This window comes from Athene noctua, chromosome 24 (genome assembly GCF_965140245.1).
Source record: "Athene noctua chromosome 24, bAthNoc1.hap1.1, whole genome shotgun sequence".
Lineage (NCBI taxonomy): Eukaryota > Metazoa > Chordata > Aves > Strigiformes > Strigidae > Athene > Athene noctua.
The window spans coordinates 7651676-7792908 of NC_134060.1; the positions used below are offsets into that span (position 1 = coordinate 7651676).

Genomic DNA, 141233 nt, shown 5'->3' on the forward strand with positions numbered 1-141233 from the left:
CAGCTTTTACCCCCTCCAGCAGGTTCCTGCTGCCATCCCTTCCTAGAGCCTAACAGGGCAGAGAGCTCAGCTTGGGCTTTGCACAACTCCAGCCTCAGCCTCTCCACTTGGGCACAGGGACCTGCCGTGCTGGGTGTGCGCAGCGCTGCGGAGCTGCAGCCCGGCAGGCACGAGGAGACCAGATAGCCACAGGACTGAAGCCTCCCCAGGGCATCTGTCCTCCTCCTCCTGCTGCCAGCTTGCCTGTCCCCTTGGAGGGCAGAAGCACAGCAAACAGGGCCGTGTTGTGGTCCAGGTGCTGGGATATAGGGAGAGCTTCAGTAGCACAGCCCAGTCCTGGACTCCTTCTCTGACTTCCAGGTGGGGGATTATAATAAATGAACCATCCATATTAAAAGTGACACCTTCCATGACACACCTTTGCCTACCATAGGGCTAAACCAGTCAACTCTCAGTCTTTCTTGGATCAAAGAGTAGAAACAGAAGACTTTGCATCAGGAGTATCTGTTCTGGATGTTACCAACTGGCCTTTCTGCAGTAAAATGTGTAAATCAAGAAGAAAATTAAAGGACTGTGCAGAGCCCAGAGTGGATCAGTCACACTTGGTGTGACCAATGAGAAGTGTAGCAGGGAGCTCCCCAAATCCTCATGCTGCCTCAGTTTCTCCCTCTTGGGCACTAAAAATTGTGCAGCACCAAAGACTCAAACTATTTCCTAAAAAGGATCCCTATCCCCATCTCAGAACAATCTCACCAATCCATTTCTTTTCCCTTTTCCCTCAGTGGTCTTTTAATATGGCCAGGTCCTAGGCTCTTCAAAAATAAGCCTCAGCCTAACCCACCTCCTATGGCCAGCCCAGATCTTTTTCCAGGCTGTTGCACCTGACGATGGATGCAATCAAAGGTCTTTTTGGAATAAAGGAGAGGAGGTAGGTGGGAGCTGTTTGGATCAGGAACCAGGTCCTTGGGATATGAAATCTGCTGAAGGCAGCACCTTCAGGGCACGGCGGTCCCCAGACCCATGGAGAGCTCTTCCCTCACTGGCAGCAGCAACAGCATGGGGGGTTATTGCTGCACAGGTCAGAATGTCTAGCAAGGAAGGAGCACAGGCAGCAAGGAGCTGAGGTGGCTAAAATGAAGCTAAAGAAAAATGCAGTTTTAAGGAAAGTCAACTAGCTCATGAAAAGGCTAGAGTGTACCTTGAAAAATACAGGAAAACAGCAATTTTCTTTCTTTTTCCCCAAGACTGGGAGAAATTGCCTTCTGAAATACTGCCATAAGCACCAGCCTCCCCTTGAAGTGAAGGACCTTGTGCACCTCATCACACCGCGCTGAGCCCGGGGGAGCTGTGACCAGGCGCAGGCAGGTGGCACAGCACGGGGCTCTGCCCAGGCACACACGGCGTGAAAGCAGCTCCAGGTTTCAGAGGGACTTGAGAAATCTGTGCCTGACGTCATTACTGTCATGAGCTCACTGCAAATCCGGCTGGCTCTAATTAATGCTAGGGAGCTGGAACCTCACGCTAACGTGCTCCAGCAGTGATTCAGAGCAGCGAGGGAGCCTTTCCATTACCTAACAAACATGGTTGGCCCTGAAAGCAAAGGAACAGCCCAAGACCAGGCGGGGTACCAAGAAATGTGGGGACTGGGGTCCCCGTGGCATCACCCACACCTCCATCCTGCTCCCTCCTGGCGAAGTGCCCGTGCCACCAGCTCTGCGGTGTGGCAGGAACTTGGGCAGTGGAGCTTTTAGAGGCAGGAAATAAATTAACGTGCTGTGGTTACATTTTAAATCTCCTAGCTGTGCTGAGTCAGTATTGGACTGGGTTTTAGTCGATTGGCCAGGGTTAGTCCCAGCTGGGTGGGTTAGAGCATCCTCTCGGATGGAGGAGCTCGAGGTGGGGATGGCAGTGATGGTCACAAGAGTTTTGCTGCTTTTACCAGAGCTTCAAAATTGTCTTTTTCTCTGCTTGGGCTGAAAAAATGCCCCTGACTCCAACAGTACTTCATCTCAGTACCGCTCCAGGCAGAAAAGATATCTCTGGTTTTGCAGAAGGACCGTCTCTCCACTGCCCTGGGCACCAGCTGAGCCAAAAAATGAGCTGCCTCAGCTTTGATACCTTATAATCTGGCACAAAGGAGCTGAGGAACATAAACCTCCCCCAACACCGATGCAGCAGCACAAGTAGAGCTATCTGGTTTCCCAAGGGAGGCTCATGGATGACCATGGCACCCTAAAGCCTCTCCTATCTTCTGGGTGTCCACACGCAGCCCCAGATGGTCCCACCATGGCCCAGGCACCCCAGGAGCCCATCTGCATGGGGCTCAGCTGGGCAGCATCACTCATCACTGAGCCACATCCCTGGATGCCACCACAAGGGGACCCACCAGGAGACCCCAAGCCAGCATTCTCTCCACAATGCAGCCCCACACGGGTCACCCACATGATGGGACAGAGCACGTGGAGAGGTCTGTGTGCAAGAGCTCTGCTGTCTAACCAAGTAATAAGCAATAGGACAAGGGGTAATGGCCTCAAATTGTGCCAGGGAAGGTTCAGACTAGATATTAGGAAGCATTTCTTTACAGAAGAGGTTGTTAGATGTTGGAATGGGCTGCCCAGGGCAGGGGGGGAGTCCCCATCCCTGGAGGTGTTTAGGAGTTGAGTCAACATAGCACTGAGGGATCTGGGGGAGTTGGGAACGGTCAGTGTGAGGTTAACAGTTGGACTGGATGATCTTCAAGGTCTTTTCCAACCTAGACAATTCTGTGATTCTGTCTCAAACACAGGGGAGATTGGGGATGGGGATGAATTAATACTGGAAGCAAACTTGGTTTAACTCCTTTTCCTCCAAGGATGGCTTCTCCGCAGCAACTCAGCCGGGCAGCCACAGCCCAAGCCAACAGGCACAGGGGCGAGGGCAGAAAGCAAGACCCGTAGCATCCTCCCACGGCAGCTTTCACTCCACACTTGCTAGACTTGGACTTGCTAAAAGCTGTCCAAACTTCAGGGTAGGTTTACTAAGATTTTACCATCCTCAGATCAAAACCAGTCTCCCACAGGACCCTCTCCCTTCCTGACCTGCCTCGCGTCATGTCGCAGAAGGCCATACAGCTCCAAGGCCAGCACTGCACACCACCACTGCATGGGGTCTGGGGGGGGAATGCAATGCCATTGAGCATCAAGCTCTGCCTTGGACCATCTCCTACGCCCCAGAGAGCTGGGCACGAGCTGGGTCATGGCTGACGGTAAGGGCATGCAGGAGCAGAGCTTGCTTTCTTGCTGTATCCCTGTCCCTCTTGCATCCCTTTCAGTACTCACAGTCTGGTTTTCACAGCTTCACCCACTTCTTTCCTCCTCCAGGACTAAGAGGAGAGTCAAACCCAGGCCTTTGAAGATTGCTATAGGTGGCAGGGAAAATAGCAATTGTTTTTAAAACCTTGACATCACTAATTCCATTGGTTTCAAAAAATAAGCTTTTTCCTACCCTATATTTCAGATGTTGTTTTCCTTTTGTCTTTTAAATGTTTTCTCCATCCCGTGCCTTGCCACTGAAACACTGTACACTGGAAAGGTTGAAAGCAAGACTCCAAAACTATCTTTTCTTCATTTCCAATTTTGTCAAAATGGAAATGTAAAAAATAGGCTTCTCCAGTTTTTTTTTTCTTATTTAACAAAAGACACTGTTGCAAGGGAAACATAACTCTGAGCAGCTGTGCTTCCAGGCTGCTCAGCACCACTGGCATGTCTCCTACCTGTGAAAGCAGATGGAGAACCATAGTACCTGTGAGGCTTTCCTCTCCTATCTGTTTTTCTCTCTCTTTCTCATGAGTATCATGTGTTTCTTTCATATTTCAGACTCATAAGTCCCACTGGAGTTGTCCCATGCATTGCTGTACGATGTCTCTTCCTCCTTAGACATTTTTCCTGTATACCATCAGTATTCTGATAGGACGTTACACATCTGCAGATCACTTTTTCTAGGATTTTTTTATGGCCTTATTGTTTCTCCCTTGCTAAAATTCCCCAAGATTTTTTCCTCCTCAGTGCTCAGGCACACTTGTATCTCTTCCCATGCTTGAATTGCCACAGCTGCTTACAGGCATAGTCTCTCAGAAAACATTTGATCTCCTCTGGGCCCCTCCTGGAGCCCGTCTCACACTGCCCTTGCCACATAGACATGTCACACTCTTCAGGATCATCAGTGAGAAGTCACCGCCAGCCATGCTCAACGGTGCCACGAGCAGCCACAAGCTGAGCTCAGCATTATTTTGCCCCTAAATAAAATATGCTCCCTTAAGATGGGACAGAGCTCTTTAAAAAGAGCAATTTTGTAATTTTCAACCATTGCATGACCAATACTAGTGTGTCTTCTCCATCACTAGATTTGGGTCAAGAAGGGACCCACCCTTCCCTGATCTGCCAAGGACTGGTGGGGTTTTTGTTTCTTTCACACCAGGAGCACTCCTCACCTCCCACTCGTCTGGCTTATTTTACCTAATTATTAGACAGCAGGATCAGGAACTCAAGGCACTGGCAGTGCACATCCTTTTGTCTCCTGTAGGCAACCACAGGCTCTGAGGCTCCGCGTTTAGCATCCTGCAGATCTCATGCCTGTTGCACGGCTGGTGACACTGTAATAACCAGTGAAATTAATAGCAGGTATTTGTGAGCCATATTTTGTTCTCTGCAAAATGTTAATAAAGAAAAATCTGCAGCACTATGCCAGGAAATCTTTTTATATCTTATTTCCAGAATACCCTAATATGAGTTTGTATCTGCAATTCGATTAATGTTCTGGGAGAGGCAAATTAGCATCCCCAGGTTCCTCTGTTCTCAGCCAAGCGAGTTCCCACGAAGGGAGAAAGTCTTGCACTGCCTTTCTCAATGGCTCAGAGAGGATGAAGGCAAGAAACACACAGAGATCCCCTAAATAACCAGGGGGAGACTTCAGACATGCCTTGAAACACTCTTTGTATCATATAACAGCACTTAACTCCTCCTGAAACTGGTAGTGGGGTGCAGCATGATCTGTAAATCCGCCTGCCATTAAGTGCATCATGTTTGGGCTCTATAGATTTTAAAATATGAATCAAATCAGATGACATTACTCAGTTGTGCATGTGGCCGTTGGATTTTATGCTCACAGAAGCAGTAAGAGGCTGCAATTAAAGAGCGTAACGAGGGAGCTGGTCTTAAAGACAACCGAGGCCCAGTGGCAAAGAGGAGCCTTCTGCTCCCATATTGCAGAGGTAACACTGCCAGCACCAGGGAGCTCCCGTCCCTCAACATTTCAGAAACAACCAGCCTGGTAACGAGTGCTGGGAGAAAGGAAAGAGGCTAATACCACTCTCATGGTCCATTTACCTCACTGGCATCCCCTTTTCCCTGAGTCTGCAACCAAAGCAGCGCAACCAGAGCTGGGAGAACAACCGAAAGCGACCACGGCAGGACGTTGCATTGCCTTGGAGCGGGGACATGTCTGCTCCAGGGCCCTGCAGAGCTTCATGGCAGCAGGACCGAGCTTCTCCACCACAGCCATGGCCAGGGAGATGCTGGGAACAGCCCACACAAGACCTGTGGGTCACAGCGTTTCAGCCTCTGGGCAGAGCAAGCAATGCATTGACCTGCTGGAGAAGCATCACAGGCTTCAGCAAGGGCAAGTGCCAGGTCCTGCACCTGGGCCACAACAACCCCCTGCATGGCTACAGGCTCGGGGAGGGGTGGCTGGAGCTGTCTGGAAGAGAAGGATCTGGGGGTTCTCAGTGACAAGCAGCTGATCATGAGCCAGCGGTGTGCCCGGGTGGGCAAGAAAGCCAACGGCCTCCTGGCTTGGATTAGAAATAGTGTGACCAGCACAAGCAGGGAGGTGACAGTCCCCCTGTGCTCTGCACTGGTGAGGCCACACCTGGAGCGTTGTGTCCAGTTTTGGGCACCTCAATATGAGAGAGATCTCGAGGGGCTGGAGCGAGGGCAGAGGAGGGCAACGAGGCTGGGGAAGGGCCTGGAGAATAAATCCTGTGAGGAGCCAGGGAAGGAGCTGGGAGTGTTCAGTGTGAGGAGGAGGAGTCTGAGGGGAGCCCTCATCCCTCTCTGCAGCTCCTGACGGGACATTGCAGAGAGGCTGGGGCTGGGCTCTGCTCCCAGGGGATCAGGGACAGGACAAGAGGGAACGGCTGGAAACTGCCCCAGGGGAGGGTCAGGCTGGGCAGGAGGAAAAGATTTTTCACCGAAAGAGTGGCCAGAGAGTGGAACAGGCTGCCCAGGGAGGGGGGAGTCCCCATCCCTGGGGGGTTTCAGGGCCATTGGGATGAGCTGTGGGGGGATGTGGGGTAGGGGAGAACTTCGTAGAGTTGGGCTGAGGGTTGGACTCGATGATCCCGAGGGGCTTTTCCAACCTGAATGATTCTGTGATTCTGTGAACTCATGCGTGATGGCTGGCAAGAGCAAAGCTGCTCATCCCCCTGTCACATATCCCAGCTGCCGGAAGGATTCCGGGGTACAGCCGCACCCAACACCGCCGGCCAGCCTGGGGCCAGAGGGGCTGGCTGGAGCTGAAGTGCCTGTTATCATTGCTCAGGTATGTGGTGCTGGAACAGCTCACTGCAAGCCAGGATGAGGGAGGGAATAAACCCCCAGATCTGTCCACAGATTCCCAGAATTGCCCAAAAGGATCCTGATTTGGTGCTCTGTGAGCTCAGGCGTGGAGGAAGCGGGAAGGTGAGGAGGAACAGCATTTTCTTCTGCTCCGAATAGCCCAAACAGACTCAGGTTGGAGGCTATGTGAGCCTGGCAGGTCGCTCACTGTGGTCCTGTCACCGTGCTGCCCACGCTGCCCGCACTGCCCACGCTGCCCGCACGGCCCACGCTGCCCGCACTGCCCACGCTGCCCGCACTGCCCACGCTGCCTGCATTGCCCATGCTGACTGCATTGCCCACGCTGCCCGCACTGCCCACGCTGCCTGCATTGCCCATGCTGACTGCATTGCCCATGCTGCCTGCACTGCCCACGCTGCCCGCACTGCCCATGCTGCCTGCATTGCCCACGCTGCCTGCATTGCCCACGCTGCCTGCATTGCCCACGCTGCCCGCACTGCCCATGCTGCCCTCACCAACCCAGCGACAGAGAGAACTTCCAGAAAATAACTGCACTGCTGGGACATTCTTCTCCCCTCCTCCAGCAACACCAGGTCAGCTGCCCAAAGCCCACCCTGAGGCCTCTCCCAGGAACTTCACAGATCATTTTAGGCACCAGCATTAAAACCAGCTGCTTAATTATCATGATGGCTTCAAGCTGAGCCCGGACACTTTACAACACTTATTCCATCATGAAGTATAAGAGGATGACTGCTGTCAAATGTTTTCTTACAGATGCCCGTATATCAGGAGAAAGGCAAAGTCCTTCACTTCTAATGTGTGAAATGACCTCTTGCAAATTAAGATGCAGAGAAAGTTTTTTTCTTTTTAGCCTGTGCTCATGCCAAAATGTCCCTGCAGAACATGGGCTGGGGTCTCCCTCAGTACACAGCCAAGTTCTCTGGACGTCTGTTTTCATGAGGTAACGCAGACCACAACTTCTAAGTGCCTTAGAAGAAATCCTACTTCTGTTTCAACCCTTTTTAAGCAACAAAAAAGCTTTGCAAATGCTCCATCAGGTCCCGACAGCGCTGTAATGTCAGTGGGTCTGCACTTGCACACGTTTTCCTCCCAAGCCTGTGCAAGTACCGCTGCTCATGGCACCGTGTCGCTGAGCCAGGGATCTTCCAGGACTTGCTCTCCTGCCTGCAGTTTGTTTTGCTGCCCCTTCCCCTGGCGCTGGGGCTGGCATCAGCAGGCACACCCCATAAAGTGGGTGCTTCCAGGCACACAGGACCTTGCCCAGCCCTCCTGGGACTCAGGGCTCAGCCACCAGCCAGGCTGGTGCTGCTGAAGGTTTTCTCTCCAGTGAGGCAGCTTACTGATAACCTTCAGCACATGCAACTTTGCAGAAGGACTGAGACATCAGATGTTAAGGAAAGATGTGATGTTTTCCTGGCATTGATGTACTCGGTGGAAAGCGAGAAGGACTAGGCACACTGAAGCAGACTCCCCATTGTGATGCACCTGGCATTTGCTGTCCCAAAGGGTCCAGGTGACGGCAGAGACCCCTGAGCTGGCCGTGATCAAGTGGACCCCCAGTGTTGGCTGCAAGCATGGAGGAAAGGCTGGGCTGGGGCTCCCCATTGCTGCCTCCCCACACCAGCAATGTGACAGGCTCCTTTCCTCAGAAAACACAACGGTCAGTCTGAAGTGGCATTGGGCAAAGTCATTTTGGTCCTACGGAGCTGCCAGGCTGCGATACTGCCTGTAGGCTTTCTCGTGCTCTCCGGCAGCATTTCCAAACGTCGTCACAGACTCAGGTGACAAGGAAATCCCGAGTCCCTGTGGAGAGTCACCCCCAGCGCAGGGAGGCCAGATAACCCACACGCAGTGGGAGGCGTTGCCGAGGGAGGTGAGGGCTGGCGGGCAACGCACACAGCAGCGCAGGGCACCTGCCCCAGCACCCTGACAGCCCGTCCACCTTTCGGGTGCACCTGGATGGCCAAACTCCTTAACACAGGGAGAATCCCAGTGAGCCCATCACCAAACACTCCCTCGTCCCTTCTTCCAAACCTGCATGTGGCTCCCAGTCTCCTGCATGCCTCCACCCTCTCCCACCTGCTGCACCCCCCCCACTCCGCTGCGCAGCATCCCCGCAGTGAGGGAGCGTGACCCGGGCTCTGCGGGTGCTCCTTGGAGATTTGGAAGCGTATCGCCCCCCTCTCGCCCCCCACCCCCGGGGCAGCCCCCAGAGATCCGGCCCCTCGCTGTCAGGTTTCGGTATGGGGGGAAGGTGCTGCCGGCCCTGCCTGCTGTTGGGGGAGGAGGGGGCTGAGGTGTGTGTGCGGGGGGGAAGTCAGATCAGATGGGGGAAGCGAGAAGGTGGAATTGGGGAGAGAGTGAAATTGTGGGGGGAGAGTGAAATTGGGGAGACTGAAGTTGTGGGGGAGCGTGAAATGCAAAGCAGAGTCGTTGGTGTAGGCAAGGGGTGGTGCAGGCAGCATGCAACACAACCTGCCACACCGAGGTGCAGGCAGGGCATGGTGCAGGCGCTGCCTGGCGAGGGCTGCACGCTCCTCTGCATAGTGCACGGTGCAAAGCGCTGCCCAGCGTTGCAGGCAGGGCACGGGGCAGGCAGGGGGTAGGCAGCACAGGCAGGGGACGGGGCAGGCAGGGGGTAGGCAGCACAGGCAGGGGACGGGGCAGGCAGGCGGTAGGCAGCACAGGCAGGGCAGGGCGCAGGCACTGCAGGGAGCAGCCGGCAGCGGGAGGTGCTGCAGATGGGGCAGAGCGCAGGCAGCGCGCAGGGCTGGCAGTGCGTGGCGCTGCAGGCAGCGAGTAGCGGCGCAGGCAGGGCACAGCGCTCCAGGCAGCACAGCGCAGGCAGCACGGGGTACAGGAGGTGCAGGCAGAGCGGGTGCAGAGCAGGGCAGGGCGCTGCCGGCAGCGCACAGGCAGGCAGTGAATCGTGGAGGTGGCACAGGGCGCTGCAGGTGCTGGCAGTGCCCAGCGCTGCAGGCAGGGCAGATGCAGGCAGTGCCCAGTGCTGCAGGTTGAGCAGGTGCAGGCAGCGTTCAGCACTGCAGGCAGTGCCCGGTGCTGCGGGCTGAGAAGGTGCGGGCAGCGCCCGCAACTGCAGGCAGAGCCCCGCACTGCGGGCAGAGCCCAGGACTGCGGGCAGAGCCCCGGGCAGAGAAGGTGCGGGAAGCGCCCGCAACAGCAGGCAGAGCCCAGGACTGCAGGCAGGGTCCAGGACTGCGGGCAGAGCCCCACACTGCGGGCAGAGCCCAGGACTGCGGGCAGGGTCCAGGACTGCGGGCAGGGTCCAGGACTGCGGGCAGAGCCCCGCACTGCGGGCAGAGCCCAGGACTGCGGGCAGGGTCCAGGACTGCGGGCAGAGCCCCGCACTGCGGGCAGAGCCCAGGACTGCGGGCAGGGTCCAGGACTGCGGGCAGAGCCCCGCACTGCGGGCAGCGCGCGGTGCCGCGGGCAGGGCAGGTGCGGGCAGCGCCCGGTGCTGGGGCGCCCCCTGCCGGCCGTGCCCGGCGCCGCAGGGCGCTGCCGCCGGGGGTTGCGGGGGGCGGCGGGCACGGCCCCTCCCGGCGGTGCAGGACGAGGCCTCGCCCCCGCCCCCCGCCGCGGGGTTTCGCCCCCTTTCGGGCGGTTCCGCCGGCAGCGCTTTGCCCCAGGGGCTGACCCCGGCGCCGCCCGAGCTGAGGATGAGCCCAGGGCACTGGGAACCTGGAGGCGGTTTTGTGGGGGCGATAGGAGCCCCCGGCCCGTCCAGCACCCCCGCAGCACGGCCCTTGGCAGGCTGGGATCCGCTGCGCGGGGCGGACGCAAATCCTGCATAAACCCTGGAAACTCAAAAAAATTCTCAGGCGGGTCTGCTAAGCATGCTGGCAGGGGCTGAAAGCAACGTCCTGAGGAGAGCTAAGGCATTGCACAGGAAAAAGTACTTTTGAAAGCAAAGACAGCGCCATTTCCATACTGAACAGCCTGATTTCCAAGTTCATGTCCTGAAATAGCCCCGTAAGCCATTTACCAGCAGGATAGCCCGGGAACACCTCCCCCTTTCCTTAACGCAATCCCTGGATTCTTACACGTATAGATGGGCAAGTGCCATGCTGTAGGAAAACAAAAGTGATGCCTGGAAAATGTTCTTACCAGCCCAACCCCAGGAGCTCCCTGTGGCCCCGGCACCGCCTGTGCCAGGAGCTGTGTCCCTGCGGAGCCCAGGCGATGATCAGAGTGAGCAACTCGCACAAATTAATTTGCTGAAATGATTTTTCCAACCGGCTTTCAGCAGAGCACGCATTCAAGGATCTGCTGCAAGGGGTGGCAAGAAAAAGGCAAATGCAGGCCTTTTGCCAGTGGTTGGCAATTACTGATGCAGCGAGCAGGCGAGCTCCGCGGGGACCAGCTCGAGGGGGGGGGGATCAGCTCAGCAGGGACCAGGTCAGGGGGGGACCAGCAGTGTGGTGGGCGGCCGGGCAGCACCGCGGCGGAGGCTGCCGGAGCAAGGAGCTTGCAGCCAGGGCTCCCCTGAAGCAGGGGGTTTGGAGCACTGCCAGTGCCATGGCCCGGCGGGGGGGTAAATCCTGTAACTAGTGATGGTGGGAGAGCAGGGAGCAGCCCTCAGTCCTTCCCGCGGGGCTGGCAACTGAGATCTCTCAGCCTGAAAGAGGATCTTCACATGCAAATAGCAAATAATTGTATTTCATTTGGAAGAGACGAATGGACTGAGCCGTGATTTCTACCTAGAGGGGGCTGCAAAAATTAAAGCCAAAAGAAACCATTATAGAGATTGTGTATTGCAACATTTACCTGTCATAGGTCATAATCTCACTGAGCCCAAAGACTGTAGTGAGGCTAAATATTTCAATCCTGCAAAACCCAGCTGCCAGCAGAAGGGGATCAGCAGCGCTACTGGATCGGGTGGGATCCACCATGATCCCCCCAGGCAAACGTGACAAACCCCGTGCTCTGAGGGAGATGGAAATCCCTCAGGGCTCTGCCAGCCTGAGAAGCGGCTCCTCCCAGGGTTTATGCTTGATTAGAAGTCATCGGTCAGGGCCGGTGGAGACTCTCCAGCGCAGGTAAAAGTCGGGTCCACCATGCGTCATCTCCAGGTGAGATTGGCCTGCAATAATTTTAAGGAAGGAAAACCATAAAGCCACGACAAGTCTTTCTGCAGATAAGAATGGAAGCTCAGTGTGCAATATTTAAATATAATTACTGCTTCAGTGCAGGAATTCTCCTGTCCCATCATGGTCAGCAATGAAGGAGTAAAGCCCAAAAAGTCCACAGGGAGAGATGCTGTTTCCCAGGCCGTGGTCAGGCCACCCCAGGCACTGGCAGCATTCCAGCTCTGCATCACCCCCATTTCCATTCCCAGCCCCCTCCATCCAGCTGCTTCCCCACGAGAGGGGCATGCCATGGCAAAGGTCTTTCGGCTTTTCTGTGCCGAGTATGAAGAGCTCCTTAACCTCCAGTCAAGGATGTTTTCCAGCCCCCAGAAGACTTTTGTAGCTTTTCTTCCAACCCTCTTTTGTGCTCCTACAGGCCTCGTCGGAGGCTGACAGCAGAGCTGCTGCAGTGTTCCTGTAATAGCTTTTCCAATGCTGTGTGAAGGATCTAGGTCACTCCTGCCTTCTTGCTATTCCCCTTTTATAAACCCGATGTCAGGCAGATGCACAGAATGACTCTGAAGCTGTCCTGAATTATGCTTTGTGAGACAGAGTCTCTCATCCTGGGGAATGCGTTTTCCTGGCTCTCAGGTGCAGTTTTGTGGATGGCTCTGCAATCACAGCAGCTGGATTGGGACTACTTAATGATCCTGACGGTTTTGCAGCAGTAAGCTGTCCTGTTCAGTCTTTTTGTCATGTGCAAACATTACCATAGATTTCATGATTGTCATCTACATCTTTAATAAAATGACTCCATAGTTCTGTCTTTCTAGTTTCCAGTCTCAGTAAGCACAGCATCTCACCTTCATCTCAAGGTTCTGGTGTTGGTAGGGAGCTCTGTCATGAAGCCAGAGACAGCTAACAGTTAACATTCCTAGCTGAGAGCATTTAATTTCCTGGTGGTATCATTTCCATGCTGACTTGTATTCAGTCTCCCTACCTCATCGTGCTGCCAAGGTGCCTGCTTAAAACTGCTCAGACACAGCCTGGACCAGCGTGGATGTTTTCATGAGCTCCAGTCTCTCACAGCAAAGACCATGAGTTTGGTCTCTCACAGCAAGACCTACTTTCCATGCCAAAAGCCATTAATTAGGTTGTTTAGCCAACGCCTAACTGTAGAAACTCAATTATCCTTCCCACCATTTGATCTGGGTTTGTGGCTTCCTTTCTCAAACCATCATGACGATTTCATAATCCCCCAGTCCCTCGGGACTTTCCAAGTTTTCAAGGCTTGCTAAACCTCACCATTCAGCTTCCCAGCTATCTCCCTTGTGAGTCCCAGGTTTAGGATCTCCAGAAGGTCAACTTGAAAACATTCAATGTCATTGAGTTTTGAGTGCATACAACCTTCAGTCACTTGTGGACTCTACATAAATTAGCTTTTTTTTTTTTTTTTTTTTTTTTTTTGTATTCTAAAGTGATACTCAGTTCTGAAGGGGCTAGAAAGGTGCTGTGCTCACTGGGAGGGTGATCCCAGCCAGCAGTCTGAGTCTGTTGCTTTGGAGGAGCTGCAAGCTATTGGCCAGAGTTTTGGGGAGGAAAACTTTGGTCAGAAAAACTGAATGGAGATGGGTATTTCCTGGAGAAACTTTTTTTCAGATACTCAGAATGGTCACAACACTGGGAGGAGAGCAACAGCTGGGATCCTGTCCTGTTTCACTGTAAAAGGAGGGGAAAAAACCAGTAAATTGATGATCCCAAATTGATATGTATGTGTCAAAGAGCAGCAAGGGCAAACAAACAGCAAGACATATAACTGACAACATTTATATCGATCCAAGTTCAATGAGTCCAAAAAGACTCTGAATCTGAGTAATACCAGAAATACAATGAGTGGTTTAAGAAAAGATGAATCATATTGAATCAATAACCTGAGCTGTTTTGTCATTCCAATATTTATTATGATTCTGAAAAGAAAAATATTTTGCTTGAAATTTTCTGCAATAATTTGAAAAGCAGAGCAGGTGTTGTGATGGGAAAAATGGCAAAAAGGAAAGAAGGGAGAAAGTGCAAGAGGAGGACAGAACATGAGAACTTTCTCTGCTAAATTAAATACCTCAAACAATCTCTTTCAAAGTTTGGATGGTGGGGACAAGGTCTTTATTTTTTTTTTCTTTCTTTGTGCAAGAGAAAACCGATAAAAATTCTCATCCAGCTCTGACCTGCTTACAGAATCACAGAATCATCTGGGTTGGAAAAGCCCTTGCAGCTCCTCCAGCCCAACCATGACCCTCCCCCTGACCGTTCCCAACTCCCCCAGATCCCTCAGCGCTGGCTCAGCCCGACTCTTCAACCCCTCCAGGGATCCCGGGGACTCCCCCCTGCCCTGGGCAGCCCATTCCAACGCCCAACAGCCCCTTCTGCACAGAAATCCTTCCTCAGAGCCAGCCTGACCCTGCCCTGGGCAGCTTGAGGCCATTCCCTCGGGGCCTGGTGCTGGGGCCTTGGCTCCAGAGACTCATCCCCCCTCTCTGCCCCCTCCTGGCAGGGAGTTGCAGAGGGCCAGGAGGTCTCCCCTCAGCCTCCTCTTCTCCAGACTGAACCCCCCCAGTTCCCCCAGCCGCTCCCCAGCAGACCTGTGCTCCAGACCCTGCCCCAGCTCCGTTGCCCTTCTCTGGCCACGCTCGAGTCATTCAATGGCCTTTTTGGGGTGAGGGGCCCAAAACTGAACCCACTCCTCGAGGGGCGGCCTCACCAGTGCCGAGCCCAGGGCTCAGATCCCTTCCCTGTCCCTGCTGGCCACGCCAGTGCTGACACAAGCCAGGATGCCACTGGCCTTCTTGGCCCCCTGGGCACACTCTGGCTCATTCTCAACCCCCCCAGTCCCTCTCTGACCGGCAGCTCTCCAGCCACTCCTCCCCAGGCCTGTAGCGCTGCTGGGGGTTGTTGTGGCCCAAGGGCAGCCCCCGGCATTTGCCCTCAGTGAAACTCCCCCAGTTGGGCTCAGCCCATGGCTCCAGCCTGGCCAGGTCTCTCTGCAGAGCCTCCCCACCCTCGAGCAGATCAACACTCCCACCCAACTGGGTGTCGCCTGCAAACTGACTGAGGGGGCACTCGATCCCCTCGTCTAGATCATCAATAAAGATGTTAAACAGGAGTGGCCCCAAAACCGAGCCCTGGGGGACACCACTCGTGACTGGCCACCAACTGGATTTAACTCAGTTCCCCACAACTCTCTGGGCCCGGCCATCAGACAGTTTTTTTACCCAGCAAAGCGTGTGCCCATCCAAGCTGCGAGCAGCCAGTTTCTCCAGGAGAATGCTCTGGGAAACGGTGTCAAAGGTTTTACTGAAGTCAAGGTAAATAACATTCACAGCCTTTCCCTCAACCAGTAAGCGGGTCACCCTGTCGTAGAAGGAGATCAGGTTTGGCAAACAGGACCTGCCTTTCACAAACCTTATGTTTTTGTTCATAAACCTTACGCTTAGTGTTACTCCTGCATGCCAGGTGTCAGAGGACACGACTTCGAGACGTGATTTCTCTTCTCCACATCCAGTCACAACTGTGAGCATGAGGGGGGATCCCTCTGCTGTCTTGGCACAAGTCAAAGCACGGACACAGGCCACTGAGCAACAAGCGACCGTGCCCCGGCTCTTTTATATCCCTGTGGCTGACTCCCACGCAGCCTACAGCAGCTGACCCCCTGCCCCTTCCCCGCAGTCACACTCGTTGCCTCTCCCCATGCTGCCGGGCTGGGAGCTGTGGGCCAGCAGAGACGGCACTAATGACCCACCCGCAGCATCTTGCCGTGTCCTGCAGAATGGTATTTCTTCCCCATGGGCGGATCAAAGGGGACTCTTGAGTCGTGAATCCCTCTGGGAGGATGAGAGGTCGGCTTGGATTAAGATGTGAGGTAATCTGTGAAGGGTACAAATAGAAGAAACAAGCTATTAGGGGAAGTATTGGTGGCTGGCAGGATTAAAGAGCAACAGTAGGAAATGTGTAGAATAAGCTAGGAACAAAGGAAATTCAAACTGAGATGTGCCTATTAATAGACACTGGGAATTTATTAACAGCCATAACAAATCAGGTGTTCGATAAATTCCTAAAAGTTCTGCTTTTGCAGAGAAACTGTATCATTTTTCTTCTAATACATAAGGCTGATGAGGCACTTGTAAGACTGATATTAGCCAGGAAATTTAAACAGCATACACTCAAAATAAACTTACTTTTTTACACCTAGGTCTGAGTAGTGCAAACAGAAGCATCCTTAAAGAGTTGACAGAGGTATAGAGCAGGCTTTTGAAATACCAGACAACTGCTGAGACAGGAAGAGTGCTGGTACTAAGCTATCGTGAGAGCCTGAAATCAGATAATTACAGGCTGGCTAGTTTGATATTAGAATAACAGAAAGATGATAGATATATACCCAAGCTTGGTGGGGGGCTAAGCAGCAAAGTCAGGGTTGATGGGATGGGCAGTTGTGCTCAAGAAAGCAGCAATTCTGGGAAAGAAGTTAAGGGTGAGCAAAGCAGACCTGAACTGCAGGAGTGACCCTTTAACAAAGGGTTTTTAGCTTAAATTTGAGTGTGTATACTGAAGAGGAGTGGGTACGATGAACAGGGTGGGGGTGAGCCCTGAATACGGCATGGTGACGCCTTGGCACGTTGCTTCCCAGGCTTGATGTCCACAGTGGGTGTGGAAAAGATAGGAATAGTTGAAAAGAGCCATCAGTAACAGGTGAAAGGGAAAAGTGTTATAATGAGAAAATGTGTTCTTTTGCCTCCCAAGGAGATGGAAAGGCTTTGCATGGGTTTGCAGCGTGCAGCCTCCTTGTAGAGGATCGCTCTGCAATCTGGCAGGGACAGGCAGCGCTGCCTGCAAATGTTTGGGACTTGAAGCCAGACAATCTCCCACTACTGAAAGAGCTTTCTTGTATTCACAAAGGTGATTTTCCAGCCCATGAAGAACAAAAGCCCAGAACAAAAGTGGACCCTTTTGGGAAGACATCCTCAGGTTAAATTCAACAGCTGGTCTCAATATGAGACTGCTTTGGGAAAGGAAATGTGCGGGAGGTCCTGCAAGGTGATCTGCTGCTTGGTGGGGCTTTAAACTCTGTAAATAGCTTTTCCTCCTGCCTTTTCAAGGCATGGGGAGGAGATTCCCACCGCCCATCTCCAAGGGAGATGTCAGGTCAAAAAGCATATCGATGAGAGACGCAGGATTACTGTGTGCACATGTTCCTTTATGTCATCCTCCTCTTCATCCATCCCTGTGCCCTATTATTCACCTTTTTATTAAATATCAGATTCAGGATAAGAAGGTCATGGACCATGGGATGCAAGGCGCTTTTTTTCTAGCAGAACATGAACTATATTTATATCTGCCATGCCAGATTCAGGATCAATTTCTGGAAGAAAACAAAGTCAATGCTATAATGGGAACATTGCAAATAGGGGGAACCAGCCTAGGAGGAAGTTTGGTCCTGGTCTGCTGAGAGGCGCTAACAAGGGAGGAGGGGAGAGGGGAGAAGTACAGTCATCAAGAGGTTTTTCTTCCCAGTCACACTGCCTTATGTTCACCTCCATCCTCTCCTGAAAGTCCTGCCCCAGTGTGTCTGACACCACATGCATCAGCATACTGGTGCCCTTTTGTAGTCGTTAGCTCCCAGTCGTTTATCGTGCTGGCACTCTCCAAGAGCTGGCCCAAACCAGACTGCAAATGTGCTTGAGCTTTTTTGGCAACACTTCATAATAAATGGCAAACCATTTCTGCGGCTCGTTTCCATTGTAATATTAATCAAACTGAATTCCTGTGGTGCTCATATGGATGTCATATGTAAATCCTTCTGAACTCGGCTGCTGCTAACTCCAAATTAAAGTCAATAGGGAAATTTCTCTCCTGTCTCCATCTTGCAGCTCTTAGCTCTTGCTCATTTATTCCATTCATGAAATCATGATTATTGTGGAAACTGGGAAATACCAGAGTTGATGAAACCCATGAGGAGCATTGATAATACTTCTGAATTTATAGGGAAGGTGCTCAGATGCCGCATTGATAGGCAACACGATGAAGCCCTGAGATGGAAGTAAACATACCTCTGTGTCCTACCATAACGGAGTACTCCACATATTAAAACAAAAGCCCTTACCAGCATTTCCAGCTGTCCAATCCCTCAATGTGAATATTTTAGGAACAAGAGGTTTTTCCAGGCCAGTGCTTGTCTTCAGTAGTGGTCAGTACCACTGTTCAGAGAAAGACATAAGAAATCTCCAAACAGCAGTTCTGGAACAACTCCCTCTCAGATTTTTCCCTCCCTCTCAGAGTTTTCCCTCCAGACCTTAGAAATCCCACCCCATTTGATGAAGTATATGTCTATTTTTATGTTTTTTCATGGGAGAAACAGGCAAATACAGGCTGTGTTTTGCTTTGAGAGTACTGATCCTTTTTTTTTTCTTTTCTGAGAAGGGGGTCAAAGATTTGTGGACTAGTTGCTGGAGCCCAGAAGTTAGCCACTGGCCAGGCAGAAGCTCATTTGGCCTTGGGCAGGATCTTAAGCATTGCACAGGCTAGACAAAGCCTACATTGTGTTGTCACTTGCCTTCAGTGGGCAGAGGCCAGTCATCCAGTTCTGTTCCTCAGGAAACCTCCTGCAGCCTTCAGCCCAACACAGGAGATGGCACTAACTTCCCCAAAGGAAAAGGGAAGAACACAGGAATGGGCTGAGGCGCTTTGAGACCTTCCTGAAAGGTTGCCCCATGGGTAGGGTAGGTCCCCCCTCTCATTGCACCTCCACAGCCCTTGCTTACCATGCACCTCTCTGCTCAGGACCAGCACGGGTTCCTGGCCAGGACCAGGCGGTACTGCAGATGTGGCAGTGGCAGTAAACAGGTGATTCACGGCTTCATCATCGCATCACACGTAGCAAAGCTACTGTAGGAAGCCCTGCGTTTGGCAGAGCTTTCTCAGACACAACCTTTCCAAACTCAACCAAGCCCAAGCCTATCTGCACCAGGCATGCTTCCTTCTGATCTTTTGCTTCAGTTTTGACCTAAACTGCACAACTTCCCATGTAATACCCCAGAACAAGAAATAATTAGGGGAGAGACTCAGTTGTTGGGCACGTCACTACATGCACCTTGGAAAGTGTTCAGGTGCCTTCTCCTTGGGATGTCTGTGAGTCACTCCACAGTGATGTCTCCATTGTCCCAGTGAAATATCTGGATCATGAGAAGTCACTGTTACGCAGCAGGGGTCCTTTAGATCCACTGACCATTCACATGAGCAGCTTAGAAGACAAGAACTGGATCTCCAGAACCCAATAAATTTTTCTTTTTTTCTCGAGGCAATCCAGCAGGCAGAGAGGGGTCACGACCTCATGCTCTGTATCCAGCCATAGCATGACCTAGTTTCTATTGAGGAGGAATGATTTTCTTTAGTTGTGATACCTTACAATGGAAGTAGGGTCTTCAGCACACCAAACCCAGCAGGTACAGTATTTGTGTAAATAGGAAGTGGCAACCTCAGCTGGGAACCTGGGTCCAGGATCACCGTGTCCTGACTGGTGAGAATGGGAGGTGGCTACACTGTCCAGAGGGTAGAGGGCTTGGGGTGAACAGATGGTGAGCTCTGTCACACACAGATGTGTGGGTGAGGCAGCTGTGGGTGTGTTGGTGCAAGGGGCTCAAGGGTATGTGGGGGAAGACAACACTGATGGGGGATCGTGGAGGCACAGATGACCCTTGCAGTAGCCATGTGTCATGTAGGGGTTTCCCTAGCTAAGGGATGCAAGGGAAGGTTTTGGGGTACCATGTGTAGGCTCTGGTTGTTCTACAGGACAGGGGAGGTCTGCAGGGAAGCCGGTCTTTGGTCAGGAGAGGTCACCAAGGTTCATGGGTGCTCACGGGGTTGGCTTGCACAGGGGTCTCTCTGGAAGCAAGGTGGGGATGGTGCCGTGAAGGTAATGAGATACAACGGTGGCATGAGGCATCCTTCCAGCTGGGAGTCAAAGGGATCTTGCTGTTGGGGGGATTTGGGGGCACTGAGGTACTTCTGTGGTACCTCTAGCTGGAAGGGCACTGCAGGGCTATGTGCAGGGTGAGGTCCTGCTTGGGGTGGGAGGAAAATCCCCCAGAAGTGCTACAGGCCTGGGGAGGAGTGGCTGGAGACCTGCCAGTCAGAGAGGGACCGGGGGGTTGAGAATGAGCCAGCAGTGTGCCCAGGGGGGCAAGAAGGCCAATGGCATCCTGGCTTGTGTCAGCACTGGCGTGGCCAGCAGGGACAGGGAAGGCATCTGAGCCCTGGGCTCGGCACTGGTGAGGCCGCCCCTCGAGGAGTGGGTTCAGTTTTGGGCCCCTCACCCCAAAAAGGCCATTGAATGACTCGAGCGTGGCCAGAGAAGGGCAACGGAGCTGGGGCAGGGTCTGGAGCACAGGTCTGCTGGGGAGCGGCTGGGGGAACTGGGGGGGTTCAGTCTGGAGAAGAGGAGGCTGAGGGGAGACCTCCTGGCCCTCTGCAACTCCCTGCCAGGAGGGGGCAGAGAGGGGGGATGAGTCTCTGGAGCCAAGGCCCCAGCGCCAGGCCCCGAGGGAATGGCCTCAAGCTGCCCAGGGCAGGGTCAGGCTGGCTCTGAGGAAGGATTTCTGTGCAGAAGGGGCTGTTGGGCGTTGGAATGGGCTGCCCAGGGCAGGGGGGAGTCCCCGGGATCCCTGGAGGGGTTGAAGAGTCGGGCTGAGCCAGCGCTGAGGGATCTGGGGGAGTTGGGAACGGTCAGGGTGAGGGTCATGGTTGGACTGGAGGAGCTTCAAGGGCTTTTCCAACCCAGACGATTCTGTGATTCTGTGAAAGGGAACAGCTGGGGGCTGTCTGTGCTGCACAGGGTCCACCCTGCTCTCCAGTGGGGCCTGGGGCAGGCATGGGATGGTCCCCAGGGGGGATCCAAGCAGGGGTGGACATCCCTGTCCGGTACCCAGGGGGTCTCTGCTGGATGCTGGGGTCCATCCGCAGGCAGGAGATCACAGTGGGATTCTGCCCCATGCCCAGAGGGTCCCGAGTGGGCACTGAGGGACCCATTTCTAGGCAGGGGATGGCAGTGGTGGTCAGGGCGTCCCGGGTGGGCACGGGTGGTCCATCCTCAGGCTGGGGATTACAGCGGGCATCTGCCTTGTGCCCCGAGGGTCCCGGGTGCGCAGGGCCAGCGGGTCCCCAGGCTGTGGATCATGGCGTGAGTCTGCTCATACCCGGTGTGTCCTGGGTGGGCACGGGGGGGCCGACCCCCAGGCTGTGGCTCACAGTGGCGGTCTGCCCCGTGCCCAGAGGCTCCCGGGTGGACATCGGGGGGGTCCCTCCCCAGGCGTGGGGCACCCGGGGAGGCTCTGCCCCGTGCCCAGAGCCTGGGAGGAGGACGCGGGTCTATCCCTGCGTGAGTGGACACGGCGTGCGGCCGCCCGCAGCGCTCGGCGACGCTCGGGGGGAGTTGGCGAGGGCCGCGCCGGGCCGAGCCGAGCCGAGCCCGGCCCAGCCCAGCCCGGCCCTCACGAACCGCCCCCCGCGTGGCGTGGCGGCGCCGTCCCGGGCGGCAGGGGGCGGCGCGGGGCCGGGCCGGGCCGGGCCGGGTCTGTCCGCGCTCCCTCCCCCGCTCCCCGCCTTCACTGCGCATCGGAAACATGGCGGCGGCGAGGGACTGAGCAGCGCCAGCGCCCGGCGGCCGCGCAGGTGAGGGGGGCGGCGGGGGCGGCCCGGCCCGGCCCGGCGCGGCTCGGCGCTGCCGGAGGCCGGGCGGGGGCCGGGCGCTAGGCCCCGCGGCGGCGGCGCGGCCGGGCCCGGCGCGGATCCCGCCTGTCAGCGCGGCCCGGCCGCCGCCTCACCCGCGGGGCCGGGCCGCGGTGGCTGCGGGCCGGGGGCGGCCTGTCACCGCCGACACCTGTTGGTGCCCGTCGGGGCCCGGCCCCGCCGACCCCCCCCCCCCCCCCAGCACCCCGGGGCCTCCCCGGCGGCGCTGCCGCGACTCCGGCCGGCAGCGGGGCAGAGGCCCGGGGCGGGGGGGGGGGGGGGAGCTGCGCCGGCCTCTCCCCGGCCGGGCTGTAGCTCCCGGTGAAGCACCTTGGAGGCTTTGTTGTTCTTCGAGGTGTCCCCGGGCAGGGCTCGACCGGGACGGCCCTGCCAGCGCGGGGTGGGCGCGACGGGGCGCAGCGGCTCCTCCAGCAGCGCCGGGCCACGGTTCTCCCGCTCAGCCGAAGGCCTCGGAGCGGTGTTTGCGGAGCGCCCGAGCCTGCCCTCCTCCCCGGCGCTGTTTGTGAGCTGCCGGACACTCCTCGCCTGAAAGGGGAAGCACCACCGAGCTGCTGGAGTGTTTGCAGGAGGTGGTCCCGGCCTGCGGGTTGTGGCCGGGGAAGGTTTGTCCCTCCCGCTCCCCGCCAGCCCTTCGGGAGGTCGGTGGGACCCGCCTGTAGCGCGGCGCGGGGTGGAGGGGCGCAGCGATGCTCCGAGCGGGACCCGCCGCCGGGTCCCTGCGGCTGGAGGTGTCGCGGCCATCCCGGGGACCGGGCGAGGAGATCCCATCACCGCCGTCCCTGGGGAAACGACTGCGCCTCCCGCACTGCCGCCCGGAGTCGAGCGCTTGCGTGGAGCTGGGAGCAAGACGAGATTTGAGCTTTTTGTGCACCGTAAGATGTTTAAAAATAAATACAGCGTCAGGCTGGCTCCTGCCGCACGTCGTTCAGGTTTAATCCGCAGGCTCTTAGAAGCTGCTGTGTAAAACCGTGGCAGCAGTTTGCAGCCTTGATGGCTAAAGGCAGAGACAGCAAATCTATACAGGCGGCCTAAGTTTTGGATGCGTTGAGCAACTTGGCTCCCTTTGGCCTCGGATGTTTTAGGTTCAGGCGCTGAATACTAAACTAATTTTTTCCATGGGTAAAGTCAGGATGTGGAGACGCAGCTCCGGGGTACCCAGCTTTGATTTTTGGCTCTGTTTCTGTTTACTGTTGTTGTTTATAGTAAACACCGTGCACTGACTGGCTGAGAACAGCCATGTGGTAGCTCCTCTTCGTCAGCCAGTAATATTGGGGAAAAATATTCTCCCACCTCAGTTCAATTGCCTGAGCGACGGCGTTCGGTGGGTTGTAACGAGGCTGCCGGCGGAGGGATGGCTGCCTCTCCTCCTCCTCCTCCTCCTCTCTGCCTTCCTCTTCTCTTACCCTCACACTTCTGCTGGCCGGGCTGTGGTGTCCCCGTGCGCTTGCTGGAAATATTTGGAGCATGGGATGGTGGTTTCATACCTCCCTTGCTCTCGGTAGCAAGCACTGGCTTGTGGTTTGGTGCTAATGTGGGGAATAAAACTCGGCACGTGGGGAGCTCAGCTCGGGACAAACTGCCGTGGGCTGCAGCCTTGCAGGGCCTGTGCTGTGCGGTTGGGTAGTTCAGGGTCTGCCCAGTAGATGGTATGAAAATGCAGACGGAAATAGGGGAGTCCTTTAGGATGGGCAAGAGGGAAATACAAGTATTTCTGTGCTATTTAAAGTATTTATTAACGGTTAAACTGTGTTGTATTTGGAGAGATATGCTGATACTTGGTCCTCCTGTTTTGGTATTTACACCTTGGGAAATGATAAATCTGCATCTTGATAATCGACTTTTTAGTCAAATATTTGTTACTAAATAATTCAGGTGATGAGCTAATTAAAAGAAAAGAAATGCAGAGTGTAGAACAGGAGTGCAAGTGGCATCCGCTGCAAGTCTGAGCTTGTGTCCCCTGGTTTTCCTGTGTCCAAACTTTTAGTTTAACTCCTGAGTTGCTTCTCTGTCAACTTGATGAATTTCGCAGCACTGTTTGGTGTCTTTAAATGAAAGATGCTGTTAGGGTTTAAAATGATTATGTTATTCATCAAGTAGCTGTGTTTCAGACTAGGATGCGAGTGGTCTGGGGGTTGCGTCCTTGCTGTGTGTCTGGTTTAAAGGAATCTCTGAAATTTTGTTTCATAGCCTCAGACACAGTGTGTCTGGGGAGGATCTCCAGAGATGTCATCGTTGTGCCCCAGTCCCGGAGTAAGGTCAGGTACACATCTAAACCCTTCCTAAGTAGAGTTTCTTTTAAGGCTCTTCCTGCTGGCATTTTCACATCCTGTGCAGATGATGTACTCCGACACTTGGGCCTCCTCACCATTAGAGAGGTTTTCCTGGTCTTTAATCTAAATCTTTGTCTTGCGTTTTAAGCCTGTTCCTCCTTCTCTGCTCTCCAGGGCACGTGGAGAACACTCTACTCCCTACAACTCTGTAGCTAAATTTGAAGTGTTTGAAGACTTTTTTTTTTTAATCTTCCTAAGCTGAGCAAGCTCTGTTTCTCTGCTCTTTTTGCATGAGCTTTTTGTCTACACAGCTGATCTCTGCCCCTCTCTGGACTCTGCTGTTGATCCCCAGTTTCCTTAAAGTGCTGTGATCAGTCTGGGCTTAGTAGGACAGTGTTAGTTGAGCTTCTGTGGAGCAGTTGTGCTCCACAGATGATGACCCTGGTTTGGCTTTGTCTAAGTACTGTTACATGAAAAAGAATGCAGATCAGACGTTTGCCTATTTGCATGTTGAACTGTGCGTTTGTGGCAAAGGACTTGGCGTGCTCAGTGAACTCCTATTTGCAAAACCCGGAGTAGTGTGCTAGCGGTGTGGGCTCAGAGCTGGTGTAAGTTAAAGCTTGGCATGTTTGGGTCTCTCAAAGCCATAATGTTTGCATCTAGACCCCTGTCTTTTTTTCTTTTCTTTTTCTTGGCAGCAACTGAAATTCAGTTTGTGATGAGACAAGCAGATTTCGAGTCGTTTACTTGTCCATTTACGTTTGAAAAATTTCCTAATGAGATGGCCAGGAGGGGTCCATGAGAAATGAAGCAAGATGCATTGAGGACAGAGCAGCAGCTCTGGCTGCCAGCTTCTTTTACAAGGTGGTTAATCTCCTGTGTATTTTATATAATTCAGAAACATGCCAAGGTAAAAATCATCCCCACAGTTAAACTCAGTGTAAAGGAACTATAACTCTGACCCCCCCCTTTCGCCCCAGCAGTACACTCTGGTGTAGCATGTGCACTCCAAGGCATGTGACATGAACAACATTTCATCCCACTTTATTTGAAGGTTGACAGGGTCTAGTCCTAAAGGAAAATGTTTTTGTTTTTTTTTAATACATTTGTAAAGAACTCCTTTCTTACCAAGCTGAAATATCTATCAGTGGAGACTTTTCTAAAGTGCTTGCTCACTGTTTAAAGTGGTAATGCAAATTTGAAAGTAGCAGGAGGCACGAGAAACCTTCTATCTGTATCAGCCGCTCTCACCAGGCTTGCAGCAGACAAGACTCGTCCATGTCTTGTGGCCTGAGTTGGTGGTGTCAAACCAGTATCTGTAGGGGCACCTGAGCACTGGAGATCTCTACCACCTCTTGTTTGTGAAGCTGTGCTCTTTGCTGATTGTCCTGCATAGCAGTCTCTGGTAACAGCAAATTTCAGAGGTAGCTTCAATTGTCAGCTCTCACCAAGCAGAGAGTTCGGTACAGGGACACTGCTGCAGCCTGGCTGCTGCTGAAGAATTTAATTCCCAGAGATCTCCATCTACATTAAATTTCCTTAAAAAACCCCAGAATAATACTTAGCTCTTTTACAAAGGTTTCTGACAGACAGCCTCTAGCACATTTAGACATTGATACAAGGCGTTGCAGTCTGCAGGGTTCACTCAGATACTGACCAAATGTTTCTGCCACTGTAGCAGGGATTTAAGCAGAAGCTGTGTCTGTGCCTCTGCTCTCGCTGTGCTTAGTCTCGCAGTTTTATGCAGACTCATTCTGAGCAAAAGTTCAAGAATTTGGCTGTGAACTGAAGGAAAAGATGAACGACAGTTTTGCTGCCTCCACTGCTTGCATGGCAGCCTCGTCCAACAGGCCAGATGGAGATGGCTTAAGCTGCAGTAGAGGTGTCTACCAGCACTTGTCTTCCTGAGATCTGACTTTATCAGCAGCACTAAGTCACCCTTGCAGCTCCACTGTCTGGTTGGTACCTGGACACTGGAGATAAGAAGAGCAGAGATGAGTCGGTACAGCTATTACCAACATGAGGGAGCTGACATGAGAGAGTTAAGTGAAGGACTGGTTGTTGTTTTTTTTTTTTTTTCTCTGGAACAAGCTTGTCCTTCTGAAATATATACACCCCTCCCCATTTCTTGCTCAGAAGTTTTTTTGTATGTGTTGTAAATCGAATGGTATTAGCACCAGTCAGAAGCCTTCTGGAGGTACCTCCTCCCAGCCGATGTGCTCCGAGTTACCCAACTTCAGTTAGCTTTTATGTTTTCCAGACTGACACAGTGTGAACAGTCCAGAAACCTCCCTGTAGCTCGTTTTTGTTTTTAACAACGGAAACCGTAGGAATAGATGCCAGTGGAAATTTGTGAAGCTCCGTCTTTGCCCATTGAGAAACGCGCAATTCCGCCCCTCTCGTGGCCCTTCCAGCATTGTACCGGACAGTCGGGTCCCTTCTGGGTATCGTGGAAAGGGACAAGTTTGGTTCACACATCCCTGGAGCTACATCTGCTGCGGTTTGCTTGGGCATGTGGGGGGTCAGTGCATCCTTCTGAGCTCCCCCAGGGTACTGCTGATGTTTGGCTCCAGGGAAAGGTCCTGCTGGGAAAAGCAGTTGCTTTCCAGCAAGGAATTTGCATCTGGGAGGGAGCTGGAAGACACTTGTGCTGTTTCTTTCAGTTTAGCGTTGGCAGAGCACTGTGCAGGCTGAAAAGCCCAGCGTTGCACGGAGTGAGCCGGGGGCTCTTCAGATGCTCTGTGCTATCGCCCTGCCTGCTGCCCGCCTGGAAGAAGCAGCGCTCAACACCTCCTGCGAGCCAGGGCCGGGTTTTGTCCGCCCTGACCTCCCCTGTGCGACAGCCGCCCCTTATCCCCTGCTCCCCGGCCTCGCTTTCCCTTCCCTGCCTCCACGCTGAGCCCTCTCTGCCTGCGTTTGCTGGTGGGACACACATCCAGCTGCATCTCCAGCAAGCTGGGGGGTGCCTTGTATTCCCTCTTCGCTACCTCCTGGCTGTTGGTGGTCGGAGAGCCTCCCTGGGCCGCTTGCCAGAGGCTGCCTGCCCTCCCCGGCCCCCCGCGGCCCCCAGCCAGCCAGCGGAGCCCTTGGCAAGCCGGGCTGGCCTGCATCCATGTGTGGGGGCACGGGGGGACGAGCAGCGCTTCTCCGAGGCAAGAGCCTGGGCTTGGCTCTGGCTCCCAGCGGCACGAAACGCCACCCGTGCCGTGCTGCTTCATGTCCCTGAAACCAGGCAGCCTGCGGAGGTGAGGGTGATGATGCTGGGGTGAGGTCGGCTCCCCGAGCTCGGGTTGAAGGCGCTGGGTGGGCTCTGCAACGTGTTCGGGCGTCCCCTGGCAGGCGCTCCCCTCCCTGCTGTCGCTGCTGCAGAGGGGCTCTTGCCTGCCTGCTCCCCTTTTTCGCCAGAGCCAGTGAGCCCGAGTGGCACATGTGAGGTCGAAGAAATTTCTGCTCTGCGCACACGGAGCGTTGTTTAAGTGAAGGCGCAGTGAGCGCTCAGAAGAGCTGATGAAGTCTGATTTGGACCAAGGAGGAAGTTGCACCAATTCCACTTTCTAAAAATAAGTTGAGCAAATGTTCCCGCAGCCCGGAGGCTGCCACTCTCTCTATGCTGAGTTTGTTTGCCTTTTTTTTTCTCTAGTTCTGGCAAATTTAAGAAAAAAAAAAAAAAAAAGATGCTACAGTCCAGTCCATTAAAATACTGCAGTGGCTGTGTGATCAGATACATGCTTATGAAGAAAGTCTGGGTTGTTTCAGTGTTTCTAGAAGTGACCTTGAAGGATTACCTACACACAGTGTTTCCTAGAGATTTGTCTAAAGATTTCCAATGATGGTGATTCAGACTTTCCTCAGCAATCTACTCCAGTGCCTGACTATTTGGATGATTAAGGAGCTTTGCTTGATTTCAGGCCGATATTGCTGTACTTTAACCCTGTCATTTTGACATTTCACCTTCTCTCTGGCAGGCTACCAAAGAGAGGGAAAATTCTGTAAATGTAAAAGCAATCATTTGTGTAGAGTTTGATCTTCCCGTGTTCAGAGAGCATCTGCTGGCTCCTGAGCACTGCCATGTATTTAATTACACGTGTGTGGCAGCCAGGAAGCCCTAGTCCTGACTCCTCGTGTTGTACTGGCCGTAACTAACAGTCCTTGGTCTGTGCTTGGGGTGATGTGTGTTTTATTAAAATTGTATATCATGAATTCCCCAGTTGTCTCATACTTCTATGGCAAAGTTCACGTCTTGAACATCTTACAGAGTTTTTGGTTAGTGATGTATTTTATAAAAATCAGCAAGGTGACATTAAAAGTTCTATTGCTTCAAAACATCGTATAGAGACACTGCTGATAAAACTGTTGCTGAGTAGGAAGGAGCAGAATATTTTTCTCTGTCACGGGGTGGGATTTTGTCTCCTTTGCCTGTGGTTGGATATGGTATGAAATGTGCATTTGCTGTGGAACTTCATGATCTGCAGCTCATTTCCCAACCCTTTGCATGCTACGATAAGTCTTCCTAATAACTTCAAGAACTTATCATAATATTTCTTCATTTCAATCATTGATAAAATTGTTATGTTTTAGGGAGAAATCTGCAGCTCATATAGGCTGTACACTCTCAAATTCTTTCTGGGATGAGAGTTACTGCCTCACAAAGCCCGGATGGGACTCCTAACCATAAAGCAATAACAATATCAGAGCTCTCTGTGTTGCGTGAAGATTTCTGTGACACAGTTACCTACTTCCTTACTGTATTTTTTAGCCACTAGTATCTGCTAATTGTTATCTCTGGGGTTCGTATGTTTTCCTGGGTTGTGATTTTGTACTGGCAGCATGTGACTGTTCCTGCAGCCCCACAAGGAGAGACTGCAGCAACAAATGTGCACGGTGCCTTTAAAGTGCCTCTGCCCTCCTGTCTGCCCAGCTCCTGGAAGTCATCGCCACTGTAGTTTTTAGTCTCATTTATTAAACCTCATAATTTTATTTCTGTTTTGCTTCTGCAGAAGTCCTTGGTGAAACTTTTCACTGTCACGTGTTTGTGTTGTCAGGCAGTTGTTTCGAATGCTTCTTGTGGCTGGATGCCTCTACAGTCTGATAAGAAATGACCTTCTGTGTGTGCATACACCAGCTCTGCAGACCTGCAGGACTGGTGAGAGGTACTTCTCAGGTGGAAGGTGATACTCCCTGCTTTTTGCTGTAGCAAGCCCAGCGTGAGGCAGCCAGCCCTGAACCCGGAGCCGTGTAGCTGCATGATGCTGTGTTTGGGCTGGGCTGCTGTGTACCCATTGGAATTGCGCAGTTCCAGCTCAGGGTTTCTGGTGTCTGGTGAGCTTGTGCCTGCCTGCGGAAAGGCTGTGGAGACATTCTCATGACCTGAGCTGGTAGTTGGACTCAAAGAAATTAACACTTGAGGTAGTGCAGCATCATTAAAACATGTTTTCAGGTGGGAGTCTCCATTAGAGTGTTGTCTGGAAGATTGAAAACTGCTGCTGTAGTGATGTGCTATCAGCCACCAAATGTTAGGATTGTTGTTAATTTGCATCTGCCTTAGTAGTTCTTACTAGTTCAGTAACAGTGTAACGTGTGGTTCGCACGTTGTTCCCTAGGTGGTAGAAGTTTGCATCTTTCAGGTTTTGGTGCTGTTAATATTTCTGTCCTTGTGTGCTGATTACTCAGTGGAATGTGGGTTTTTTTCTGTAGCAAAATATTTGCCATACCTCATGTTATGTACAGCTGACATGACATCATCCAAAAGATATTGGTGACTGATTGGCAACAGGTATCAGCTCTAACCAGCGAGGCCGCCACCTCCTGCTCGCCTGGAGCCCTTGGCTCTTACCACAAGGGAGATAAACCGTGGCAGATGGCCTGTCCTCCTGGCTTGTCACATGTTTCCGAAGGTGAAGTCTATGTTGTCATTTCCACAGTCCCAAAATGGTGGGGTTTGGGTGGCTGTACAATGCCACACACCCCCCAGCCGGGCAGGAGGTAGTGGCTTGCTTGATGGTGAGTTGCCTGTGCCCCAGACAGGGCAGGAGGAGCTGATTCCATCTGGGCGTTACCCAATCACCTGCACCGTAAATCTGGGCAGTCCGGCTGTTGTTCCAGCATACAGTGAGGCTGAGGGATAGCTTTGTTATCCTGGCTCGTTTTCCATCACCGTGAGCTTTGCTCTCGTCTCGTGCATTGCTGGCACAATTTCTAGTTGTGCATGTGGCAGTATGTTCAGCGTTACCCGCTGTGCCTGACCAGAAGACTTAGTCTGTTCTGGGTCTGTTCAGTTATTTCATATTGTTGTCAGCTGGAAAATCTGTAAGTGCCTTGTGATATTTTATGGCTTTATAAGCTGTACAAAATGTCCAGCAGGTAGTTTAATGTCTAGCAGATACAGTCTGTAAGAGTGCGTTTTTTTTATTAGCTATTTGGCAGACACTGAACATACTTTCATAGCTGCAGGATGGACTTTCGGTTGCTTGTGGTCATGGTTTGTTTTTTTTTTATATTGGTGTCTACGATATGTACATGTTGTTGCCAAAATAGGAGATTTCATAGTGTCTTGTACAGACAACAAGGGAGGGCCTCACAATATATTTTTTAGTTTTCCAAACTCTTGGCCCTTCAGGAATGTAAAACAGACTAGCAACTTTTTCTTTACATAGTTAAAAGCAATCTGTTCAGGGTTTCTTGCAGGAACTGGCTAGTGCTTTCTCCTCTCTGGGAATAATTCTCTTGAGGTACTATTTCTGTGTGCTGCTAGATTGCTCTTTCTTTTCTTACTAAAATTTACAGAAGTTTTGGTGGTCACTTGTTAGAATTTCTTTGTATTCAGACTTTGCAGCCTGTAGAAGATATTTCACCTACTTTAGTAGATTTACAATTTTGACTCCTGGGATTTTAGCTCCTTAAGTCACAGATGAGACCAGAGTTATACGCAGGATAAAAATAGAAAGCAGTAATTAATACCCATCCTCGGTGAGCCTGGCTCTTCTAGTCTCTCTTGACATGTTGCACTGCTGCAATTTCATTTCCTTTTCCTAAGAAATAGATGAATTAATATCTCTCTACATGAGCAAGAAAATAAAACAAAGATGTTTGCTTCCTTACCTGGCATGCTGTTCCCCTTGGGGTACAGTGAGTTTCTGTGAGCTCGCTTTTCCCGTGCAGCCCCGTTGCCTTGGCAGGCTGCTGCTGGGCTGGGGGAGGCCCGGCAGCCGAAGTAATGGCACAGCCTCTCCCTTTGCTCTCCCAGACATCACTCTTTCCCTCAATCAGGGGCTGGATTACCTCTGCCTCCATGCTCCGAGCAGCAGAGACCAACTCCTCTTTGGCTCTAGCAGGGGTAAATCCACGTTTTTGTGGCTTTGCTCAGTACTGTGGGGGTTCAGTGGGTTTTTTTCGTTTTGTTTCTTTTGCAGATGGGGCAGGTCAGTAGGAATTTTTTCTCATCTGTCCTCTGCATGAGAATCAGCTGCTGGGAGTGTTGGAGGGAGGAGGTTAACTCTGAATCTGGCTATACTGCTTGGCAGGGGAGACCCTGAGTTTTGTCACTCTAAGGAGATATTTACTAAAGGTATACCCTGTTTTCTCTGAGAAAACAGGTTCAGGAGGGCAGAGAGAGTTGTATGCAGCAGGTCTGGGAAGGTTGGCTCCATGGATGTTGTCAGTGACAAGGTTTTGTGCACACATCTATGAAGAATTCACCCTTGAGTGTCACTTGAGTCACAGGCCCACCCAGTGTTGCTCATTAGTAAGGATGTGGCTGTGTTGCTGCTGGACCCCAGGAAATTAAGAAGTACCTAACTCCAGAGAAGGTACTTTGTGCTGGATGAGGGAGCAGAGTACCTTACTCGCTGTAAGTAACATGCTTAATAGTTGCTTTGATGCCATGTGAGGCTGAAGGATGAAAGTTTTCATCCTGTGTGTTTTCCCAAGGGTTATGGCTAAGCATTCCATTTAATTGTTAGGATCAGCTATAGAAGGAAAACAGAAGACAGGAAAATGCAATTCTAGGTGTATGTAACCATCATCATTCCCCACGTCTCTAGTATTTTAGCTCATTAGAGAGTGGTGATTTGTCCCTTACCTTTTCTTCAGGGCTGGTTTGCTCTTGTCTGCTCCCTGAGCAATCATCTCCCTTTCTTGCCATTTCAGTGGAAACACCTTGCCCTGTGTGCCTCTCACTGGGGAGCATCCTCCTCCCTCATGCTGGAGTTCTTGCAAGATACAGGGTAATGTGAAGGATCGGGTCATCTCCTTCCCCTCTCTTTTTCATTTACATTTCTGTTGTGTCCCTTAATTATCATCCCTTTGGTTTATTTATTCCCCCTCAAGCTGCTTTCTCCTGCTTGTGTTCTTCTGAGAATGTTATGCTGAAACTTTATCAAATTGATGTTACTAGAAACAGTTAATGCAAAGTCTTCTTTCAGGAATTCTGACATCCAGCTTGCAGCATTGTTGCACAGTCTGCTGTGACATTTCCAATAGAGACACAACTGGAAGTCAGACCTTTCTTTCTGGGTTACCTCCTGTTTTCCCCTTGCTAGGCACATGGGTATATCTTGTCTTCCTGGACTTAAACTACATTCATTTCATCTATTAGCATTAAAAATCATGTATATATTTATCCACCTGATACTTCCTTCCCATTTCTCCCATCCCAGAAAGAACTTAGTTTTTAATAAGATACAGTCCAGCAGGGAATAAGTATAAGTTGATTAAACAGAGGTTTTTTTGTAGAATATATGAACTGGGTGTTGAACAGAGACCTTTGAAGAGTTTACGTGTTGGGGCACTTTCTGTGGCCACATACATCGTGTGTGTAACTGCTGGTTGGAAAAGCAGTCACGATTTACTGTGGGAGGGGGGTGCTGTATTAGCCTGTCATGTAGCTGGGAGAGAAGGCTGTGCCTCTGTTACAGCCTGGTGATGATATGGAAACCATGCACTTTTTTTTTTATGTACTCCTGTTTAAATTCTTATTTAAGACTAAAGGTTCAAAAGACTTTGAAGCATCCTATTGTGTGCTTTTGTATGGGGTGACTTTGTAACACTCATGGGCAGAATCCCGTTTCAAGGTCTTCTGTAAGCCATCTGCTTTTGGATTTGGCATGTGGTTCAGTACAGATTAAAATAGCCATGTTGCTGCAAAATTTTCTTTACTGCCTGCATTAGTTTGGCTTTCCTGTTGAGCCTCCACAGGCTGGGTCACCCTCACAGGAGACGGTGCTCTGTGTTGCACCCTGCTCTCAGTGTGTGCTTGTCCTCGGGTGGGGGGGATGCGTGGCCCAGCTCAGAGGTGTGTTGGGGTGCACCATATCTCTGTGCTCTTTCTGAAAGGAAACCTGGCTATGTGCAAAACTGGCCTGTGGCCGGGCCCCCAGCCGCCAGGGTGTCGGGGTATGGTCAGAGTATGCCGAGGTCAGGACTATGCATGTATGATAAATCTTCTCCTCTACATCAAGGTGACCTCTGTGCATTGGGCGGTGGGTACACTGCCGTGCCACTCTAGATAGCTTCCACTGCTGTAGCCCAAGCCATTCCTCTTCTAAAGGCAGAAAACTTCGCATGAGTCCTGCCAACACTGAATAGTTACAAGGCAGATGGTTCAGAGGCAGAAACATCAGCCTGGGGCACACAGATTCAATTCATTGCTTTGGCATGTTCTTTCCATACAGCACTTGGTAAGTCCATCAGTCCCTCAGTTTTTTACATGTAAAAGGTGCCTCACCTTCCCAAAAAGCCAGCCATATGTGTTGGTTTTGGTTCCCACTGCATCTGGGAGAGCTCCACTGGAGGTATGGTGGTGGTAGGGGTCAGAAATGTCTCTGCTTAACGCCCAGAAACGGACACCTGCTGCTTTTCCCAAAGCTCCTTCAGAATATTTATGGTGAGCCGTGGTGGTCTCATTCCCATTGGGATGTGGTACATGGCCATTGCTCACCCAAGGGGAAACAACAGCAGTGCAAAACCTGAAAGTCAGTTCAGCAGCAAGGCATGATGATGGGATCTGCTGAAATAATTCTGGAGCTTAATGAAGCTTCCTTAACCCCAACTGTAATGACAGGGATTGTTTTTGTATGATTAGCCTAAGCCTATGATACATCAGCCAGTCTTTGTGGTGGGCCATTCCCTGGCAATGGGGGGCAGCCCAGGTCTTCGCTCCAAGCCTGGAGCACAGTACTGCCTTGGGGAGGAGCAACACGGGATGCTCTGCTAGATGTTTATCCCTGCCTGTGGCTGGGAGCTTGGTACTAGATGATCTTTAAGGTCCCTTCTAACCCAAACCATTCTATGTTACCCTGCATGGGGAGGCTTTAGGTTTGCAGTGTTTTCTTTCTATTTGTGTGGGTATTTTTACGAAGCAAAGCAACATTGGTCTTAAAGAAAAGCCGTTCTGATTTTTTGACAATGTGTGAATTCCTTACAACAGACAACCCTCACCTTTCTAAAGAGGATTTGAAGGGCCAGAGTGCTCATTCCCATCACTACAGAAATGGCAGACGTGGAGCAAGCTGGCTTTAACTCCCAGTTTATCAGTAGAAAAGTCTGTACTGAGACGATTCAACATGTTAGTGGGCTTCCTCTTAGAAGACTCAAACCAGACTCTCTCATGTGGCTTTTTTTTTTTTTTTTAATGCCCTTTCCTCTCTCCATTTCTCTCAGCGTGGGTATCCTGTTCCTGGAGCATGCCAAACGTACTTTTTATTGCAACCTCTTGAGTCTTTCTGGAGAGCAAGGTCTGCTCACAGTGATACATGGCAAGATGTTTCTATTTTGAGCCAAGGCCCATGCTGGGTTGTATTTTTCTGAGAGAGAAGGAAACCTTTATTGGAATGCTGCAGGGTTTTGTTTCATTTCCTCCACAGTCATGAGAGGTGGTAACTGCTGCAGCCTCCCTTGCACTGGTGAGTGATTTCTTCCAGTGGTCCCTGGTTTTCACCCTCATCCTGAGCTGTTGGCTTTCCCTTGAGCTCAACTCAGCGGTGTCTGATGATCCAGCTGTCATTTGCTAGGAGGTTGGCTCGTCTCCTCTCCCCTTCAACCTGAAAGTGTTCAAAAGGAAGTCATAAAGTTGATATTTTTGTTGTAGAGACATGAGTCTATCCAAGGTTTTTACATGGTTTTGTCTCTCTTAAAATATGTTTTCCCCTGAGACTTGGCTAAGGGGCTAAGGAAGTGTGTTGCTCATGATCACATCTTTGAGACACCTCAGTGTCTTAACATCTTTCACAAGAATGTGTTTCTGAGGAGCCAGTCATGAAGTCTGGAGTTTATCAGTCCACTTCTTACATGGTAGAAAGATAAAATTAGTTCCAGAGAGAGAGAGATGTTGGAAATTACACAAAATCCCTCTGGTAGAAAGAGGAGTAATGGTTTGCAGCCATCAGATATTTTAGATCACACAAGGGGATCAGTACTCCAGATGGAAATACCAACATTCATGGTTACAGTGTTTCTTAAAAAATTTCCTGGTATGAGCATAAGGACCCTCGTAACCTAACGAGGGGAGGTGCTTTCAGAGGTGCTGTAGCTTCAGCAACTTTTGTTCAGAGCTGCCAAAACACGTCTTTGCACAGACAAGGAGAAATAAAACTCCAGTCTTGCCCAGGAGGACGATAACAGGGAGGTGGAAGGAAATAAACCTGTTGGTCAAGATAAATTCTGACTGACCTCTTTAGGCTTTGCAGGTACTTGCTCTTGAGAGTTTCCTTCAGGTCCTATGTCAGCCTGTGTTTGTCATTTCATCTTAGTGCTCCTTGTTGGTTGTGGCTGGCTCCGAGGAAGTTGGTGTTCAGGGTGGTGCTGGGAGCTGTCTGCTGGTCATTGGCTTCTACCCAGAAGAGGGGTCAGTTAGCTGGCTCACCAGAGCACATTTTGAGGGGAAAAAAATCATGATTTTAGACCAGCAAAAGTTACGGAGTCTGCAGGTCAGGCAGAAATCTGAGGTGCTAAGTCGGGTGTGAAAACCAGAAGAGGTAAGAAGTGTTTCAAACCACATGCGAGCAGTCATCTGATTTCTCAGGTAGGCTGAAAGTGCCTTTCTTTCTCCACCATAGATATTTAAAATGGCAGAAAAAGAAGATGTTAAATGAGCAGGCTGAAGTGGTTATGTACATCTGCCCATCATGTCTCTGTGCCTGGTTTTGTGACTGGGCCAGGATGCAGCTGGATGCTCCTGTGTGACCCGGGGTGCATGTGTACGGGCTTCCAGAACGGTGCTGAAGCAGGACCCGGTGCAGCCTGAGCCTCCAGTGGGAGGCTGGGATGGCAGCACCACCATCACCCCTGGCCAGCAGGAACTTAGAATGCTGCCCTCACATCTCCTGAAGGAATTTGTAAGGAATAACTCTTCATTATTGGGAACGTTGACAGTGTTTGATGGAAAGATACTTGTGAAGGAATACTCAGTTGAAGCAGAGGTTATGTGGAAGGGATTTTTAATAGCTGGACTGGTCATGGTGCTCAAGACCCATGCTTTTCTGGGGAAAAAAAAAAAAATCAATGACTGCAGGCATTTTGCATTATGAGAAACCATCAGGATTCTCTTGTCACTGTCCCACGGGATTTCCAAGAAGCGTCATTCTCACAGTCCTCTGGCAATATGCAGTTGGTTGGGGTTTTTTTTTTCACAGTCCTAATCTGTGGGGTATGTATCCGACCTAATAAAACGATTTTTCAGCTTCGCTGTTGGTAGTTTTCTCCCTCTTCTTTCTGAAAACATCTTGCCTGCTGGCAACCGCATTGTCCGAAGAGGTTTGAAGCTTGGCACGCTGTCAACAAAACTTCAGTTACCCTTTCAATCAAACATGGTAGCGCTGTGAACTGACTTGGCCTCCATCCCAAGGTTCACCATAATCTTCCTCGTATAATAGGAAGTCCAAACAACCCCAGGAAATAATTCAGATGCAAGTGGTGCCTTTAGTGGAATAAAGAATTGCTAGAAGAGACATTAAGAACCTCAGCTTTAACTCTTTTCATAATTATGCACTCTGAAGAAGCGGAGGCTTTGTAGATAAAGAGATTACATGCATCTTATGAGGTCTGTATAGATGTGACAGTATCTTCCACCCACATTTTCTCACTTTTTGTTTTACTGACATTGCAGTTGCAACATTTAGTGGAAGAATATTGCAGAGCAGGCTACCCTATAACCCTGAAGGTCCCTTCCAATCTGGCACAGGTAAATTGAATCATTCTTCCCTCAGGGATGATAAGGATGAGTTTTTGGAAGAGCCTGTTGATGAGAGCAGTGGGGGGGAGAATTTAATTAGATTAAGATGCATTTTGGCGATGTTTGTGCTGGGGGGGTGTGGTGTGGCTGCCGGGGAGAGCAGCACTGTGAGCTGGGGGTGCCCTGGGATGCTCCTCCCAGCCCTGGCTGCCCCTGTGCTGCCTTTATTTTTTGAATAAGTAAAAGGGAAATACATCTGAGGTGTAAATCTCAGTGTAAACCAATGCAGGGGGTCACTGAGGCACTAACAAAACTGCGTCTCAAGCTGATGTCCTGCCTCCAGCCGTGACCCAGTGCCGGCAGCCTGGCAGGAAGGCAAGTGCTTGGCTTTTCCTTGCCAAAATGCAGTAGCTAACCCGGTGATGTGGTGGGCAGGGTTCGGATGGTCACCCCACCTTTTGGTCAGCTTTTGCCCGAGCTGTGAGTGCCAATGGCATGTGCGTTTCATACTTGGATGAAGTTATAAACACTGTTTTGCTTTTGAATGTCTTTGTCCTTTTAATGTTACTTTTTTACTTGTCTTGATAACATCCTCCATGAGGAAGTTGCATGTCTGTTAGTTTCTAATAAACAAAATTTCCTTCTCTCTGGTATATACTTGCGTTTTTTTAGTATTATAGGTTTGCCCTGCTACACGGTGGAAGGGATAATTTGGAATCCCCAGTTCATTCCCTTTATGTTATTCACTATTTTATATGCCTCTCCTGTGGTCTCTCTCCTTTTTATTACTAATCAGGTCTAGTCTTTTAAATCCTTCTTTGTGTGATAGTTTCATTTTACAAAAGCTGAACTAGTTTGTGTCAACTCAGCTGATGTGATCTTACTCCTATCAAAGGTGTTTAACAGCTGCGGTCCCATGTAATCATTGCAAGCTGAACTTAAATTGTGTCAAGCTCTGCACTGCTTTGCTATGGCAAGTGGGAATGTTTGTTGCAGCCGTCTTTAAATTTAAATTTGGATGTTTTAAATGAATTAAATATGAACATGAATAATGCAGCTGGTAACCTAGCCTTTCTGCAATTAAATGCAAACTTTTTCATTTTGTTTCTATGCTTTCAGGTTTTGATATGCCGCAGTATTTGTACTGACTTTGCTGTCTTGTAGGAATGATGGGGAACTAGAGCCCATGACAGTTCAGTGGAGCCGTTGGCACTTTTGATATCTCGGTGAGTGGAAGTTGTTTGAAACTATGGGAAAGGCACTTTATCTGCTACAAAAGTCAGCAAATCCGGTGGCCATTTTAGATTTTAAGGTAGCATCCTGCTGAAGTGAATTTGCACATTGATCTGTCCTTTCAGGTTATAAATTCTGGAAACCAACACCATGTAAAACTGTGGTCCATGCTTGCAAGATTATCTTGATATCCACACGCATGAGAAATAGCGCTTTTGAAAGCTTAGCTCTGGTGTGCAGCTTTGTACAAGTGTCAGGTTCAGGAGATGGTGTATACCAGCATGTTCTGGGCTGTGCAAATCTCAAATGCTTCATTTGATGCAAAAGGAAGATTGTCCCCTTCACGTTATTGACTCAGCCGACAGGTTCTCATCAGGGGCACCTAAGGTCATTCAGGAAGATCTGTCTGTGTGGATAGCCCATTTTTCCCCTTTGGATACCAAACTGTAGCTTCTGCTATTTATTACTTTAAGATTTTTTTAGTCTTCAGTCCCTGAATGGTGTAAAGACCACGTACATTCATACTGTGTCTCTCCCTGTCCTGCAGTGCCTGTTAACTTGCCTGTCCTGCCATTCACTTTCTTATCTCTAGACTGAAGTCTGTCTTCTTCACTGGGATGTTTCAGGCTTGCTGAAGCCTATGGGGTGATTCTGCTTGCCTTCCAACCAGTTGTCAGTGAAATAAAATTATAGGGTATTTCAGATTGGAAGGAACTTCTGGAGCTTATCTGGTCCAGCCCCACACGCATTGCTGGGCTGGCTTTGAAGCCAGACTCAACTTCAAGGTTAGATCAGGCTGCTCAGGGTGACAGCTGGTGATGCTTGGAGTATCTCCAAGGATGGAGATTTTACAGCTTCTCTGGGCAACTATAGAATGAAATTACAGCCAGTGGGAATTACCAGTTCCCAAGCCCACCTTATACCAGTTTCAGGAGGGCTGAGGCACATGGGCCATGTATCCGTGGCTATAGAAGAGCAGACAGGGACCAGTCCCTGTCCCTGGGATGTAGTGAGGCTGATGGCTCACATCTGGCTGCTCAGGGCAAGCTGCTGCTGGGACAGGGAGGCTGAAGCCAGGCATTGTGGAGTTTGGCTCTAGCATTTATCTGCTTTGGGCATTAAGTGGCCCTGAGGCACGCTATTTATTTTGCTTTCTTTTTTTCATTTTTGTGTTACGAATTTGCAGGATGAAACCACGTGTTGCTGTCCTGTGGTGTGAGAATGTACAGGGGAGCTGGGTAGTGCAAAGCTGCAGTGCAGGGCATTGAAGGGTGGCAGGAGTCACACTGGGGCCAGCTCATTTGGACAGTTTCTTGGAAGCATGTTTTGGAGCGTGCTGTCCCCAGGCTGGCACCTACGTGGCTCTCAGCAGAGTGGGAATCCCTGTGCAGCCTGAGACTTCTCCTCTGGGGAAGAGTAACCTTTTCATTTTTTTTAATAGGAGCAACATTTACAATGTCTTACTCTTTTCCACAACATGAGATCTTGCTGGAGTCCACTGCAGTGGTGGCTGAGGGCCGCCAGCAGCCCTGTGTGCTTTATAAGCAGTTAGGGTTACTCCCACTGCTATCTGCGTGAGGACAGAGGGTGCAGTACTTTCACCTCTCCTCCTGGGCCTCAGCCGTCCACAAATTGTATCTGAGCATCTCATACGTGGACACAAATTCTTCCTCCAAATACTTCTGCAGGGAAGGTTTACACATCCCTGCTGGCTGTAGGGCTTTGACGTGGTCAGGCTAAAGCTGTCTGAGTGGCACAGGAGCACCCATCCCATGCCAGACACGTGAGATTTATGATTAGTGTTTGGGTACTTCAGGAAGTCCCACGTCCAGGGGAGCCGAGCAGACAGCAGAGGTTCAGAGCCAGAGATGGTGAATGCTTGTCTGGTGCCTTTATATAACATCTTTCACCCTGGGTTTTATGGCTGGGGACTTTTCCTACCATGACTGCTAGCTTTTAATAAAAATTACTGAAGAAAATTATGAAAAGAAGCATTAAAAGTGGTAAATAAGCTTTCACATGTAGATTACCTTCTGCTATTGAAAGGAAAAGAAACTTTACTCCTTTCACACGTATGCACAAACAAACACACTATTTATGAGAGAGGCAATAAGAGATTACTGTGTACCTTTTGATTTGGACTCAAAACAACTAGGGTTTTTTTTTCCCTTAATGTTTAATATTTCTTTAGTATTTGCCTTCTCAGAGTATCGCTCAGTGTTACAAGCATTGCACGTAAAAGTTGTAGTTTGTAGCGCTTTGACAGAAAATTAAACTCTGTTTCTCTTAGGTTTGGAAAAAGGCTGGTGTTCAAAATCAAAACTTGTCGCCAAGTTGGATCTGTAAATAACCCTTTAAGCAGAAACTCAGCGTTGCATCCTGAGACAGCTTCCTCTTACGTCCTCCAGCCTGACTGCCCCACTGTGAACAAAATGGAGTTATATTGACACAATTAATCTTTCATTAGTTAGTGTAGTGTCAAAAAATGCTTTTACTGGCTTTCCTAAGGGCTTGTTTGCAGCCCAGCCATTCATTTAGATATTGTCTGTCAGGGCTTGGCAAGGCTGGGTGCATGCAGTAGGCACTGCCCTGCGAGCCTGGCTGTGCAGGAGCGTTGGTCTCTGTGTGTGTGTGTCCAGCACGCATCTTCCAAGAGCTCTGATTTTCAGTAACATTTGCTTATAACAAGAATGCAAACGCTTTTTCTTTTTGGGGACAGTCCAGCCAGTTTTTCTCCAACCAGGAAAAAAAAAAAAAAAAAAAAAAAAAGGCAGCGCAACTTGGATGCTCGTTGCAGTACTAATAGCAAAAATATTTCCTGGGTCATTGTCCAATTTCTCATCCTTATTACCCAGAACTGCTGCAAGCAATTTGAATTGCAAGTGGCGAGCTGGGGATTGCGGTACTGCTTTGCCAGAGTTAATGTTATGTTTCCATGTGTTTTCTTTCATAAATTTCAGCTCTGCCTCCCTTTGTTAGTTAGCAAGAGCAGCCCCCGCTTCCACACACACGCGCGGGACCTGCTGCAGAGTTAGCACAGAGACTGGCATATGCTCCTCTCCCTTATTTATGCTGCTCCCGCTGCCATAAATTTGAAGTTGTCCACATATTGGAGAAAGGCTTGTAGTTTCAGGGGGGTTGAAATGAATTGTCTGTGTTCAGTAGGAGACGTTCTGTGCAACCCAGGGTGAAAGAGCATCTATTTTCTCCTGCTGTGTGATTAGTTAATGTTGCAGATGACTGTGTGCTCCAGAATGGGGAATTTTCTCATGTTTATTTCTTTTGTCCTAGACATCTTCAGTTACCTAAAAGCAAGCCAGTCCCAGGATAAGGACAGCAGCAGGTGATATAATGCGGAAACCAGGCCCTCAAAAAGGTGAGCAGTGATGCTTGACACAGCCAAAGGCCCGGTAGTGAGCTGGTGTGGACCAAAAGGCCGAGGGCATCAGGAGGCTGGCGATGGGATGGGAGAGCGGGGGATGTGCGGTTGCAGGCTCCAAACAGCCGCTTGTTTGTCCAGCAGCGTGCAGAGAACACTTCACTGATCCACCCCCAAGACGGGAGGAGGACGAGTCCCTTGACGGGTGCACCCCTGCAGCTTGTGGGGCACAGTGTCAGGCAGCGAGGGTGCTCCGCGGAGCCCGCGGCACGCACCATCTGCTCGTTCTCCCAGCGTGAGGCAAACTGCTTCTCCGCTGGCACAAGCCTCCCCCTTCTAATGAGGCGTGAAACCAAAGACCAGCCTACCTTGTGGAGATGAAATCTGTTACGGACACTTACCTTTCGCCGCCTGAGTGTCTCGTCCCGTTACACACAGTGGCAGCCACGTGCATGCTACCTGTGTCCTGCTTGCCCCAGCAGAAAGGGTGAAGTCAAGCAGGCTGCCTGCAGCTGAGCTGCTCAGACTTCTTGTGCTTAACAAAAATATTGATTTCCTTTAGTGTTGTGCCATGCATGTGTGTTCGACTGGAGTGATCTCATCACATGCGCTTCGGAGGATGGGGGAAGGGAGAGCGTAGAGGATGAAGCATCCTCTGCAGTTCTTTGTTCACATCTGCTACACGCTCACAAGGTTTATTGCAGGAGATTTCTATGCTCGATTTCTCTCCTCCCTTTATTTTTTTTAAATGTCTCCTTTGCTTCTCTGGTGGTTCATCTTACAGAAGCATTATCCTCTTCCTAACACTGCATGTCCTTTAATGAAGTGAAAATAAATGAAGGAAAGCAGGGAATGGGGAGAGCCTGCTGTGAGGCAGCTGGAGGGCTTGGTAATAAAAGAGGCAGGTTGATTAGTCAGCAGTGTGGCCACGGACAGGGCTGACTGAATTTAGCCTCGCACACAGCTTGTCCTCTCTGCCTTGTGGAGCAGGGTGCCTCCAGCCAGCGTGTCTGTGTGACCTGTGCTGTGAATGCCATGCCGTAGGTTGCAGAAGCAACACCTGCATCCTGCACACGTGGGCTTCTGTCCTACTTACCTGCTTTTTTAATAATGCATTGAACTTTCCCTTTTTCTTTATTTGCCTGCAGAAATTCTTGTGTTTCTTTCCCTCTCTGCTGCCTTTTCAGCCTGCTTAATGAGGATTTTTGCATGTTAAAGGTTAAAAATAAAATGTAACTTCACCTGCAGAGTATGGCAAGAGGCTACTTTGAGTGCACGGATGCTATTAGAGTGCTATCCTGCAGCACTGAGAGGAGTCTTACCCACCCTGGGGGGCTTTTTTTGCTTCTGACTTAAATACTTTGTGTCCTTTATTTTTGTTTTCTTAAGGAGATAGCAGAATACTGTCCTTCATGGGAGTACATTTATAAGAAGGGTGTCCTTCCATCCTTTTCATTCGTGTCTCTCCAAGGAGGCTCTTTGTCTGGTCCGTGTCTAGTGACGCTGTGGCCATACTCCATATGGCCTTCGTGTTCATTTAAGGGATAAAACCTATATGCCATCCTATCCATTGTATTGAAAAGAACATATCAGGAAGAAAAGATTGTAAAAATAATGGTCCAAAAGCAATTTCAGACATCTTAAGACCCACCAGGCCACTCTAGCAGCAGCTCATGGCCTGCTTCTTTCAGTTACCTGTCAGGAGATTTCAAAATTTTTCCTGTTTTCTTTTTTCTTCCTTTCACAAGTAACTGTTTTTCACGGGGGCAAGGCGTGTTTCATAGAGCACTACCAAATTGTTGTTCATAATAGCCCTAAAAATGCTTTGTAAAATAAAGGAGCAGGGCTGCAGCAGCGCTCCCAGGGTGTGTGGGTCGGGCAGCAGTGGGTGCAGGAGCTCGCTCAGGGTGAGCTCTGCCATCCCTCCGTTGGGCTGGAGCCTGCTACAGGCAGGGATGGGCATCCCTCACTTCTTGCTCTGTGGCTTTTCAGAGCTGCCTTGGGAGCTATTTATTTTGCAACTCCGAGGCCCAAAGCTGTTGTGAGTGAAGACAACTCAGCTGAGATGCTCTTCAGAGCTGGTGCTATTTTGCTGTGCTCTCCCAGGAGCTGTGTGGGACACGTGGTGGTAACCTGGTGATGTGTGTGGAAAGGGCGGTTGTGCAGACTTTCGGAGAAGTCCTCTCCCCCTTGCCAGAGAGGGTCGAGGCTGTTTGTGTGAGGTCAGGTGCAGCAACCTGGAGTTGATAAACAAGGAGTGATTCAGGCTCCACTTCTGAGCATACAAGATCCACGTGAGCTGGTTTTAGTGGCTTTAGCGTTTGCCCGTCTTGAGCCTTGCCACCTCTTCACGTAGTTAAAATGGTGAAGCTCTCACAGTCTGCTACTTTGTGTATCATTACTTGTCATTGTGGGAGAAGACTGGTTGGTGAGGGCTAGGCAGAGACTAAGATGCAAATACAGATACCTCATGTCAGGTCTTCTGTTGAGCTGTGTGGAGGAAGGGAGCACACTCCATAGATTTAGACAAATCATCCCTGTTACCTGGGGTCATGACAGGGAGATCACTCCTCTTCTCTGAAGTGCCTGTAAAGCAGGTGACATGAGCAGGTAATGTTGGAGAGTGCATTAGCTGCTTCTTTCACTGACACAAATGCTTTTTTTCTTGTCTCAGCCATAGACTGGAAAGATGGTAAAAAGCACAAGTACGGCCGCCCGTCAGAGTCTCCCTCCCAGTACCAAGGTAAGAGAGCTCCCTTGTCCCGCTCCCTCCTTTGTTTTTTTTTTTCGCTAAAAGATTTTTATGTGTCTTGGATGTGGGAAACTGCAGCATGCCAAATCAGTTTACAGATAAAAATTGCTTTTGGACAGTCCTCATGTGTTTAATTCTGACCATGGTCAGAAATGGCTGAGAAGACACCAGGGTAAGCACACAGCTGAGCCAGCTCATTTTTAAATCGGATGGGTTGAGCAGATCTTTTTCTTACTGTCCAGCCATGAGCACTGAGGGGTGACTGCACACATTTTCACATGCGTCTCAGGTGTAAGGAGCCTCTTACTCCTCCACAAGCTTTTTTTCCACATTCACAGCAATGGCTAGCTCAGTCCTCCCTGCTACAGGAGAGATGTGGTGTGCCCTGCACTTCCTCCTCCCCAGCAGCAGGAATTTGGCCCTTACCCCAGTAGAGGTGATGCCCGCTGGCTCGGCCGAGCACAGTGTGAGGGCCAGTGGTAGCAGCCCAGGAGTTGGTCACTTCTCGCTCCCCTTGGAGATGGGGTGTCCTGTGCACGGGCACCTGCAGGTTGAGTTCATGGCAGCTCCTGCTATTTCTCGGGGGATATGTGCAGATGACTTCCAACTTTAGGAAGTTTATGTAAGGCTTGTATACTTTAGTGACAGATTTTAGGGTCTGTATTTTACTTACAGAGTATAAGAAGGTGATGTCCTTATGTTCTTCATGTACTTATATTAAGAAGGTGATGGCCATACTTCCCACTAAGTATAGAGCAACAAGAAACTAAACGATTTCCTGGGTTAAGCAACTTATAATGGGAGACACATGAAACAATTTATAATGGGAGACACATGTGTACCTTCGTGAAGGGCTCTTCTGTGTTTCTTAGAGCCCTGGGAGAGCTGAAGTGGCTGCTGTGCCTCGTGGGCTTGGTTATCCTGGGCCTGGTGAGACTCAGGTGGTAGTTCTTAGGCATGTTGGGCTGTGGGCCACCATCAACCCTTGCCATTCTCTATTGGAGCATCTTGTCTGTCCTTGACTACCCTTATGCTGAAGTACTGTGCAGCACAGTTTGGGAGGGACCTTCTCCAAGAGGAGGAAGTTTATTAGCACCTCCAGTAAAGTCCTGGGTCCTCTGTTGCCCTGTGCTGAGCTCCACACGACATTATGGGGCACCATCAGAGCTCTCATGGCCTGTGTATAATCAGCCTTCACGGTACTGGGGACTCCATTGCAGTTTTTCCTCTGCTCCATACACTGTGCCATTTGCAGATGTCAGAGGACTGGCTGTTGTTTGGTGGCAACACTGACCTGGAGTGGAGCTTTCTGTGAAATTCAGAGGCATGCTTTCCCATCAGCGCTCATGGTAACCCAGCACGCTGAGCTCTGCACCTCGCTGCATCCCAGGGCTTGCTGGCTCGGGGAGGAAACGCTGTGGATGGGCTGGTGTGCACGGCTACTCGACAAGTGCGTGGTGTAGCAGCGAGGGTCGGGGATCGTCTCCCTGCAAGAAACTTTGAACAGCTCATCACTGCCTGAAGCTTGGGCACACGGTGATGGGGCTCAAACTCCAGCAGCTTTCTGGCACAGAGCACTCTGCAATCCAGGCTGAAAGGGTTTCTGCTCAAAGCTAATACTGAGTGGGGACACCTCTGAGAAGAAGCAAAGCAGACAGCATCCCAGTGTTTGAAACCTAGTCGTTTTGGCTCACATGCTCACATGTTTTTTCTGAGCAAGACAGTAGTAAGTGGGATCATGTTAACGGTGGTAGCTGTTACCGATGGAGAATGTGCAGCCGGATTGATGGCTGAGCAAACTGTCTGGAAATTATAACGAGTAGGACACGCAGGAGCTCTGCCGTCGCGGTGGGAGAGCTGACCCCTCAGGAAGCTGCGCCCAGACATCGGGGAAGGCCACCGTCGCCTTTGGATCTGCGAGCAGAGATGATACTCTGCTAATTTTCATACTGAGTTGGCTCAAAGTGTGCTGCTTTCATGTGCTGCCTTGATGCTCGTTAGCAGACACACATATGGGCTGCAGACTTTAATGGGATGCCTTGATCTGCGTAGGGCACGTTCTCCTTCACAGATGTGACCTGAAACGCACATGTATCATTTCAGTTGGATTGATGACCCCTCGGGAGCTGAAATGCTAATGGAGCCCAAACCAGACTTCAGTTAAAGATATAAACAGAAACTCCATCTTCATTTAAATTCTGGGCAAAAGATCAACATTAAATGCAACATAATGAGAATCCAAACACGAGGGTGCAGAGTTGCATTGTTCACAACTACTGTAGTTTGACCCCTTGGGTGTGTGGAGTGTTTTGTTTATAGTAAATATTTTTGAAGATTAAGATATCAGACCCCAGATCTGACACTCTGCCTGCAAGTAATATCTCCCTTTGGCACAAGAGCATGGTAAGGAGCTTTCCAAAGGCAAGCAGAAGTGATAGACAGTCACACTTAGTAGACATTTTCACAGCTGAGTTACAGGGAGTCATATAGGTTTACAGTCCTTGGCTTTTGTTTAGCTCACAGATATAATTACAAAAACATGGTGTTTCTCATTAAGTGTCCTTCTCTTGTTTCTTCCTGTAAAGAAGGTCTGATGTGTGTTATACGGAGGAACAAAGTCCGTTCAAATGATGATCTTTCCAGTCTGTGGGAATATGGTGTTCTCTGCAGGGGAGGGAACACGAAAGGGAAGGCAGAGGCCACGAAAATAGAAGGTGATTTTAGGGCTCGTAGGACATTTTGAATTTTGTACTGGAAACCAGCAGCAGCAGCGGAGCAAGCGCTCCCCTTTACTTTTTGAGGTGAGAGAGGATTTCAGTCCCTACAGTGATCTCTGTCCTTGGACACTCCTGCTCCATCACCAGTAAAAGGGACACTAGGACTGTCTGAAGTGCTGTTTTTTCATGAAGCAAAGTGATTCACTGGCAATTGGAGAAAAGCAACAAGGGTTTTTTGACCACCACTCAGAAAACATTCTCCAGTGTTATCTGCCCAGGCCAGAAAAGAAACAAGTGTCTTGCAGATTAAAATGTCCTGTCCCTCTACAGTAAGGCATCCAATTTATTAATATGAATAAGAATATTGAGAGGCTGTGAAATACAGGATAGTTGGTCTGTGCTAATGAGAGAAAGCCAAGCAAGATGTTGCTTGTCTCAATGTTTCCCTCTGGCCTTACAACCTTCATATGCAGCAAGCCTGTAAAATGCCATCAGCCAGCACAGGGCAGCTTTGGTGTCCTGGCTGACAGGTCACCGGGTGTGGAGGCTCCAGAGCAGATCCCTTTGGAGCTGAGCGGGGATCGGTGTGGCGAGCAGGATTGGGTACAGTCCAGAGGAGCTAAACTTGAGAGGGCCAAGTGTGATGTGTCCATCTTCACCCATACATGCTCTTTCTCAAGTACAAAGCTCAGGGCTTGTTCTCTGCTCCCTGATTAAAAAAGCTGTAAGTGCCTCCTTTTTTTCTATTTTATTGGCAATTCTCCCTTTGTTGTAAAAAAAACCCCCAACTTCTGTATTATGCCATTGTCTTCTCATTCCTCCTGCAGTTTTTAGGTTGAAGTTTAGGTTAAGTTTTAAGTGTATTTTGAAATTCCCACTTGAAAAACATTGTATAGTGAGCTAAATGCTGTTACTGAATTAATTTAAAACCATTCCCTACATTCTGTGCAAGACTTTCTCTCACACTAAAGCAGTGGTGGTAGCCTCCAATTTCAACATGCAGTTTCTGTGCTGGTTTGAGAGTAATCCTGAAAAAGAAGTGCAGTCTTTAATTGTGCTTGTCATGCTGTCTTTATGTAAAGAAATGGCTGATAGTGAACAGAGGAGGAAGGCAGGCTTAACTCTGCAATACAGGCTCTGTCTTTATTCTTAGAATTTAGAGAAGTCTTTCTGCTGCTTCTGCTTTTCTTTGCAGAATAAGTCACCAGAACCACGAGTCATAAGTAGTAGCACTTCTAGTGTTGTGTGTGTCTTCATATGGTGGTTGGGTCCCAACAGGCTCTAGAATTAATCTCAAATAAGTTCCATGTCCAAACACTATTTTTAGAGGCGTGCAGCTGCCTCAGAAATTTACTGCTCCTGCTGGGATTGTGGAGCGTCGATCCCGACTGCAGCGTGAGCTGCTGCGGGGAGCGGAACGGCCTCGCTTGGTGTGGAGTCTGTGCGAAGTGGAAGGATTAAAACCGTGACTACTTTTAATAGAGAGGGATTGAAACAAGCTGAGGGGAGGGTAGGTTTCTTTTTTAAAATAAAATTGTCAAGGATAACTGATCCTTTTGAAGATGCTTGCTGAGGCCCCGGGGCTGAGGCTTGCACTCCTCGCCCCGGTGCTGTCACCGCAGCCATCCCCTGTGCTCCAAGGACGGGGGCCTCTGAAGGGCCACCCCAGGCTGAGACGAGCCTGTATCAGCAACCAGAGTTAAGGGGTAGGATCTGTAAGGCATTTCCATGCCAGGAGTGCCTGGGTTTGCTTTGCCTGAGCATTTATTACACATTATTTGTACAAAGAGTTTCACTGACGTAACCAAGTATAAAACTGTATCTTCAATTAAAGCAAAATAATTTTGGTTTTGCGAAAGCATCATTGCAGTAAATCACTGAATTTCTTCATTCACCCTGGTGTGAGACTGTTGGCTGAAAAGAAAATACATGCCAACGGGTGGAAACACGTACTCTGAGGAGGGGAGAGCTGCTGTCAGTCTGCAAACAGAAATATTTCAGCCAGTGTGGCAACAAAACTGTATTTTTTCTGTTCATTTGTTCTGTATTTAACAGTGTGCTAGTCATCTGCATGGGAGGTGGCAAGAGAGCAGTGTTTCTTTTATTTGTTTGAAGCTGGTAGATTATCGAGCCTGTAAGGCTTCTCTGTGCACATGAGGCAGAACTAAAGTAATGTGTGCTGACCTTAATGCCTGAATTTTTAGAGGTGTGATGTGCACTGCAGTAGCTAAAATGGCTCTTGATGTAGCTTTTGTTTTGAAAATAGACTGATTAAAAACTTGACATGAATAGGGGAAGCGGTAGCTGACTCTTTAATTGTGCTGCCACCAATGCTCTTGAAATGACTTGAAAACAGCGGTCTCCCGGGAGCCGTTCGGATGAATACAAGCTAATGTCATGCTGGAAGGATCCTTTCCCAGCTGCTCGGTTTAAATGGCAAAAGTCATGATTTGCTCGGATTACAGGAGCTTTTAATTCCTCATTTAATAACAGGTTTCCCTGCATGTCATACTGCTTTTACCCTTCCTGCTGTACATGCGGAAGGCGCAGACAAGGATCAAATGCGCTTCCCCTGGCAGCAGCACTCAGTGGAAGGGGCTTTGGTGTTGGATCTGAACTGCTGTGTTCAGTAAATCCCCCTTTGGAGGATCCCTGCTTCCATCCTGCCCAAGCTAGGGGACTCTATGTCCACTTCAGGAAATTAATTGCTGACCTGTCCACTAATTGCTGGGGACGGGCAGATGCCTGCTCCGAGCTGCTGGCTGGTGGGCAGGCTGTGTGCCTGCGGACCAGGGGAACTCTGAAGTCAGCACAGCGCGGTTTCCTGTTAATTTGGGCTGCATTTAGCCCACAGTGACTGTTCTAAATCCCCAGACTGAGCAATGAGTTTAATGAATGATTTTTAAGGGGCGGTTGTCTGCAAGGCTCCTCGGATTCCCATCTGTGCTTGGTATTTTATATTAAGTTGGAGGTTGTTATCCTCACTTTTTGCAGACCCGTCTCGGCAGCACGGAGGCAGTAAGATGCCGTAGGCAGCGCCGCGCTTTGTTTTGCCTGTCAGCTGCAGTTGTAAATCTTCTGTGGTCACAAACATCAGAGGATCTTGATGAAAACGTGTTGCCTGTGAGCACCTCCTCTGTGAGATGTGGAGAACTGCCAGTGTTAGGAGTCCAGCCATCTCTTTCTGAGATTTTTTTGCTTGTTGGTTCCTATTTGAATCCTTCTGTTTTCTCTTCTCAGGTCACTTCACCTGGGAGAAATACCTGAAGGAGACCTGTGCCATCCCAGCTCCTGCCCATTGCTTCAAGCAGGTAAGAGGGTGAACACAAGAAAGGTCAAGGGCGATGGTCCATTGGTGATTCAGGAGTCCTGTGCCTGGGGTAGGCCCCTTTTTTGTCAAGGAAGATTCTTAAGGATATCAGAAGTTTAATATAAGTCCAAGTATGCTGAAGGAGAGATTAAAAAGATGCATTTAGACACTCTGGATGTTAGAGTAGTACAGAAGGTTTTACTCTCAGATGTGCATGGATGGGAACACAAGAATGTTTTTACTCTGCCAAGCAGAGTAAATGGAGAAAGTGTTCTGAGTAGGATGTGATCTGGCTTTTGGTGGATCCTGCTCAGCAAGGAGATTTTCTGCAGAATTCACCTGACCTTTGGGAATGGAATAGCAGCCCCTTGAGCATCAGGTACATGAGCACAGAGGTGGCTGTGTTGAGTACAGGGACACAGGAGTGAATGGGCTCGGTACACCTGGGTTGGGATGGAGGGACAGCAGCACAGGGCAGTGTCTGTTTGGGTCTTGGATCAGCTGGGTGATTCTCCTGAGAAGGGGGCTAAGAGAAAAGGGCAGGTCTAGTTGTCTAGATGATGCAGTACTGAAAGATGGTGGTCTGGGCTACAGATCTGCCAGGACTTGCTGAACTTTCTTTGCTGCTCTGTGGTGTCTGCTCCCATGCTGTGCTTGGAGGGTGCTGTCTGTCTTGGGTAGAATCAGTTTTGATGCTCTTAGGGCTTAAGCTTTTTGACTGAGGTGGTGTGTGTATTGGAAATCCTGTCTATAACTGGGTCCCTGTTTTTCTCTTTGCAGTCATACACTCCACCTGCAAATGAATTCAAGATCAGTATGAAACTAGAAGCCCAGGACCCCAGGAACACAACCTCCACCTGCATTGCCACGGTGGTGGGTCTGACAGGCGCACGCCTCCGCCTGCGCCTCGATGGCAGCGATAACAAGAATGACTTCTGGCGGCTGGTGGACTCTGCTGAAATCCAGCCCATAGGAAACTGTGAGAAGAACGGAGGAATGCTGCAGCCTCCACTGGGTGAGCTGAAGTTCAAGTGTCCAGCAAGCACCTATGTTACCTGTAGGGAAAACCCTAGAGTTTTTAGATTTCTGTGCTTGAGACAGAGACCCATGGACTGTCTACCCTGCCTACTACTGTGATGTAGACCAGCCCTGTTAGCTTGGGCTGTTAAACAGATGCATCCCACTCCAGGTCTGTATTTGCACGTGGACATCATGGTATGGATAGGGACCTGCTTTAGAGTGTAGATGGAAGGGCTCTTTGCACCTAGGTGGGCTGCTTGCACTCTCCACAGCTCAAGCTCAGGATTAGCCTATGCTGACTGTGCTCTTAAGCCTTCTGAAATTTTCCATGTGTACCCCAAAGGAACAACACATTTTCCATGCGTTTGTGTGAAAGAATGCCAGAGCCACTCCGCTTCCCAGAGGACACACAAGCCATCAAGGGTCACCCTGATATCCTGGTGTCCCAGGGGCATGGGCTGTAGTGCTGAAGGCAGGACTCTGGTGGCCTTTTCTGGGTGGTTGCCTGTATAAGGACAGAATCAATCCAGTTGATTTTTTTTCTAGGAGACACCACACAGTCACACAGACAGTGCTGGCACATAGCTCTGGCCATTCCACTGCTTCAGGCTTCTGCTTGCAAGTGCTGTCATCTCCAAGGTGTGCTTGCCATGGAACGGCTGCCATCCATCAGGGCTCTCCCCTCCGCTCCCCCTTTGAGCCCAGCACAGTACTGGTGTCTGCGTGAAGCTGCTTTGCTGGGGATCTGTAAAACTTGATGTAGAGAATAACCAAGAAACCAATTGGGGCTGAGGCATCTGCTGTATCATCGCTAATCCTGACACTGTGAATTCAAAAGCATGTAAATTTTCATTCATGCTGTCTAAGTGTATTTGTGCCTGAGTGTCTTTGGGGCAATGGCAGGTTAGCTGGAGACCATCTGACGGGGAAACAGTGTCTGAAAAGGCTCCCAGTGATTAAAGTCCTGTCTCATGTGAAGGGATACCTGTGATATTTCATTTGTTTATTTATTTAATTTTACTTGGCCGCAGCTTTATAAATAACCTGGACAGTCAGACACTTCTTCCAGCCTTGTCTTAGGTTAAATACACTAACACACTTTTTTCTTTTTTTTTTTTTCCACTGGCCGAATGATGAGCTGACTTGCTGGTTCTTTCCTGATTAAGCAGCAAGGTTAACCTTCTTTTACATTTTGGTGCCTATTATTTTTGAAGTGTCTTCATAAATCTCTCTCTCAATTAGCATATCCCCAAATAATGTCAAGCCAATCTATAGTGATGCAAGAAACCTTCAAGAGGATACCTTGAGTTAGGAATATTTTTATTTGTGTTTTCTCCTGGAGCACCATTTGTGAGCTTTGGTGGAAGAACAGTCTAAATTGCAATGGGACACTTGGGACTGACCTTTCTGAAGAAGGTAGAAACATCAGCAGGTGCACGTTTTGGCACATCACACCACACGAAGCTGTCTATATGCAGGTCTAATTATACCCTTTCCTTTCATAATTGCTACAGGCAGAACCTGCTGCAGCTATTAACGTTAAAGCGGCCATTTTTTATGTTACTTTCACACATGCTGCTGTCCGTTTGCAGACATCGCTTTGAAACCTTGGTCCCAAGGTGCAGCTCACAGCAGTGCTGCGGCGTGCCCAGGGGGCGTGGGGTGCCTCTCCTAGATGGCAGTGATCCGTTCCTCCTGTGTCTTGCCTGGGCTTTGCCGGCAGATGGCAATAAGTGTAATCGAGTTGCAGAGCAAAACTCATGTCTCACTGTGCCAAAGGAGACGGTTCATGCTCTGGAAGAAGTCTGTGTGCCCAGCTCTGATCTGTATCACCTGCTTAACCTTGGGCCAGACAGGAGCGGTTCTCTTGCACCCAGCATAAAGACAGGTTACAAATAGCTAGTTCTGCAGTTGTCCTTTCTGCCTGCGGGGTGCAAGGGTCCAGAAAACCCAGCGAGGATTTTCTGTGTTGCTTATAGTTTTTTCCATGTGTACACATCTGCTGCTGCTCCCCTTCTTTATATAGATAATTCAGGTAGAAGGTTATCTTTTCCTCTCTGGGAGCTTAGCTCTCCCCTCCCCTGAGATCTGTGGCTAGCTTGTTTGGTTTCCAAGCTGCTCTGACAGAGTTGGTAGGGTGGCCTGTACTGAGCTGGTTGTGTTCTGGCATTTCAACCCTGGCAAAGCTTTGCCGTGTTAATCATCATGAGATGCTCTCTGTCTAGGTCCAGTCCCAGGGTTACCTTCAAAACACTACAGATACAGAAAGTGCAATGCTGCGTTCGGCTGAGTGACAGAAACTGCCTGTACAGAAAGATGCACGTTTAGCAGGGATGGTGTTTTGTGGTACCTGGAGTCTTTTGTCAGTTGTGCAGTCAGACCCAGTATCATATACTCAGAGCATGTGAATTTGTTTTTGTTTTTTTTTTTCTTCCCATAAACTCCTTCTTGTTATTTCTCTACTTTTTTTCACAGAAAGTGTTGAGCCAAAAACTGCCATCCTTTCCTGTAATGGTAAAGTCTCTTTCCCAGCCAAGTCACAGCTTCTTTATTTCTTCCCATTAGCTTGCCTGCAGCTCACTCTGAAAGGTGTAGGAGGCCACCCAGAAGCTGAGATTCCCTACTGAGGAAGAAATTTCATAGCCTGAGTGTGCACTTGCTGATTCATGTCTCCCCTGTAGTAGGATCACTGAAGCTGTCAGCACTAGTGCTGCACGAAGTGCTTTGCCTGTATGGTCGATGTACAGACTTTTGTTATGATAAGCGAACATTGCAGTCAAACATCCGTTTCCAGATGTTTCTTTTCAATAACGGTTTGCATTCAGAGTATCTGGAAAAGGTCAAAGCTGACTCTCCAGCATGAGGAGGAGGGTGATGTGGGATCACAGTATGTGCCTGCTGCAAGGTTCCCATCAGGGCAGGCTTGTGCTGCTGGACCCAGTGGTCCCCACAGCCTTACAGTCTCCATCTCTGCTTCCTTCTCTGCAGGCTTTCGGCTGAATGCCTCCTCTTGGCCCATGTTCCTTCTGAAGACTCTGAATGGAGCAGAGATGGCTCCTGTCCGGATTTTTCATAAGGTATTTTACTGTACTGTTTGCGAAGACATCCTTCTGGCATGTCCCTTTTACAGCAAAGCACCAAAATCACAGCTGGTGCCTTGTGTGAGATGTGCTGATCCCAGAGGAGATGAACCTTGCCCAGCTTTGCCACGGTGCTGCCTCTCTAGGACAGACCTGTGCCCTCTGTGGCTGTGTCACAGCGCTGTCAGGGTGCAGACAGAAGTCTAAAAAACTGTCTTGGGCTTGAGAGATGTGCATGTTTTTCTCTGGGGCTGCAGGTGCTGCTCAAAGTCAGGAATGTTAAAGTCAGCACCTCTCTCTTTAATGTACCAGAGCTTGTAAAGAGTGCAAATGCTGCTGTGAGGTAGCACTGCAAGTATGATTTCATATTTTGTGTTCTCACACCCTGAAGTCAGAGAGAGACAAGCCAGTCCAGAGGCAGATGCTGTGGTATGGGATGGTTGGTGTGGCTTTAGTGCATCCCAAGTATAAAGGACTAGGAGGAGCAAGCCCCAGACAAGAATGGATAGTGGATCTCTCACATGTCTAGCCAAGCTGAAGATGGGGGAATAATAGAGGGAGACTGTCATATCTGTTTTTTCTGCTCTGAGATCACAAGGTGAGAGTATCCTACAGAGGCTCTTCTCTTTGGGGTGTTATTTTCTGCCTGTGTTGCATGATGGAGCTGTGACAGTGTGCAGTGTGGAAGTAGCACTGCCTGGGTTTAGTCCAGCAGCCGGGTGGTGGCAGAGCAGTCAGCAGTGGACGTAGTTGCCTCTTGACTTAAAGGGCACATGGTTGCTTAGCTAAGCCAAGGTATGCACACCTAGGTGGGGTTCAGATCCAGCCCACTAGCTCCCTTCTTCATCTGCTCATGGAGGTGAGTTTGCTGATGGAGGGGGCAGCCCTGGTCTACTGAGACACTGGCATATCCTCTTTGAGCACATTTTCAACTTCTCCTTATAGGAACCACCATCTCCATCCCAAAACTTCTTCAAGACAGGTATGAAGCTGGAGGCAGTGGACAGGAAGAACCCTCACTTCATCTGCCCGGCCACCATTGGGGAGGTGAGAGGTTCTGAGGTCCTCATAACATTTGATGGCTGGAGAGGTGCCTTCGATTACTGGTGCCGATATGATTCCCGGGACATCTTTCCCGTAGGCTGGTGCTCGCTGACTGGAGATAATCTGCAGCCCCCTGGAACAAAAGGTAAGGCCCATGTTGTTGCTTAGCTGTCTTCTTCCTCCACTCAGCTCTCAAAGAGCAGCAAAGCAGGCAGAGGCTAGCAGCAAGGACATCTGGGTGCCCTGTCTGGCTTTCTTATGCTGCTTCGTGCATGGTAAAGGTACAATCATACCTGTGAGCAGTGTGATAGCCTGGCGTCGAGGTGCTGAGGAACAGCCATCTGTAAAGATGGGCAGGATGATGGTGCTGGAGGGATGGTGATGTTGTACGACACTGCTCCTCTTCAGGAATTTCCTTGGAGTCTTTCCTGCGTCTTTGGAACACACATTCTTGTGGACTTTTTCACAGGGGTACTGGGCCATTTGTGGATATAAGGGAATAATGAGAACAATTAAGTTGCAGAACTGTGCCTGCTTGTACTTCTGACAGTTATTTTGCTCTGCCTTATGCTGTGATCTCTACTGTGGACGTGGAAAAAGCAGGTCTGAATCAGGTTGTACTTGCCTTGTTTCCTAGAACTGTGATTCTTGGTTAGGAATGGTATTGGGGAACTTGCTGCCTTGCAAAGATCTGAGCTTTGGCTGCTGAGATTTTCAGATGTGTCTCTAGCTTGCTAGCGTTGCAGTTGTGTTTAGGACCAGGGGAACTGTCATTGTCCCCATGCACATCCCTCTGGCGTTTGCTGGCTGGCAAGTCTGACACATGCCTGTCAATGAAATGAGAAACAGGAGAGCAACCTCTCTACCGGAGCTGAAGGATTACTTAGGAAAGCATTTCTCTGATCAGACTGTTCCTCTTGAAAATCCAGGGTCAGCTTGCGCTGCCCCATCAGGCTGGGGCTTTCCTGCTGTCTCTTGATGTGAGCCAATTCTGCCCTGCGTTCTACAAGGCTGGCGTTGGGCTGAGCTGCCTTAGGTCACCTCGCACAGCCTGTGGGCAAGCCAAGCTGTGGGCTCCCCTCGGTGGAGATGGTTTATGGTTGGGAACGGAAAGGCACTCTCACTGTTTATCTTGGATTTCTGCATTTGGCCTTGATGTTCCCAGCCTCTCCCTCGCTTCCTGCTGTTTGTTTGAGTCCTGCCTGCTGCTGCCCTGCAGGTTCTGCAGAGCTGCTGGGGACCTCCTGGCCGGTGGCTGACCCCACCAGTGGTGCCCTGGAGTCAGGGGCTCTTGCTCAGCATCTCCAAGATGTTTCTCGGGCACTGCACAAGTGACTAAAGACATGTTTGTGTTGGGTGGGAGCTTTCCTGGCAGTGAACCGAGGGTGGAAGGTTTCAGGAGCAAGGTGGAAGCCGCCTTTCCAGGTGAAGTGGGAACCTCTGTCTGACCCATGTCATCCGACGCAGGCAGCTCTGTTCCTCTTCAGCCTCCCTGTGCCAGGGGCTGAAGCTGTGAGAGAGCAGAGCATCCAGAAATAATGCCCCATCGTGGGGGTGACACCATGGTGACTTGGAGCCATTTTGAGAACCGTTTGCTCTTACTTTGGCAGGCTCACTGGCTCTGTCAGTAGTGACTCTGCAGTTTCTGCTCATGTACAGAAATAGTGAACGCTGAAAGCCACATCTCCCCACTCCCAGGCAGAGGCAGCCTTTGCTCTCAGGCAGATCTCTGCTTTCTTTACTTTTCAAGTACTGTGGCAAAAGCAGGGATTGGCAGAGGTTGCATGAGCCATGCAAAAATGCTGTGGAGTCGGGATCAGCCTTGTCTTTGTGGTATTTTACTTTCCTCTCTGCGGCTACCCCCTCCCTTTCCTGCCCCAGACTTTCTAATTTCCACTTTGTGGGATTAAACCAAAAGAAGGGAGCGCTGGGAGCTTTCCTTGTCTGTAATTAAATTCCTTCCTTGTTCCTTTACTTCTCAGCCCTGCCTTGGAGAAGGGCTGAGCACAGTCCTCCCAGGACCTGAGAGTGCTGCTCTTGGCAGGGTTGGAGGATGGTTCACTGCAGACGGATCCCCTTTTCCTTCAGCTCCAGTAAAGCTTCCCTGTGTGCCAGCCTGGAACCTGCAGGACCACGTGGTGGAGTCGGGCCGTTCACTTTCTTGGTGGGAATTCCCCTTAAATCAGGAAGATGGGGGCAACACACAGGACATGTGCTGGACTGGCCGTCTTGCCCTAAACTGATGGGTTCTGGCAGGGTGAGGTGCTTGGGGGAGCTGAGAAGTCTTTTGAAGAGTTAACTCCATTGAGACTGACAGCTTCCTGGGGCTGAGAGAAATGAGCTCATGTTCAAGGGGAGCAGAACTTCAAAGAGGCCAGGCATGTTTGTTTAATGCTGGTAACTTAATTCAGCTCTAATCTGTCCCTTCTGCTGGCTGCCAGCAGAGGTGGAGGAGTGCAGGGCTTCTCCCAGGCACATCCCCTCTCTGGCTCTGGGGCCTCCCACTCCCACCAGTGTTTGCTTAGCTGGAGTGACGAGGCAGGGTGCTGGTGGAGCTGGGTTCCAGCCAGCCACACCGAGGGGAGCTTTCAGGAGTGCACGTGTCTGTGTGAAGGGAGGAAAGGGAGGTCAAACGGCGAGGAGGAACAGCTCTCTGCGCGCCAGGTTGGTAATTACATCGCTGTCAGGATGTGCTGCGGTGGCCTGCTGGGAGAGCTCCGCCACAGCCGGCGGCCAGATGGCTGCGGGCTCCCGGGCGTCTCCTGGAGCTCCTCTCTCGATGCCGCACAGCTTGGAGCTGGGGGGTTCAAATAAACATGCGCCGCAGGGGAAATGGAGCTCCCGGGGTGCCTACGCACGCGTCGGTCCTGATCCTCTCTGCTCGGCGTCAGCCTGCGGGCTGGGGTTGGAGGTTGGCTCTGCTGGGCTCACAGAACACACGCGGCAGATCTCGTCCTGTGCGTCCTCAGCTTCTCCACGCCAGCTCAGCGGCACTCGGGGAGGGCAGGTCCCGTGGCCATCCCAAAGAGAGGGGGGTTTCTGTGGGTGTGCAGCCAGCCTCCTCCGGCTTCCCACCCACGGCAGCGGGGCACTCTGGGGTTCTCTCTTGGCCAGGAATCTCCACTCACTCCTCACGTGTAGTGTACAGCGTCTCATAGGTCTGTTCATGCCTCTTACACATGTGTTCTTTTGCGCATATCCCGGGTTTTTAGGAATATAAGGGCAGTGCTGGATGGCAGCTTTGACCTCTGCTTGAAGGGCAGACTGTGTTAGTGTTTCTCCCGTTACCTTGCACAGGAGGTGCTCATGACTTGTGGGTTCACTTCAGAGTTTTAGAAATCAGCTCTCTTTGGCTGTTTCTGGAAGAGCTGTTTGCATGTCCGTTCTTACTGAGCCAAGCAGTCATCCTAGAGAACTATTCAGTGATAAATATTTATCTGTCACAGCGTGTGTATGTAAAACAGTTGTTTTATGAAGGTTGTGTGGGGCGTCGAACCCAAATTTACTGCAAAGATTTCCCATTGCATGGTGGGGTCAGAGTTTCAGAATTAGGGTGAAACTGAGGAGAATGGTGTTTCCCTATCTTCATATATTGCAGCACACAAAAGTGAGGCCAAAATACAGTGTGGCATATCACTAATGATGTAGCTTTTTTCAACAGAAGACTCTGAAAGTGTGTTGGGTAAGGAAGGAATTATCCACGTCTGCCAGGCCTGTGTGCTTTTCCATTTGAGTTATGTAGTAGATCCAGTGCAGGAGGGAGCTATTTTCAAGCTGAGGGCTTCAAGGTTTAGATTAAGTTGTGATGCACATAAGGAGTGTACAAGTCTGTGCACTGTGGCAGTGTTAGGTAGAAATACAAACCGGGAGGAAAGCAGAGATTGGAGGAGTGGAACGTGTAGGTCAGCTGTTGTGGGTTAGCCCCGGTGGGCAGCTGAGCCCCCCAGGCACTCACCCCTGCAGTGGGATGGGGGAGAGAATCAGAAGGATAAGGGTTCAAAAGCTCATGGGTTGAGATACAGACAGCTGAATAGGTAAAGCAAAAGCTGCACGTGCAAGGCCGAGCCGGGCATTCACTCCCCACTTCCCATCGCAGGCGGGCGTTGGGCCCTCCCCAGGACAGCCGGGCACCATCACGCGTGACGGTGACTTGGGAAGACAAACGCTATTGCTCCGATGGTCCCCCCCCTTCCTCCTCCTTCCCCCAGCTTCTCTCGCTGAGCTGGGACATCCCTGGGGTCAGTTGGGGTCGGCTGTCCCGGCTGTGCCCCCTCCCAGCTCCCTGTGCACCCCCAGGCACTCGCTGGCGGAGCGGCCAGAGAAGCAGAGACCTTGAAGTGTGCAAGCCCGGCTCAGCCACAGCTGAAACACGGGTGTGTTCCCCACGCTGGTTTGGTCAGAAATTCAAAACACAGCACTGTAGGAGCTATTATTAAAGAAACTCTATCCCAGCCAAACCGGTACAGAGCTCTTGAAAAACTTTTTGCGTGCATTTTACTTTTTCTAAACTTCCTGCTCCTTGGGAAGTCTGTGGGCAACTCAAGCTTTCATGGCTCTTAAACAGAACAGAACCAATCCTGCTCTCGGGTCACTGACGTAAGTGGAGCGTGCATTTGTAAAGCTGCTTTGGAGAGTCCCTCTCCATTATAAGCAGTACAGAAAATCAATATTTAGGATCGACCTAAAGAACGAGGATTGTTGCTTAGTTACTTTAAATCATGTCTGGGGAGAAGGAGAGCGAGAGATGCACACACAAATGGAAGTGTTGCTGCTAAGATTCAGGGCAAAACGAATTGAAGAAGGAAATATGAGACTGTGATAAAAATCACTGAGAAGAAAGAAGAAAGAGATAAGAGGCTGGTTAATGATTGTAGTTTCCGGGGCCACCTGCCCTCAGCAGGGAGGTTGGATGAGGGAAATCCCCCATCAGCCAAGGCATGGTCTTGTCAAGAGGAGATGTGTCTGCTTCTCTTATCCATGGGAAATTTGAGTTTTCACAACCAGTCAGAGACTAGAGGAAAGTTCAGTTCTTTGTAGTCAGGGAAACACTTTGGAAGAGGATTCATGAGAAGTTATTTTCCTTTTTGAAGTGGTTTGTGGTATGGAGAGCTGTGAGCCCCTGGAGGAAGAGGATACAAACTGGGGTCTTCTCAAGTACCTCTGCAAGGCAGCTTCCAGCTCAGAGCTCTTCACCCGAGGAGGTGATTGCACCGAAGAGTCTGTCTACCCCAAGTAAAGGGACACAGGCTGGGAAAAAGAGACTGAGCAGACGGAATCAGGGCTTTCTGACTATACGTGTTGGTTGTGGGCGCAGGAATCTGAGACTGTCTGCAGGATCTGGGTCTTTACCCAAGAAAGCATGTAGAAGTCATTTAAAGATTAACTTTAAATTTCAAAGAAATGCGCGCGCTTTTATGGGATTTATGTTACAATATCAGGAACTTGAGCTGTGATTTGCCTCAAAAAGTGAAGACGTTTACAGAACCCCCCGGAGTCCTTAGAGCTGAGTGCTGGTGGCTCTGTGCATGATCCCAACAGTACTGCTGCTGGAAGATGCTGTGGCAGGGATGGTCTTCCCTGGCCTCTTGAAGAAGCAGCTCATTTTCCAGGTCCTGAGAAATCCAGATTTAATCCATACCTCCACAGACACATCTCTTCCACTGTAATAGCATCCCTTAGGTCTACTTGACCCTGTTTATTACATCACTGCTGGAGGGCAGGGGAATACTGTAATCTTAAAAGCAAGGGTGGAGGGACACACCTGCAGCCCGCAGCAACATGCCCATCCCACGGTCACAAGTGTGGCCACCAGAGCCTGTAACTCAGAAGGCCCTTGTGCCATTCCTCCCTTTGGGCCGATGTGCCGGGTTCCTCTGGAGTTCCCTGGTGGGTTCGTTTCACCCTTTTCCGCCCTCCTGGATGCCTCATAACAGAGAGGGGTGATGCCGTGCGGTGCGTGGGAGAGGGACAGCAGTGAAAGCGTTAAGGCTGGGTGGGCAGAGCTGGAAGCAGCCCCAGCGCTGGAATTTGGAGGAGTGGACTTGCTGCCTTGGCACCAGCCCAGCTGGCGGAGAGGCCCCGCACCCAGCCAGGTCTGGGATTGCTAATGCAGAGCCCGTCCTGCGGCCGCTGCGCGGGGCTGGTGGGGAGCTGCAGGGAGGGCACTGGAGAGCCTGGTGCTTGGCGTGGTTCAACAGCAGGCATGTGCCTTGTCTGCCTGTGCCCAGGTGTGCTGGCGAGCTCTCAGCACGCTGCTCCCTTTCCCTGGGCTTGGCTGCCTGGAGAGTGTTTCCCTCTGCTTGCAGAGCAAGCAGCAGTTGATAGTTTTCGATAGTTACCATGGGGATATGTTCAAGTGGAGCTCACATCCACTCCTGGACTCGCCATCTGTTGCATGCGTTACCCAGTCTGCCCGTTTGCTGAAGGGACCGGAGCGTGGGGCAGGGCCTGGCCGCTCTGTGGGGGCACTGGGAGTGGTAACTCCGGCACGTAACGGGGAGGCACAAAATGCTCACCCTGGGTAGAAAGTTTATAAAGTTCTTCATCTCTCACCACCGTTGCTGCCATGTGATTTATTGGTTAACTCCTTGGTGTCTTCAAATGAAGATGATGATCAGATGGTAGATTTTCTGCTCATGGGTGAAGGTAATGTGCATTTTATGACTTTTCTTTATTTTTGATGTTGCTTGGCTTCTCTTCCTCCTTCGGGGCGAGAACATGGTGGTGGGTGGAAGAGCCTCATCAGGAGTAGCTGGCACGTGAGCTCCTGTGCTTTACTGCTTGGAGGAGATGGAAAAATGCTAGTTCCTGCCACTTCAGACTGAGCTGGGATTTGGAGTTCATGCACCAGCTGGGTGACATTTGTGTTGGGGTCGCTGGATTTGGGACCACACAGGTGGAGCTTATGTACCAACAGCAGATTATGCAAAGCAGTTCAGCATCTTCTCTTTTATCCACGAGTCGAACGCACGTGCAGCCATGGTGCCTGGGTGTCGCTGCCTTTGAGACTGCTATCGGAAGATCCCAAGAAAAAACTCTTGAGCTGTTTGGAGCATAGAGCCAAGGCACTTAGCAGTAATCCTGGCTCATTTCGGATGTCTGTCCTGGAATATGTATTGCCTTTGGAGGTCTAGGGGCTTGGACAAGAGCAGCCCTTCGCTGCAGGAGGGTGTGCTGCTCTCCCAGCCCTCTTTGATGCTGCTGGTGCCCACAGCTCAGAAAACACTGGATCTGTGGCTCTGTGGGAATGGTGTTTCTGGCATGGCAGAGACCTGATGTTACCGTGTGGTATCTTGAGGCTGGCAAGAGCCTCTGAGAAGAGGAGCTGACCTGGGAAAGGCAGTTTCCACCATCCCCCAGCCTGTCTTTAATATCAGTGCCAACTTGACTCTTCCTCATGTGCTTTATTCTAAAATATTTCATAACCTGGGAAGGCTGGGTTGTATTCAGGATGTTTCCTTCCCTTTTCCATCCTGCTTCCTGGCCCAAAAGAGGGTTTCATAATCTCAGGGCATTACTGAGTCTTGGCAGGATGCTTCTACAGGCCCCTCGCTGTTGAAACCTTCCTCTCTTTGGATTAACAGCGCTGGGGTTGCTGCTCCATTTCTGCAAGATCTCTGACCAGTGACAACACTTCAGCTGATGGGACGTGGTGCAGCGCTGTGCTTGTGTAGCTGAAGGTCTGGGTGCCTTCAGGATGGAATTGAACAAACTCAAGGGAGAGCAGCGGTGCAAGGCTTTTATTTCTGGGGGTCTGAAAGTGTCTGACTCGATGTTCTGAGCTGCTGGTGTCTCTGCCTCACCATCCTCTGCAGCCAGGTTTGGAAGCAGAGTTAAATAAGCTTAAAGTATGCCCAGTGGAACAGTTTGTATATCTTTAGGAGAGCGGTTTCCCATGTACTTGAAGTGGTTTAAACACTTAATACTAAGAAGCTTTGCATCAAGGATTTAGGGCTCCACGCCTAGTTTCTGCCTGTCACCAGCACACACATGCCAGCCGTTGGTGACAGGAGCTTGGTCCCTTGTAGGGATGTGGCTTCTGAGGCGTGCAAGTGCCAGAAGAACCAGAATGATCGACCAGACTGTTCTCACAGAGGTCTGTAAAGGCTTCACATGGTTAATGGGATGGTGGTGATCGAAGCGCATATGGGAGAAATGGGACCATTTTGGTGGGATTTTTCACAGTAACTCTATGGGAGCAAGAACATTACATCATCTTCTCATGACCTGCTGGGTAGTTTCTTCTTTTTTTTTTTTTTTTGTTCCCTCCCCATTTTTTGGAGAGGGGAAGCAAATGCTCTTGAGTCCAGCTCTGACCCTGGCTTTGGCCACTAGGTATATGTTGCCGTGGAGTGCATTTTTATTGAATCTAGGAACTTTGTACTGAATATACAGCTCCACTTGTTACAAAAACTGGACACTGTGACTTGTCATGGTTCTCCTCTTGATCTTTGGTATTTTTATAGCTTCTGAACAGCTTTAAAAAAGAACAAAATGTGGAATAAACCGCACCCACCTAGCAGTCTCCTTGTTCTTTGTGAACTGGTATGTTGAAGGTTTTCTGCTAATATTTAACCAGGAAGCCAAAGCTAAAAAAAGAGCTTCAGAAAAGATCAGAACATGCAGAAACCTCAGGAACAGTCCTGAATAGCCTGAATACTGCAAGAGTACAAAACCATTCTCAACATGGGGTTTTGGAAACCCACTGGTAATTAACTCCCGGGGACAGAAGATGTGATCAGTTAGTAGATTCGCCGTGGTGGCCTCTCATGCTACATATTTTTACTGAATGTCCTTGAGCTAGTTGGGTATAAATAGCCATATAGCCATGCCTTGCAAACTGCCCGTGGGCTGTAAATCTGTGAAGAAACTAAGTGACCTCTGTCCTGCTGCAGGTGTGGTTCAGGTTGGCTTCGGCACGCTTGCACATGTTGAAGTCTTACCTAGTCGGCAGGTTGGTTGCTTCTTAAGACCATGGCTCTGGGATTTTCTTGAGAACTGCTATGTGGACCAGACGTGTGGGTCATCCCTCAGTGGATACATGCTCTGCTGATGGCCTCTCCTGAAGCACTGAGCTTGAAGAGCTGCAGTACGATGGTTTTCCTGAGGTGTGGAGATGAGTTTATTTACATTGTTGGTGACTGTGTCAGGACCAAAGGTGCCAGTTCTGCTCATCTTTGTACTGTCTACTGAACTGCTTCAGGGCCTCACAGGTGGGCTCCTGCAGTTGCTGCTGGAATACTCACCATGTGGCTGTGGGCACTGTCATGCAGGAGATGATCTCAGCCTAGCTTTGGGGTAATTAAGTATTGAAGCTCAGATTTTTTTACTTGATTTTGTTCTGACTTTGCCAATAAATATTGGCATTGCCATTTCTCTTGGAGCTCCCTGGTTGCTCTGTGTCTTCTTTTACCCACTAGTGCATCCCCTCAGTCAGGAGCTTGAGTTTCAACTCTGATGATGTGTCTCTCACGCTGGAGCTGCCCAGCTCAGTTTTCATTTCTTTTTTGTAGTTCAGAATTCTTCTGTTTTAATTCCATAGCTGCTTCACAGCTGATTCAAACAACAGCTGTTACAACAGCTTTATTTTTGCAGTGGACTGGAGAAGATGAGACTAATAGGGGGATCATAGCAAGCAAGAACCCAGGGTGCGTTGCAGAGGTAGTGGGATGGGGATGGGAGGAGAACTGCTGAGGAGGGTGATTATAGACAAATTTGGCATTTACTTGTTTTCTGCATTTGAACCTGTACTGTGTCTGACTGAGTTGGGATTGGTTTTCCCCTATAGCAGCCCTCACGGTGCTGTGGTTTATGCTGGGAGCTGCAGGGTGTTGGCAGCACCCTGGTGTGGTGGCTGCTGCTGAGCAGTGCTCACACAGCACCAAGGCTCCTTCCGACATTTCCCCCCAGTGGGACGGGGTGGGCAAGATCTCGGGAGGGGACACAGCCAGGACAGCTGACCCAAACCGACCAAAGGGATATTCCAGACCTTGTGACGTCTGCTCAGTATAAAGCTGGGAGAAAGGAGGAAGGGGGTGGGGTCACCCTTGGTCCTCTGAGGCAACCACCCCGCATATGGGAGCCCCGATCCTGAGAAGGCCCCACAGCGCCTCTCCATGGCAAGTAGAGAAGAAATCTGTTTTCTGTTTTTGCTTCTGCGCGCGGACCTTTGCTTCACTTTGCTTATATTAAAACTGCTTTTGTTTTACCCACAAGGGTTGGTCTATCTTATTTTCTTTCCCCTCTTTGCCCTGTTGAGAAAACAAGGAGAAAGGGGGGGAAGTGACAGAGCGACTTGGTGGGTACCTGACATTTAGCCAAGGTCAAACCGCCACAGAACCATATGTCCTGGTAGGCTCATCGCAGCTCCTTGTTGTCCGACCTGGTAGCTGGGCTAGGGAACAGGAGCTGTGCTCCAGGCTGGGGGAGCTGGTAGCCCCTGTGTTCTTGGTTGTACCTGCAAAGGAGCATCTAACTGGCCTTCCAGCTTCTGGACTCAGCGTTAAGTTGTCTGAGCACTGGAGAAATAAACAATGCTGGCAGAAAGTGCAAGCCAAGGCCACCAGCTTTATTAAAATAGGCTGCAAAGATTGCTGGACACTGGCTCATACCAGTGAGTATTTCTCTGAGGGTGGTGAGGATACTCTGCATCGAATAAATAGAAGTGCTGTTGCAGTATGGGCTGTAATTCTGTTGAGGACTTCCTGCACACGCTAAATCCCTCGAACCAGCTCCACTGTGCAAAACTGCCATTTTTCTCTGTGGCGTTAATGCCAGTGCCAGGTCTGTTCCCAGCATGGTCTTTCTGCTCCTTTGATTTGCCTTCTGGGAGCTGGACGAGGGAACGGCAGGGAAAAGAGGGGCTGGAGGAGCAGGAATGTGCTGCTCCTCCAAGCTCCAGCCATATAATTGGCAGCATGAAACACTTATGGCTGGTTTTACAGATGTACCACAGCAAACGTGCTGAGAGATGAGGGGCTTATGAGCTGCTATTTGGGGAGAAGCTTGCTTGGCTTCTCCAGTGGTGACAGACACGATGCTGTTTTCCTTTACCCGAATGCGAGCCTTTGTGGTATTTTATAAAAAAGATGCGTAACTCAGTTTACCCATTCATTTTATAATGCTACCCAGTGGATACAAAGCAGTTGATTTTTTTCCTATATGGGGGAGAAATTAAGACCTGGGTTTTGGGACTAGGTAAATCTGTGTGGTCAGCACTAAGCTGAAAATGACTTTTGCTGAGGACAATGATTTGGGCATCCTTGCTCTTCACAGCACTGTCACTGTCTTTGTCTCTGATCATGAGCCAGTCACTTATCTCTGTTTATTTTGCCATCAGCAGAATGGGGACTGTGCTGACCCCCAGGGCGTTTTGATGAATAAGTCTATTGTGTTCCACACCCCTAACACTTATTGTGCAGGAGCTCAGACCACTTTACCCCTGCACTGAGGAGTATCTGCATACTATTATATCTGTTTATACTCTAAATAGCTTCAATAACTGCTAAGTAATCATAAGAGTTACTGACTTTGAAATTATGCTGGAAAACAGTTAAAAACATTAAAAGATATTTTGCATTGTATGCTAAGCAGAAGAGCCAAACCAGTGTGAAGGAACCTTAAAAATATTCAATCTGATCAAAGAGTTTTCTTAATAGAATCAGTGAAGGGCAGACTTGGGGTGACTCTCGGCATGCAGCAGGGCAAGGCAGAGCTGGAGAGGCTGCAACTCTGTGGAAACAAGACTCCAGAGACTGGCTGCAGGTTTGGGGGCTTTTTGTTTGATGTTTAACCAGCGTAATGAGGATTTCTATTTGGGTTGTTTTTAACGTGACATCCAATGTCGTGATCTCTCGTTTTTCCAAAGCACAGTCTCTTTCCCTGGCTCTTTCTGGCCACTGCAGTGCTTTGTGATGATGTTCTTGTGCAGTGAATGTTACAGCCCAAGTTCTCTCTCCTGAAGGAGCACCAGGCAGCTCAGAGCCCATCATTTTGCATCTGAAGGTAGGAGTGGTTTTCTCCACACTCATTGCTTTATATTTATCGGCGTGAGGATCACCTGCTGTTTTTTGCTCTGAAACTCATCTCCTAGCTTCTCTCTGGAGCTGCTCACAGGCTGCCACCATCCTGTTTGCCCTGAGAAGTGTGAATCATTAGAAAACTTTCTCACCACGCTTATCCCCTCACCAGGTATGAATATGCTGTGCAATGCCGATCCCTGTGTCCTCCACAAGAATGACTGTTTTCTCTTACCTCCTCTAACCCTTGATTTATCCCTATAGAAACCTTTCCTCTCATCCCATGGCTCTACAGTTTTTATAAAAGTGTTTGGTGAGGATCTCAAAGACTTCATGGAAGGGCAGGTAGGCTGTATCACATACAACCACATGGTCGCTGACCAGTCCAGACCCTTCCACGTCCACAAGGCCAGGTTTCTGTTACAGAAGATGCATTGATACTGCCCAAGGTCAGATTCCTCTTGGGGGCCGTGATATTAGATAAAACTTCAGTTTTGGTTTGGAAAATGTTTTAACCAGATGCTCTTTGTGCTTGGGTAAAATTAGTTACTTGGGTTTAGCAAATGACTGGATGAATGGGGTGGACAGTGATGCACAGAAGGGTGGCCTTGGTGATGGAGAAGTCTCTTTGGGTTGTGAGCTCTGGTGTTTGATTCGTGTAAACAGGACCAGAATAGGGTTTTTCTGGTCTTCAGCTCCAATTGTGCCAACTGCAGACTTCGCTTGTTCTGCTTCATGTATCCGTATGTGGTTAAAATTAGAGGTAGGACACTCGGGGCAGTACTGTTACTGGTCTGGCGCTTCAGGCGAGTCACTAAAGCTCTGGCTGTCAGCGTGAAGCCCAGCATCTCCAAGATGTGTTGTGCAGCGCGGTGAATGCCTGGGAAGGTTTTTAAGATCCCTGGCTGCACTGCCTGTGGAAAGTGCTGAGTGTAATTACCAGTATGGTTTAGGGCACACAGGAATGCTGCCTTGAGAGCTGTAAATGTAAGACTTGTATAAAAGCAAATAGCGGTTGCTGGTATCACTGTGACTCTTGAGACTTCTGTCATTTAGTTGTTTTATTTTTGTAAATAGAACAACCATAAAAATGCCACAGCTTGTGCTAGTAGGATGTACAGTGACATCTGCAGCGCACAGAGCTCATCCAAGCTTTATGTTTAGTTTTAAGTAACCGCTCTTCTTCATGTGCCTATGAATGTCCTGCCCAGAAACAAACGTTAAAATGCAAACCTAATAGTTGGGATGAGCAGGACAGAGGCAGTTTTAGGGGCTGTGGGTTTGCATTTTTGTACATGCTGCCATGTAGCCACTGGCCAGTAAGGTCGGGAAGGAGATCAGTGAATAAAGCACCTCATGGCTTCCAGCGAAGGCAACAGAAAGCTTCAGTAGTCGAAAGCTGAAACTAAGCAAATCTTGTGTAAAAAGAGAATGCATCTTTGGGAGTTAACTGATCATGAGAACTACTAGAACATGCCAAACCATGCAGCAGTTGGATCCTATCGCTGTATTACCATACTGGATACATTCTCTGATCTTTCAGCCTTAGCTCAAGCAGATGTTTTAGGCTGGAGAGCAGGAATCCCTGCAGGAAATACTGAATTATCAGATTAATTGTATTATTACTTTTAAATTCCAGGATTTGGAGGATTGTTCTTACGCCCTGTCCTTGCAAGGAGCCCCTGTCTCCCACCCATACTCTGTCCTTTTCTCCTGTGTTTTGTCTGCCCAGCCTGCTCACAGCTCAGGACATACCAAGTCTTGAGCCTTCCCAGAGCCTGTATTTATATCCCAGTCATGCTCGTGGTGGCCAGTGATGATGGTCTGTGCTTTGGAAGGAGTCTCAGAGGTTTGAAGCTTTCATATCTTACTCTTGGACAGGCACTGAGCTCTGTCCAGCTCCTGTCCAACTCCAGCCTTCATGATGCCTGGGTTTGAACTGCCGCATCCAGGGAGGGATTCAGCCAGACCTCAACAAGATTTCTGTTTGCTGGCAAATTTGCTTATCTTAAATGTGTCTCTCTAACCCACATCTTTGAGTCATGTTTCTGACCATGCAGTGCTGAAGATGGGACAAGGGGCAGCTGGAGCACCAAAGAACCACTGGACAGGTGGTCTACAGGGCATTCCTCATAGGTGCTTTAAAATAGGTGTGAATGGTGTGTTCAGTCTTCTCCGAAAGCACCCCCTGTGTTTGGGGTCACTGTAACAGTCATTACTGATATCTTTAGAGAGAAAGGATATTGAGCTACAGCTGCATCTGAGAGTACAGTAGCCCTTAGCATGTAAAATGAAAATTTTGGGTTTTGTGGTCCAGCAGCTGTTAGTAAATGCAGACTGTTAAATAGCTGGTGTATCGGAGGGAAAACTAGGAAACGTTCTCCATCTTCAACTCCTGTTCCATATTTGCCTACATATTTTGGCTTTATTAAGGACATCATTTTGTCTTCAAGCTTTGACAAACCTGAGATAAGCTGATGACTGACAAATGCTGCTTTCTAGTGTTGGCTAACCCTCAAAGTGTGGACAGCCACTTTACAGGGTCTTCTGTAAATAATCGTTTGAGTCACAGTGTGGTGGGCAGCTGCAGGTGCTCCCGGTGCCATGTGTCAACTGGCGAGGGATGTTTTAACATTAGGAAATAGAGCCTCAAGTCCTGAATTCTCTGTCAAGTTTGGTTTTGCAGAAAGCCCAGAACACTTGTTTAAACTAATCCTTCAGTGATTAATAACTCAGTAAGTAGTGCCCGTCTTTTCTTTGGCTCTAAGCTCAGCACCATTTGATCCTTCATCTTTAGGGTGATGTTTCTCACTGCAGCCAAAATGATCCTGTGCCAGCCAGCCCAACAAGGAGCCAGCCCATTCCTCCCTGTCTCTGCTTGTACTGGATGTCTGTATGACCCAAAACAAGAAGTCCAACCACCAAAAAACTTTTGTTGATTAGTTTTCTGTTCCATTAGTGAGTTGAAACGATTAACCCTGAGTTCAGATCACAAAAGAATTCAGGTCAAAAGGGATCTCTGGAGGTTGCATGGCCCAACTCCTTTCCTAAAGCAAGGCCAGCTTTGGAGTTGCATCTCAGAGCTCATGTGAGCACCAGAGCTGTGGGGCAGAGACATGCCGCTTTTCTCAGCAACAGTAAACTGTTTATTTTTTAAGTAAGAGGGCCCCACTTGATTTTCTGAAAAGTTGGCTCCTCTCAGTGGCTCGCTGTGGGGTGAAGACAAGGAGGAAGAAGGTGGGGATGTCTGTGGCAGATGCTCACTGTTGGGCTGGCACTGTCAACGGCTTAATAAGACGCAGTAAACTGAAGTTTTTGGCGGTTAAAGGGTATGTGGGCAATGGTTTGCAGCTGCGAGATGAGCCTGCTTGCTGGGCACAGCTGCTACCACAGCTGGAGCTCGGTGGGTGTCGGGGAGGGTGCGAACAGGGCTGAGCACTCTGCACTGCTCCTTGCCACAGCAATCCTCTGCTTATTGACCACGTCCTCATACAGTCAGGGGCTGAAATCCTGAAGGAAAATTAACAGACACCTGGCAAAGACTTCAGGCTCCTTTAGGAAGCATCACTGGAAGCGGTTATAAATGCCTACAATGGCCAGCTGTAACTGTGTTTTTGGGGCTGTGCCGTTGCTGCACAGGTGCCGCTGGTGGGACAACTCTGCTCTGAAGAGGTTGGTGTCTCCTCCTCGTGCTGACTGCATGCAGCTCAGTACATCTGGTGAGGGCAACAGAAATGAATTAGCATGGGCTGGTGTTTTCTCAGATTCTGGTTAAAATCAAACTAAAAGCCAGGCAAGTCTGCTGAATGGCGTTGGACCATGGGATTGTAATACCTTGTTTCATTAAATCGCTCTGGGTCAGAAAAATGTCTGTGCATTGTATCAGTCTCACTGAAACAACCACAGGAAAAAATATCAGTGCATATTCAGCAATGTATTCAGCACTGTATTCAGTGATACCATTAGGCACAAAGCAACAGTCTCAGTCATTTTCTGTGTATTTATGCCCTGAGCTGTCTGCACATTTAGATGTAACTTAGCCTGTTTCATTGAAGAGTCTTTAGAGCTGCAGCAGCTCCCCCATCCCTGCGGGAGCCGTGGCTGTGGTAGGGACGTGCTGCCAGGGGCGCCAGGCGCGGTGGAAACTCCTCTGGCGTGGCTGAATGAATTGAGGTTTCCTATCATGTGGTCTGCCTGCAGCGAGTTAAGGGCTTTTACTGCCCTAAAACCAAAATTGACTCTTTAAGCCTGGCAAATTGTTGTTACCTGTAATATCTTTACAGCTGAAGTGGACAGTAAATGTTTCTAGAATTTATTGCACCAAAAGATGAAATTTTTTTTTAATTATAAAATTATACAGTGAAAGCTCGCACACCAGGAGTTCACCTGACATAGGTCTCCTTTTCCCTGCACTGGGATTTCTCTGTGGTTTGGTTCTAGCCTGGGAGCCAAGGGTGCAGTTCAGCTGCTTTGCCTACTGCATCCCAACTTCCCAAATGCACCATTTCTGTGTGTTTTTCACTAGTAAAACTGAGACTATGTGTTTGCTTCACAGCTTGTCTATAGAATCCTCAGTTTCTCTTCCAGGTTAGAGAAACCTTGTTGTGGCACAGCTTGGCAACCTGCTGCAGGTTGCAAACAAAACACCCCCCACATTGCTTTACACATCCCTTTGTTTAAGAGTTTCTTTGAAGTATGGAGCATTTTACCTGTGTTTATCCTTGTTCTGTCAACTTGTGGGATTCTAGTAAATCCTTTAATACAAGTATTTCCCCGCTGTGAGCAGCCGTGCACACAAAAGGCTGGAGGCACATCAACTCGGTGATCAGTGCCTGTCCTATCTGTGCCATTCCTCTCTGCTAGCACAGCTCAGTGCCAGATGTCACCTGTAGCAGGTGATACTTGCTGTCCTGGAAGACCATCAACTGTAAGAATCACTTAAGCTGTTGTATTCCTTTTCTTGCCAGCGAAGTAGTCTTGCCATTAATAGTAACATCTTAAACAAGGAGTAATGAAACCCTGTTTCTGCTGCAATTTTCTGTATCTGGCTGACACCAAAAAAAAGACATTACTTGGGAAGTGAAATCCCTGAATGACTGTGTACTTCTCCCCAGCACCTGACAGAGAACGCTAATGCACAGAAGCAAGGAAATAAAATTAACAAAAAAATTGAGGGCACCGGAATCTCACCCTGCCCACGTGACAAAGCAGAATGGGGCTGGTTCCTGGATGCGCCATGCACTGTGTTGTTTGCACTGGTGCAAAATTAGATTAGGATAGGTGTAAACCACTGAAGACAACTGCAGGACATTCTGCACCTCACTTTCTGTGCAGGTTACTTGTAGCAACACCCAGGAGCACAGTGCGGTAGTGCAGGGACAGCAGAGTCCATCAGCTCACAGCAGCAAGTGGAAGCATACACAAGATTTACCGGTGGTTGCCGGCTGCAGGAGGGCTGCCTGGTGTTCCTGGCCCTTCTCTGTGGTACCTGCTGACCTCTGAGTTCTAAACATGCCCCGGCCAGGTGGTCTCACTGTGACACTGAGCTGGCAGCTGGGGGTCAGCTCTCTCTGCCCTCCTGCCCTGCACAGCCGGCTCTGGCACTGCCAGCAGGACAGAAATGCCCATGGGGCTGGCGGCTGGGAGCCCCCGTGGCTGCTGGGACCTGGAGGAGTGCCTGGCCAGTGCGTCTGCCTGCGTGAAGTCATCGAGTCCTGCTGTGAGATAACACCAGTCCTGGTTTCGAGCTGCCTGAATGAACCATTCACTCAGTTTTTCTTGGACCTGGCAGCCAGGTTCATGCCCCGTCTCCCTGTGGAGAGCACAGGGTACCCCAGAGTCAAAGCCAGTGAGCGGACTCAGACCAGAAGAGCAAAGCAGGATCCTCCATCTCCAGTGGCTTGTTCATGTAAGGCCAAAATAAGCTTCCACAGATGGGACCTTATATACATACCAGCCATGCCAGGTGATTGGGCCCAGTCAGCATGGGTTTATGAAAGGCAGGTCCCATTTGACTGACCTGATCTCCTTCTGTGACAAGGTGACCCACTTCGTGGATGAGGGAAAGGCTGTGGATGTTGTCTATCTGGACTTTAGTAAAGCCTTTGACACTCTTTCCCACAGCATTCTCCTGGAGAAACTGGCTGCCTGTGGCTTAGAGGGGCGCACTCTTTGCTGGGTGAAATCTGGCTGATGGCCGGGCCCAGAGAGTTGTGGGGAACGGAGTTAAATCCGGCTGGTGGCCGGTCACACGTGGTGTTCCCAGGGCTCGGTACTGGGGCCAGATCTGTTCAGTATCTTTATCAGTGATCTGGACGAGGGCATTGAGTGCACCCTCGGTAAGTTTGCAGATGACACCAAACCGGGTGGGAGTGTTGATCTGCTCGGGGGCAGACAGGCTCTACAGAGGGATCTGGACAGGCTGGAGCGATGGGCCAAGGCCAATTGTATGAGGCTCAACAAGGCTCAGGGCCGGGTCCTGCTCTTGGGTCACAACAACCCCACACAACGCTACGGGCTTGGGGCAGAGTGGCTGGAAAACTGCCAGAGGAAAAGGACCTGGGGGTGTTGGTCGGCAGCCGGCTGAATATGAGCCAGCAGTGAGCCCAGGTGGCCAAGGCGGCCAACAGCACCCTGGCTTGTGTCAGGAATAGTGTGGCCAGCAGGACTAGGGCAGGGATCGTCCCCTGTGCTCGGCACTGGTGGGGCCGCACCTCGAATTCTCTGCTCAGTTTTGGGCCCCTCACTACAAGGCAGACATTGAGGTGCTGGAGCCTGTCCAGAGAAGAGCAACTGGTGAAGCTGGGGCAGGGTCTGGAGCACAGGTCTGCTGGGGAGCGGCTGAGGGAACTGGGGGCTTTAGTCTGGAGAAGAGGAGGCTGAGGGGAGACCTTACTGCTCTCTGCAACTCCCTGAAAGGAGGTTCTAGTGAGGTGGGTGTTGGTCTCTTCTCTGAATTATCAATCTAACCAACAAGAGGAAATGGCCTCAAGTTGCGCCAGGGGAGTTTTAGGTTAGAGGTTAGGAAAAATTTCTTCACCAAAAGTGTTGTTAAGCCTTGGAACAGGCTTCCCAGGGAGGTGGTTGAGTCACCATCCCTGGGGGTACTTAAAAGATGTGTAGACATGGTGCTTAGGGACATGGCTTATGGTAGACTTGGCAGTGTTGGGTTTATGGTTGGACTTGATGATCTTCAAGGTCTTTTCCAGCCTAAACGATTCTCTGGTTCTGTGCTGTTCGCTCGGTCTGTGCTTTGGTTAGCAGTGAAGTAGTTAACAGAGCCCTCAGCTCACTGGCCCCTCTCTGGAGTATCTCCTGACTCAGAGTTTGCTGCTGTCACCTTACAGCCCACTGATCTTCTCCAGACCCCTAGAAAGTTGGACCCAGCTCAGTTTGCTGCTTCTGAGCTGTCAGCAGGACAGTGTCTTTGTGCCAAGGGAATGAGTCCTCGCTCACAGTAACTGCTCATAAAAGCCTTGTTAGAAAAACCTTAAAAATCTCTTTAGATACCCACAATTATGCCTTCTGAGGCTGCTTGCCATCCTGGTATCAATCTTTTATTGCAGTCTGTTTCCTTGGCCAAGATTTTCTCCTTAACTATAAAGCCCCTCACTTCAAAGGCAGTTTTTTCTTTTTTTTTTTTTCAAATTCAGAGCCTCTCTGTTGAATACACAATGTGCTTTCCAGGTCAGAGAAACAAGACATCCTAAAGCTCACTGTATTTTTCCAGCTCTAGGAGGGTTTTATTTTCTTTTTAGCAGAAGTTTAAATTTAAAGGAAATATTGGTCCGCTGAGCTGGACTAGCTCATCTCTAGCCTTTAGAAGGACTTAGGAAAGATGAATGACCAAATTCAGGGGATTTGTGGCTAAATACACTGGAAACCTGGTTTTGTCATGGAAAGCATGAGAAGATACGAAGGAATGGACCATGTGCTGGCACTTCCCTTTACCTCTGGCAATACAGCAAGAGGGGCAGTTCAGCTGATCCAGCTGAGGTGAGCTGTTACTCAGGGCCAGGAGCAATAGTCCTTGCCATTGAGGATGGAGCTGGTACCTTCCACTGCAGTTCACTGGTGATTTAGGGACAGAGGAAATTTGACTTCAGCCTTGAGAAAGGGGATTTCCAGCACAGCACTGGCTCTGTGACTATCAGGCAGGTCTTGGCTGATCCTTCCCCTAGGAATGCTTTCAGTGCATTTTATGTGATCGCTGGCAGGTCACCACTCGCAGAAGGAAGAGGTGTAGGTGCCAGTTATTTTCAGGAAGGAAGGTATGGCTGAAAGCATGATCCTTCTGGAGTTCAGCCCATCCAGGCTAAGCCACAGTGTCCCACAGCTCAAGTGCTGAACCAAGGATCAGTGCATTTGGTTTTTATTCTGGCATGGAGAGCAGCAGGCTCCATTCAGGGGGCTGTGAATACTCCAGGTTTTTCCATGTGACACTGTATAAAGATGGAGGCTGCTCTTGTTTTGATTCTCGCCTGATTTAATTATATTTGCTTTTTCTCTTTTTATTTCAGTTGTGATTCCAAAGAGCCCTTTACCTGCCTCCGAAGTAAACTCGGAGAAACCTAGCATGCACAGTAGCACAAAGACTGTTTTGGGGCATCAACAAGGGCAAAGGCGTCGCAAAACAGGGAAGAAGCGTGGTCGAACGACCAAAGCGCTAATCCATCACCCCATGCCTACACCCTCCAAGTCAGTGGAGCCTTTGAAATTCCCCAGAAAGAGAGGCCCCAAGCCTGGCAGTAAGGTAAAAGCTGATGCTGATGCAGGCGGGTGAAAAGCAGGTGCTGCAAGTTCTGCCATGGGATGGTGCATGCGTGTGTTTGTGCACGTTTGTCTCAGCCTCTGGCTGTATGACTGCAGCAAGTAGGAGACCAAAGGGGTATGTGGGCTGGGAATATCCCTCAGAGTCCAGCCCCAGAGCTGTAGAGAATGTCTGTGTCCTAAAGATCATTTCCATCAAGAAACTGTGTCTTTGGAGCTGCAAAGAGCTTCATTAGCTGTGAAGTAGCATGGCAGATGCTGTGATCATGACAGGATGGCCAAACGGTGGAGTAAGCAATTCCGTCCATCGTGTGTAGCTAGTCTTAAGTCAAGCAGAGGTGGCAGATCTCAGGCTTGTTATTTTTTCAGGATTGTGGTTTATAAAACACACACATATTGATTACTAGGTTCTTGAGACTCCCCGTCATCATCATCAGAAGTGTGTCATGTTCCACAGTGCCTTGTCTGTTGGATGCAGAGGAAAGAGTGTAGTGATCATGGGTGGTAAAGGAGAGCAGGGATAAAAGGAGAAATATCTCCTCTTTTTCTGCAGAGGAAACCTAGGACATTGCTGAACCCAGCACCCACCTCTCCAACAACCAGTACCCCAGAACCAGACACAAGCACTGTTCCCCAGGACGCTGCTACAATCCCCAGCTCTGCCATGCAGGCTCCCACAGGTAAGGGTCTCAAACCACATTCTTGACAAGATTGCACAGTTAGGAGCTGCATCAGTCAGAAAGTGACACACCAAGTACTTGCATTTCTTCTTAAACCTGTAAACCAGCAAACATTACAATTCCAGAAAGGCTGGACTAATAGAGAGTGTGTCGGAAGGGAAAGAGAGGCACAGGAGTTCAGATCAGCTGTTCGTTTATCTCTTTGTCTATTTTGGAAACGATGAAGTCATAGCAAGATTGCAAGTCCATCTGTTCGGTGCAAGGACCCCTTTCCCTGAGTTACCATGTGCATGCTAGTGACTCCACAGCTCTCGAAGGGCACTTCTTGTGGCCTGTCGTGCCCAGAGGCAGTAGGTTGTGCGGCACCTCTCGTGAGTCCAGGGCCTGAGCTCTCCCAAACCGTGCCAGGCACAGCTGCTGAGCCTGCAGCGAGATGCAGAACAACTGCTGAACAGCAGTGGCGGTGATCTGTTCAGCTTCAGCCAGGATATCAAGGCAAACAGGGACAAGAGGGAGCAGGGGAGGAGTAGGAGTGGCAGTGCAGAGTATATGCTCTGCTACAGCTGTGAGATGTAGCTGAAGATTATTCTGGGCAGGAAAGTCTAACGCAAAGCTGCTTTTTATGTGTTCGGTCAAGCACTGGATATGGCTGAGCCCTCTGTTTCCCCAGAATGTAATTGGCCCATTTTCAGAAGAATCTGAAGAACCCAGTTTCCCTGAAAAGTGGGGATTGTGTTCCTTCATCTCCTTTGAAGATCGCAGCCACCTTACCTGGCTGGCATGAGAACCACTTTGCAGCCTTGCTTTTGGGAGCCCCAGTGCTGGGGAAAGTGTAGGAGAAACAGCAGCAGCTTGGAAGGTGAGTGTGAGGCAGGAAGGTTTTGGAGGTGATTCCCCTCTATAAGTGGCTCTACTGTTGGGATGCAGACAGGCAGTCATGGTGGATTCCCCTTTGTGAGTGATTTGACAGTCTTTAAACCTCAGCATCTCTCAAGCTGGATTTTAGGCATCTATTTCTTTCTTTCTTGAGTGGGTTAATGGCAAACACATTTCTCATCTTGGCAGTTTGCATTTACTTGAACAAGAATGGCAGCACTGGGCCCCACCTAGACAAGAAGAAAGTTCAGCAGCTGCCGGACCATTTTGGACCAGCTCGAGCTTCTGTTGTCCTGCAGCAAGCAGTACAGGCCTGCATTGATTGCGCTTATCATCAGAAAACAGTCTTCTCCTTCTTAAAACAAGGCCACGGGGGAGAGGTCATCTCAGGTGAGAACTGGCCCGCAGCACTTTACCTTCAGAGATGTCGTTGCAAGAATTCGCTTGTTGGAAGATGTCTCTCCTGAAGCTTGGTGCAGTCATGGGCCAGGGGCAGACAGAAGATTTCTGTCTTCTCTTTCTTGCCAAACATCTGTGTCAGCGGAGCAGCAGATAGCAGCTGACTCCAGCAGAGCAGTGAGCGTGGCCTCCAGGCACAGCTGCTGGAGGAGGCAGCATGTGGCCCTGGTGCCCGCCTGGGCAGCCTCACCCTTCACCCATCGTCCCCCAGCGCTGCCCGAGCCCCCAGGAGGAGGCAGAACGGGTGGGATTTCCTGAGCTCCTGATGGAAAGACAAGAAATACCCCGGTTTTTAATTTTGCTTTTAAGCCCATGTTTACCCGGCTGCTGGGCGTGCAGGCCCCTCCTTGAATGCCTTTGCATTCCCTCGAACGCAGGTTCTCAGGCGCTGCAGCCCCGTGCCTGATGCTGGGTGCAGCAGACTGGTTGTAGCCTGTCCCAGGGAAGCGAGCTCGCCAGCGCTCAGCCAGCGGAAGGCAGTGGCTTTTGTTTGCTCTAGTCTAGACCAGCGATGCTGAGATACAGAAGCTGGCTGTGCAGCCCTGGGCGTAGTCTCCTGCCTTTGCTGGGGGTTTACGTGTTGGGCTCTGTTTGTTTCTGTCTCCAGCTGTGTTTGATCGGGAACAGCACACTCTGAACCTGCCAGCAGTAAACAGTATCACCTACGTCCTCCGCTTCCTGGAGAAGCTCTGCCACAATCTTCGCAGTGACAACCTCTTTGGGAACCAGCCTTTCACTCAGAACAGCCACATGCAGCGCTCACACGAGTACGACCACGACAGGTATCTACCAGGTAGGAGCTGGGGCGGGGGCGGCGTTGTAGGGACCCCAGGTGCTCTGTGTCTTAACCCAGGTTTTATCTTTATCTCAGGAGGCAGGCGTGTGTTTCAGAGCCCTCTCTGCAGGGTTCATTGCATCACACCTAGTCTCATGCACATGCCCACAGGGCTCTTTTTGTGCAGAATTCAAGTTGCCGTATTTTCTGCCTGTCGGTCTGATTTCCATCTCTGCCTGTAGGTTTCTGCTCATCCGTGCTGTCTCCTTGTCTTTCCTCCTCTCCTCGTCCCCCAGTCCTTCCCACTTCCTGTAATCTGATTATAGTGACTTCATCCAGTTAGGAATTAAGGTGAAAGACTGCATGAGAAGTAGAAGAGTGATAACATGCAGCGGGTAAACTGTAATTAGAAATGGAATTAAAACCTAGCAGAGCGGTTTCCACACTGGCTGTGAATCTGCTGCCAGCAGAGAGCACATCCAGCCCTCGGTGAAAGCATCGTCCTTTCAGGGATGATGCACACTGCAGCGATCTGAGGCATAGGTGGCTTTGTTTTTCTTGGCATGGCTAACGCTCCACTGTGTTGAAGCAACACACCCCTGGCAAGATAGTTCATGCCACAATGCAAATCGTCAGGCTGCAAAATTGCTCTTGAGCAAAAGCAGTGGAAAACAAGAAGACTGATACTTTTCCTCGCAGTGCTGTGTGGTGGCAGCAGTCGCTGGGGTGATAGCTGCCTCCCTGGGCTGGCTGCAGGGCTCTGGGGGAACTGCTGCTGTGGGAATGTCAGTCGTGGAGAGGATAAATGCTATCGGCACCCTCTTAAGGTAGTCGATGAGTGTCTCGTGCTGATCTGCTCTCCTGTCTTGCTTCCTCCACTACCTTCCTGCCCCGAGTCAGCTGTTGTACTGTTTGAGGTCTTTCCGCAGTGAATCTTTTGGATAATTATGGCTCTGATGAGAAAAACAGGAATGTCTAATGTAAAAGGATAAGCACCTAGGAAGAACTGTTTAAGGAAAAAGTTGCTAAGCGTGAAGCTCAGGGGCAACAGCCTAATGCCAGAGTGCTTTATTGCTTCTTGCCAAGCATCAGTACTCAGGAAGGGATTAGCGTGAGGATCTTGGAGTGACCGTCCTCTGCTTCCTCCATGGCTGATCAGCTGCCTCAGGCTGGGCTGTGCAGAGCCACGCTGGAGCCAGGAGCAGAGAGCTGTGCTGTGAGAAGAGAAGCTGTAGGATGTGGGTTGGCTCCTGTGGCAAGTATAGGAGCAGCATGTCTAGTTACTAGGACTAGACATTACCCCTCTAGGGAACCCTCAAATAGAAGAAATCCCAATGTTTCTATGTGGAAGTACTCAGTTGTCATGAGAGAGCAAAACTGGAATGGGAAGAAGAGGACCCAGGGTCTGGGCATGGTAGCAGGCTTGGATGGAGAGGGTCCTGTAGCTCACACACATGGGTTCTAGCCACCATGAGTTGTCAGTGGTGTCTGTGCTGAGAGCTGGGCTGCCTGGCAGGGTGGAAAAGTGTGAAGAACAAAGTCAGAATTCAGGGAAATTCAGGCAGAGCACCAGATATGACATGATGCTGAGACCTGCTCATCCTAAAGTCTTCTTTAGAGCGTTTGCAGGGATTAAAAAAAGATTAACCACAGTCCAGAGAAGTGATAACACCTACTCCTGTAGTTCATACTGATGTCTCGAGGATTGCTGGGCATCTGGTCATGTAACACCTTTCTGAAGCATCTGAAAGAAGATGATAAACATTGTTATCTACACATTATAGTGGCTTCTGGTGAGGGCAGAGAAACAGTACCGGCTATTTTGAGAGGTTAGGGCTGGTCATGGAGGAATGAGGATACAGTTGTACATCAGCTTAAATCACACCAAGTGTCAAGGCTGCTGTGGCTCCGCCTTCAGCTCTGTGTTCTACCTTGTTTCCTCTACAGTACAGGTGGTCGTGTGCCTGAATGGGGCTGGTTCTTGCAGAAAACAATCACTGGTTAGGACTGGGAGCTGGTTGCCATTCCCAGAGCAAACTCGTTTTACAGGAGCACCGCTGTGGATGCCGTGGAGAATCCCTGTCTGTGCTTGGGGCAGAAGAAGGAAGGCCTGCAGCAGCACTTAGGTCAGCTACATCCTGGCATTCTGTCTTGCTAAGTAAGCTGTAATCGTGGAAATAAGGGGAAATAGGTCAAGTTGTACATCAGGAAACAGTAGATCTGCAAGAAAACAAGAAGTTGGTTGCTGTTAATAGGAACAGGGATGGGCTGTGGAATGTTGAGATCTGATCTGGAGCCATCTGAAAATGTAGAACTGGAGGGACCTTCTGGACCATCGAGCCTTGGGTCCTGTTACTACAGGCACCACAACATACGGTGTTGCTTTAATTAACTCTGGAGTTGGGAATTTTGCTTCCTGCTGGAGGCTGCTCCGAGATTTTTTTGCTGAATTTTTAGAAACTATGGTATCGCTTCTAGCCCAAATTTATTCTTGGGCACCTTGGTATCTGCGTCTCCTTATGTTAACATTGTCTTTAGCTTGACTTAGTTCTCTTCCTTCTGGAATTAGATAACAGTTGTATCCTTCAGAGGAGCTCGCCTTCTGGCTGCTCTGGTAAGAAGGGCTCTCTGCATTCCTCATCTAGTGTTGGTTTGAATTAAACTTCAGGAGGTGACCAGGTGCCGCCCAGCACTCTGGGGAAGAGTTCACAGGGACCCAGTGGCACAGCACCGGCATCACCACATTCACAAGAAATATTTCTGGAAGCCGCTTTTGGTCGCTGTATCCTTGTAGCAGGTGATGATCAACCTGTCCTGGTCCTATACCTGTTCTTCTCATCCATTATTGTCAACTCCAGGTTCCCAGCTCATGGGACAATGTTTTGAGTGCACATCTGGGTGTTGCTACTGGATTTACCTCCTTTCTGGTACTCCGTTCTATATATGGTTTTTCTGCCTAATTTCAAATGAGACCTGGCCTGATGTGGGAAGACATCAGCAGATTTTACCGGTGAATCTCTAAAATCTGTGTCAAAGTTGTTAATAAAAATATTAAATTAGACTGGGCTTAGGAATGAACCTCAAGAAAATTCATTAGCAATTGCTCTTCAGCCTCATGCTCTTGCTCAGTCTTCTGCTGACGGCTCTTCCCCTCAAATCAGGTGTTTGTGCATATAACAGGGCTGCGGGTAATCCTCATGTTCTCTGTCTCAGCTGGTGGTTTTCCATATCAAATGCCTTACTGGATTCCAGGTAACTGAGATGGACCACTCTTCCTTTGTGTGACAGATCAGTTATTTTCCCATGATAAGGAAGCTATTGGGTTAGTCTCCTCTGATAAATGCCTACTGCAGTATGTGCCCCGTGTAATTGCAGTGTTTCCCCTGCCCTTTCCTTCAGCACCTCTCACAAGCCTTACAGTACTGCTGAGGTCAGATGTGAGCATTTTGTGGCCAAAATCATTTTTTCACCTTCTTTTTTAAATGCTGGCACCGTGTTTCCAGTTACTCTGAGCAGCGCGTCACTGATTTCTGTTAGAATTTACAGCAGCAGACCCGGCGTTTCATGCGCGCCTTCTTTTTTAAGTTATGGTTTGGCTTCCTCTGCACCCTCACACCCCCAGTTCGAGTACATTCCATTATTGACTTCCACTTCTTAGTCAATGGTGTATATTTTTGTTCCTGTCCCGTTTCTTTTACACTTTGAGCCTCCCCTGGTGTTCAGCGTGGCCGTGGCCAGAAGCGAAGGGTGGGATTTGTTTTACTGAATGGGGTGGATGTCACCGCGGCATCGACACCTGAGCTCTGCAGCAGGGGGGGAGGTACCCGTGCAGGCAGAGCCAGTTACAGCACCCCAAAGTAGGGCCCTTGGCTTGGACTCGGTGAGGTGAGCAGACTCACTGACCGGGAAGGCGCCCGCCCCGACTGCCGTGGGATGGCCAAGAGCACACATCCAGGCACGGGCAGACGTGATTCTCCTCCTCCCCACCAGCCTCCCCGGTCAGGCGAGGTGAGCTCTCCCTCAAAGCTGTCCCATCATTTGCAGGCGAGGACAATCTTTTTTTCCTTTTTTCTCAATCTTTACCTTTCTGCACAGTCTCCTCTCACTCCGTTCCCATGCACTTGTTACTTCTGTAGCTGAAGATGTGGTCCTGTCTTTTCCTTTGTGCTGTGGCAAAAGACAGATTGAGTTAAAAAGTTCATTTTGCCCCTGTACTCACCATCCTTTGAGGTGTACGACTCCATGCTGAGCAGGTCCTTTTCATCTCCAGTTAAATGATCTGTCTGTTCTCAGCATCCTTCTCGAAGTGAACATTTATCCACTTAGACTTGGAGTCCTTTCTTCCCAGATTGTTTCCTCACTGTTGATACACATTCACGATGGTTATGGCATCTTTTGAACTGAAGGTATTTTCATTTTTTTCCTGATGATCCACATTGTGACTGCTGAGTGCAGCTCTATATATTACTCCATTTCATTATTTTCTTAAAATTTGTCCTTTAAAATCAGAGACCCTAACTACAGACCTACTTTTGGTTTATCCTTCCATTAATTTACACTGGCCTAACTTCCCATTCCCCGGGTTATCTTCTACAACCTGACCTTCTGTGTTTGCCTTACTTTTTAAATCGACCAATTTAATAAATAGCCCAAATCAAAACCCGATAAACCCTTTAAAAAGCATCACCCTTTGTTGTGGTTCTGGACTGTTTGGTGAAGAAGGTCGTGCAGTTTTACATTCAGAGATATCCAGAGACATTACTAAGAGCATTTGTTTCCCATCTCTGTCTGGGCAATGAATGTTTCCTACAGGGACTTGTCCTGAGGACGGTGTTTGCCTTTCTAATAACATTATAGTGATTTTTGATCATACTCGTATGGAGTCCCAGGGCCTCAGTATAAGCAGCTTATCTTTAGTTTCCCCAGAGGATTTTGATAGAACAGATACTTTTCTCTACCTTGGTATTTCTCTTTAATCCACCAAATTGTGACTGTCTGATGCTTCCCACCCATCTGTACCTTCATTTCTTTGTTTGGCGTGATGCATCTCCCTTGGTGTCCGGTCCCAGTTGCTCCCTGTCGTATCTCTGTCACCCCTCCAGCACCCCTTCCTGCCCTGCCCCGCAGCTGGGGCTGCTCCATGCTGTTGTCCAGCTCCTGGCATTTGTCTGCGAGCATCTCACCGCTCTCCCCACACACCCTGATGGCTGCAGGCTCAGGCGTGTCACCGTGCTCGGGGCAGCTGGAAGGGGCCAGCTGGGAGCACTGGTGGCCTGTGCGGGCAGGTGGGTGACCTCTTCGTGCTGACCATGCCTAGTCCAGACGAGACACGGTCTGGCACCTGCTGTGTCTCTTGCCTGGCCCTGCCCGTCCGTGTTAGCATTTCCATCCTCTGTGTTCATCCACCCACCGACACCGCGTGCGCAGCCTTCGTCGGAGACGTCTCGTGGCCCAGCCTGACATCTCATCTGCCGTGGGGAAGCGTTTGGAGAGGAGCAGCAGCGACAGCTGGGGCGCTTGAGGGATCCATTTGGGGAAAGATTGAAAATTTGAGTACGGTTTAATCAAGCACTGTGTACGGCACAGAGTGTTTGCAGATCCTCCAAGGGTTGTTTGCAAATCGGCCAAGGGTTGCATGCGTCCGAAAGGTGAAGAGGGGAGGAGCAGGAATCGTGTGGGATGAGCCAAGGGGTAGAACAAGGAGAAATGGAATTAAGTCAATCAGAGGTGATATTTGGGGTGAAATATGGCAAAATGTGGCTAAGATTCTTAGGTTTCTCGCCACTCTTTTTTCTCTGATAAAACTTGCAAAGCAAAATATAAAATGTTAAGCACTGACAGATGTGCTGGATTGCAGTTTTAACAGGCTGTTTCCAGGCTGGCAATGCATGCGAGTCTCAAGTGACTCTGGCAAGACTTGAACTTCCCAGAAAGTCTCCACTCCTAAATAGGGCTTGTTCTCTTTTCCTAGACAGAAGCAGTTCGTTAGACGGCACTCTGCAGGGACCAGGCCGGGGTACAAAGCGATATTCCCAAGATTCCCCTCCATACAGTGCTCCTCTCTCCCCCAAGTTACCAAAGAATGACCGTCACCCTTTGGAAGGTGAGCACAGCGTCTCTTCCCAAAGCTGGCTGTTTATAGTGACTTGTAACGGATACAGCAGGTTCAGATTTGCTGTGCCAGATCGAGCCGTGGGTTTAGGAAGTCTGCTTTGCTTTGTCTCTGGCATGGGTCGGTGCTTGGTGTTCCAGAGAGAAGTGAAGAAACCACTCTGTGCCAAGGCAGGTTCCCCAAGCACTTGTGTAAGGCATGTGGAACGCAGGGAGAATTCCTTCTAACCCCGATAGTCATCATCTAATACTATATAATCTGGGATTTAATTACCCGTATTTTATCTTCCATTGCTATGCGTGGTATTAACGGCCATAAAACTGCCCAGTTGCTTCAGTCAATCTTCCCCCAAATTTTTCCATGATTGTTTGCTGCAGTGTGTTCTACAGATGCTGTGTGCAGCTGTACGGCCAGGAACCTGCTGCCCTTTCCCGGGATCCCATCTTGTTCCTCACAGTCCTTCCCTAATAGCAGGGAGGGTCTCACTAGCATGTGCTCCACCAGCTAAACCAGATCAAATCCCATCCTGCCGCACTGCTGCTTTCTGCAGTACCCCTGGGGTAATGCTGGGGCAGATGTGCTGTGCCACGTGCTCAGAAGCAATTGCAGAAATGTCCTCTTTGGTACGTGCCCCATAGCTGTCCCTTGGCTGTGCAGGTGGGAGATTTCAGGGTGTCCAGGTAGCTGGAGGACTGCCTGAGCTGGAGTCTTCAATAAATACACTTCCACGTTCTCTTTTGTTTATAACTGCAAACATTCCATAATGCAGACTGGAGATTTAACCTTGCTGAAGCCTTTTAATTAGTTGATGGTGAAATCTGCCAAGGTGATAGTCTCAGATGTCCCTGAACCTTGGCTGGGCTCATTGTTCAGCAGCTTTGTGTTCTGTCGCTGTCCCTTTAGAATCACCATTTCCCTGGTTCTTGCCGAGTTTGCTGAGCTTGGGTTGTTGATCCCAGAGCTGAGGGTGCACAGCCTCCCACACACTGTGGTGTCATTTTAGTCTCTGTCCATCACTGTGCCCTGTGCTTTTCAGGATTACTGACCCCGTATCTAAGCACAGCTGAGCTGAACTTGCACCCTATGATGGGCAGTTTCGAGTGGCCTTAATATCTACGCTGATTGAAATTGTGGGTTTGTCACACAGCTGAAGCGAAGAACAGGGTGACGTGTGGGACTGTTTCATCTACTCCAGCATACTGACAAGTCAGAAATTGTTCCCTAAGGCCCAGTCTGTTTCTTACCTCTAGATACACATCCTTGCTGGTCTCCTTGATATTCTCCTCTAACACATCAACCACTGTACTTGGGACACCATTAGCAAAGCCTGTCAGCTCTTCCTCTACCAGCAGGCGGAACATTAAGTGTTCAGCCTGTTCCTGAAATGCAGTGGTGTGCTCTAAATATTAAGATGGTGAATATTGTACGCTCTCTGTATTATCAGTGAAGAGATAAGGTTTCTGCAATGGGTAATTCCAAGGAGGAACCTATGTTAGATTGTCTGCAAGATTGAGTCTTAGTCTGCTTCAAAGTCTGTTCTGTTATCTCTTGGCCTTTGAATGGGTTGTGCCATCTGGATGCCCAGAATACTCCAGCCTCTTCTGCAAAAGTAGAGACAAGTGGGCAGAACATGTGCTTTCATGTGACAGTGATGATCCTGTTGGTGTGTGAACTTCCTACAGTGACTTGGTCTTGCTCTGTTCTTGGTCCAAGCAGGGGGCGTAGGGCAGGGGCAAATGAGGTGCAGTTCCAAATTCCATCTAGAAATTAATTTTTACCCCATAGCTAAAAGCCTATTCATCCTCCTCCACCATGAAATTTAAGCACAGGCAGGAATATTTGCATTTCAGAGGATATATTTTAAGAATATGAGCCTGAAATACTCAGATATTGAATATTTCTCAAGCAAGGAGACATCTTCTCATGGTGATGAACTCTCCCAGCAGAGCTCATTCTGGCTTCAGCGGTGTGATAGACAACAGTACCTGAACAGTTTCCAGTTTGCCAAATTGAAGGCAGTGAGTAGCAGTGGGAAGTCTCCATTCATCATGCCTTTGGCAAGAAGTCAGAAAGATGAGGAGAGGATCTCGCTTCTTACATTGTTTTTCCTCTTGTATCCAGTGGCATTTATGTAGCTTTTTGCTAAAAAGCTGCAGTTCCAGCACAGTGGGGACCTGCTTTTCCAAGACTATAATTTTTTGGAAACAGTGGGTGTTTAGTAGTTGTGCAAATCAGATTGATGCTTGTGGCCAAACTCCATGTTTTAGCAGTAAAACAACAGTCTTGAATCTACAGCACTATTTGTTTAATTAAACTTTAATTATCTGCTCCCTGCCTCTCTGCCACTAATGGTGGCATGTTTTCCTACAATGCTCTAAACGCAAGCCTTTATTTAAAACTAGCAGTTTGTATAAAAAAATCTGCCTAAGAATTAACCACCTCCTCCTCACTCCAAAGCTAGTTATCGAGGTGAAAGCTTTCTGGATAGTGTGTATGCCTGGACACACTCTGTGCTCTGCCACTTGCAGAAGCATGTTGTCTTCTGCTACAGATGATTCACAGGGCTAGTAATCATTCCCCTCTTGCCTTGCTTCCCTCTCCTCTTTATGGAGGCATCATTCATCTGAACAGTTCCCTGTGTGTTTGTATTTTTAAGAAAATCCTAAATCTCTCTTGCATTGACCCTCCCAAGAAGGCTCCAGCTCTGCTGCAATATTTACAGCACAACCAAGCGCTCGCCAGTCCAGAGATAGGTGACCTGAGGATGAACGTGCAGCTTTAGTCCTACCTCTTGGGCAAAACAAAGTAGTGCTCCCCAGTTGCATGGCCCCATCCTCTTCTTCAGATGTATGATCATAAGCACGTGTGAGAACATGATCAGATATTTGAAGAACGCGTCACAGTGCATTCACATCAGAATAACGACGGCGTGTTAATTGTGGAGTTAAATACTTTCTGAGGGTGAGTTTTGGATGCTTAGCATTGCACCAATATGAACCTGTGCATGTGGTCTCCCAGCCTCCTAAGCTGTAGTCTTCACTAGCTGAGCCTAGAAATTCCTTCTGCTGACACACATCCCCTCTGTGAGAGCTCTGGGGGCTTCCCAAGCAGTTAGATGCACACATTTGCCTGACCCAGACCAGCTGGGGCAAGTGTCCCAGGGCTTGCTGGCCAGGTGAAGCTGTGTGTCACCTTGCAGAGGGTGCTGGGTCTCCTTGGAGGATGGGGATGTGCAGCACAGACCTGTGCCCACAGCCACTGTCCAGTTACAGAGCATCCCCACCAGCGCAGAGGGCTGCACCCACTCACCCCTCTCGTGCCTCTGCACTCTCCTGTGAGCCAGACATCGGCCTTTTGCACAGAAATTTAATGGGAAGTGGTTTGGGTTTTAAGAAAAACTGTCCTGTTGGGGAGGAGTCCAAACGTAGTTGCTATGAAGAAGCTCCTCCGGAGTGTTGCTGGCCGAAGTTGCTGTCGGCCTGGGCCAGGGAACCTCCATCCGCCCCTGGGCCAGAGCAGCCAGCTCAGTGCTGGGTTTGCATCCAGTCTTGTGCTGAAATGGGATGGTGGGAAGGGGTGCGGGGGTGAAGGAGGCGTCCAGAGTTACTCAGGAGTGGTCATGAGTCAGAAAGCTGCTTTGTACGTGTAGAGAGCAGGTGAAAACACATCTACCCACGCAGGAAGCTCCTGACTGCGGGCCAGCACACAGCACAGGTCACCGAGGGAATAACAGTCTTCACAGCAGTACGGTTTGTACATGAGATTTTAAGGATGTGCTGCTGGTTTCTGAAAGCCTCCCAGAGACCTAAAAGCAAAGCAAGGCAGAAATGCCTCAAGTGCGGAGTAACAAAGCCCATGACATGGAGGATTGCATTTACGCAGATAATAACCTCTCATCTGCTTCACTGAACTGCCAGCCAGCGAGGCAAGAGGGAGGGTTCTGTTTTGTAGCCTCACAAGATGAAGCCAGGGAAGGTGTGGGCTGGCTGCCTCCAGCTGAACTCGCCTCCAAAAGCTCTGCTCAGACAGCACTGAAACCGGAGGATCCCAGTTCACACAACAGTCCCACAGTTCACAGAAACCAGAGAAAATAATGTGCCTCCGAGAGAGGTTGCTCCATTTGGTGGGGCCCAACTGCTGCAACACTCAGGTACCACTTCAGGCTCTGGGAAGCTGCGTCGCCCTTCACTGGAGCACGGCAGCATCAGATTAGCAAGATAATTTGGGAAGGTCTCAACAGCTTTTGGGTCTCGTGGGCTGCAGTATGGTCTCTGCACCCTCACCACCATCCCAGTTCTGCACAACCTCCTGTTCTGGCTTCTCACCTGCTGCTCCTGTAGTCTGGGAAGTCCCAGGGAAGAAACTTAGGGCCTGACTGGGGCAGTTGCTCAGGTTCCTTCATCCTTGTCACATACCGTGGTGTTTGAGAGACAGAGTTTCTACAAGGGCTGGTAGAGAAACGCCAGCTCCCAGCCAGATGCTGTGGCCTAGCCCAGAGTGCACAGGTAATACCCCTTGTTGTAGGAGCTGCTTTCCTCTTTGGCTGTACAAACTTGCCAGGTATTTCATGATAAAGAATATAAGTATTTCAGAATGACTCATGAGGCATCAGGTCCACCTGGACTGAAGCTAGATTGGGGATGTCATAGTAAAAGCTACAAACGCAGGGTGCTGGGATGAAGCTGTTGCAGTGTAACAGCAAAGGGAGATCTTGCTGGCTCAGCCTTACTATATATCACCCTGGATGGCTTCCTCAGCCCCTCCATCCTAATGATGCTCTTGACAGCTGAAAATTAAATGCGTTTTTGGAAGATAAGGTAAAGAAGCCAGTCTCGCACTGGGACCCCTGCCCAGGGAGAGCCCTCTGCCTTGTCCCTCCTGCGCATGTCCCAGCAAAGGGTGTTGGTCACCAGCTTGATTCAGCAATGAAAAAGGGCCCAGCAGGTCAGGAGGGGTGAGCAGCTGGTCGCCATCACCTTGCTTTTGGGGCCTGTGAGTCCATTGTTGTGAGAGCATTGCCAGGCTGTGACAGTGCCCCTGGGCTGCTCAGAGGAGCCTGCTGCTCCCTCCTGCTCTGCATGTGTGCTGCTCACCCGGCCACAGCATGAGGCTTTCTAACCAGCCCCCACAATCCCAACCGCCTGGTCCCTTACCCTGCATGCTAACAGCAGTGATGTGCGGTGGTGCTTCACCCCTCGGGGAGTCCCCTCTCCCTGCGGAGGGCATTTGTGTGAGTCCAGTGTCCCCTGGCAGCCAGAACGGGCAGCCCTCCGCCGCCGTGCCCCGCTGCCACAGAAGGGCCTCTGGAAGCCATAAGGGCACGGCACTGCGACTCGGAGCTGGTGGTGGCATGAGCAGAGTAGCTGTGGCTCCAGGCTGGGTACCGGCCGTTGTCACTGCTGACTGGTTGGACTGGCATTTGCCAGGCAGACACCAGGCTGCAGCGCTGTAGCAGAGCCTGGTTTAATTTCTGTGCTTCCGAGGAGAGGGCCGAGGCGGGTTCGGCCCCGCTCCCGCGGCCCTGGGCGAGTGCTGCCTTCGCTGCCGTTGTGCTTTCCGTCGGGCTGCCTGGCGTTCGGGTGCACTGACTGCAGCTTGGTGCGTTCCAGGTGAAACCTTTGTTCTGGGAGATGGGCTCCCAGGGCCCTTGGAGCCTCGCCTGGACCCCATGGACTCTGCCTTGAACTCTGTCAATTCATCCAGCCACAGCAGGAGCTCCAGAGACTATCGCCTGCAAGGATACAGGCACCTGCACCAACCCTCTAGCCTCACCCAGGGCAGCACCTCTGCCTTGCGTAGGCTTAGCTCTGGGGGTAAGAGAGTTAAGAAGCCAGCCCTCCCGATTGTAAATTTGGCAATAAAGGGCTTTTCTAACTCCAGTTACACCTTTCTAACTTCATCAAGTACCAGAGACTGGCCTCTGCGCTGTTAAACAGGTAGTCTGTTAGGTTTAACGGTGCCTCTAGAGATGTGGCAGATGGGCGGGTGGAAGTACGGAGAGGTGATGCTCCTTTGGCGCGGTGACTAGCTGGACCTGGAGGTCAGCGCAGAGGAAGGAGTAGGCAGGAGCTGAACTCACAAGCTTGGGCAGGGAACTGTCAAAGTGATGAAGGGCTGCCTGGTCCATGAGGCCGGATCAGGAATGGCCGGGGAGTCGAGAACAGCCTGAGGAGGCTGGGAGTGGGGCCGGGGGGCCGGGCAGCTGTCAGACAGGCTCTGGTCTGCGTAGAGGAGTAGGAGCAGGAGAACTGTTCGTTGCAGTAAATCCGCATGTGTCAAATCTAGGTGTTTGCAAAAAAAAGTTGTCATTTTAGGTGCACGGCATCAATAAAAGCCTCTAAAAAGCTCAGGCTGCTGCTGCCTCGATCCGTCTGCCTGCCCCCACATCTGTGTGTGCAGGCAGAGAGCTGGGACCGTGGGCTGGGACGATGCCGGCGCGTCGGGAGCGGGACTTTTGTTAGCTCAGGCGGTGCTTCAGCAACAGATTTTCACACGTGGGCTCAGTCCATCAGAAAACACAGCCAAGGAAAATAACAACGAGCTTTGCCGAGTTAAATTTGCTAAAGGTGGCGATCCAGGGAGCAGAAGCGGTGCATGAAGTGGGAATGGGGGATTGTTTTCTGCAAAGGTGGGAACTGTCAGTAGATGGGCAAGGAAGAGTGGGAGCGTGGGGGCCAAACCCAGCTGCAGTGGGGAAAGGGGGAGCTGGGGTTTAGAGTGAGGAAGAGGGCTCAGTGTAGAAGGCTGCCCCAAAAAGTAAGGCCTAAGGAGAGGCTTCGGTGCTAGACCTGTGCTGCAGGAGTCTCCGGGGCACGGTTGGCACGTGCCCTTTGTGTTGTCTCTGCCCTTGCTTTGTGAGAGGACACCGAGTGGTAGATTGAGGGGGAATGACTGCTGGAGCGATGCTGCGGGGATACCTGGAGTAACGGCTGCTGTCTCGCCTTGCCCCCAGGTTCAGACAGATACCTCGGGTCTCGAGACATCTCGCGGCTGAGCAGCCGCGACCCCTCGTCCTGGACGGTGGAGGAGGTGATGCAGTTCATACGGGAGTCGGATCCACAGCTGGGACCCCACGCTGACCTCTTTCGAAAACATGTGAGTATGGATGTGTGTGTGTGTGTGTGTGTGTGTACACGTGTGTTGTGTGTGGGAGGGGGCAGATCGTCACACAAGGAAAATCTGGGACAGGCAGAGTGGCAGCGCTTTGGACCCGCTGGAGTTTTGTGCTAAGAAAAACGTACTGATAAATCCTGCTCGCATTGTGTTCAGGCCACCGCAGCCCAGCTAACGGAGCGCGTACAGAGCGCTCAACTCTCGGCTGGATTTGAACCCTAGTGCTGAAAACACAAGCCCCTGTTCGTCCTGGAATCTTAATATTCACCTCATAGCAAATTTCTCCTGGCAAGAAACATCTTCCAAGCAGAATTCCTTGAGTGTGTTGCTGCTAACCCCCTGGTTGCAATAAAAAAGGTCTCCTAAGGCTCTGGTTCTTGTGCGTGTCTTCAAGTGTAAAATAGCTGCAGACATACAGCACGGCGTTTGTACAACTAAAGCTACAAAAATCTTGGCAGCCTCACATCCTCATTCCTGCCACACAGTTTGTCTTCCCGCTGCCTTTTGATTAAGTCCATGTTATACCTGGTGGTGCTCGTGAAGTTACAAGACCAGTAGGAGAACATACCCGTCTTCCCCAGCAGGAGAGGCAGATGTGCTGGGCTGGGACAACACTCTCTTTTTTTTTTTTTTTTAAATTAGTTCTATTTTAGAACCACCATTAATTGAAAAATGTTTTAATTATGCAAGAGAGTGCTCACCTCTGCTAAGGGGTGGAAGTCCCCTGTATTGGCAGTCCTGAGGAAGAACTTGGCTTTCATCTGAAGAAGGGAGTAGCAGAACAAACCTGGTACTGGACAATACTGGAGATCTTACCAAGTGTGAGACATTGACATAGGACAGGATTTTCTGTTGTTTGAGGTTGTGATTTTTATTTTTCATTTATAAATCCATTAACATTTTCTTCATGGAAACCTGTGCTCAGCAAAGTTCTGGGCCAGATCAAGGAAAGGAGTGTTGCAAGGGACGGGAAAACTTCCATTTGCAGGTGCTAAGTGCAAAGCTGCTCTGCGGTTATTTCAGTCTTTGTGATCCCTCCCCTCCTCAGCCTCAGTGAGGGACACATCAGCTTCAGTTGTGAAGCAACAGATACTTTTAAAAGCTGTGATGCTCCACCGCTGCTCTACCAGCTGCTGGGACTTTGCTTAGACACTCCAGAAATCTGCTTTGTGTGCAGTGATGCTCTCTGGGTTTACAGGGTTTGGTCCTTGCCTCCTTCTTCAACCTTGACTTCAGGGCTGGGTGTGTCACGGCAGGGCTGCTCCAGGGCCAGTGTGTCCTCTACCAGGAGGTTCCTCCTGCAGTGGGATGACGATGCCCTTGAGTGAGACTGCTCCCTTGTGCTGCTCCTATCAGGGAAACCCCCCTCTTTCCCTTCCTCCTCACCTACCTTCGGGATTTTGTGACCAGTGGCACGTGGTGTTTATCACCCAGCAGATTTACCACCACCACGCGGGGTCTGGGCTGGACCCCTGTGCTGCAGCAGGGCAGGGTGAGGCTCTGCAGAGAGACCTGGGCAGGCTGGAGCCATGGGCTGAGCCCAACTGGGGGAGTTTCACTGAGGGCAAATGCCGGGGGCTGCCCTTGGGCCACAACAACCCCCAGCAGGGCTACAGGCCTGGGGAGGAGTGGCTGGAGAGCTGCCAGTCAGAGAGGGACTGGGGGGTTTGAGAATGAGCCAGCAGTGTGCCCAGGGGGCCAAGAAGGCCAATGGCATCCTGGCTTGTGTCAGCACTGGCGTGGCCAGCAGGGACAGGGAAGGGATCTGAGCCCTGGGCTCGGCACTGGTGAGGCTGCCCCTCGAGGAGTGGGTTCAGTTTTTGGGCCCCTCACCCCAAAAAGGTCATTGAATGACTCGAGCGTGGCCAGAGAAGGGCAACGGAGCTGGGGCAGGGTCTGGAGCACAGGTCTGCTGGGGAGCGGCTGGGGGAACTGGGGGGGTTCAGTCTGGAGAAGAGGAGGCTGAGGGGAGACCTCCTGGCCCTCTGCAACTCCCTGCCAGGAGGGGGCAGAGAGGGGGGATGAGTCTCTGGAGCCAAGGCCCCAGCGCCAGGCCCCGAGGGAATGGCCTCAAGCTGCCCAGGGCAGGGTCAGGCTGGCTCTGAGGAAGGATTTCTGTGCAGAAGGGGCTGTTGGGCGTTGGAATGGGCTGCCCAGGGCAGGGGGGAGTCCCCGGGATCCCTGGAGGGGTTGAAGAGTCGGGCTGAGCCAGCGCTGAGGGATCTGGGGGAGTTGGGAACGGTCAGGGGGAGGGTCATGGTTGGGCTGGAGGAGCTTCAAGGGCTTTTCCAACTGAGATGATTCTGGGATTCTGTGGGACATGGGGACACCTGCGCCAGGACGCTGCAGCGATGCACAGCCCTGCCCCACTGCCGGGCAGTGCTCACCCACCAGCCGTGTGGCTTCGCTGGCGGCATTTCAGGCCCGTGTGCTCAGCAGTCAGGGTTAGGGCTCACAGGTGCACTCACGAGTGCTGTTGTTTTTCCCCACTTCCAGGAGATCGACGGGAAAGCCCTGCTCTTGCTGCGGAGTGACATGATGATGAAGTACATGGGGCTGAAGCTGGGGCCAGCCCTGAAGCTCACTTACCACATCGACAAGCTAAAGCAAGGCAAATTCTGAGAGGACACTTGGCAGGGCGGATCCTGGAAGCTCCGCTCCTGGCCATCCATCCCCACGCTCGCCTGCCGACAGGTACGCATGCACACACACCCATTCACGCCGCAGATGGACACCTCGCCGACGCCCCGGCCCCGCCGCAGGGCTCCAGCCGCCCGCCCGCCCCTGCGCCAGCGGCCAGGCCCCGCGCCACTCGGGAGGGGGCTGGCGCACGGCCGGCCCCGGGGCTTCGCACCGGACTCGAGTCGTGGGCGGCCTGTTGGAAGCGGAGGGTCTCTCCCTGCTGCCCAGCCAGCGTTTCTCCGCGGGCTCCCAGTCCGGCCTCCCCGGGATGGAGCAGCGGCTCTGAGCAGAGCCCGCGGGCACGGGGCTCCTCTCCCTCTCGCCGGGGCTCGTGCGCTCCCAGCCTAGCCTGCACAGGGCGGCCCTTGGCTCCTGTCCCCTCGCAGGGGCGGGGGGCTGGGGGGGCTGGATGCTCCGGCTGCCAGGGGGACGGTGCCCCCGCCCCGTGCTCGGCCCCTGTAGCACCGTGGCAAGCTCAGAGCAACCGCCCCCGTCCCTGTCTTCCACGCCTGGGGGAGCCCAGCCGCCTGGCCCACTCGCCTCCCGAGCTCTGCCTGCCCCTCAGCTTCTGGCCTTCCTCCAGCTGGGGACGCTGGGCCGGGGACGGAGCCCTTTGTATTTATTTCTGACTGGGGGGGCTGCGTGCCACCACACGGTGCTGCCCAGGAGTGTGGAGCGAGCAGTGGGCGAGCTGAGGAGCGTGGCTGGGTCTGGCGTGCCCGTGGCCAGGATGGGCCTGGGTCGGCGTCAGAGGCTGGCTGGATGCTGCAGGACTTCACTGATCCTTCTGTCTTGTTTTGTTTTTTTTTTTTGAGGGCTTTTTTTAATTTTTTTTTTTTATATATATAAGGAGTTATCTGTTTAAAATGAGGAAATGATTTTTCTACCTGTTGTTACACTTGCAACTCTTGGAGATTTTTCAGCCAGAGATGCAAAGGTTCGTCTTCCCAGGGGCCCTCCCAGCCCTCTGGCGTTTCGGTCCGTCCCAGCTCAGCGTGTGCGAGAGGGTGTTGGGTCTGGCAGGTCAGAGGATCCCCCCGCGGGGTGACCTGTCCCTGCGCTGCTCTTCCTGAAAGGGCTTGGCCCTACCCGATGGCACCTGTTTGTTTCAGACAGTCTAATGTATTTATTTTTGATGGCACTTGAGCGGTAACCTGCTGTCCCAGACGCGTTACTGCAGCTGCGAGGGGCGCAGGGGAGCGCTCCCCCTCCCTGCCCCCGTGTCCCCGCCGTGTCCCCGGGGCTGCAGCTGCGGGGCTCAGGGCTGCCCGAGGGGACGGGGGCTGCGCCTGCCCGGCCTGAGGCAAGCTGGGGAAGGGCTGGCGGGGGCAGGCGAGGGCTGTCCCAGGCCTGTGCTCCCGCAGGCGCTTCCCTTCTGCGGTGACCAAGGGGCTGGGCCGGGGCTCCCCACGGCAAGCACTTCTTCCCTCTCCTGCCTTTAGCTCACCCTCCGCTTCCAGAGCAGCGGCTCCCACCCTCATCCCTGCCACCCGCGAGGCCCTGGCCAGCAGCAGAATGGGCCCCCGTGCTGAATAACCCTCCAGTCTCTTGCACTGGGTCAGGTTTACCCCTAAGGGGAAAAGTTGCAAAAAAAAAAAAACAAAAAAACCAAACCAAACCCAAACCCCAAAGTAATAAAAAGGCTTTTTGTTATACAGCGATGTCTGTGCTGCAGTCCCTGCCGCTGCACCAGTGTGGTCGGGGGGAGGTGGGGCTCTGGCCACTCGCAGAGCCCCGTCGCTCACAGCGGCGGCCCTGGGACCCCTCATTTTTACCTGACGCTGGCCCGCTGCAGACAGGTCCCCGTGCGGGGTCAGCCAGTGCTTTCCTCTGCACTTATTTTACGTTGATTTGTTTATAAATAAAAGGATAACTAAGTTCCTCCCCGCTGGTTGTGTGTGCAGTGACAGGAGCGCTTGGCCGGGCCCCTGGCAGCGTCTCCCCATGGGTGCCCGCTGTGAGGGGAGCGTGGGGACAGGGAGAGGGGTGTTGCTACAGGACAACCCCCTGGCTGCCCCTGCCCTGCTCCTCCGCTGCTGCGTGTGGGAGCGCTGGGCCACGCCTGGGCTGAGAAAAACAGAATGACACAAGCGGGCTGGTGCCGTGGTGAGGGAGGGCTCCTCCATCAGCTTCCGCCCCGTCCCGCTCAGCCCCTCGGCCGCCCCCAGGCTCCTGCTCTGCAGCTCAGAAGCCTCAAGCGCTGCCTGGTCCCGTCGGAAGCCGCTGTTCGCTCTCTCGGGGAGGTTTTTCCCAGGAGCGCCCTGTGCGCTGCAGCACGGCCGGCACTGCACGGCCCCCGCGCTGGCTCCTCGGGCAGCACCGGGGCCTGGCGCGGGCAGAGGCTGCCGCAGTTCTCTGGAGCTTGTGGGGGGTGTTGGGGCGGGGAGCACCCCCGGCTGGAGCCCCTGCACCCATCGCTCTGCAAACACCCCTCAAATCCGCACATCTGCCCTGAGGCGGGTGCCCGCGGGTGGGCAAAGGCCCCTCAGGGCCAGACAGCGGGCACAAGGCGGGGAGGGGGGCACAGCTGGGCTGAGCCCTCCCACACTGCTCACCAACAGACCCCGCGCAGGGACCCCACGGGGAGGGGGCTGGTGGCAGGGGCTGGGCAACGTGGCGGGGCCAGAGACCCGGGGGCCCAGTCAGGCCCCACCCTGTGCATGGGGCACCTGCCGGGGTGCTCTGTGTGTGCCCCCCAGCAGCGCTGGGCCCCCCCGTGGCACCGCGGCGAGGCGGTGGTGGAGCCCGGATGGGTCTCGCCCTCATCTGCAGCGAGATGGGCTTTGGGTCGTGGCGGAGGTGCGGGAGCAGCGTGTGACAGTTCCACCTGTGACAGTTCCACGTGGCAAAGGGAGGGGCGGGAGGGACCCAGCCCCGGGGGGGGCAGTGGGGGGGTGGGGGGGGTGTGTGTGCTCCTGGCCCGTCCTGGAGGTCCAGCACCAGCTGAGGTGGGAGAAGCACCCCAGGTCTCTTCTGCAGCCGTGGGGCTCACGGGGCACCCCAGGACCTCTCACCCCTCGGACTCAGCAGTGGGGGGTCCCAGCCCGGGCCAGCAGCCAGCCCTGTCCCCCCACAGCCACCATCACCCCAGGGACAGCGGGGGGGGAGCATGTCCCTGCCCACGGCCCCATGGCAGCAGAGCCGGGGCGGGGGCTGGAAGGGGCTGAGGTGCCTCAGCCAGGTCCCACAGCAACCGGCCAAGCCCACGGAGACCCCTTCTGTTTGTAAAATTTCACTGCATCTTCCTTTAACTTCGAATGCTCGTTCCTGCTGAGGCTGAACCGCAGCAGCTCAGGGTGGGCATCAGGCAGAAAACGCCTTTTTTTTTTTTTTTTTTTTTTTGCACTGGAGTGCCTGGGCGCTCCATCCCCGGGCAGCAGAGCCCAGCCTGTGGCACCACCCAGCTCAAACTGGGGTTCCCCTGCGCTGCAGAGGCTGCAGGCTCAGTCCCAGGTTTCTCCACTGCCAGGGGGAAGCCCCAGAATTTCAGCCAGACTTTGGAAGTATGTGTCTAAAACCCACTGCAAATACAGCTAAAAAACTTTTTCTAGCTTACACTGGATTAATTTAAAATCAGTGACTAGACTTCAGTCCTTTTCCTCCCTCTGAGCTACGGAAGCAATAGAGCAAGCTCTTGGCTAGTTACTCATTTTATTACAAATAAGCATTTGATGACCAAGTCAGTTGCACAGTTTTGGCCAAAACAAAAACATTTCAGGAGAAAGAAAACAAAATTGTGCGGCAGATAAGGAGTGATCTCAGGGGGCTGGAGGACCAGGCAGGTCCTGGGCAGGGTTTGCTCAGGACAGAGCAGCCCCACTCAGTTACCGCTTTGGCAGAACTGTTAGAATTGGCACACACAAAGAATGCTCGAAGCTTTCTGGGCTAAAAACAGCTTTACAGTGTATATTGAAAATAATTGAGGAATAAAGCAAGAGGGGCTGTAGAAAAGATCATTTAAGATGAGACACGACAGTGTTTGAGTTTTGCATGGGATGAGATGGGAGTTAGTACTCAGCCAGGCTAGAGACGTGCAGCTTTCTCCGAACTTTAATGAAGAGTTCTGAACGTACATTTCAGACAACTTGAGACACTTTCTTCCTTTCCTCTAAATTACCAAAGACCAAAAACTCTGTCGCTTCCACTGCAGCAAGAGGCAGGGGGGCGGGGGAAAAAGGCAAGTGCGTTTCCCGTCCCAGAACTGCAAAGCCGAGCTGCTCACGGTGGGGCAGCGCAGAGCCACGGAGGAAACCGAGTGACAGCGTGGGCAAACGGCAAAGCCCCCCCTCAGGAAACAGCACTTGGGTGCTGCATCGGGCGGGGGACAGCGGGTCTGCTGCGTGAGAAGGCAACGGGAGGGGAGGGAGGGCGGGCGGGCGGGCTGGCTCCACTTCACCAACCGGAGCACGGCGAGCCGCCCGGTCCGAGGCAAAGCACAACGGGAGCTGTTCGAGGCAGCATCTGAAAGTAGTTCACTTTTCTGTACCTCCCCCTTGATGCAAGGAGTTGAAATTTCCCAGCCCAAGAAGCAGCACCAGCAGACACTGGCATGGAAAGGGCTAACAGTTACGCCTCATTTCAGGCAACAATGGGCCTTCCTGACAGTTTTGGTTTTTGGTTTTTTTTGTGTTTTTTTCACATGATCCAAGTTCATTGCATCCCTGCAGCGTGACATATCACAGTTAGAGCAGATCATGTTCCAGATTAACTCTATTCCAGGAAGACTTTCCTGGTTAAAAGTTCATTGCCGGCAATGAATGCACCAAGAGTACCAGACATTTTTAAATTCTACTGAAAAAAAACAAAAAAAGAACAAAACATACCCCCCCCCACCCCTGCCACAAAAAAAAAAAAAAAAAAAAGACCAGACTGCATAAAGCTGAACAGCCTCATTCTCTGCAGCACAGCACGGCTCAAGAACTGAGCAAGCCCCCAGACTCTAGTGTCATCCACGTCATTTCCCCAGTTGCAATTTCCTGCTGAAGGAGCAAAGGCAGGAGGAAGCCCCTCGACTGTGTCCACGATCCCACCTGCTGCCAGCGTGAGGGGCACTGGGACGGAGCTGGGCAGCTGGATTCTCCCCAGCACAGCAAGTCCCACACCCTAACCTGCTTTTTATCTCCAAGATGGTGCTAAGTGAATAAAGTTGAGGTGCATGTGCTGCGATGAGCTCTCCTCAGAAATACAGAATCTATGCAGAAAATAAAGGACAGATGTGAAGAAATAAAGGGACAGGATTTCATAATGAAAATTATAAAACCATAACTTAAGAAAGCCCAAAGCTGACAGTGTTCAAGCTATTGCTGTAAGAATGCCTGGAAAATCTAATGAAGACTCTTCTCTTCAGTGAAGACACATCTGGAGAAAGAGAGAAAGGAAAGGAGCAGAATTACTGACAGCGAAGAGAACAGGCTGGAATTGCACAGCACACTGAAGTCTGAGTCCCACGTGCATCACTCCAGACAAGCACACCTGGGACCCGACAGCACTCCCCTCCCCAGGAGAAAAGGTGTCTGCTGGTTTTATAGGGGCTCTATGGCAACATTAAGAGCAGTGTATTACACCCCTGAGACAGCAAGTTCCTTCTAAAAGCCAACATTTAAATGAAATGTAGGCAGTGAGCACTAAACTAAGAATTAACTTCATGCACTGCCCGTGGCTGGTCCCAAAGGAAAATCTTCACCACGATGTGGCTGTCAGGAGACACATCACCACGATGTGGCTGTCAGGAGAGCTGAGCTGCGCCGTGTGCCGGCAGGCCCTTGGCACACAGGGCACACGCTGCCGTGCCACTGTCACCTCCCCTACACTTTCTTCACTCGGGGACAGCCCCCGAGGCTCTGGGCATTGCGCGGCACCAGGCTTGCACGGGGTGCTGGCAGCCAGCCCAAGGCTCAGAGTCCCTTCAGGAGAAGTTACAGAGGGTTCTTCAGCTTTCAGTCTGCTACTGTGTCAGCCCTGAACGGCCCCACACCAGCGACCCCGGGTACCTTCAGCACCACAAAGGCCCCGTCCCACAACCAGGGAGGGAAGCAGTCCTGTGCCAGGCCCGGGCTAACCCTCCTCCTGGCTCCAGTTAACCGGGAGAGCGTCTGTTAGGAGAAGGAAACGGGGAGGGGGGAAGGAGTTGGACATCTGAGGTCCCCTGGCATTTAGAAATAAGCCCCTGCTCTCAGCCCACAGGCATGTGCACAGATGCTGCTTAACTTCTCCAAAAACACCACAGCAACCAGGCAGAGCAGTGGGAGGAAGCGTTACATCCATAATCACCCACCACACAAAGGGAGAATGCATTTAAAAATTAAGTAACTTTTTGCTGGTGAATGGGAGGTTTTAGTGCCCCCCTCCAGGACTGGATTATATACATCCAATTTTCACATCCATGTTACATCTGCAGCAGCTTTTACAATTTGACAGAGAAACTTGCTGTCTCAAGAGACGAGGGAGAATTGGCTATTTCAAAAGTGTTCTTTGACAAAGGTGAGAGATTGTTCCCAAAATAATAAACTTTCCAAATCCAGTAACCCCTTGCTCAGCTTTGCCTCCATGTTCAGGAACATGTGCTACATTTGTGCTTTGTTTCTTTATTTGAATTTAATCTCAAACTCCCACATGTATTTTTATACTTTATTATGTGTCAATTTGCTAAGGAAACACCCGCCCCCATCTGTTACACAGACACGAGGTATTCTGCATCCCTCGGCACAGCTGGAACACGTGTGTGAGCACCAGCACTGCTCTGCCTGTGTTCTACCAACTGATGTGAAACATTCAGATACCAGGAGGAAAGACTGGGCAAGGAATTTTTTCCATAAGGAAAGAGGTTGAGGTCATTAAAAGTTACCAGGAATCAGTCATGATTTACTGATGGAAACTTCAGCTCTGTTATCTCCAAGTCAGGTGAGCTGCTGCCACTTCTATCGCTGTAGGTGTCCCTGTACAATTCAGAAAGATTTTGTTTTACGGAGCACAAGTGCTTTATAGACCAAGATTTGCACCAGCAATTAGTGGGGTTTGGTAGCAAGTGCTGCTAGCTGAAGTTGAAAAGCAGAGCACACAGAATTCCTAGTGTAGCTCTCCCTTTGGGAACAGGGCTGAGTCATCTCCAATTTTAAGATTTGTGAATTAAAATGATTATACATATAATAGTCATTTTATAAGGCAAAGTTATTCTAACTGAAATTCATTAAGCAGGAAATAGGAGGCTGGTTAACCACCCATAAGCCGTTCTATTTCAGCTTCCCAGAACCAGCTGATTGCCTTTAATCCATTAAACAGCTTTCTCAGATCACAGAATGATTCTGATCGAAGGGACCTCAGGCCAGTTACACCACAGGCGCAGCCACCAGATCAGACACGGCTGCTCAGGGCTTCATCCAGCCTCATTCTGAAATCCTCCACGGACAGAGACTTGCACCAGCGCGTGACTGATCTAATGGTGAAGGAGATTTTCCTTATATCCAGTCGGAACCTCTCATTTCAATTTATGTCCGTTGTGTCTCATCCTCCCACCATGCACTTCTGCAAAGATCCTGTTTTCATCTCCTTGATAACATTTTTGTAGGTGCTGTCAGGCTGCTCTTAGGTCCCCAACAAGTCACCCTTCCCCATGCTAAACAAGCCTGGCTCCTTCGGCCTCCACTCACTGGGTAAGCACTCCAACCTCCTGACCTTCTCCACTAAACTCTCCAATTTGTACTAGTGACCCCAAACTGCCCAGAACAGTCTAGATGTGGTCTAACAAATGCCCAGTAAAGAGACACAATCACTCCTCTCCATCTACTGGCGGTGCCCTTACTCCTCCAGCCCAGGATGCTGCTGCCTTCCTCTGCTGCCACACACTTCAGTCTGCTCTTCACCAGGACCTCCCCAGCCTGTCACTCCAAGGGGTTCCTAGATGAAGGACTCTGCATTCGTCCTTGTTAAGCCTCATCAGGTTCCTGGGGGCCCACTCCTCCAGCCCAGGTCTCTCCCAACAGTGGTTGGGACCTCTAGTGCAGAGCCCGTTCCCCCTCGTTTGGTGTCACAGCAAAACCCACCAGGGTGCAAAGATGAGACTAACCTGAAAACATGGTGAGAGCTACAAGGGCACAGGAATATAAGGGGAGCACAGGATGGGCTGTAACTGCCACCAGTATTTTCAGATTATACACTAACCATGAAACAATTTGTGACCACAATCACAGAACCACAGAATCCCAGACTGGACGGGGCCTCAAGGGCCATCTGGTCCAACCTTTGTTGGCAAAAGCACGGTCTAGACAAGATGGCCCAGCACCTGTCCAGCTGAATCTTAGAAATGTCCAAGGTTGGGGAATCCACCACTGCCCTGGGGAGATTATTCCAGTGGCTGATTGGTCTCATTGTGAAAAATTTTCCTCTTGTATCCAACTGGAATCTCCCCAGGAATAACTTGCATCCATCACCCTTCATTTTTTCCACGTGATTCCTTGTAAAACAGGCAGCCTTCATTCTCTTTATAGCCACCCTTTAAATACTGGAACATGGCACTTAAAAAGACTCCAAGAGCAGCTAATACTAACTTAGGATGCTGCAGTGCAGAGGAAACTTCAGCTCCTCTGCTCTAAGAAGCTATTTCAAACTCAAATATGCAAAAGCAGGAAATTAAAATATCCCTCAACCCTTGGAAGCTCTGAAATGAGGGATCTTCACAAAAACTCCCTTCAGAGCAGATCAGTCAAAGCACAACTGACAGCCGTTCTCCAGACATCGACACAGGAGCTCCTGTGGTGCAGCTGCATTGCAGCTCGACCCAGAAAGGCCAACACTTTCTTTTTTGCATTGCTTTAGTTTAATACAGTCACTGCTATTTCTCTTTTACATTTAGCTTGAAGTCTTTTGTTTAGTGTGTGTTAGCACTTCACCTACACAAGCAAATCCCCTTCATTCTCCTCTATAAGGAGAAAAATGCGTCACTACCAAAGTGATGTTTATTTGTTGCATATTACCACAACTGCTGAGCAGAACTGCAGGGCATTAGGGAGCAGCAGAAGAAAGCAAATGCACCATTAAGTCTACCCAAAACATGAGCTGCTTTGCAAACTGAGACAAAAGAAAGCTTAAGTCAGCAGACGAAAAAAAAGAAGCTACAACCACCAGGGCCCATTCTTTAAACCAGCAACAGGAACATGTTTTTTAAGGACCAACCCTGTACCTAGGACTTGTACAAGGAATGTGGGGAAAATCTCCCCTGACCGAGAAGAGCAGGCCCAGCCGCAGTTTCCCCAGACACCTCTGACACCACCAGACTGCAGTTACTGTCCCTGGAGTCAGGCCCTCACTGCAGGACAGTTCTATGGCACTACAGTCAATCTTAAAATGTGATCAAAGAAAACATGGAAAGAGGAGGTGCTGAAAATACCCCCTATTTACCCCACAGTACCTCTGAGCCAAGAGGATTCTCAGATTTATCCCGTAGGAAGAAGTACTGCCCAAGTTCTGACCAGTGTCTTCCTCCAGCCTACCTGGGGGAGAGCCTGCAGCCCTTCTGTAGATAATGTGTGAGTCTTCCTGCAGATGCCAAGAGGAGGCCAAAGTATGGGGGAGATGGCTTAATTGGTCTGGAGAGGAATTCAGGGTGATACTGAACACCAACGAAGAAAGGATGCTCTAAGAGGAAGAAACAGAAAATATTAATGTCAAGTCTCTTAAGCCTGTGGCAAAACTGCAGTTGAAAGTGCTGATCATGTCGAAGCCCTGAGGATGGGGAAGAAGTGTCATTTCTATCCTGCCTTTTGTCCCTAAATGGACAGGCACATGGGATTCTTTTTCTAGTGTAATTTTATGGATGGAATCATTCTGAGAGAGCCTGGACTGGTCCCACACAAAAACCTGCTTGGTTACCCTCCAAACACTTTCCTTTGTAAATACCTACACCCACAAACTAACTGCTGAAGTACTCACCTTCCAACTCAACCACTTCCATTCGCTCTCCCTCCTCATCCTGGCCTACAAACTTCAAACCCTGCTCTTCAAAACACTTTTTCAATTCTGGATTGACCTAGAAGACCAGAAGCAAGAAAACTCATGATCTCTTGTGTTTGGATTACATAGGAAAAGCTCAATACCTACAACAGCATTTTTACCTCAAATCTGTGTCTATGTCTCTCTTCCAAGAAATCATGATCCCCGTACAGCTTCCCTACACCAAAAGGAAGACACTTCTTAGAGCAAATGCCAAACAGTTCACATGATGCCAAGTTTTAGCAGGTTTCTATGAATAGCATCCATCAGAACTTGCCCCTTCTAGAAGAGACCAAATGCCTTGTTCTCCATTTCACTGCTAGAACAAAGTCTGCAAACACCCATCATTCAAGGATGCTTTAACATTCCCAGGTCTCACTTCCCCAGATGTGCACCACGCATGCACATCACTCCCAGGAAACACTTCCAAAAGAGGTGAGCAATGCCTTACTCATGATTGAATTCTTGGTTTGGAAGAGTGTCCTCCTCTTGCCAAGCCTCATGGTCCCACCCATTTGCCCAGGATTATGTTCTGGCATGTCTATGACCTGCAGAAAGCATTCAGAGAGGAAGGTGAGACTGAGGGAGTCCCAGGCAGAGTCTGAAACATTAACAAGGGGAAAAAGCCAACATCATAGAGAAAACAGGCAAACCAGCCCAAGGAACATTGTCTTGACAAGGTAGACTAACAAAACTAGGAGAAGTTACTCTAGTAAAGGCTGTACACAACTTATGGCAGGTTTGCAGGTATTCAGGAAGCTTTGGCATTGGAAATGGTCTCAGCCAAAGCCTACAGAGATCCCATGCACCAACACTGTGATATTTACTGAACTGTTAAACAAGCAGGTTTACAGAAACAAAACCCCCAAATCAGAATCACTTATACTCTGATAAATAACTTCATAAACGGTTTTTTCTAAAAACTTTTTCCTTTTGAGTAGCATTTTACATTATAGCAGAAGCCAATCATGATGGTAGACCCTGGACGAGGCACGTAGAGCCTGCAGTCTAAGGACAGGTTAAAAAAAATTTCTCTACAAATGTTTCAAGGAATTCGTGTCTGTCTATGTTAATTTCTGAGATCATAATTAAACAGTTAGGCAGCGGATATCACCAAATCTTTAACATTTACTCTGTGAAATCAGTTAGCTTTCAAACTGCCCTTTAAGAACCTTCTACCTCTTCAAAAACAGCTTGTTTTATGAAAAAGTGTAATTAAAAGTAAAAAAAAAAAAGTATCAGTGTTTCACCTATAGTAAGCACTGCAATCTTTTATGAAGCAGTGACTGCCATACAGTGAACTAGGCAAAGACTTTCTTTTCAGATTAGTAAATGATGGAAAACAGACTTAAAAGCCACAAGACATCATAATCCAAGCTCTTAACTGTACCAACACGTATGTGCAGAGAAGTCTAGCACGGTGAGGATATTACAAACAAGTCTCCATAAACTCACCACTGGATGAGCAGTTTTGGGATCAAATTCTGTCGAGTTAGCATCTGCAATGTAACGTTCATCAGTTAAAACACAAATTGCCTCACAGCACGACGTGCATTTCCAGGACCTCTCCCAGGTACAGCTGCGTCTCTGGCAAGCAGCAGCCTTACCCGTGCTGAGCCACTCGCCGGCACGGAGCTGCCAGCTCACCCCGGCAGCAGGAACAGGGCTCTCAGCACTGCGTGATGCCAATTGCTGTGGCTGCCTGGAGGCTGCCACTTTAGGGCAACCAGCGAGTGCGGTCGGTGATGAAAGTGAGGGTCATTCAGGAAAAGCTTCAACAGCTTAGAATACTTTAAATAAAGCAAAGGAGGGGGAAGGGAGCAGGAGTACTCTGAGAAACACATTTTCCCCTCACTACTGGTAAGAAACTAAATTTAGCACTCTGTAAAGGGCGTTTTGACAACAGGGACCTGGTGAATTCAAGCAGTGGAGCCCAGAAAGCAATTCAATCCAGTGAAGTACGTGCAACTGCCTGGTCAGCTGGAATGCCTTTTGGTCTTCGCACCCACTGTCTGTAATGGGAGTTTAGGATGTCCAGCACACACAGGCACAGCTGCACCAAGGTGTTTTATTCAGGAGCTGAACATCACTCTAAGCAACAGAAAGTTTTCTGTCCTTATAAGCATGTCTTACTCCACTGATTATTATTTGAATAGGATAATGAAATTGTCTTTTTCCTTTGAATTAGCAAAGAAGATAGGAAATTTTGCAGCCTAAGAAAAAAAGTTAAATCTACCTACCAATGAAAAATTTAAAATTGCAGGTGTTACTCAAGCAATCAAAGAAATGACCAAAACCCAGGAAGGGTTTTGTACAATTACCTTGCCAACCAAGAACACTGCGTGCAAACTCCACAACTGCTAACTGCATTCCCAAACAAACTCCTGCAGAAGGCAGAACACAGATCAGGTCAGGACAAGGAACACTGTGCCCGTGTTGCAAAGCAACACACCTTCACAGAGCAGTCCCGAGTCAGAGGAAAACCTGGCTGAGACAGACCTTTGACTTGGATTTAAGGGTCTGTTCATGCTGTACCAAGTAGTTCTGAGTTACTCCACCCCTCCCTTCCCTACCCATTCTGCTCACAAAACATTTCCAGTCTCTCACTATGTCCATTAAATGCAGTCAAGTATTTTTTTGTGCCAAGATCACCACAGCCTCCTCTGAGACTCCCACCCCCTCATTACAGAGATTCCTCGTCGTCACATCCCAGCCACCTCCGACCATTTCAGATCTAACTCCAGATGACAGCTCTATTACCCAGTTGGCCTTCCTCAACAAGTTATCTTCAAAATTGTACATTCTAGATACTAATGAAAATCAGTAAAGTTCTTGCCACAGACCAGTTAGGCTGTTATTCAACTTCCTCCTTCTTATGCATGAAACACGTTTCTCACCTAAGAAGGGTTTTTTCTGTTTTCTTGCCCAGGAAATAGCTTGAATTTTGCCTTCTGTCCCTCGAACACCAAATCCACCAGGAACCAGAACTCCGCTGTATGAGGATGAAAAGATTCCAGTCACATGGGGCTCACCGTGATGCCCCCAACCACGTGCCACCTCTCTCCCATAAAATCCCATAATCTAGACTTGCAAGACCTCACTCCTGAAAAAGGCTTTAAAGTCCCCACATGCAAGGCCTGTCTGCAGCACAGTTTCCGTATGACCTCACATGAGCTGCCACATAAAACATCACAGAACTTTCAGAGAAACATTTTATAAATGCAAGTTTTACCTTCCCAAGAAATCCCCAGCACAAGGCATGCTGCAATACTAGAACAGTTCATGTTGTGTGACATCACCTGCTCTGCACCGAACACCTCAGCCAGGCAGGCCCATGCTGGGGAAGCCGCTGGCCACAGTGCCAGGTTGCCCCAGCCAGAGGCACAATGACACCAAATTCTGCAGGAGGTTCTTCACTCTCTTGTACCACCCAGGACCTGCCTCTGTGAGCCCCACTGCTTCTGGTTTTCTGGGCTAACTCTTGGCACTTCTCTGCATCCTAAAGCTTCTTCCCCTCTCACACATCTTCCTAAAGACTTTTATACCATGTTTACACCTTCCGTTCTCTCTCTTTGGCTTTAACAACCTTTGCCAGTACCTATCCTTTCCCCTTTTTGCCTCTCACTATTTCCCCACTAAGCCTGTGCACAGCCCCATCTGCACGATCACCTTCCCAGCTGGTGCCTTTCACAAACTCCCTCACTTATTTGACAATTCTCCATTTTACCTCTTAGCCTAAATTTCATTGAGAAGTATCTGGGGTAATGTCAGAGTGTGCTGGTACAGTGCCTAAGAAACAGTCTCCAGTGAGACTCTTAATTCCAAAACTGTCAATAGCAGCAAGTTTATCAGACAAGCTTCAAAGAAATGGCCAGAGTCTAAGAGTCTTACTCAGCACCACACAGCTTCTGCCATGCTTCATGGTATCGGACAGGTTCTTCCTGCAGAGTATCTGGCTCCAAGTCAGCAGAGTCAATATACTGGGAAGAAATCCAAAAAAGGGTGATGAGATACTGCTGCAGGAATGTACAGAGTCTCCTTAGTTCTCATTAAATTAAGATATCATCATTCCTCCTGGTTAACTCTGAATTTGTTTCCTACTGGATACCTGCTTGCTTTTTCTGGGCCGATTTCCTGGCTGCTACTCAGCAAAACTCCTTTCCCCCACTATCCTACTACCCATGCACAAACAGAAGCCATGGTTTTTCTACATTCCCTTCTCTGCAGCTCTGCTGTGATGTACGTTTAAGTCCGTAAGACCCGGACTCATTAAATGTAAAGTCTAAATGGAGCACAGGAAGATGGGAACACATGGCTATGCAGACAGAAACAATCATACAGCAAGAAAAAACTGAATCGCTATCTTATCAATATATGTCATTTCATCTTCAAAAGGGACTGAAGAACAAATAGGATATGGTGAAACACAGGCTGTTGTAATTAAAGGATGTTTTGACCAATGCTACAAATGGAAAAAACCTGCAAATTTTCCAGTTTCTCATCTTCAGGATTCCAGTATCTCTGAATTCCTGAATGTTCTGGCAGCCTGCTAACCCTTTTGAACAAAAAGACTTTTGTCTTTTTTTTTTTTTTTTTTAAAGGTTGGAATACTGCTAAACAGTTCTTTAAGCCAACATAAGATGTCCACACACAGGGCTCGCAGAGTCCATGACTCCCTTTCTGACCCACACCAATGCAGCTGTGATGGGAACTGCCCAAAGATGCGCACACACGGTTTACTCTTCACCAGCCTGACTTGTTTTCCTTTTCTTCTCTACTGCTTGTAAGTTGAAAGATAACGCAAAAATAGAACAGTGCTGTTACAAAGCAAGCACCTTGCTCCATGACTCGCTGGCATCATGAAATCACTGGACATTTAAAGTGTATATTTAAATGAAAGTAAAATTTTGGAAAACAGTACGTATTTCACCTCTTCAGAGCATCTAGCTACAGTCAAGACCCTTAAAAGCACCTCTGCAGCCACACCAGCATTAAAACCTTAATAAAGCCTGCAGCAGAAGCATCGTACAACCTGTGAGTACCACAAGGTTAACAGCAAGTCCTAAAAAAAGGATCACTTTCAACAACTGCCGGAGAAATTAAAGCAGAGAGTGCCCTCCTCAAACGGATCTACTGCTCTATCACAGTTCAGCAGGCAACACTAGGCACTGAAGAGTTCCCATCCATTACACAGACACCTTGTGTATCTTACAGGATGAACGGCTGGTTTGCTCTGAAGCTGGTTTATGCCTGACAACAGATGTTTTGATACCGTAATCCAAGGACAATTTTAAAGTTCACTGGCTGAATCAACTCTCCCTCACTGGCTGTGGGTTTGTGAAAAACTTAATTAAAATGGGTAGCACTGTAGGGGGAAGGAGGGGCGGGGGAGATTTTTTTTTTTTTTTTTTTTTTTACACAGACACACCCCCCAACGCTACCTTAATGTCAAGTTTGTGGTTGATAGCCAGTGCAGAATGCTCCAGTGCTTTAATGACAGATGCGTAGGAATCTGAAAACTTGGTGTATTTGCCAACAAGCGCTATGGAACATGTTTCAAGGAGACGGTCATACCTACACAAAGTCAAAACACAAGGGTCGCTTCATCATTAACAGAAAATGGGGGCAAGAATCACTTACATTCTGTTCAGCTTTTCAAGTAACAAGCAGTTGGGATCTTGAAAGTCTGTCCAACTAGAGAGATGATGACTTTGAAACAGATGACCTTTTATAATAATTATGACTTAAAAACATCAAAGCAAAATTAAATGAAAAAAAAAACAATGACAGAGAAAAACAGTTTCAGAAAGTCATGTATAAATTAACTCATCGCTCCTTATGTTGAGAAGCCATTTTGAGTAGATCCAACCTGTCTTTTCAGGAAGCTCTATTAAAAGCCTGCAGGGAGTCTCCTAACAGACTCTCTCTATTAGGAGAGAGGATCAAAGCACAACCCTGCATATGTTTACACTGTACAGCATCTTCCCACGCTGCTTCTGACTGAGTTCACTTCAGCAGCTAGAAATACAGAAAGGACTCTACAGTCCTAAGACTGTACTGCCTACACTTTCAATCCCCAGCACCTGGCAGCATGGGATTTACACAGCATTCTTGGCTCCAGCTACGAGATGGTTTAAAATTTATTTCAGAATTGCTAAATACCTTCAACTAAGCTGGTTACTGAGGGCTTTCCCCATCAAAAGGAAATGCTATTGACAGTGGTGGCTTGTGTCAGGCATAAAAATTAAAGGGAAACATCTAGATCCTGAAAATTAATTTCTTACACGGACAAATGTATTTAAGGCTGCAGAAAGGACTTGAATGCCAACTGAAAAAACTTAATTCACCATTTCCGCACGAACATGTAGTCTCTTCACCACAAGAAAAAACCATGTCCAAGGAGTTTCAGATAGAAGAGCTACAAAACAGTTGTTCCACTTGCTCGAAAGCATATTCAAAAGGTACATTTTTTATTGACACTCCTGATTACTCCCACATATGTCTACAAAAGGATTTCAACACTTTGTAATGTCACTGGGTTTTACTGTATGAAAAGGGAGGGCAGAACTGTCCACCTTTTAATTACTTCAAACTGGTTTTGACATAGACAGTACACACAAGGAACTCAGTAACATTATCTTACAGGATTTCATGAAGAAAGGCTGAGAGAGTTGGGGTTGTTCAGCCTGAAAAGAAGGCTCCAGGGAGACCTTATTGAGGCCTTTCAATACTTAAAGGGGACTTATAAGATGGAGACAAACTTTTTAGTAGGGCCTGAAGCAATAGGAGAAGAGGTAAGTTTTAAACTAAAAGAGGGTGTATTTAGACCAGATATAAGGAAGAAATTTTTAATGATGAAGGTGGTGAGACACTGGCACAGGCTGCCCAGAGAGGTGGTAGATGCCCCATCCCTGGAAACATTCAAGGTCAAGTTGGACGGGGCTCTGAGCAACCTGATCTAGTTGAAGATGTCTCTGCTCACTGCAGGGGGGTTGGACCAGATGAGCTTTAAAGGTCCCTTCCAACCTCAACCATTCTATGATTCTCATGTTGGAAGATTTATTTTTTTTTCAAAGTTAAACACCTAGGAAGCATTTTTATAGTAAAAAAGAAGAAAAAATTTTGAGCGTGTAAGAACATGAGGAACATGAAGTAACACTTGTCACCTCATAACCAATGACCAAGAAACTACTCTGGAGTCTTAACTCAACCTACGGCCAGCAGTGCAGCTCACCTGTCAGCCATTTCCTTCCATTTCATGAGCATCCTCCTGGGCTGCCTCTCAATGGGAAGGTCAAGCCTGTGTCTGAAGTAGTCAACAACTCCCTGCTCCTCTAACAACAGAGGAACCCGGTAGATAGAAGAGACATCATGAACACAGATGACCTGTTCATACAATATGAATGTCATTAAAACAGTGTGCCTGTGCAATTATTTTTAGACAGATATTCAGAGAGCTTCTATCTCCAGCAGACAACCCTATGACCACCTAAACTTCCAGGAGATAACATCTGGTGAACAACAACAACATATGAATAGCTTAATACTAGTTTGCACATACTTGAAAAGGTCATCCTTCAACACTTCCCAGGTACAACCTCACTGGAGCCCCCAGGGAAGGGCTCTAACATGATAACCTAACAGTAAGAAAGTCGGCTGCAACGCAAGTTATGTGAGTGGAAAGTTCAAAGAACACTTCAAAGAGACTTGTCCTGTGATACAGCCTTCTTGGTATTCCTCATCGAAACCACAGTTAAACTGCCCACAAACCCAGCTTCCCCATTTCCCTTTCTTAACCAGGGCTTCCAATTTGATTCAAGCCCAGGAAAATCTGAGATCTCAATATAGCAATAAATTTCACAGGGCATCCTTCAAACCCAGAATTAAACTATGAGCAAACAATTCTTAGGTTAATGGAGAATATCTCTGTCAAGAGTTCTAGTTCATTGAAATGGGCTTCCTCAGAAAAGGAACGATGACTCTGGACAACTGTCACCTGTCCATCAGGAATGAGACCGTACTTTAAGGATCAAAAACATACTGGCACAACTATTTTTAAATCCTCATTTCTCCTGACTCAAATGAAAGCAGAGTTCAACACTGCACCAGTAAAACCAGCTAGGCTGCAAGTTTTCCTCCTTTATAGTCAATAGCACTTACTTCTCAATTCAAGTGCAACTGCAGCCAGAGAAACAACTATGTAAAATGGCATTAAACTTCCTGGAAAGTGACTGACAAGAGCCAACTTACTTTCAATTCCTGGCCAGCAAGAAGTAGATACTGTACTGCTGACACATAAATATTATGGCCAGCTAATTCCGAATGTAACACTTGAAGCTGCAAGACTCAGTTTGATCTCGTTGTATAGGAGATTAATAAAAATGACTTGACAGAGCCTGGAATTGTGAAGTGATACTCAGTCTTCCACAAAAATACATAATTTTTCAAGCTCCAGCTGGATTGGAAATTGCTAATATTTAGCCTACAGACTGTTGGATCATTTTCCAAGATCCACCTCAACTCTGCAATGCAGAGTAGTCTCAGTGCAAAAAGAATGATGCTAACATGGAATTTTTGCATAACACATAACATTCAAGTGAAGCAATGCTTCTTTCAAATAGGATTTCAACTTTTCTGGCCAATCTCTCCTCATGAAGTCTCGGGCAGAAGAATAACGTTGTGAAAAGAGCAGTGTACAAAATACATTCATGTATCCTTTAAACCTCATGTTGGGCAACTACTCTTTGGCCTCTAAATACTGAAAAAGCTTATTCTTCTGTATTCACAGAAGGAATGTGGAAGGGTAATGAAGGTCAAAACCAGCTATTCAGAAAATACCTTGGATTCCATAGAATTCTCTAAGTCTACACTAACTACCTTATAAGAAAACCAGGGTGCTGGCATGAAAAAGACTATTTTTGCAGTGGTTACATGTGTAAGGAATGTAGGTAAGACAAAGCAGCAAATGAATTATGCAGCTAACAAGAGACACAGCTAGAACACAAAAACACTACACTCAGATAAAACTGCACTCAGCATTTGACAAACAGCTAGAATATTTATTGCAGAAGTGCAAACAGTAAGCTTTACCTGTTCTGGTTCAACATGACAGAACATGGAAATCTTTTCTTTTACTGAGGTATCCAGTGGAGTGGAGCACCTGCAAACAATCTAACAGAACAGCAACATCAAGATTGTGAAGCAAAGCAGAAGTACTCGGTCATTCACATAACAAACCTCTAGAAAAGCTGTCTTTGTGCAGTCTCCAGGACTTGAGAAAAAAACCCAACTCAATTTTTACTTGTTTATTACTAATATAAAAGAGGTCTCAACCTAAGCATTATTTAGACTAAGATATTGTTGCAACATGCCAGTACTGCATTTTTAAATTCAAAGCCATGCAGCAAAACTTACCAGATCTGGTGAGAGACCAAGACCTCTGAGTTCACGAACACTGTTTTGGGTGGGTTTAGTCTTCTGCTCTCCTGTAGAGCTTGGCTGGTCAGAGAAGAGGAGAAGTTGGTATATCAATTATGATGATACGTAGCAATGATTCAGGCTAAGAGGGACTCTCCACCCTATTCATCTTGTAAAAACTTTGACCCAGTTCTTAGACAATTACCATGAACTTTAAATACCCTTGTACACTATCCTTTTAATCTCAAAGACTGACAGAAACCAGCAGAAACCAGAGTTCAAGTCTGTACAGTAAGTAGGTATGCTTTACAGTGAGGGAAGGAGAGAGCAGAGATCCTAAGGTTTTGATCCACTGCTCCCTCCAAGTACCTAGTATTTTGTATTTCTAATTTTTTCTCTGTATATCACCTGCCCTGGACAGAAGGTGAAAGAAAGAGAGAAGGAAGAAAAGAACAAAGATTGATCTGTGCTCCAGTAACTATCAAGTTGCTGTCAAATCCAGTTCCAGAACATGGAATACTCATGCTCTCCAGTACTGTTAACACAACCACGGAAGAATTTTTTCAGCAATGACTCCTGCAGTAGAGACTTCTTTGTTTGGTTAAGACTGTAAATTGTCTCCAAAACCAGAGCAGATAATACAAATGAGGCTGTATCAGGATTATATGGCATAAAACACCTTCATATGCTTTTGATTATTAACTGGGGAGTTCACCCTATCTACTTGGCACATAAGGGTATTTTGTTTTCTTTGTGATTCCTAATTAACTGATTCTTATCATAGCACCACTTCATAATGCCTGTTTTTAGCTGAATCTCTGAACCAAGGGCAACTCAGATTGTTATGGCTGACATAGCAGTCAGACATGAGTCTATGAAATTACTGATAAAGATCAAAACACACATTAAAAATATTGTCTAGGGGAAAAAAACCACAACAGATTAGGTTTCAAAACACAGTATTATGTTTGGAAATTACAAAAGTAACCCAACCTATTTCATGAACTACAGCGAACGTAAATCTTGGGGGTGAGGGGGACAGCACAGGGGAACCACACAGCAACAGAAATATTAAAGAACCCCAGGAAGAGCTTGGAATATGTGCTTATTAGTAAGTCCAAATGGCTGTGAAGTCTGGCTGTATCATTGCATTTTATGTTAGCTCTGCAGAAGTGAAAGGCTACGCAAATGAAGGGAAACTGGAAGTTTTCAGCTCTAGAAAGCAAGTTTACCTGCAAAAGCTAGGAGACAGTGCCATAGAGAAAAAGATGGAAAACTGCATTTGCTGCAACTCCTAACTATTTATTACACATTTACACACTTTGAAAAGTTTCTGTTCACTTCTTGTGAACCTTTTCAAATACATAACCATATATTCTCTGCACTTCTTCCAGAAGTTTCTGTATGCAGAAATACAAATATAACTGTACCTATAGATAAGCATGTCAGAAACACATATTTAGAAAGCAAGTTTTGGATTGGGGAAGCCTCTGACCACCAAAACATTCTGGGGTCCTTACCTGGGGAACTAGACTGACATGAATGTTACAAAAATTCTCTCTTTTGGCTTTGAACTGGAACTGCCGGAAAGCTTCAATGAAAGGCATGCTTTCAATATCGCCTACTGTTCCGCCGAGCTAAGGAAGGCAAAGACATTTTAAATTAAAGTTAGTACCAAAACATCACCTCTGGAATTTGTATGATAATGCATATTAAAACAGACATAAAAGGACACTAAAGCACCTCCCCACCACCTCCCTCCAATCACCTAAAGCAGCATTAAAAATGATGCAAAAACAATCACCTAAAGCAGAATCACGGAAAGCACCAGGATTTGCCAGTTGTGTGTAATACTTCTGCAGCCTCCATCCAACCCTAACTATTATGTTACTTTATGATTTCCCCAAAAAGCCACAGGAAAAACATCTTCTCATATTGGCAGCACCTCTGCAGGAACATTAGCTTTACCTCTATTCTCTTTTCAGAGAAAAGATTTAGAGGTTAAAATTATAATTTATGAACATTAGGTGGCACTGAGAAGCAAAATTCCTGTTGAGTTTTAGTAACTACATAGAGTGGTTCTGGAGACAGGCAGGAACAGAGACAAGGCGTTCTCTGAAGCACTGACTTTCTCCCGTGCATTGGCAGATAGTGCCTCCTAGGGACTTCATGATCCAGGCTGGTGAATCCTGGAACAGGAACTGGCACGAGCTGCAGAGAGAGCCCGAAGTCACCCTGACCCGGGCACGGTGACAGGCTCCCTCTCTCCTGTATTAGCACATCCCGCCAGCCAGCTCAGCAGTCTCAGAGCCTTTGCCTTGCTCCCTCTCTCCTCTGGCAGCAGGACATCCCGTACAACCCAGAGGGAACAACACGGGGTTTGTCACCACTAACTTGGGGCATTCCCCTTTCCAGGTCTGTGCTTGAACTAGTCCCTTCAGGGCTCCCTTCACCAAGGAGGAAAGACAACTGTTTCCAGAGGGTGATTTACCCACCATCCCTCTATCCACTAAGGAAGAAGAGGGCACAGCATGATTAACTCAGACTTTGGCATATAAAGTTACAAGAGCTAAAACTCATTCTGTAGGCTAATTCACATTACACTAGAGAGAAAAGCATCTCAAAAATGTAACTGTCCAAGAACTAAGTCTTTCTACATGCAGATGCAGGCACAGAGCACTCAAAAGATGAGACTAAGTGAAGCTAACAACGGGGATTTTTAACCAACTCAACAACATGCAAAGTTGAACGTTACTGTAAAAAAAAAATACTATGCAAAATACACACATAGTTCAGTCTACACCATAAAAATATATAGTTTTGCTTCTTGTAAGAGCTACAAACCTCAATCACACAAACTTGGGGTTCAATGCCATCTTCATCTACAGGAATTCGTGCCTGCCTCATCACCCATTCTTGTATGGCATCAGTGATGTGGGGAACAACTGAAAAAGAAACCGAGGCAAGGGTTAAAGCACAACCCACGCACGTTTCTCCCTCTTACTCACTACAGAACAAATTATTGCAACTAGCCAGTGCTTCTTCCCATATGACTTCAGCATAGATTTGTGTCTTTAAAGAAATATGCATTTTTTTAAGTGATTATTCTTGGCTGTGATTTTCAAGAGAAGTGCCTTGGCAGGAAATTTAATCCTGCCTCAATTTAAACACATGTAAGCAATGTTTCCTTTAAGCTGGAAGATTCAAGTACAAACAGTACTTTGCTCTAAGCAGAGAGAGTTACTGTTTTAAACTGTCTGTAAAAGCCCTTATCCAAACCAGCTGTGGAGGACGCTTAAAATAGGAGGGGACTGATCTGATCCCCAAAGATCCTTTGGGTTTTCTAATGACATGACAGTTATCAAAAGCAATAACCATTTTAAGCAGCTAACAAATAACCCACAAGTGTATTAGTCTCGAGTCTGTTCACACTCAGTATGGGCTATGTTACAACAGCTGGATCCAAGTCCAGTATACAGACCAAACAACAGGCACTATGTCGCTGAGCACTGAAAGTTTTGAGGAGTTTACAAGTAACTTGATTCAGCATGGCACACGCCAGTGCATCTTCTACTTCCCCTTTTAAAAAAACAAACAAAAACCATCACAAGGACAGCATATAACAAAGAGCTCAAGTTAGGATGAAATGCAAAAGCACCCAGCCAGGACAGAAATACAGAATATATTTCTAAACATCAGAAAAGAAGCTTCACATCACCTTGGACAGTTTTTCCAAGATAGTCTCCCTTCCTCTCCTTGTTGATGACATACTGGTAGATCTTCCCAGTGGTCAGATTGTTGTCTTTGGTGAGTCGGATATCGAGGAAGCGCTCGTAGTTACCGAGGTCCAGGTCCACCTCCCCTCCATCATCTAGCACAAACACCTCCCCTGTGGCACACAGAAAAAGGCACAAGCACATATGTCAAGGGGAAACGGCCCACATCAGCAATTTCTTGGATTTGCCTGGGACAGCTAGAAGAATTCAGTGTATGGAAACACCTTCTTTGATTGCTACAGCAAGTTGAGGAGCAGCTAATAAAACTAAAAGCCTTATATAACATACAGAACTACTACAGGGAGGACTGAATCCCTCAACCAGGCAGCAGCGATAAAAGACCAGAGAGCACATCTCTGCTGTCCGCTGGCAGCACGATCAGCCCCACCAGTCAGCCCGGAGCCGCCGCCAGGCTCATCCCGCGAGTCCCACAGGCAGGACCAGAATCACAGAATCATCTGGGTTGAAAAAGCCCTTGAAGCTCCTCCAGCCCAACCATGACCCTCCCCCTGACCGTTCCCAACTCCCCCAGATCCCTCAGCGCTGGCTCAGCCCGACTCTTCAACCCCTCCAGGGATCCCGGGGACTCCCCCCTGCCCTGGGCAGCCCATTCCAACGCCCAACAGCCCCTTCTGCACAGAAATCCTTCCTAATATCTAGTCTAATCCTTCCCAGCCACAAACTCTTCCACCACGCAGAGGAGATGGCTCCTTCCAGGCAAAGCCAGACCCAGGACCCGCCGGAGGAGCCAGTCCCCAGCTCAGGGCCGGCCGCCGGCCCGGCCCGCGGGGCCACTCACCGTGCTCGTACGGGGAGAAGGTGCCGGCATCAATGTTGATGTAGGGGTCGATCTTGATGGAGGTGACATGCAGCCCGCAGGACTTGAGGATGGTGCCGATGCTGCTGGCGATGATCCCCTTGCCGATGCCCGAGATCACCCCGCCCGTGACCAGGATGTACTTCATCTGCCTCGCTGCCTGACAGCGACACCGCCTCAGCGAGGGCTCTGCCGCGGGCAGGCGGGGACAGACTCCCGCCTGGGGGAACGCCGGGCCCCCGCCATTCCTGTAAGCCACCCCCACCCCCCCCGCGCTTTTCCCGCCCGTCGCTGAGGGCCGCTCCCCCCCGCCAGAAATTCCCGCCGAGCCACGAGCGCCCGCCACTCGTGTCCCCCCCCCGCCGCCCGGTCCCTCACCTGAGCCCGCGGGGGCGCGTGGCGGCGCGGGGCGGGCGGGGCAGACCGGGGCGCGCGCCGCGCTGGTGCCAGGCGGCCCGGCGGGAGGCGCAGGCGCAGCCCCGCGGCGCAGGCGCAGTGCGAGGGGCGGGGCTGCCCCTCAGAGCCCCGCCCCGCCCCGCCCCGCCCCGCCCCAGCGCCCGCCCAGGAGCCCGGCGGCGGCGGGAGCGGGAGCGTCCCCCCGCGCAGCCCGAGGGAGCGATGTGCAGCCCCGCAGAGCCGGCTCCGGGTCTGGGAGGCCTTGTGGTGCCTCCTGAGCGCGGCTCAGGGACGGGAGGGAGCCTGGGGAGCTCCGGCTGATACAAGGAAATTATCATCTGCTTTGCAGCTTACTGGCTTAGAGCAACTTACCATGATTTCTGAATATTGCTCAGTAATCCTGCCTGCCCTGACTCTTCTGGGGACGCTTACCAAGGGGTACTGTGTTCAGAAAAACAAAGCAGTTTTCTGTGGAAACTTACCAAGAATTAGTATGTTCGGCAAAAATATGTTTCTTGTCCTTGGAAAGCAGATGTGCTCTAACCAGTTTGGTCTTTGGTATGAGCAGATAGCCATGGATGGATGGTAGAAGTTGAGAGACTGGCACTTTTAGATAAGATAGAATGAGTAAACCCGCTGAAAACACTCTTGTTGTTCAAGAAATTGGCTGAGAAAATCTGCACATGCTCCGAGGAAAGTACAAGGTGAGGAGGACTGTGAGCCCTCCTCCAACAGACCCCGGAGATGCCCCCCAGGAGGCAATGGGCAGGTGCAGAGAGAACATGAGCTGCTGACACCAGCCTCTAGAGCTAACCCAGCCTCACCTACACGTATGGGTATTTGTATTGTGATCCAGTGGATATCTATATCCACACTGTAAGTTTTTGGTAAAATATGCTGTTGGTGTGCAAGCTTTGTGGAGAAATCTCCTTGCACCCCTGTGCCGGAGTAACCATCCCTGCTGTATAACCCTCTCTGAGTTGTAGAGTCTGTTTCTGCAAATCGTGGCCCTGTCAGGAGGAGGAGGATTTGGCCTCCCTTCGGACTGGCTGCTGACACCTACTCTTGGTATGCTAGGGGAGCAGAACTGAAAGGAACTCAAAATATCAAGGAAAGGTTTCTTTACAATCACTTCAGTGCTCTTTTCCAACCCAGGCAGCCGGTTCCTGCAGGAAAAGGAACACACCTGAACAAATGGGGTAGAGGATCGAGGGAAACCCTGGCCTGGTTAGGTCCAGAAGAAGTTTTTTGCCTTGATCTTCATTAGACCGGTGTTTTGCCTTTGGTATATTGGGTGGCCTCTTAGAGGAAGTGATTTCTCTTTACTCTGGGACAGACAACCCATTTCTCAGTCAGGGTACTGCTCCTGCTGTGAGGGACATTTTCCTCTTTCCCTTTGCTCAGTTTCACCTGGCTGTAAATCACATGAAACGTTCTCACAGACTTTTTGCTGTGGAGCAGTAAGTTGTTCTATGTATGCCTTAAACACCCGACTCGTCTATGACAAATGCAGTTGCTCACATAGAGGTACAGTCTTACAAAATAAATCACTCAGTCTCTTGGTTTTGTGATATTAATGCTGCCTCAAGCTGTTTATCTCCTATTTTCTCGTACTTTCATTTCTGTGTTGTGCATCTTCCTTGCAGTTAGGTTCCCGCGGTTTGAAAAGCTTCACTTCTCCCTTTGGTGACTGTCACTGTGGTCCTCAGATCTGCAGCCTTTCTGCCTGTTCTTCTGTCACAATTTGTGCTCTTTAATCTTTGTTAAAAGTATTATCCCATCTGTACAGGTGATGTGACAACCTCTGCAGCAAGAGGAATCGTCTACAATGGGCATATTCCAGTGATTTAAGAAATTAAAAATACTGCTCCCTGACCCACGTACTTGGAGGGTTTTGCTTCTGAAAAGCTTATTGACATTTTGGTGGGTGTTGTGTGCATTGGAGAAGAAGCGTGTGTGTATTCACAGTAGATGGGTTACAGGCGATTGCAGATAATGTGTCCAAGTTACTCCCCCCTAATGACAATGCCTAATTACACCAGGCATTCCCTGCTCGGGGAAGGTTAGAGCATGAGATGGGGATGAGTCTCTGGAGCCAAGGAGCCAGCGCCAGGCCCCAAGGGAATGGCCTCAAGCTGCCCAGGGCAGGGTCAGGCTGGCTCTGAGGAAGGATTTCTGTGCAGAAGGGGCTGTTGGGCGTTGGAATGGGCTGCCCAGGGCAGGGGGGGAGTCCCCGGGATCCCTGGAGGGGTTGAAGAGTCGGGCTGAGCCAGCGCTGAGGGATCTGGGGGAGTTGGGAACGGTCAGGGTGAGGTTCATGGTTGGGCTGGAGGAGCTTCAAGGGCTTTTCCAACCAAGGTGATTCTGTGATTCTGAGTACCCCTGGGGGCTGTGGGATCCCCAGATTCTCCGCAGTTGACGTTTTTGCCCAGGGGTTCCTGTCCAGCACAGGGAGTGTGAGCACCCTCTCTTCTGTGGTGGCAGTGCGTGCAGTATCTGCCATGGGTGAAGCATGCCCTCATTCCACAAGCGTGGGGACCAAAGCAAGCCCAGGTTGAGGTTGGACTCAATGACCTTAAGGGTCTTTCCCAACCTAAACGACTCTATGATTCTATCCTAGGTCACCTGGTGTTTGTGGTGGCCGGCACAGAGCAGCCCCTATCAGCATGTGAGGTGGGTTGACACGCAGTGCCATGTCCCAGGGGGCTGTGCTGGGATTTGGGGGGGGGTAGGGGGGGTGCTGTTCCAGGCTCTCCTTGCTGGCAGTTACCTGTCTGTTGTCTGTGCTGTGGAAATGTGTGTGTCAGGGCATTCTGTCATTGTCAGTCCTCTCTTCTAGCATCCACTTGACCTGCCAGTGTATTTCTCCACAGACATGTTCTCCTGGTGCTGATCAGCTCCATGGGCAAAGCTGCCTCTTGCTTTCCCAGAGGCAGGAGGTTTCCCCTTGCTGCTGGCGTGCAGTGACTGTGCACAGGAGCAGGGCACAGTGTCTGGTGCCTTCTCTCAGAAAACACACACTTTCAGAATTTCCTGGCGGTGCTGTTTTGTTTCTCCATGAAGGGCTCCTCTTGCTTTCTTCTGTTATGCAAGTAGCTCATAAGTGAGAAGAACATCAGTTTCCAACACCTTTTTTAAGGAAGAAGAGGCAATGGGTCTGGTGACGGGGTGATGGTGAGTGTGCACAAATGCAGGAAAGGGGTGATGGGGGTGTGTGTGCATCGCATGTGTGTGTTGGCTGAGTGTCTGTTGGCACGTCCTGATAAGGCACAGGGAGCTTGAGCTGCTCCAGGGCTGGGTCTAGATATCCCAGCTTTTCCCATTTCATGAGTGGGGCATAAGACATCTGCCTCGGGCAACTGCTTTGTGACTGAAGGCAAGTCCTTGCTTTCAGAGGTCTGAATAACCTAAATGTGAGCATCTCCTTTTAGACACATAAATCATCTCTCAGTGCCTAATCAAGGCCTCAGGGGTCAGATATCCAGTGGTGCTTAAGAGATAACTACACTCAGTGGGAGCTATTGTGAACATTAAATGGTGTGGAATAACAGTGACCCAGAAAAGTCATATCACAAATATCTCAAGTTATGCAAAATTACATCAGCTTTTTGGAGCAGAAGTGGGGGAAGTGACGGTGGTGGTGTTTCACCCTTAGTAAGTTTTGCCCTTACAGTGTCTTGTTCTCAGCTCTCAGTAAAATAAAGACTGTGAATATTTTCCTTTCAGAAATGTGGAATGAGATTAAATGGATCCACTCTGTTTATTTAACAGGATTTGATTCACAGCAGAACAAATTAACTGGAAAGCATTACCCAGAGGACTGGCATAGTTCTGGTGAATGTTAATGTGTTACTGGGATTATGTGAGGAAAGAATATGCTGGAATCCTCAAATACTCACTTGAACTTCCTTATTGTTTAGGTGCCTACTGATGCAAGGAAATGCTTATTATGATATTATATGTATATAATATTAATGAAAATTATAAACTATTATATATCTTACTATATTTAGGTATTAATATATAATTTATTATAATGTATTCTAGTCCTGATTATAGGCACTGGGATTTGTATTTTCTCTGAAAAGTAGATTTAGCTGCTTTTTTTTTTTTTTTAAGGGAGGGCTTTTCTTAACAAGTTCACTGTGTTCATCATTGGTTTTGCAATTTTTTGTTTTAATCGCCTTAAAATTCCACAGAAATGTTGATTTTGTCTTATTATAATATCTGAAAGATGCAAGCCCTGATCTATAAGCAAAAGGAGGCCTGTTGAACCCTCATCAATCCACCCAAAGAGTATATGGGAGACTTATCAGATGAAGGAGAAAAATGTGCACATTTTTAAGCAGGTGATGGATTTTTATTTGCTGTGTTAGTGCAAAATGTCGCACATTGGTGATGTGTGCACTCCTTTGGTGCATGGACAGTGGAGTCCACTTAGTGTGGGGTGCGACAGGGTGTCCTACAAACAGATACCTCAGCAGACGTGTTGGAGGGGTTGATGTGAGATGGGGGTGTCTGTAAGGTCACTACTTCGTGTGCATCTCGTGATGCCATTTCAAGGGGCTGTCTCCACAGTGCTGGAGGTGATGGGAGTGTCCTGCTTTTTCACTGTGACTGTGCCTCTGTAGCCTTTATTTCCACATTCACCCATCATGATCACCATTTCAGGCCCATGCAGAACTAATTATCTACAGCCTTCAGGTGTGAGCCAGTTGTCCACCAACACGAATCACACTGTTGCCCTGTATTCTGAGATCTTGCTGCCAAACCAGAGCGTTTCAACTGTGCCTTTGCCACATTTCTTGGCTCTAGTTCCACCTGAGAAGCAGGAAGCCCCGTCTGCCTGGGCGGTACCGTGCAGCCATTCCTGGGTGGTGTGTGATGAGCAGGGCTGTGTTTGTACGGATTGAAACAAGCCTGAGTTTCAAAAGTACAAGCAAGCACAGATGGAATTACATGTCCCTGACATGGTATTCAGTGCCTACAGCGTAAATGTTTTCCCCGGAGCTTGTTGTTTATATTCCTCTTACAGACAGTGAGAGGCACGCACCTCTGGCAGAGGCTGCCCCCAGAAGGATGGCTGATGTCCAAGAAGCGTCTGATTCTCTGGTGAGGGTGAACACAGTTATCGCAGTCAGAACTCTTGCAGCCTCCTCTTAAGCGAGGTCACTCCTGAAGATGAAAATGTGACCTATTGCAACAAGATATTGAGAAAGACATATCAGCTCAGGCCAATAACTCTTTTTCTCTATGACTGGTGAAAGAAGCAGCTAAAGATGGCCCTGCACTGGAGTGTTTCTGACAGTCATCCAGGAGCTTGGCTGAGACTGTATGGAGGAGAGTCTGGCAGCTCACTGACACCCCACCACTGTGCCCAGCAAGATCACAAAGTGGTTCCTCCTGGAAACTATGCTGGGGCACAGAGAAAATGAGGAGGTGACTGGTGATAGCCAACATGGCTTCACTAAGGGCAAAACATGCCTGAAGAATTGGTGACCTTCTGTGATGGGGTTACAGCATTGGTGGATGGGGGTAGAGCAACTGACATCATCTACCTGGACTTCTGCAAAGCATTTGACGTTGTTCTGTATGACATCCTTGTCTAAAGACATGGATTTGGTGGATGGGCCACTGGGTGGGTAAGGAATTGGCTGGATGGTCACACTTGAAGAGTTGTGGTCAGCAGCTCCATGACCAAGTAGAGAGCAGAGACGATTGGCATCCTCAGGGGTTGGGGTTGGGGCCAGCACTGTTTAACACCTTCATCAGTGGCATAGACAGTGGGATCAAGAGCATCCTCAGCAAGTTTGCAGATGACACTGAGCTGTGTGGTGCAGTCACAGGCTGGAGGGAAGGGACGGGCCATCCAGAGGGACCTGGGCAGGCTGGAGAGGTGGGACTGTGCAAACCTCCTGCAGTTCAGCAAGGCCAAGGGCACATGGGTTGGGGCAATCCCCAGCACAAATCCAGGCTGGGCAAGGAGTGGATTGAGAGCAGCCTTGTGGAGAAGGACTTGGGGGTGTTGGTGGATGGAAAACTGACTGTGAGCCAGCAACGTGCACTCACAGCCCAGAAAGCCCCCCGTGTGCTGGGCTGCACCCAGAGCAGTGTGGGCAGCAGGGCAAGGGGGAGGATTCTCCCCCTCTGCTCTGCTCTGGTGAGATTCACCCTGCACTGCTGGGTCCAGCTCTGGGGGCACCTGCTTGAGTAGGTCCAGAGGAGGCCATGAGGATGCTGGGGGGGCTGGAGCACCCCCCTGTGAGGACAGGCTGGGGGAGTTGGGGGGGTTCAGCTGGAGAAGAGAAGGCTCCGGGGAGACCTTAGAGCGGCCTCCCAGGGCTGGAAGGGGCTGCAGGAAAGGGGGGAGGGACTTGTCATCAGGGGGGAGGGATAGGGCGAGGGGTAACGGATTTAAACTGACAGAGGGGAGATTTAGATTAGATGTAAGGAAGAAATTCTTCCCTGTGAGGCCCTGGCACAGGCTGCCCAGAGAAGCTGTGGCTGCTCCCTCCCTGGAAGGGTTCAAGGCCAGGTTGGACAGGGCTTTGGGCAACCTGGGCTAGTGGAAGGTGACCCTGCCCATGGCAGAGGGGAACTCCATGGTCTTTAAGGTCCCTTCCAACCCAAACCATTCTCTCATTCTATGATCGTTATCAGTATTGCATATAACCACACGTCTGGTATTTACATTTAGCACCACTCTCAGTCGTATCATGTTGGGTGGGTTGCTAATCCAGATGCCCTCCACGTGTCCCAAACAGCAACAGTGTGGGTGAGGACATCCCTGACACCATCCTCATCTGCCCTGGTTTATCCCTTGGTGGCAGCAGAGGGCTTTGCAGGAGAGGCTGGAATCAGCAAGGACAGGCTGGACACTGCTCCCTGTCCTTTCAGGCTTAAGCTGACTCAGCTGGCTGCCACCCCAGCTCTGCCACCTGCTCTGCCTGAGCCCAGAGCCAGCACTGATCTGTCCCTAAGAGCCTGATACAGTATCTGGCATGAGCCAGCCCTCCGAATCTTGTGGAATAAAATGCCCTTTTGCTTAAAACACTACCACTTGCCCTTATTGCAGTTTACAAAAGTTTTTAATCTTTTTGTTGTCTTTTTTTTTTTGACAGTAATGCAGTTTGAGAATGTCACAGAAAACTGCAGAACATTTACCCCAGACAGAAGGTACTAGCACTCCCCAGCTATGCACCTGACAGAATGAATATTCACCCAGCGCTAGCAGATGTACAGGAGGTGCAGCTGCTCCAGCCCCTCTGCTCTCCACTGTGCTCTGCAGGGAACACCAAAGCAACACCCGCAGAAGGCAGATCCAGCTGCTTTGTGTGGCACTGACACTGCTCTATACTGCAAACCACGAGGAGCAACCTGAAACGCTGTGCAGAGAACATATCTGAATGCTGCCCTTCACTTGGAGGAGTCACAAAGCCTCCTGTTGACAAGATGGAGCATCTCCAGGCTCCAGGGCACACTTGGGCTCCTGCTGAGCCGGCTGTTGACCAGTGAGCTCAACTGAGCCAGCAGCGTGTCCTGGCAGCCAAGAGTCCCAACCCCACCCGGGGGTGCATCAAGCACAGTAGAACCAGCCAGCCGAAGAGGTGATTTTCCCACTGTATTCAGTGTTGGTGTGGCCTCACCTTGGGTACTGTGTGCAGTGCTGGGCCCCACAATTTAAGAAGGATGTCAAGGTCCTTCAGTGCATCCAGAGGAGGGCAACAAAGCTGGTGCCAGGGCTGGAAGGCATGTCCTGTGAGGAGCGGCTGAGGCCTCTGGGTTTGTCCAGTTTGGAGAAAAGGAGGCTGAGGTATGACCTCACTGATCTCTGCAGCTTCCTGAGGAGGGGACATGGACAGGGAGGTGCTGATCTCTTCTCCCTGGTATCCAGTGACAGGATGGCTGGGAATGGTTCAAAGCTGCACCAGGGGAGGTTTAGCCTGGACATTAGGGAGTATTTCTTTATCGAGAGGATGGTCAAACACTAGAAGAGGCTTCCTAGAGAGGTAGTCAATGCCCCAAACCTCTCAGTGTTTAAGGGACATTTGGACAATGCCCTTACCAATTTGGTCAGCCCTGAAGTGGTCCAGCAGTTGGATTAGATGGTCGTTGTAGGTCCCTTCCAACTGAAATAGTCTGTTCTATTTTATCTCACATGCTGCTGAAGTGCCCTAGACCTCTCTGCCTCTGACTACATGTGGAAACCATTGTTGGCTGTTTTTAATGCAGAATGTTGCAGGCAGCTAAAAATCAAGACGTAAGAGTGATTGCTGTTTGCCATTCTCCAGAATCACCCTCAGTTCTTACTCTGTGGCTGCTGAAACTGTAATGATATAGTTCCTACTGTGATCCAAATGTCTCCTAAAAGGTTCATTCGGTGGTGGCAGTGGCAGCTCTCTCTTAGTAATAGAGGTGAGTACTACCTGAGGTACAACACTGCTCTTTCTTCTGTAGAAAAGCCTGTAAAAGTTCCAGTTTTTATGTTTCTCCTGACCAGTTCCATCAGGATGTGAATCAAGGCTGCTGCAGTGGTCAGCCAGGCCTTGGAACACGCTGGAGAAGCTCTTCTACATTTGGTTTTCACTATGTGCTGACCACTGGATTTCAGCTGATGTTTCATAGTAATGAACAGGGGTAATGTGGGGTCATTGGCAAGTGTCAAGCAGACTGCACAGAATTTGATTTGGGAAGAAAATCTCCTTTTACAAGGGGGTTCCACCCCACTGTCACAGAGCAGGACGTTCCCCTTGGGTCTTCGGTATGGCTGCTTTAGGTTTCTGTGCGCAGGATTAATACAGGGCTTGTGTAAAGTGTTCAAATCCTGTACTGAGTCTACACTTTTGCTCTGAACTTGATCAAGTTTTCACCAAAAAGCAAAGTAAACACGCCTGTTACCCTGAGTAACAAGGGGTTGGGGCAAGTCTTAGAGAAGATGCGCGGTAATGTAGGAGGGAGGGAGGTGCAGGCATGGCTCTTGCCCTCTCGTCTCGCCCAGCGGGTGGCTGCGCTGGGTCTTCTCCAGAAACGTCCACTAGATGGTGGAATTAAACAGTAAAAGGGTTTCTGAAGTAACAAAGGGACGCGGCCAGGCCGTGGTGACACGCGTGGGGACTCCAGAGCTGGTGTCCTCCACAGGCCCTGCGGGTCAGCCTCGGCGGGGCTGGAGTTAGGGACTGGGAGCCTTCCTGCTTGGTCTCCATTCTTTCAGGCAGGGCTTCTTCACCTTCAGGGCTCTTCCTATCTACTTCTTTTTCTCCATGAAGAAGAGTCTTTTTCCTAGGAAGCAAGGAGTGAACCCACTGAGGTGCTGCGGAGCTCATCCATGCCAGGAAGGAGACGGTTTGGTCAGAGGACTGTGACCAGGTCAGAGATGGCAGCGAGCAGAGCTGGCTGAGAGCAGCACAGCGCAGCGCAGCGCTAGAAACGGGGCGGGGGGGAGTAGGAAGAAATAGTTTTGAAAGTGCAGAAGGCATCAGGTGCTGGGGATTCAAGCTCTCACCTCGGTATGATGAAGCTGAACTGAGACTGGCTCTCTGTCCTCGCTGCTGGGAGGTCGCGTCACAGTTCTGTGCCTCAGTTTCTCCTGTGTAAGGTGGCACCAAGGAGTGCAACCCATTTGGGACAGTCTTTCAGTATCTACAATGACAAGGGCATTAGAAATCTGTGTTTTCATTACTGACTGCTGGCGACTTGTGAGCCTGTGCCCTCCCCATCTGGACTCACAAATAGATGAGGTTTTAGCTCCGCTCACGAGACTGGCCAGCCTGGGGACCTGAACCTGCGTCATCATCTCGTTTCCCTCATTTTGATGAGAGTTGCATCTCCTACATAAAGCAAACAGGTCTGCCAAAGCCAGCTGCAGTTCAAGGGGTGGCGGCTGCTGGCTGAGCTGCTGGTCACTGTTTGGCCAGCCTGGGGAGGGTGCAGTCTGCTCACTCTCATGTTTGCTGCAAGACACATGCAGATTTCATGCCTGGAACAGTTACAGACCCAGAATAAGACATTTTCCTTTGAAAAAAAAGAAGTTTCCTTCTCTGAGGGGTGCTGTGCTGGTGAGAGCTTTGCTGGACATCTTTTTTCTGAGGAGAGAAACCAGACAGACCATCTGAAGCCTAAGGGGTATGCTCAGCTCCTCCAGCGTTCTGGGTTTCCAGCTCATGCATTCTAGAGAGGCAAGGCCAGCTGCCACGCAGTCTGTTACGGAGGCGTGCAAGGACATGAGGCAAGATTATCAAGAGCCTCTTCTCTACCTGCATGACTGAGCAAAATTTAATTACGTCTGCTCCCAGGAGAGCTGGCTGGTCCTTGTACATGAACCGTGTGATTTAGGTTTCCTAACAATCCGCAGTGCTGCGACAGTTCTGCTAGTCCTCTAGCCTGGTAAGTGGCCTCTAGTAGTGACCAGGGAAAGCTGGTACAAGGACTTTGTAGTGAGTCGTTCAAAAAAAAGAATGGTATGGGGAAAAGAGACTTGCTACCCCCAGGCAACATGCCAGTTGGATTTTGCTCTAAATCATCTGCCTTTAGTGTTTTTAGCCAGCCCTATTTCCATACTGTTATTTATATCTGCCTCTTTAATGTTGTGACTCTCAGGGGGATTTCTCTGCTGCCTCTCAGACCAGCATCCAAATCCTTATGCACTGACTGTTGGTTCTGTATTTTCAAGACTTACATTTTATCTGCTGTCAGGTAACATCTTCTGTTCTTATTAACCAAGGACACTAATTGTTCCCTTTCCTCTTAGAAGCAACAAGTAGCCATTGTAAAATTATCTCACATTGCTGCTCATCTGACATGGCCGTGATAATGAACAAAGTTTTGAAGAAGCTTGGTGCAGAGGGATGAAAGGGCTAGGTGAAACCTCTGCAGGTACATTTGTGGAGGTGACTTCACCCTGGGATGCCAGGGTGTGCTAGCAGGTTCCACATGCAAACACGAGCCATCCCGGTTACTTGTGCTTTTGGCAGTCATGCATGTCTTGCCATTGCGATGAGGTACAGGAAAGCTCATCTGTCCACGTGTTCGATAAATGGGCAGAATTTGCTGCGATGGGACCTTCTGTGTGGGGATGAAAAGGTCGTTGCCAGCCACAGAACAGGGGGCCAGTTGCTGTACAAGATAATCTGATTGCTCAGTGAAGATTTAGAAAACCTGAAGCGTGACCTCTGTGGTGCCAGGGTGGGAGCGTTCAGCAAAGCAGCGAGGTGCCAAGAGGCAAAACAGGTTTGGGTCTCATTATTTGCAATGTACAATTACATAAACATAGTGTGATCAGGGTTTATTTTAGTGTCTGCTGTTTGTGCTAGTCAGGTGTGCCGAGGCCCAGAGGAGGCACTGCACAGGTCACCTCTCTCCCAAACAATTAATATTCTCAAAAGAAAAGTCAGAGAAAAGAATAAGTGTGATTCTCTAACATTTTTCTTGAATTAAAATATACACCAGGCTCATTGTTCCCCCAGCAGCTTTTTGACTACCATCATTTCTAAACATTTTCAAGTATATGCTTGCAGAAATCACGTTTATACACAGCATGTTGAATAGTATATGACAAAGTCAAGGCCAGAGGCTGAGCCCTGTCCTCACAGTGTGTCTGGTCAGGACTGGAATGCCACACACACACACACACAACACACACTGCTAATTTAACATCACTGCTATTAAATTAGGTGGGACCAGTCCATAGGAGACTTGTGCGTCACAGGAAACCACTGCAAGGAAATTCTGAGAAGAATCCCAGAGGAGGTTTGGGGATGTGAAGTTACTTGTCCCTAATTCAGGATGCTTTTGTGGATGTGCCAAAGACTGGAATTCTATTTAAGTACTGGTTCTCGGCCACACTGCTGTGTAAGTGTCCCAACAGCTCAGTGGCCACAGAAAACAACCCATCTGGAGCTGATTTGAAGTTCTGGTAACATACTGTATTATTTCTGTACCCATCTTTAAACCTGTACTGACAATATTTGCATTGTAATGATTGAACTCTCTGCATTCCCCTCAACATTTGTCTGATAGTAAAAGTGATTTCTGGATAACTGGAGAACACTGAGACTTCCTTCCCCTTACTCTGGGAGTGGTCTCAACTCAGTGCAGGATTCATATCTGTCCAAGGCATGAGAACTGCTTTTTCCTAACAGTACAGGGCAAGGTTTGGAGCTGCAAACAGGTGCTGAGGTGCAAGAGACACCTTTTAGGGACAAGCATCAGCCAGGCAGGTCTGGGAGAAAGTTGGGTTCTCCCACAGGTTTGTAGGCACCTCTCTGAAGGTGGTGATCTAGTGATGAAGGTACTTGGTGCCTTCTGGCAGAGTTAAGGGTGGAATCAGATCTCCATGTTTCACTCCACACTATAAATCTGACAAGATCACTCTCTTGTGCAGAGAACAGATGACACAAACTCTCACCCAGATGTCACTTTCCCTCAGGTCCTTTTGCCTGTAAAAAAGGTAGCATCCTTCTTCCATTTTTGGAGCAGAGCATATGTGATCATCAGCAGGAGAGAGCATACTACTAGCACAGCAATGTGCATGAGCCATGGGGACCTGACCTTGGCTAGAGGACAGCTCAGCACAGCTCAGCACATGCAGAAGGAGCTCCACTGACAAAATGCAAAGCAAACAGAGGAACTGGTGTGAGATGACACCAGCATGAGCAGAGGATGTGAGAAAACAAATGAGCAAATGTATAAATAGAAGAGTTTTCAGGCCGGCGTGGCTAGCTGAGAAAGACCAGGTCAGACAGTGATGCTCTTGTGTCTCTTCCTCACAAGCCAGGCATGGAAAGGAGAGGCAAAAAGGCTCCAGAGAGAGAATGAAAGAAATCCAGGCTGATACACACTGCCCCGGGGGATTTTTGGATGGATTCCTGCAGAGGTGAAGCTGAGCTGGCAAGGAAACCTCACAGAGGCAGCTGAGCTCATGTTCTGCCCAAATCACCTGCAGGTCTGCCTGTCCCAGCTGAGAGATGGCAGCTCCCTGGGCACATCCGCGGGGCCAGCATCAGGAGGGGTATTTTTGGGCACTGCCCAAAGTCAAGGATATCCAACAAAAGGCTTTGTCTCTAACAACCAGCTTCTCTGGCTGCAGCAGGTAACAGAAATATCAGGAGGACTGGTATGGTTGTTTCAGGAGCTGGATGGGCTTTGAGCCACCAGATATAACACCCTCTTAATAAAATCCTGAGTCCCTGCAAAACTTTTGGCCATGTAAATAGCATATATAATACAACACACATTATGAGCAGAAGCCCCCCTGCAGGGCTTGTCACCACAAGTGTCATCCCTGTATCCACCCTTGTAGGGTGCTGGCAGCTCAACAATGCAGTCATTTAAGGGACACCCACCAGTCTGAAATGTATTTCACTCTCTTACACCTACTTTTTTGGACTCCTACACTTTGAACATGATTCTGCAGGTGGCCTCTTCCTCCTTCTCTGCCATTTAACTTCTAATTTTGAAGAGGCAAAAAAAGTTGAGGGATTTCAATTCCTTTCTGTATGCATACATGCTAGCTTTGTTGGTAATGAGTGTGTCACATAAACAGTGTGGGATCTCTCCGAACGGACTGCATGGAAAAGGACAAATCACTCATAGTTCATACAGTCTTAAAAGCAGAAAAACCCTGCTGTAAGTACTCTTTAAAATCTGATGTGATTGGATTATTCATCTCTATGAAATGTGTGAGAAATACAGTGACTTTCAGTTAATTCAATTGCAGGATAATTTGAACTTCTATTTAATTCAGTCAAAACTCCTGAAATAAAACCATTTACATTCTTGAAAAAAAGCCACATTTGCACTCTATTTCTACTGGGCTGATGTAGCTGTAATGGGTTTTTCATTTAAAGGACACTTCACAGCTAATTTTTATACTGTTTTTCTTCACTGTCAATGAGGAAATATTAACACACTTGTGCTACTAATTTCTGCCTAAATTTATAACATTTCCCTGCACAAAGTGAGTCATTATAGAAGAAACCCTCAAGTGCAGTCAAAGGATTTTGGTGCGCTTTCCTGCTGAGCTGCAGTCAAGCTATTGCTTCCAGCTCATTTTGTTAAACGTGCCTGGAAACTCCGCTCCATGCCTGCAGATAAGACAGGCTGTCAGGCACGAGCAGGTTATAAACTCGAATCCTTGCTGAGAAGAGACCAACATTAGGAGAGACACGAAAGAATAAAGAGCTCAAAGGGAATGAAGGTGTGAAAAGACAGGCAACACCTGCATGCTGAGCTACCCACACCTCGGCGTGGATGCTGCGAGAACAGCTGCGAGCGCTACAACCTGCGCTGCGCCGGCTGAGCACACGGGGGTAACAAGATTTATTTGTTTCAGTCAGGAGGAGTAGAAGAAACTGGGTCAGGAACAGAGGAGCCAGAACACCTGGGTTGTTTCGGATATAAATGAGTGCCGTGCATCGCCTTTGTTTCAGGAGAAGGGGAACAGCGAGCGGTCCTGCAAATGGCCCAACCAGGTGGCGGGAGCATTGGGAGTGTAAACTCAGCAATATTCACCCCACGGTGAAACAGTTGGCATTTTTATTTGATCTCTCCCTCTTGATCTCTCTAGCATAAGGCTGAGCATGGTCTTAAGAGTCCAGTAGTGAGAAGGAGATGTGCCACAATAGCAGATCAGAGAGACGGCTTTTGTCCCTGCCGTCACCCCAGGGCTGCCGTCCTGCTGTGTTTGCAGAGGGGCAATCTGGATGGGCCAGAGGAATTTTAATCCTAAATGATTTCCACATTCCTTCCAGCCTGGCAAAGGATTCTGCTGAGGCATCAAGTGCCTTGTCCAGATCAGCCTGTCCTACATCTGATAAGTTAATTGAGGATTTAATTGAGGAATTAATTGAGGCATTCTGCTGGTTACCACAACATAATCAGTCAGCTTCTCAGAGTCAGAGCTTTCCAGTCCGTTTGGACTCAGTCCTGTAAACAACTAAATACCATCAATCTCCTCTGAAATCCCTGGAGTGGTAGCTGTTGGAAACTTCAGAGATCAGTATCCTTTTTGCAGGCTCTTTTACTCTCGCAGTCCTTGCCTAATGGCTGAACTGTGTTGTGTTGCCTGCAGCTCCAGGGAGAAAGTTCACTTTGGAAGCAGAACTGCTGAAAAGTCTTTTTTTCCCTTCATGTACTAGTTCTGCAGCTGCAGCTGATTGTGCTGTTTAGTAGATCCGATTCTGGCGTTTGTCTTAGCATCCCAGGAAGATGTTTAGCTTTTGTTCTCAAAATGATACAATACCCAGAGATATTTCTATCTTCATTCAGTGCATTTGTGCGAATTTGTACATGTAATGCAGCTGCAAGGTAATAACTGCACTTTGATTAAATTTGAGTTCCTGAAATATAACATGTAAAACTTGAAGGGATTATCTGTAAACCTTAGGGACTCATTCCGGTGTTATCCAAATAGGTGTGAATGGGAATAAGATAATGGGACAAGGGGGCAGAAGCAGGTCTGCACTTTCTTCTCCTTGTTAGACTTTTGTAGCCAACTGCAGAATTTTGTTGAAAGCAGTTTTTGAATCTTGGTTTTCCTTTTCTTCCTTCATTCCTAAATTATAGATAGTGTACTCCAAAGAACACAAAACTAGGAGCAGGCACTTGGAACTTACCAGGCCTTAGCCATGGTAACTTGCCTGTTTAAAATGAAGATTTCTACAAGCTGGCACCATGAGTGTTTTGTTAGCATTAACAAAAAGCCCCATGTCCTTGTAGATAGTACATTGTTCAGGTTGCTAACAGGCTTTTCGTACCTAAGCTGAGCAGTACAGAGGCCTTGCTGCTCTTGCCATGGGTTCAGACACCAACCCCAGCTATATGAATCTGAATGATCCAAAACCATTTTGCCTTCCAGAGAGTGATAAATTCAAATCTTGAAAGAATGTTTGTGGGCTATTGCTGTGAGACTCAGCTCAGGTTTTGACCTTGATGATTTCTAACAGAGAGACATAGGACTTGGCTTTCAGCTATTAAGAGTGAGACCAAACCTCTCGCCAAGCCTCAAAGCTGAAGCTCTGCATCTTTGTCTCCGTTATTGCGGAGACAAATACACTATTGTGCACGTTGACACAGTCCCTGAGTGATGGGAACCTGAGATTGCACAAGGCCCCTAAGCATCGCTGGAGCTTAATCACAATATTGCTTTTTCTGTTTCCCCATCTCAAGACAAATCAGGATTTTTCAGGATTATAGGAATTGAAAAGCCTGATTCTTCCAGATGTCTTGTTCTATGGCCCTGACTCCATTTTATGGGAGTAACACCCCCTTTCCTCCATGACCGTGTGGTCCTGGCACTGCGTATCAACAGGCCCTTCCTATCACCCCAAACCATGCCACAGTGCCTCTGTCTCTCTGCGTGCCCAAACACAATTTCCTCAATCCCCGCACTGTCTCCTGTAACACTGTAGTACCACTATGTCCCATCCAAGGCCCTTGAGCCCCCACACCATGCTACGACCACTGAGTGGGTCAGTGGGCTCATGCTGGGCTGTCCCAAGGCTACACGTGTGATAATGGACTGGCCAGGATATGTGGGTTGGTTGACTTGCTGACCGTTGCCCAGCAGAATGCAAAGTCTTCAAGATGGGATGCTTGTGTTCTAGCCAGCTGTTAGGTTTTGTATTTACATGAAGTTAGGATCTCTGAGACCTCCAGATTTCTGACAAAATCTATAGAAATTTCTCAGCAGATCAGTTGGGACTGACAGACATCCCCCTGAATAGGCTTTGCTGGGCTATTCCCATGGTTCCACATGCATCTTGGTACTATGAAGTTTTTGCTCTATTTCTGCTTTCTGAGGGTGGTCTATGAAGGGAGACATGGAGCAGGGAGCATATTTTCCTGTTCTTGCAGTGGTCCATGGGTTTGGTCCCAGTGTACAGTACCACACACCCAGCTGTCCTCCCTGATGGTGAGGAAGGGGATGTACTGGCTCACGCTCTCTGCAGTGGTAGGTCCAGGAAGGGGGGATCATAAGCAGAAAGGCAACCTCTGGATGGGAAATGTGATGCCCAGAGATGGGTGCCAGTGTCACCTGTACTTGACAAGAAGCTAACTTTGATTAGCTGTGATATAAGCACTGCTTATTTGTGTTGGATGGTTAGCCAACAATGTGGTTCTGAAGGACATCAACCCAGCTATTTCCCAGCAATTTCTGAGCTGTTGACTAGACCAAATCCACATACTTTGTCCTTTCAGCTACCATACATTAACATGAAGGAGTATCCCTCCATCCCGCTTCGTGAGCTGCTGTAGTACTTTACTTCTCTCAATACTGGCAGGGTGCCCTAGTTTTCTACAACTCTTGGCTGGCAAAAGCATACACCAAGAAAGCATGTACCTGCCACCATGCCCATCAACATCAACAGAGTGCTTGAGTCAGCCTTTCAGCAGCAGTTACTTCCTGAATATAAGCATGAGATCAGTCATCCCAGAAAGAGATACCATTGTGTCTGATCTCAGTACAGAGCTGCACTTATAATCTCAGTCACCTTGTTGTATCAGATGGGTTTGCCAGTTTACAAGTCAAGCTAAATATGAGGTGTAGTGAATGACATCTTTCCTCCTGAAACGTAGGCACTTACTTGCTGGATGGGCTGTTTCTCTTCTCAAGGGGTAGCAGAGCAGTGGCATACTAGGGTGGATTGCCCAAGAGGTGTGCAGCCCATCTCCAGTGTGGTGAGAGACTCTATAACTTAGTGGAAAAAGATCAAAGCTACACAGGTCAGAGATGGAGCCTTCATGGATGAACATGAATGTGAATGGAGTCCCTGAAGGAGTCCAGGTAGGAAATTCTCTAAAAGGGATCATACATCAGAAAAGTTATTCTCAGCAAATACAGGCTGAGATGATAGATTTGGAGAAAGACAGTGCCCCAAGCCTTCTACGTGGATGAATTTTGTGAGAAAAAGACATTTCAGGTTGTCTCTTGCTGTCAGTATTTTCTTTCATGTCTTCACTTACAACTGACGTTAATGTATTTGTACTTGCTCTGAAAACACAGAAGTGTCACTACACACCCCTCTGCTCTAGGACTCTGCTTTCTCCACAGCTCACCCCAACACTTTCAGGGCAGACCCTACACACAAGCTGATGGGTCCTTTGCTCTGAGACTTTACCCTCTGTACTTTCCAGCTTTGTCATGCAGAAGTTTTTCTCTGACACCCAGGTTTTGGGCTTTTCCCCATAAATACGAACAAAAAGTTTTCTGGCCACCTGAGGAAAATACAGGACTTTATGAAAAGTGTAGTCCATAAAACAAGGCCACACTGTTAATCTGTTTACAAGGGACAAATATGTATAACTCTTTACATGTATTTACCGTAATCCAAAGGTTTGAAACAAAGATTTGACACCAGGGCTGTGGGTTCCCAAGAGAAGCTCTGTGCTGGGCCGTAGAGTGCTTCCTGCACTCTGCCTCTGGAGGGCAGGGACATCTGCAAGAGCTGTGGGAGATGGATAGTGTCTTCTCGTACCAAGTGATGGAGTGGCTGTGGTAGAAAATGGGCTGTTGGACTGGGTTGTTGGAGCTGCTTGGAGACAGGGGGCATTGCTGGCACAAACGCTTTTTTCATCTTCACTGGTTGCTGCCTTCTCTCCCCACAGCTCTGTGACTTTCTGCCGTAGTAACCTGTGCATTAAGCTTACCTTGCCTGGCTTCACCCCATAGGAATGGGCGTCAACATCGCTGTGTCCTTACTCCTTGGTGCAGCTCTTCCTCCCTGAGTGCCTAGATGTCACCAACTTTTCAAGCTGTGGCACACAACCAGGTCTTTGGTTATCTCACTACATTTATGGGTGGCCAGATAATAACAAGGAAAAATACCCTAGAGCTGGTAAAGGTGCAGAGAAGTGCAACAAAAATTATAACTGGTCTAGAGTGTCTTCCATCTGAGGAGCCTGGAGCAGACCAGCACCCGTCCTCCTTGAAAAGAGATACTGAAGATGATAAGAGAGATCTCTAAACTCATGAGCCACCTGGAGAAGATGAGTAGGGAACGACCATCCATTGTTCCTTGTGATACACAAACCAAGAAAGATTCCATTGAATTATGGCAGGTTCAGATCCAACAGAAGTGGTATTTCCTTACTATTCTGTACTTAAACTGGAGAAACTTGTCAGATCCATCTGTTGCAGCTCTTCTGATCTCCCAAGAAAACCAGACTAACAGTCTTGTAGAACCAGGGCAAAAGTAACAGAAGCGTATGTGACTTTGTTTACAAGACCAGACACTTAACATCACAATTATGGACATCATGACTTTTATCTTGGCAAATAATAAACAAGTCCCATCACAACAACCTACACCAGCCTCTGGATTGTTGTTCTGTTCCATGTTTCTGTTATTTGTTATTAAGAGAGCCAAGACATGGGGAAATGGGACCAGACACACCAGACCTGCTCTGTCAGATTTGAAGGCTGAAGAGCAGATATGAACCTACTGAAAGAGAGAATCTGGGACCTCAGTATTTCATGCTCTAATGAGCTGGTTTTGTTTCTATAATGCATTTAATATGTGCACAATGTACCAGGCAATAGGTCGATAAATACTGCTTTCTGAGAGCCATTTTCATGTAAGTTAGAAAGAAAAATTGTGTAGTTGTTAAGGTTTGCCCGTTCTTCTATCTTTAGAAAATAAATAACAAGTCTTGATGTGGTATTCTTAAATTAAAGAACTGGTGCTGGCAAGGGAACTCCTACAGAGCCATACAGTTGACAAAAAGTGCCTTCCACTCCCCAGCAAATACCAAGTACCAATAAATTTCTGGGAGGATCAACTTCAAGCAGAGGCAGGAGTGTACACTGCTGTTCACCATGTAGGTCTGGATACAAGGATCCAGCTGGCCCAGAAGTAAAAACATTTTGATATCTGCCCCATTTTGATAGATGACCCTGTGTCATTTCCCTTCTTTATCTTTCCCAGTGGAAAAGTGGTTTTTTTTAAGCAGCACCCTTGTAAAATGCCTTGAGATCCATTGATGGAAACCTGTACCAGGTGCATGACCATTATAATAGGCTGTTACTGGCAGGGATATTACAGAGTCATCCAGGAAGGGTACAGCCCCTCCAGGAGGAACAGGAGGGAAGGTCAAGGGAATGTATCAGCAGAAACAATGACCCTGGGAGATGGTATCAGAAGGTCCCTAGTTCAGCCTCCTTCTCAGAGCTACAAGATGAACAAAATGTCCACAGGTGCCCATGTGTGGCAGAGAATGGACTGCCAAGGAAGAGACCAGTGATCCCAGTCATGTCCCTAACCTGCAGTGAGCAAGTCAGGATTTATGATACCTCTGAGATGCACGGGAGGTCTCTGCCTGTGGTTCCTGACTGAGCAGATGCTTCATTACACCCATGGAGTTGTGCTGGGTCTAACCAAAAGTTTGTCATAAGATCCCCTCTCCCATAACAAAGAACAGAAGATGCCCAAGAAGGTGTGTAAAGACACACAACCCCATAATGCTCCAGTCTCCCACAGTTTGTAGTTCAGGAAGATCCTAAGACTAAACAAAGTATTAACTTTCTCTGGTAGCTATGACTTTATCATCGCTTCAGTTGAAAAGTTAAACTAAGTGGATTATTTCCTCTGAAAGGAAGTGAGACAAGTGCTGGCATGCCAGAGAATCCAGGCTTACATTGTGAATGCTCCAGCCATGGTAAAACTTTCACAATCCTAGTACATAAGACATCAGAGAATCCAACAGTGAGCCACACCGTTTCACAAACCAGGTGCTCCTACAATGGTATGAGCTAAGACAGCCAGAGTCCAACACGTAGCTATGGATCCTCAGCAATTTTATCTGGATACCACCTGGTGTTTTTCCTGTTGCCCCTTGTAATATCATCTGCCAGTCGCAAAAAGATTTTGGCTCTGTTGTTTTTGTAACTGCAATTCAAGAATCTCCAGACGGCCATACAATTGTCCCTTACCCTCTGCTGGTCTAATGCAGCCTCCTTGGCCTCTCCTTGTCAGTCGTGTGTCCCAGGGCCCTGGTCATCTTGGTCTCCCTTTGCTGGTCCCTCTCTGGTTTCCTCCCATCCCTCTTGGCGCGGTAGTCCAACGCCAGATCTGGTGTTTCATGTGTGGCTTCAGCAGTGCTGAGGAAGGGGGATGGCTACCGGGCTCCATCCGACGTGCTGGCCAAATTGCCACCAGGGTAGCCCAGTGGTTTCCTTACCTGCAATGAGAGCTCACTCCTGTGGGGCCACACTGAACCTGTACACCCAGATCCTTCCCAGCCAGGCTGCTGCTCAGCCACTTGGGTCCAGACTGGACCGACGCGTGGGATTATTCTGCCCCATGTGTAGAAATTTGACACCTCTCCTTAGGGAACTCTTGAGGTTTCTGTTGACCCACTCCAAGATCCAGTTTCCAAGGTCCCTATGGATTGATAATGTCTCATTTGAGACAACAGCCACTCGCCCTAATTTTGTATCGTGCATTTACTGAGGGTGAGCGCTCTGTCATTGTCCAGATGTTGAATGATGTGAACCCAAATATCCCCCTGGGGACACACATTCATTATTGCCCACCAGCCAGCTGTCAGTCTGTTGTTGATGGCTGTTAAGTCCAGTGGTCTGGCCAGTTTTCAACCACCTAAGCGTAGGTTTGCCCAGCCTGCACTGTTGTAGAAGGCAGTAAAGTTGCCTGAGCATGATTTGCCCTTGGTAAACCCATTCTGTCTCTGATTGCTTCCTCATCTTTCACAGGTTTGGATAAGGACTCCAAGAGGACATCTCCAGGACCTATCCAGGCACTGATGTGAGACTGACTGGCCCATGGTTCCCAGTCCTCTTCTTGCCCCAGCTGATGTAAATTCAACAGGAATGTAAAACCCTGCGTAACTCTCTGTCCCTAGGTATTTCTTCTGGCTTCAAATGATAAAGTAATGCCATTC

General features: G+C 49.4%; 2 protein-coding genes across 10 annotated transcripts; one reads left to right on the forward strand and one right to left on the reverse strand.

Annotated features, from left to right (window-relative positions):
* The first annotated feature begins 21317 nt into the window (after nucleotides 1–21317).
* SCMH1 (Scm polycomb group protein homolog 1) lies at nucleotides 21318–96833 on the forward strand. Of its 7 annotated transcripts, XM_074925920.1 has the most exons (17): nucleotides 21378–21418; nucleotides 36866–36940; nucleotides 38051–38157; nucleotides 41456–41540; nucleotides 44218–44286; nucleotides 50253–50323; nucleotides 51103–51337; nucleotides 54331–54419; nucleotides 55368–55611; nucleotides 76003–76235; nucleotides 76806–76932; nucleotides 77998–78198; nucleotides 78875–79060; nucleotides 85014–85145; nucleotides 90764–90967; nucleotides 92107–92249; nucleotides 94764–96833. In XM_074925920.1, the coding sequence occupies exons 4-17, from the start codon at nucleotides 41516–41518 to the stop codon at nucleotides 94887–94889; spliced, it is 2085 nt and encodes a 694-aa protein (XP_074782021.1). In that variant the 5' UTR covers nucleotides 21378–21418; nucleotides 36866–36940; nucleotides 38051–38157; nucleotides 41456–41515; the 3' UTR covers nucleotides 94890–96833. The 7 variants fall into 7 exon arrangements, with proteins under 7 accessions (XP_074782020.1, XP_074782019.1, XP_074782023.1 ...); XM_074925919.1 differs by lacking the exon at nucleotides 36866–36940 and having other exon boundaries at nucleotides 21318–21418; XM_074925918.1 differs by lacking the exon at nucleotides 36866–36940 and having other exon boundaries at nucleotides 21338–21418; nucleotides 38096–38157.
* Nucleotides 96834–98592: 1759 nt separating this feature from the next.
* Nucleotides 98593–119419, reverse strand: CTPS1 (CTP synthase 1). Of its 3 annotated transcripts, XM_074926150.1 has the most exons (19): nucleotides 119322–119419; nucleotides 118926–119103; nucleotides 118069–118239; nucleotides 117195–117295; nucleotides 115871–115987; nucleotides 114348–114431; nucleotides 114024–114104; nucleotides 112168–112319; nucleotides 110375–110507; nucleotides 108825–108913; nucleotides 107831–107925; nucleotides 107255–107317; nucleotides 106389–106432; nucleotides 105385–105481; nucleotides 105056–105111; nucleotides 104874–104970; nucleotides 104435–104579; nucleotides 101794–101884; nucleotides 98593–100307 (listed from the first exon to the last, which is right to left on the reverse strand). In XM_074926150.1, the coding sequence occupies exons 2-18, from the start codon at nucleotides 119089–119091 to the stop codon at nucleotides 101800–101802; spliced, it is 1776 nt and encodes a 591-aa protein (XP_074782251.1). In that variant the 5' UTR covers nucleotides 119092–119103; nucleotides 119322–119419; the 3' UTR covers nucleotides 98593–100307; nucleotides 101794–101799. The 3 variants fall into 3 exon arrangements, with proteins under 3 accessions (XP_074782251.1, XP_074782252.1, XP_074782250.1); XM_074926151.1 differs by lacking the exon at nucleotides 98593–100307 and having other exon boundaries at nucleotides 101578–101884; nucleotides 118926–119099; nucleotides 119322–119402; XM_074926149.1 differs by lacking the exon at nucleotides 98593–100307 and having other exon boundaries at nucleotides 101579–101884.
* Nucleotides 119420–141233: the final 21814 nt, after the last annotated feature.

Coding starts and splice junctions, on each gene's coding strand:
- CTPS1 (XM_074926150.1), bottom strand. CDS start 119,091: ATGAAGTACATCCTGGTCACGGGCGGGGTGATCTCGGGCATCGGCAAG. Junction 105,482..106,388: donor CCAAAACTGCTCATCCAGTG/GTGAGTTTATGG, acceptor TGCTTTCTGCAG/GTCATAGACATGCCAGAACA. Junction 104,971..105,055: donor GACATAGACACAGATTTGAG/GTAAAAATGCTG, acceptor CTGGTCTTCTAG/GTCAATCCAGAATTGAAAAA.
- SCMH1 (XM_074925919.1), top strand. CDS start 41,516: ATGCGGAAACCAGGCCCTCAAAAAG. Junction 78,199..78,874: donor CGGGGGAGAGGTCATCTCAG/GTGAGAACTGGC, acceptor TTCTGTCTCCAG/CTGTGTTTGATCGGGAACAG. Junction 85,146..90,763: donor TGACCGTCACCCTTTGGAAG/GTGAGCACAGCG, acceptor GGTGCGTTCCAG/GTGAAACCTTTGTTCTGGGA.